At 44.1% G+C, this 136,611-nt stretch overlaps 3 protein-coding genes across 8 annotated transcripts; 2 read left to right on the plus strand and 1 right to left on the minus strand.

Annotated features, from left to right (window-relative positions):
• The first annotated feature begins 4,624 nt into the window (after positions 1–4,624).
• On the plus strand, positions 4,625–42,747 carry Gss (glutathione synthetase). 4 transcript variants are annotated; one of them, XM_085697169.2, is made up of 13 exons: positions 4,625–4,776; positions 17,125–17,259; positions 24,591–24,736; positions 27,391–27,466; positions 27,746–27,885; positions 28,590–28,706; positions 32,950–33,030; positions 33,124–33,201; positions 34,707–34,773; positions 38,225–38,419; positions 38,864–38,945; positions 40,996–41,185; positions 42,228–42,747. In XM_085697169.2, the coding sequence occupies exons 2-13, from the start codon at positions 17,131–17,133 to the stop codon at positions 42,349–42,351; spliced, it is 1,425 nt and encodes a 474-aa protein (XP_085553295.2). In that variant the 5' UTR covers positions 4,625–4,776; positions 17,125–17,130; the 3' UTR covers positions 42,352–42,747. The 4 variants fall into 4 exon arrangements, with proteins under 4 accessions (XP_085553295.2, XP_048287514.3, XP_048287516.3 ...); XM_048431557.3 differs by lacking the exon at positions 4,625–4,776 and adding an exon at positions 6,041–6,155; XM_048431559.3 differs by lacking the exon at positions 4,625–4,776 and adding an exon at positions 6,141–6,159.
• Positions 42,748–43,114: 367 nt separating this feature from the next.
• Acss2 (acyl-CoA synthetase short chain family member 2) lies at positions 43,115–85,227 on the minus strand. The gene is made up of 18 exons (XM_048431556.3): positions 85,010–85,227; positions 80,412–80,607; positions 56,757–56,848; positions 56,455–56,558; positions 56,162–56,234; positions 55,822–55,897; positions 55,551–55,665; positions 50,482–50,619; positions 49,628–49,798; positions 49,222–49,355; positions 48,901–49,033; positions 48,763–48,819; positions 48,500–48,580; positions 47,349–47,457; positions 45,192–45,260; positions 44,672–44,848; positions 44,068–44,142; positions 43,115–43,936 (listed from the first exon to the last, which is right to left on the minus strand). The coding sequence occupies exons 1-18, from the start codon at positions 85,185–85,187 to the stop codon at positions 43,809–43,811; spliced, it is 2,106 nt and encodes a 701-aa protein (XP_048287513.3). The 5' UTR covers positions 85,188–85,227; the 3' UTR covers positions 43,115–43,808.
• Positions 85,228–88,529: 3,302 nt separating this feature from the next.
• Positions 88,530–115,987, plus strand: Ggt7 (gamma-glutamyltransferase 7). Of its 3 annotated transcripts, none has more exons than XM_048431555.3 (15): positions 88,530–88,743; positions 98,341–98,576; positions 98,819–98,970; positions 100,144–100,261; positions 101,530–101,597; positions 101,809–101,882; positions 102,183–102,379; positions 104,045–104,132; positions 105,776–105,903; positions 106,078–106,166; positions 109,121–109,270; positions 109,391–109,508; positions 110,221–110,358; positions 111,498–111,590; positions 115,255–115,987. In XM_048431555.3, the coding sequence occupies exons 1-15, from the start codon at positions 88,575–88,577 to the stop codon at positions 115,315–115,317; spliced, it is 1,881 nt and encodes a 626-aa protein (XP_048287512.3). In that variant the 5' UTR covers positions 88,530–88,574; the 3' UTR covers positions 115,318–115,987. The 3 variants fall into 3 exon arrangements, with proteins under 3 accessions (XP_048287512.3, XP_048287510.3, XP_048287511.3); XM_048431553.3 differs by having other exon boundaries at positions 88,534–88,743; positions 111,498–111,597; XM_048431554.3 differs by lacking the exons at positions 88,530–88,743; positions 98,341–98,576; positions 98,819–98,970 and having other exon boundaries at positions 100,147–100,261; positions 101,488–101,597; positions 111,498–111,597.
• The last annotated feature ends 20,624 nt before the right edge of the window (positions 115,988–136,611 follow it).

A 136,611-nucleotide genomic window follows, 5' to 3' on the forward strand; every position in this document is an offset into this window, starting at 1 on the left:
GCTCACGGGTGACAGTCCGTTGAGGGAAGCCAAGGAGGGACTCAGACAGAGCCGGAACTTGGAGGTAGGACTAAAGCAGAGGCCACAGCTTGCTTCTCATGCCTGGCTCAGCCTGCTTTTTTATAGCTCCCCAGGGACAGTACCACACAAAGTGGGCGGGTCCCGTCGTCATCAGTTACTAATAAGAAAACACCCTCCAGGCTTGCCTAAAACCTGATCTTATGGAGGCAATTTCTTAATTGAGGTTCACTTCTCTGAAACAATCCTAGTTTATGCCAAGTTGACCTAAGACTAGCCAGCACAAAGTCCACCATCGAGGGAAGCCTAGGAAGGAGCAGAAATAGAAACCACAGAGGAATGCTAACATCATAAGAGTTGGAGGCCAGCCTGAGCTACGTGACTCAAAAACAAAACAAAACAAAACAAAACAATCCACAATGAGATACTTCACTCTATTTGAGAGGACTGTTATCAGACAGACAAGCACCAGAGCAGATGGAAAAGCCGTAGTTCATATCCCACCGCCATTTGGGAAAACAGCAGTCAATTCCTTAAATGATTTAACTCATATTAACACGACCCACCCTCTCACTTCTAGGTGTCTCAAGTGGACTATGAGATGTAATGTTCACACACAGCCATATATGTAGATATCAACATTCAGAATAGCAAAAAATGAACATGCCTTTAATCCCAGAACCTGGACAGCAGAGGCAGGCCTGGTCTAGAGTGAATTCCAGGCTAGCCAAGGCTACATAATGAGGCCCTGTCTTAAGCAGAAAAAAAAAATAGTTAAGAAGGGAAAATAGCTCAAATGTGTTAAACTAATGAACAAAATGTGGTATATACACAAATGTGAGTATTTAACCTAAAGGAATGGAGTTTGTCTTCTTCGTGTTACCTGCATGTACAAGTGTATACGTTATATATACCTGGTGCCAATAGAGCCAGAGAGGGTTCAGGGGTCTCTGGAAGTGGAGGTAGCTGCCCTGTGGGTTCTGAGGACTGAACAGTGGTCTTCTGCAAGAACAGCCAGCCTGCATCACACTGGCCGAGGGAAAGTCACAGAAGTCACGTGTGATGCGATTCCATTCGTATAAAATATTCAGAATAGGAAAAGTCACAACGTTTAATCTTTTTACGTTTAATGAGCTGTATTTGTGTGCATGAAGGAGTCACAGAACACTTGTGGGATTCAGTTCTTCCTTCCACCATGTGGGTCCTGGGGACTGAACTCAGATCTTCAGTCTTGGTGGCAAAAGTCTTATCCTGAGGCGCCTTCTCGCTAGCTCAGTTTTCTCTCCTTTCTGGGATTTTTCTTTGCTCATAAATGAGGCTAGAGCTGACCAGAATCTGTGATAGGTCTCTTGTAGCATCCACTTTGACCAGCAAGGAAGACGTAAAACCAGAGTCTTCTCACTGTGGTTTATTCAGGAACCTTGAACAATCTTCTGACCCTCTCGCCCTGGGGAAAGCCAGTCCATAGCTTAAATACCCCCTGGGTAGCCAACCCTGGCATGCTACATGGGGAATGCAGATAGGTCCAGATACACAGAAGCAAGCCAGATCTCTAGCCTCAGCCTTATATGGAGTTGTTTGTGCCAGGGAGCGCTCACCCTCGGGGAGGTGGAAAGTGGAAATCGGCGCCATCTTTAAGGCGTGGAACTATGCAGCTCCCTACAGTCTCTGAGGATCCTGGGGCTTGGAAGTAGCAGCCTCCCCAGTTCATGAGGAACAGTGAGAGCACATGCCCTAGGGCTGTGGCTCTCGACCCTCCTAATGCTCCGCCCCTTTAACACAGCTGCTCATGCTGCGGTGACTCCCAACCATAAAATGACTACTTCATAATTGTAATTCTGCTACTGTTCAGAATCATCTGATTTCTGATGGTCTTAGGCGACTCCTGTAAATGTCTCATTTGACCCCAAAAGGGCCCCCAACCCACAGGTTGAGAACCGCTGCCCTAGAGCCAGTTTTGGTCCTAACAGCAATGGCAAGTGGGCCTACAACAGAGTCCAGCTTCTCTATTTCTTCCCAGTAAAACAAGAACAAGAGTGTCTCCCTCCCAGGATTGCTGGATTGCTGCAGGAGTGGGAACGAGATCGCTCCTGTGAAGTCTTAGGGACAGGTCTGGCATGTGGCAAATCCTCAACACATGCAAGAGCCCCACATTGATTCCACAGGCATTTCTTGAGCAGCAAGTCTGGGCCAGGCAAATCTAGAGGTTGGAAGGCAGAGGGATTCCACTCTGTGTAGCTGAATCAGTGGCCCCCAGCCAAGGGGACGGATGCATAGCCTCATGAACTGTAGTGCCAGAAGGGGTGATGTCAGCTGGAGAAATACATAGCCTCATAAACTGTAGTGCCAGAAGGGGTGATGTCATGGCTAAAGAGAGACTTCAGCCAAGTGCTGCCCAGACCCTGGGGCAGTGGGGGTGGGGTTTCCCAATCAGAGGACCAGACCAAAGCTCGATGTGATGTGATGGCACATACCTGTAATCCCAAAACTTGGAAAGTAGAGGCAGGAGGATCAGGAGTTCAAGGGTATCTTTGGATCCATAACTAACAAGATACATGAGACCTTGTCTCAACCTCACTCTCCATAAAGCTACCTGAGACTTGGAGAGGCCATCACAGGGCAAACAGGAATCATAAAGTTAAAGGGGGCCTTGCTTGTCTTCTAACTCATATTCAAATGTTCCCACAAACCCTTCAGCGTAGACTGCAGGGGATTCAACAGTCAGTTCTGAGAAGCTTGACCTCATCCCAAAGTGTAGGAAAAGGACCAGTGGCTAAGAGTGCAGAGCTGGATGACCTCTGGCAAACCAGGACACCTCTTCATGCCTCCACTTCCCCAGCTGTAGAAATGGAGACCATAACACAACTGGACTAACTCTGTGTACGAAGGAACTAGCCAAGCTCCTAGCACCTGGGACCAGTGAGATAAAACAGTTAGGCAAGGAAAAATGGCTCCCCTTTTGAAGTCAGGCTGTAGGATTTAGAGGCCAGAGGGCTCTGTGTAGTCACAGTGCTCGGTTTGTAGGGTCCGAATTTGGACTCAAATCTTAGATACCAAGGCTCACTGAATCCTCATCTTCCTCTGCAGAACCTTCAGTAGGTTCTCTGGTGTCTACTATATGCAATAGCAAAGGCATGGGGCCAGGAAAACCCTGAGAAAACTCCCTCATCCCACATTTCTGTTTGGAGATGCCATCTATGTACAGCCCCGGATGGCCCATGATCCTACCGCTTTAGCCTCCCAAGTTTCTGGAGTTGCAGATACACATCCTGTGGCCAGTTTCTAAAGAAGTGTTCATGATGGAGCAGAGTGGGAGCCTTGTAAAGCCTCTTTGAGGGGAGGTAGGGGGTCAAACCCTGAGTCTTGCACCTGCTATGCTACCACAATGATATATTCCAATCCTTCATCCTGGGTTTGTTGGTCTTTGGTCTTTTAATTTCTCCACATGGTATACAAAAATGTCTTTGTCCAATGAATAGGTTTTGTTTTGTTTTTTTGAGACAGGGTCTCACGTAGCCTAGGATCGTCTTGAACTTTCAGCCTGCCTGCCTCCACTTTCCGAATGGTAGGATCACAGGTGTCCACCACGCCTGGTTTATGTGGTGCTGGTATCGAACCCAGGACTTCATGTGTGTCAGCAGATACTCTACCAACTGACCTACAGTCTCAGCCCTAAAGAAACAAGCCAATTAATGGAGACAATGTTTGCCTGAAAGGCTGCGGGAGGATTAAACGGAAACTTGAGAAAAGCACTTGAGAGATCTAGCTTTCACTAACGTCAGTATCCACCTCCCTCTCTCCAATCCTATCAGATCATCATTCCAGGCACCATTCCGGGGTCTAGCAAAGTGGTTCTCAATTTCCCTTACGCTGCAACCCTTTAATACAGTGTGGTGACCCCGTCATACAATTATTTTCGTTGAGACTTCATAACTGTAATTTTGCTACTGTTATGAATCGTAATGTAAATATCTGATATGCAGATGGTCTTAGGTGACCCCTGTGGGAGGGTCATTTGAATCCAAAGGCAGCAACCCACAGGTTGAGAACCGTGAGCTCTTCTGGTCTCTTTTCTTTCTTTATTTTTTTTTCTTCATTGGTGTTTTGTCTGCATGTAAGTCTGTGTGAGGTGTCAGAAACCCTGAAACTGGAGTTACAAACAGGTGTGAGCTTCCATGTGCGGGCTGTGAATTGAACTGGGGTCCTCTGGAAGAGCAGCCAGTGCCCTTAACTACTGGGCTATCTCTTCAGCACCAGTCCCTCTGGTTTCTCAATCTAGAGCTCTCCCTTCCAAAGGCTTTGATCTTTTCCCAGGCTAAACCTGCTTTATTGTTGAAGTTGCTTCTTTGTCTTTTCCTTTCCTAGGCCTTTCAGGGGGTAGCGAACAAGACAGAGGCCATGCTGATGGAATTCACACCAGGAGATGGGAGCAAAAACCAAGCAGGAGTTTCAGGCACTAGTACTGCTGTATGACAGACTGACAAGGTGGGGTGGCTTCTAAGGGCAAACATCTGAATGACAAGGAGCCAGTCCTGCAGGATTTAGAAGAGGAACAGGAAGGGCAAAGCCTGGCTGGGATGACCTTCGGCCCTTCGTTCCCACTCTCATTATACGCCATATCACTTTGAACAAGTTAGGTAACTTCTCAGGCTCAGCGGCCACGTCTACAAAATGGAAACAAAGCCACAATGTGAGGAGACTCAACCAGAGAGCTGTTAAGATCTGGGATCCTGCCCATATTTCATCCACAATCACTAGGTAGGTATGTCACTGCTGATCCATCTTACAGGAGAGCGACCTGTACAGGGAGCCCTGGGTCATGGTGCCTTTGTTTTTATGATAATTTCATTTTTGCTTGTTTGGGTTTTAAGACAAGGTCACGTCGTCTATCTCTAGCAGGCCTGAAATTGTTACATAGACCAGACTGGGTTAGAACTCACTGAGATCCTCCTGCCTCAGTCTCCCAAGGGCTGGGATTAAAGACTCAAGCCCAGACTCCCTGCTTGTTGTAATTTCATTATGCATTAGAAATCGTTTTCTTTGCTGTCACTTGGAACTGCTGCTTCCTACCTGGTCAGGTACAGAAGCGACAAGGAAAAGGTATCAGACAGCAAACACTGTTTTGGCAATTACCAGACCACCTATCTGCCAACTCTGCCCCATTTATACAAAAAGTCTGGAGGGCTGTATGTCCTAGGGAGAGATGTACATGCTTTGTCTAGGGAGTTGAAAGATTCTGGTCTTGTGACACTAATTTACAGTCAATAACAATTCTCCTTTCTAAATCTGTCTTCTGTTTGACATCCCCTTTCTCTAGTTCCACAACCACGGCTTGCCTCAGCCTCAGCGCCTCACACCTGAAATCTGGCCCGCATCTTCCCAAACCTAACAGAAAACCATCTCTTTTTTCCGCTAAAACCCCAGTCCCAAAAAACCTTGGGACTCTTAACAGCCTGCCCACACTCTAGAGCTCACCTTTTATTTACACCAAACCAATTAGAAGTCTGGTATCTTAGTCGTAATTAATTCTCTGGGGTTTGATCAGGCACACGCCATTTAAGTAAAATTTTTATCAGGTTCTCAGATTTTGAACAAACCTCTCACAAACTAGGAATAAGAAAGTGAAATTGCTGTGGGTTGCCAGAGGGTGAGGGGTCTGTGTTGGGGGTAAGAAGATTATGAAGTTGCATATTTAAAAACAGTTCCACGGGGCTGGGGAGTGGGCGGTTAAGGGTACTTATTGCTCTTGCGGAGGACCCAGTTCGGCTCCCAGGAGAGCCGACGCCCTATTCTACACTGAGTGTCCCCATCTCTCAGGATGCCACTGGCTCTGACTCTGGGCTCTAAGCCTATGGGCAGCGTCCCGCCCATGTCACACCCCTTCCCTGCTTCCCAAAGCTCACCCCCACCACTGCCCCCAGGATACCGATGTATCCCTAAACCCAGGTAGCTTCTCACGGAGTGCCCCTTCCCGGCCGCCGTCCAGCTTCTCGCCGCGGGGCTCCTTCCCCACCCTCCTCTTTAAGCCCAGCGGGGCGGTCTGCGCAGGCGCACTAGATCGTACCGAGGCCCCGCCCCCTGAGCCTGGGTAACGGCGTGCGGAGTTTGTGCTTGGCGAGCAGCTGGACAACAAACGAGTAGGTCGGGGCTCGGCGACGGCGGCTGGCGAGGGTCAAGTTTCCTTGGGAGGAGAGCTGTGAGGGAGGGGTCTGAGAGCGATTGGAACGCGGCGGGCAGGCGGGCGGGCAAGCACGGCACCTGGGACGGCGGCCGGCACCCGGGAAACTTGTGTCCAGTGAGGGGGTTGGGCTGGCGCGTGCCGAACCTAGATTTCTAGCTCGCCTGCTTCTAGCTCGGACACGGTCAACGAGGCTAGAGCCAGAGTTCTAGGAAAAACATTTAAAAAGCCACCACCAAACTTTGTGCAGGGACGGGGAGTGAACGGGGACCGTCATGGGGACAAGCCTGGGCCGGCGACCCTGTCGTAGCTCGAGGCCCTGAGCCCACACTGGCCTCGCCCATGGGATTAAAGTCCGACCGGATTTCTATGTGGGCGTTTTAAAGTTTTGGTGATTCATTCATCACTACTTATTTAACTTTCATTAACTACAATGATCTGGTACTAGCAGAGAATATCAAGGCAAATGCTGTATTTATGGTAGAGGTACGAAATCCAGGGATGGCATCCCAAACTAAGTCACAAGTTGGGGGGAGTGTTCCAGAATGAACACAGCGGCAGTGTAGCTCTGCGGGAGAGCCTTTAAGCCACTGGGACACCAGCATCATCCAAGACCTGGAAGTTGGAAAGAGGCTGGTGTGTCTCAGTCCCTTGAGATGCCTTTCCTACTCCTAATCTGCTTAGTGCCTAGGGAAGAGGAGGGGGTTGGCCAGTGCTCCGCTAGATCAGTAGAGGCAGACACAGAGGAATTCAAAGCGTTGCTCTAGTCAGCAGAATCCACAGGCCTGGAAGAGATGGGATGTAAGAGAAACGTGCATGGGAGGCTTGGGTGCGAGGGTGAGAGTCGCCACAGGAGGCGCATCCCAGGGAGCAGCTGAATGTTCAGTTTGCAAATCAGGAAAATAGTTGCTGTGAAAATGCAAACTGAAGTGTCACCAGCCAGACAAGAAACAGAAGGGTTAAAGCTATAGAAAGAAAAACAAGAGGCCTAGCTAGCAGTTTTCTAATTATTGTTATTATTACTATAGTGTTTGTGGACATGGGTATACATGGATGCCCGGGATCAACATTCTAGTTTCCTCCCTTGTGCTCCACCTTGTTTTGGAGCGTGTGTGTGTGTGTGTGTGTGTGTGTGTGTGTGTGTGCACGCGCGCAGGCATGTGCGTAAGATGTGCCTGTCAGTGTTTGCATGTGAGGGTGTGTGTGTTTGTATGTACATGTACATGTGGAACCTGAGCATCAGGTGTTTTCCTTGATCACTCCTCGCTTTATCTCTGTCTCTGCCCTTCAAGTTCTGGGATTATAGGCCACCTCCACCTGCCCAGCATTTATGTGGGTGCTGGGTATTAAGTTCTCATGCTTGTGAGCCATTGCCTCACCCTGTTACTATTATTATTACCGGTACAGGGTTTTGTGGTATAGCCAAGGCTAGCCTCAAACTCATGGTTCTCCTGCCTTTATCTCCTGAGTGCTGGGATTCCAGGCGTATGCCACTGTGCCTATCCATAGTAATTATTTTTAATGTGTTGTCTTTCTCTGTGTCCACAGTACCTAGCCAAGGGCCTGGCATTAGCAGTGTTGTCAGCCAAGCAAAGCCCTGCAGTGGCCAGCTACTGGAGTTCTGAGTGTGTAGAGATGGGAGGGGTGGCAGCCTAGCTGCTCTAATGTTGGAGCCGTAGGCCCGGCTAATAAATTGCTATATGACCGCTAACAAGTCTTCCACTGCTTATGAAGTGGTTACAGCTGGGACAAGTTCCTATGTATAGCTCTCTGCTATGGGTTCATGAGTTGGGCTTGGTCCCCAGTGTGGTGACTTTGGCACGTGGTAGGACCTTTAAGAGGTGAGACCTGGTAGGATGTCCCTAGATCATTAAGAAGCTAACCTTGGAAGGCACTGAGACAGGAGTGAGCTGTTATGAGTGAGCCTGAGTTGTACTATTTGGTTCCTTCCTGCTCACATGCCCACCATTGAAAGGCCATCAGCCATGGAGTCCTCGCCAAAGCCATGCCCTGCAGGTTCAAAATGGAGAGCTTAATTAGTTAATTGTTCAGCTGGGCGTGGTGGCTCCTGCCCCTGACGCCCTTGCTTGGGAGAGGAAAGAATTGCTGAGTTGGAGGCCAGTCTGAGTGACATAGCAAGATCCTGACCAGGAAAAAAAGTAATAAAACTTCTTATTTGAAGTATATATTTTTTGAGCCTGGCAGTGGTGGTGCACATCTTTAATCCCTGCACTGGGAAGCAAGGCAGGCAAATTTCTGTATGTTCAATGTCATCCAGGTTTGTAGAGTTCCAGGACAGCCAAGCCTACACAGAGAAACCACGTCTTTAAAAAAAAAAAAAAAAAAAAAAAAAAGAGAGAGAGAGAGAGAGAGAGAGATTTTTTTTGAGACAGTGCCTTAGCCCTAGCTGGCCTTGTACTCAATATGTAGCTCCGGCTAGCTTTGAACTTTCAGAAATGGCCCTGCTTCTGCTGGGATCATAGACAATGTACCACCATGCTAAGTAATAAACCTCTTTATAAAGTTCTTCAGATTCAGGCCTTTCACTATAGGAACAGAGAACTGACTACTAAAAGCCCTGACCATGCTGAGAAACTTCACTCATTTTTGTCATTCAACCTGCAGTGTCCTTACTCTAAGAGAAGTCAGATATCGGCTCACACCCAGGTCTGTCTGACTGCAGTCTTGTTCTCAGTGACTGCCGTCTCCCATACTCGCCCAGCAGGGCCGTTGTTTGAGCCATCTTGAGGTCACATGCTGGTTCTGACAAAGCTTTCTGCTGAGGCCGGCAGACTCGGATGGATTGTCTAGAACCTGCTCATCCGTGAGGAGACAGGCTGAAATGACGGAGGTCTGTCTAATTCTCTTCCTGATGACCACTGACATGGGCAGCCATGTTTGTTTCTCAGAGTGAAAGGACAGCAGGGTAGAACAGAAAGTGACCAGATTTTTATCCAGATCCTCTGAACCCCAAACCTGCTGAAAAATGAATGAGCAGCCCAGTATGCTTTGGTGCCCCTCTCCAGCTCCTGTGGCAGCTGGGCAGAGGACTTCTCCTCTCTTCGGGCTGGGCAGCTGGGTGTCAGGTATTTCCACCCTGACAATGTGACTTCTTTGTTTTTTGTTTTTATGTTTTGAGATAGGGTTTCTCTGTGTAACAGCCCTGACTGTCCTGGAATTCACTCTGTAGACCAGGCTGGCCTCAAACTCAGAGAGATCTGCCTGCCTCTGCCTCCTGAGTGCTGGGATTGATGATAATGTGATTTCTTAAAAATATTTTCTGTGGGCCGGGTGGTGGTGGCACATGCCTTTAATCCTAGCCCTTGGGAGGCAGAGGCAGGAGGATCTCTGTGAGCTTGAGGCCAACCTGATCTACAGAGGGCAAGTTCCAGGACAGGCTCCAAAGCTAAGGAGAAACCCTGTCTTGAAAAACCAAATACATACATACATACATACGTACATACGTTCATACATACATATATATTTTCTGTCCCGTTTATGCTGTGGTGATAAATGTCCACATAAAGATGTAATTGTTTTATGCTAGTAAACCAGCTCCTGGCTAGTATACGGGAGAAACTGGCTGGAGATGGATTTTCTCTGGACCACCAGCTCACAAATAATGACTCGGAGATTTATTACTGATTATGAAAGCTTGGCCTTAGCTTAGGATTGTTCCAAACTAGTTCTTAAATTAGCTTAAATTAACCCTTATTTTTTTTTAAAGATTTTTATTTATTTATTATGTATACAATACAGTGTTCTGCCTCCATAAGTGACTGCATGCCAGAAGAGGGCACCAGATCTCATTGTAGATGGTTGTGAGCCACCACACAACCATCCCACATGTGGTTGCTGGGAATTGAACTCAGGACCTCTGGAAGAGCAGTCAGCATCCTTAACCTCTGAGTCATCTCTCCAGCCCTTAACCCTTATTTTTAAATCTACATTCTTTTACGTGGTTTGGTTACCTTTACTCTGAACTTCCCATCCTTTTTCTTCCCAGCTGTCTGGTGATCCCACTTTTCTCCTTCCCCAGACTGCTCTGTCCCCAGAAGTTCCACCTCACCTCTTCCTGCCTAGCTATTGGCCATTCAGCTCTTTATTACACCAATCACAGTGACACATCTTCACAGTGTAAAGGAATATTCCATAACAATTGACCTCCCCTGCATTTCCTGCGATTCCACAGTTTTCTCCTTGCTATATAATTATTTGAGATCTGTGGTCATCAGAATAAGAAAGGAAACTAGCACCAAAAGAGATGACTCATGAGGTGAAGGTGTTTGCCCCCAAGGCTAATGACCTCAGTTTGGCCCCAGAGACCCACATAATGGAAAGCAGGAACTGACTTGCAGATTGTTGTCTGACCTCTACCAAGCATTCCGTGGCAGCACACACACTAATAAATAAATGTAATAAAACAATTAAAGAGGGGAAGTTAACAATTTACTACTATAGTTTCCAATTTAGGAAAGCATTTTAAAATGCAATTTTAACTCCTTCCTCTGGTTGAGCCCCTTCAATCATAATCTCTGGGGTAAGGCTCAGTAATACTTATTTTTCACCAAGCAACCCAGAGTGTTAAGCCAGGCTTGGAAGCCACTCATTTATCCCTCCCACTATTCACAGGTAGGGAATCTGTAGTTAGTTCTGGGAGGGGAAGTTATTTGGTCCAGTCACATATGGATGGCATTGCTGCCTCTTTCTCCATTGAGGAGTTTTGTAGCGCTAATTCTAATAATAAAATCCTGGAGTCAGACACTGGGGAAAGCTGAGAGATCAGAGAAGCAGCGCAGCCAGCCACTAGAGACCTTTTAACTCTACTGAATCCTTCGACTGCATTTGAGCTCCTGTCTCTTCCCACCTTATATTCTTCTCTCCACCCAGCCACATCCCTCCTGTCTCCACCTTCCTAGTGTTGAGATTAAAGGCGTGTGATCCCAAGTGCTGAAATCACCTTTGTGTGAGCTCTGTTTCTCTTTTAGACAGATTTAATTTCATGTAGCCCAGGGTGGCCTTGAACTCACAGAGATCCGTCTGCCTCTGTCTCCTGAGTGCTGGTAATAAAGGTGTGTGTCACCACTGCCTGGTCCCTATGGCTAACTAGTGGCTAGCTCTGTACTCTGATCTTCTGGCAAGTTTTATTTGTTAGATCACAAACAAAATATCACCACATTTCCCGTTTTGGGTCTAAAATAAAAAAAGAAGACTATAACTAATATTAGAAAGGCTATATACGATAAGTGCAATAGCTATATACTATATATAAGCAATAAATGCATCAATAATGTTTAGATCACTTTGCACTTAACAAATTCAGAGAAAATACTTCATTATCTATCCTATTTTTATGAGTCCCAAGTCTTGCACCTAATTCACTTTCTATCATAACTTGCACCATCTAAAACTACCTTTTGATGTCTTCAACCTCACATACTTTACACCTCTGTAGTGAGTCCCTTATACACTTTACACCTCTTTAGTGAGTTTCTTTTGAGTCTGGTGAACAAGAAAAACTATAGCTATCTAATCTTCAACTCCCTCAGAGACCCAAGAAGGAAATAATTAATTGAGTAAGCAGGAAGTGTGAGCAAGCGACTTTCAAAAAATGTGAAAAATGACAAAAACAACTGACTGCCTGGACTGTCACCCAAGGTTCCTCTGCAAGGTTGGGACATCCTTCTTTGCCTTATAGGCCTAGAATATTCAACAGACTTCGATGAAGCATGGTTTTTGAAAGACTTTCCTGCCTTTTCTTGGCAAGGTTTGGCAGTCACTCTCTTTTGTGTCTTGCTTGTCCAATTTGAATAGCATACCATCAGCAATCCAGGCAAGAACACTTTCTTGCCCAGTAGCTTACTTTAGCCACAGAGAAAGTAAACTCCATGTGGAGTTTCTTTGATGCCTCTTATCTTCTCTGAAGTAAATTGGTGCTACCAGGAGCAAACATGTCTCATTGTCAAAAAAAAAAGAACCTATGTTATTAAAACATCTTAAATACCATAATCTGTAAATCTCTGAGGTGTTTGAAAATGATCTGTCTATCTAAAATATATCTGTTTGATCTTGTAAACATACTTAATATGACTACAAGTTTGATTGTAATAGGTGACTAATTACTAACCTGCATTTTCTTATTATTCTAGACAGTTGGTAATAATAACTTTTAAAAACTAGAAATTTATATTACATTGTTAAATGAGCTGTATTGGTACAATACCTTGAACAAGATTAGAAATGTATGTCCTAACAAGATTAATCTACATATACCAAAGTCCAATCCAATGTAAAATCTTTAAAACTAGTAGTTGCTTTTTAAAAATAATCTATGTTTTTATCTTATCTATATACTCCCTTTTTTCTTTTCATAGTTTGTGCAGTAATTTACCCTTTTATCCTATCTATATCTCCCTTTTTTCTTTTCAAAACAAGAACCCTGAATCTAATCTCCTCTGTTTAGGTTTTTCTTGACCATTACCAATAACTACTTGTAACAAATATCCATAACCCAGTGAAAGACCAAAAACCCACCTACCCTACCTCTTGGGAATGTGACTGGTGTCGTCTTAAATTTATTTCCTATTGTCTTGGGGCAAAGGCATCTTTGGGGGATCCATAGAAGAAATATTTGGGTTAATTGTCAAGTTCTGGAAGAGATAACTATATCATTTGTTGTTCAATCTCTGCATAATGGGAAGGTGCAGGGCTTGTCTCAAGACCCAGTAACAGTAGTCTGTGAGGCTGGATCATCTCAGCTAGCTGCCTTGAGATTGTCCTGAGCTGTTCGTAGTCCAAAGACAATCTTTAGATGGTATTTTTGAGCTTAGTGGTGTTATCACAGTCCTGGTAGAATCATCATTGTGGGCCCTATCCTTCTTTTGGAGACTTCAAAGGTCATTGTTAGGTGTAGTTATGGTTCACTGCAGAAAACTGATAGAGACTCAAATCTGAAATCATATTAAGGAAGGTAAATGAAGAGTTTATCTAGAATTAGTACTCTCTATGACCATCAATATCATGACAAAGTTTTTTAAAAATATATGTTAATCTTTTAAGTTTTGAGATAATATTTATACCTTAAGAAATGCTTTTAAGAGTCAATAATACCAAAGAATTATGAGATTAGTTACAATAAAATAGTCCTTAAATTTTGGTTTTTCTTCTGTTCCTTATTAGAGACAAAGATTTTGGATCTCCATTAAACAAGCATGCTTGGGTTTAGAGAAAGAGAGACACACTCCAACTCCTAAACCAGATTTAATCTTTAATTGTACTAGGATTACAAAAAGAACATTTGCATTATATGTCTATGGAGAACAGCAGAGACAAATATTTAGGAAGATTTATGAAATTTTATCCAGTTGAAGATATGATATGCTAGTAGGCAAATTTACTCGTTGGAAATTTTGTTGTTGTTGTTGTTGTTGTTTGTTCTTTGTTTTTTGAGACAGGGCTTCTCTGTGAAATAGTCTTGGCTGTCCTAGAACTCATTCTGTAGACCAGGCTGGCCTCAAACACCCAGAGCTCCACCTGCTTCTGCCTCCCAAGTGCTGGGATTAAAGGCGTGCACCACCACTGCCTGGCTCTGGAAATTTTTTTCTGGATGATTTATCCTTTTTCTTCACATGTCTCATTTGTTTAGTGGTCTTCAGATTCCTTAGCCTGATGCTTTCATTCTCCTGAAAGACAAAAAAGAAACCCTGTCCCAACCCTAGCTTTAGGGAGGTTTCCTTTTGGCAAGTTATAACTGATCAAATGAGAAGCATTTGTTAGTTGTATAAGTTAGTTTAGATTGAATGGTCACACTGGTTAATGAACTATCACCTCTTCTAATTAAGGAATCTCTCCTGTTCAAATCCAATTTTTATAATAATTTGCTTTATGGTTTCTCCTGAATTTCTTTCTTCTTTAGCTATTCTATCATCCAAAGCAGTACGGGAGTTTTTTTGTTTGTTTGTTTGTTTGTTTGTTTTTTACAATAGGCATTAGGTTCTTTAATTGATCTGGGAAGGAATTTTCTCCATGATGACAAGAAACAACTGAACTGAATTTTACATGGGGGCCTTCAAGGTGCCCCTCCAGGCATTTCCAATAGCTAAGGATTACTTTGGCTGTTCCTTGTTGATATACATTCCCTAGTCCAATGACTGCCTTTTTCACACCTGCATAATCCAGAAAAACAGGGCGTTCTGTTTGGATTCTGCTTAGGAAAAACATTGTTTCTCAGAATGCCCTGTTTACAGTCCCCTTTTTGGTGACCTTATGAGATCCAATATTGATTCTAGCTCAGATTTATTTCTCCAAGGGTGCTGATCTTGTCTTTAATGGCTTAATCATCCCTTTTGCATTGTGAATTAGCATTTTTGAAAGCTAGAGATTCAATTATTTGTCTAGCTTCTGAATTTGTTATTCTATTTACTGCTGAAGTTGATCTTTGTAAGTGATGTTTTCTTTTGGGCTCTGTATAACTTTAGTAAATGACTCAATTTTCTTTCTTTTTCAATTCTGTCCCAAGCATTCAAAGCTGCTGTATGGTATAAAACCAGGATGTGGCCATCATATAGAGATTGCCTTTCTATATGAGCATAATCTCCTTCTCAAAGAAATTGATCTCGGGAGGTTTCCATACCTCTACCTCTGCTCTGTTGTTCAATAGTCTTAGCCTCTTCTTTCTACTATGTCTTCCATTGTTATTGTGGACCAGGTTCCAAGACTGCTGTAACCAAGTCTCTCCAATCTTGAAGAATAATTCTATTACAGGTTTAACCATGAGTTAAACATCTGCCTCACAATTGGTGAATGTTGTTGGTGGAGGCTGCTTGTTCATTCCTGGCCACCTTGACCCAAAATAATCACACAGAAACTGTATTAATTACAATACTGTTTGCCCAATAACTTAAGCATATTGCTAGCTAGCTCTTATATCTTAAATTAACCCATTTCTATTATTTTGTATTTTACCATGAGGCTCATTGTTTACTGGTAAAGTCTCTGAGCACGTTTGTCTCCTATGGCAGCTTCATGGATTCCCAGTGGCTTTTCCTTCTTTCCTGCTCTATCTGATTGGAATCTTTGCCTTGCCTTATTCTGCACTGCAATAGCCCCAAAGAAGCTTCTTTATTAACCATGGTATTCACAGCATACAGAGGAGGATCCCACATCAGAATGCATGTCATATGAGACTACCACTTCCTTCAATCTCTTTAAATCTAACATTTGCACAGGAGTGCATTCAGCTCTTGCACAGCCTTGGAGATATCATTTGTCAGTTCCTGTAAGGTGACTGGATAAATTAAAATTGGTTGTTTGAAAAACTTAGGCTGTTCCTTTATAACCTTATAATGCAATGCTAAAATTAATTTCTCTGTCTGAATCTTAATATCTCTATGATCTCTTTTAGTGAGTTTTTCTAGCCTGTATCTTGGCACTTATAGCAAATAGCATTTTTAGACATAAACCAAGAATTATTAAGATGATAATTAACATTATGTCTATCTCAGTTAAGTTGATTATTCCTTCATTTAATTGTTCCATTTTTTATGAGTTTTTGTTTGGTTGGGTGGTTTTTGAGACAGGGTTTCTCTGTGTAATAATCCAAGCTGTTCTAGAACTAGCTCTTGTAGACCAGGCTGGCCTCGAACTCACAGAGATCCGCCTGCCTCTGCCTCCTGAGTGCTGGGATTAAAGGCATGCACCACTACCACCTAGGTATTTGTTGCATTTTAAAATCTTACAGAGACCTAACTCTCTTCCTCATAATTGTGTGTCTTATTTATTAATGTGGGGGGAAAAAACCCTCACTTTAAACTAATTCCTCCTTTTAAGAATTCCCAACTGTCTCACTGAATCTGCTGCTGATGGTGATGAAGACATGAGGCTGACTGCTGCTTCACAGCACAGTAGAAACCCAAGCGGATTTTAAGACAGCTACCTAGTTGGCAGCAGCCAGAGAAGGGAGTCCAGAGAAAGCCCAGCAGGAGAGAAGAAAGAAAAACCTAGATGGCAGGGTGGTGACTCTGGCTGCATGTAGCTCTGGCCTATGCTGGTGACTGCAAAGCCACAGGCAAACGGCTTCTTGGTGAATTTGTACCCCAAAAGTTGGGCACCAGTTATAGCACAAATTCTAATTGGTTTTAATAGTAAAAACCCAGAGTCAGACATTAGGGGTGAAAACTGAGAGATCAGAGAAGCAGTGCAGCCAGCCACTAGAGAGACCTTTTACCTCTACCGAATCCTCAGACTGAAGGGGCGATTCTGTCTCTACCAGTCCTCAGACCGCATGCTCAGACTGCATTTGCACTTCTGTCTCCTCCCGCCTTATATTCCTCTCTCCACCCAGCTATATCACTTCCTGTCTACCTCCCTAGTGCTGGGATTAAAGCTTTGTGTGAACTGTTTCTGTTTTAGACAGATTTAATCTCGTGTAGCCCAAGGTGGCCTTGAACTCAAAGAGATCCACCTGCCTCTGTCTCCCCGAATGCTGGGTTTATGTAAAGGTGTGTGCCCTTACTGTCTGACCTCTGTGGCTAACTAGTGACTCAGCTCTGCACTCTGATCTTCAGGCAACCTTTATTTGTTAGATTATGAACAAAATATCACCTCAACAGTTTTTGACCAGAAGTTCAGAGGCTTAAAGACTAGCTAGACCTGCCATTGTCTAGAGCAAGTCATTTCACTTCTCTGAGCCTTTGCTTTCTCACTGTGAGAGTAACCCTGTTGTTGTATTGGGAATCCAAAGAGAGAATGAGCAGCCATGGAAGCCTTGTGTCCACTTGTTGTGAACATGGAGGAAGTGGAATAGTTGGTTCCCTATCACCATTTTCCCTCCGTGAAGACTGGTCGAGTCCAACAGTACTGGATATAGCCACATTTCAATGGCTGCTACGTTCTGGGCCTTCTGTCACCAAGCCCTCCTGTCTTCACAGGTTGGGATGGCCACCAGCTGGGGGAGCATCTTGCAGGACGAGAAGCAACTCGAAGAGTTGGCGCGGCAGGCCATAGACCGGGCCTTGGCTGAGGGCGTGTTGCTGAGGTCTGCACAGAATCCCGACTCCTCGGACGTAAGCTTCATCATTCTGCCCTGAGCCCACCCTCGCGGGATGGGGCAGCCCCTTTGGGTCAAAGACTACGTCTCTTTCCTTTATTTTATTCAGTAATTAAAATGATTTCTTAAAGTACATAAAGTAAAAAGCAACAAGCTGGAGTAATCAAACTTAAATCTGGGATTTGAAGTGTAATTTAGGCAGCTACTTAATTTCTGTAAGATCTACTTTCTTCCAATAAATGGACACAAAATGACTACATAATTGACCATGTAAGACTATTAGGAGCTAATTCCCAGGAAGCATTTTGTCGGGGGACCTATTATATATCAAGTACCCCCAATCACATGTCTTTTCTGCAATTGCTTTTTTTATTTTTGTTTTTGAAACAGAGTCTTAGCATAGAGCCCTAAAGGGCCTAAAACTCACTGTGTAGCCCTGGAGGGCCTTGAACTCATGAAAGTCCTCCTGCTTACTCTATTTGCTCTTAGAAATACTGTTCCCTAATGTCATAATTATGCCACATTTGTGTAAATATCTGGTAACACTCAATAGTATTTGAATATATCTGTTCAAAGAGTAAACACTCATTGGCACATTAATTTGTCAGGCAACAATTTTTGTTTTTGGCTTTTTCGAGACAGTTTCTCTGTGTAGCCCTGGCTGTCCTATAACTCACTCTGTAGACCAGGCTGGCCTCGAACTCAGAGATCTGCCTGCCTCTGCCTCCTGAGTGCTGGGATTGAAGGCATGAGCCACCACCACTCGTTCTAGCATATCTTATTTTATAAATCAAAAATAGACTTTTAAATAACTGATGGAGGCAGTTAAAGGCAAAATTTTGTTTAAATTCAAAGTTGGCTCTCACCTTCAGTCCTCAGTCCATAAATACTTACTTTAAAAGAAATTTAGTGTATTTATTTCTTGTTTGTTTGTTTGAGTTAGGGCTTTTTCTGTATATCCCGGGCTGTCCTGGAACTTGCTCTGTAGACCACACTGGCCTCAAACTCAAGAGATTCGCCTGCCTCTGCTTCCCGAGTGCTAAGATTAAAGGTGTGCACCACCACCGCCCGGCTTAGTGTATCATTTTTAAGAAATACTTTGTTAGAGATACCTACTATTGCCCACACATATCATCTGGTATTACACTTGCTACCATAAGTATGAAGGTAGACAAGTGTCTTGTAATTATTGACATATTATGTGGTCAAAAGAAGTTAATCAAATTATCAGTTCATTTATATATTAGCCAAATGTGCTTCTTGTTAACTATACTTTCCCAGTGTTTGAAGCTCTGATATGTTGATTTGAGTCTGTCCTCATTGCCAAACTTCCCTGACACATGCAGTTAGCCATATAGCCATAAACTGCTGATACTGTTGGTGCGGAGCAGAACTCCACACAGTTCCACTCGTGTTCCCATCACCCAGCTTTCACCGAAACCCGACTTTCACTGCTTGTCCTAAGGGCTGGCTGCTCACTGACACATTTTAGCTTATGCATATGAAGGTAATTACTCAGGGACAAATTCATTCTGCTGTAGTGTTCCAGCACAGAGGGATTCGAGTTTAACTTTCCTGTACCAATGGCTATTTAGGGAACTTTATGTCTGCAGATAGCACAACAAGGAATCAATCATGCGTGCTTGGGCAACTGTCTGTGTTTAGGACTGCTGTGTAAATGTAGAATTGCTATATCCAAGCCTAAACACTTTAACTGGGCTCAGTCACACTTAGGAGACAGGAGGATCGCTTGAAAGCAGTTCTTTGAGACCAGTTTGACCACATACTGAGATAGTATCTTAAAACGACAATAGCAACCAAGCAAAAACCACTATCCTTAAAACAAAACAAAGCTGGGGCTGGAGAGATGGCTCAGCAATGGCTGCTCTTCCAGAAGACCTGGGTTCAATTCCCAGCACCTAAGTGGCAGCTCACCATGGTCTATAATTGGAACTCCTAGAGTTGCAACACCTTCACATAGACACGCTTGCAGGCACATAAAATAAAAGAAATAATTTTTAAAAAGCAAGAATATCTGTTTATTTTGCAACTAGATAATACATTCAGAAAACATTTTCCTGTCCAAATTCAAAGGTTGCAGGAGTCGGTTAACCCTCTCCTCCACAGTCCCTGTCTACCCACCTCCCTCTCCTAACTTCCTTATCCTTTCAGGGTGTTCCCGAATAACAAGTAAATAACTAGATATTTATTTCCTCTCCAAATTTTTGTTTGATTTGAGACGGGGTCTCACTGTAAAGTCTGTGCCAGCCTCAAACCCTCTATTCTCCTGCCTCTGCCTGCTGAGTGGCTGTGCTTACTACTGGATACCACCACACCCAGCCCCCTCCCTCTTTGTATGCAAAGGCATGTACGAGATCAGCCTTTTTGTATTTTGCTTCTTTTCTTCTCTTTCCTTTTCTCTTGTCTTTTCCTTCTTCCCTTCCTCCCTCCCTCCCTCCCTCCCTCTCTCCCTCCTTCCTTTTACCTCCCTCCCTCTTTTCCTCCCCCTGCCCCTCTCCCTTCCTTCTTCTCCTCCCTGCCATTTACATTAACAACACATACTGGTTACTGAAGATGTGCCAGCATTGCTTTCTTTAACTAGCCATATTCTTTTTTTTTACATTTTTTAAAATATGTATTTATTTATTTATTATGTATACAATATTCTCTCTGTGTGTATGCCTGCAGATCAGAAGAGGGCACCAGACCCCATTACAGATGTGAGCCACCATGTGGTTGCTGGGAATTGAACTCAGAATCTTTGGAAAAGCAGGCAATGCTCTTAACCTCTGAGCCATCTCTCCAGCCCCTTAGCCACATTCTTTTGTTGCTGCTGCTGCTGTCTCTGTGTGGCTCAGATATGGGCCTGGTGGATTGTCCACACTCAGGAAGTACTTGCTTGAAGCTCAGGTACATGAGAATGGCCATTCCTGAGAGCTGGCTGATACCATGGAAGGTCGGCCTCTGGTTTTGAAGATAGTATTGCTTGGTCTAGGAACTTCAGGTTTATGACTTGTTCAAGTTTTTATTTCTTCCTTTAATAAATGGGAATCATGTGAAAGTTTAATATTGAATCTTTCTGGGGTTCAATGGGGCCTATAAAAGGCACAGTCCTCAGTGAGACGTCTTTCTTTGGGGAGATGGGGATAGTTTGAGACAGGCCTGGACCTTACGCAATTCTCCTGCCTCAGCTTCCAAGTCCTGAGATTTTAGATGTGCACCACCTGCCCTGACTCAGAGAGATTTTGCTCTCTTTATTTAAAAATTTGTTATTATTTGTATGTGCATATGTGTTTGTGTGTATGTATGTATGTGTTTGTGTGAATGTAGGCACCCACAAGCCATAGTATGCATGTGTGGGTCAGAGGACAGTTCTTTACACCTTTCTGCTGCTGTACTGCATATCCCAAGCTGGCTGGCCTGGGAGCTCCTAAGCAGTTCTCTTGTCTCTGCCTGCCGGCTCGTCTAGGGGTGCTAGGGATACATATGCATAGCACTAGATCTAGTTGTGTTGTTGTTTGTTTTCATCCACTAAGCCACCTCCCTGCCCTCCTCAGTGAGATTCCTAATCAAGAGAAAGATGAAGTGGAGAGATAATTCAGCAGCCAAGAGCACTGACCCGGACTCAATTCCCACTGTCCACATGGAAGCTCACAGCTGTTTGTAACTCCAGTTCCAGGGGACTGGACACGCTCACACAGACATACACGCAGGCAAAACACCAATGCACATGAAATAAAAGTAAATTGCTTAAAATAAAATAATGTTTTTTTTAAAAAGAGAGAAAAAAACAACCCCCCCCATGTGTGTGTATGTACACATGCATGTGTGTGATTCTGTTCCATGCTAGCACAGCCTTCACATGGAAGACTAGGTGAGTCAGCCAGGGCTTAGCTGGAGAATGTGGCAGAGAATAAACTTAAGGCCCATCCCTAGAGGAGGAGGTGCAGGCAGTGTGCGGTGTGACATTAACTGTCACTTACTGACTGCTCGCTGCTTGTCAGGCATGATTCCAAACCCTTGGGAACTGCTGACTCATTTAACCTTCGCCACAGCAGAGATGAAGAAACCACAGCCCGAGAAGTTAAGTAACTTGACTGAGGTCATCAGTGGGAAGACTGGCAGAGCCAGAATCTATCCCTGAGAGTTTGGCTCCCGAGGCCATGCTCTGCGCATTCCCGTCTCTCGGGATGCCTGGTAGCAGTAGTGATTCATTTTGATTAGAGGTAAAATGGGGAAGAATAGTTAAATTAGGGTGTAAAAGAAAGATGGGGGCCCAAAAGTAGGGAGAGGCCAAAAGTGTTCTAGGCAGGGCTTTTCAGTGGGTGAAGTCAGATGTCCAAGAGGCTTTTGATACTGGGCAGAAGGGACTGTGACTTCCACCTTGTAGATCAGCATGGCAGACCAGCCACATGCGGACTGAAGACCTGGCACCTGCAGCCAGATCTTAGGGTTCAGAAATGAGTTCCTTTTTGAAGTGGTAATACAAGCCGGGTGTGCTGTTCAAAAGCACATTCAGTGTAGAGGAAGGCCCCCTTCTCCCGCTGCTGTTTCCCACGAGGCAAGCCAGCATTACATTTTTGTTAGTGCCGTCTTCTGTCTCTCTCTTTTTTAATTTACCAGCATTTTTATCTTAAAATGTTTTTCTATTTTATGGGTCTCTATGTGTGCCCAAGTGTATGTGTGTGCATGACCTATAGAGGACAGAAGAGGCATCTGCTCCCCTGGAATTATAGTCTCTCATGGTTGTGAGCTGCCATGTGGGTGTTGGGAGTTGAACTGAGGTTCCCTGCAAGAGCAACTGGTGCTGTTACCACTGAGCCATCTCGCCAGCCCCACACCAGCATTAAAACAGTAGGGGCTGGCTGGGGAGATGGTAGCTTTGTGAAATACCTGCTGAGCAAGCATGAGAACCTGAGTTCAGATCCCAGAATCCACACCTGAGTCAGTAGTGGGCACCTAGAAGCCCAGGACTAGAAGGCAAGCAGATCTCTGAAGCTTGCTGACTAGCCAGTCCTGTCAAATATGAGTTTCACATTTAGTGAGAGACCCTGTCTCAAAAAATAAAGATGGAGATCAGGCATGGAAGGCACACAACTCTCAGTACACAGGTACTCACCTACACAAGCAAGTGTATATACCATACACTCACATACAGATAATAATAACAGCAGCAGCAACCGCATTGAAAAGTTAGCCAGCTTATCTACCCAGATCAAACTGGGAGGCTGTGGTAGCACTTAGGAATCCCAGATCTTGGGCGTGGAATCAAAAGGATCAGAAGTTCCAAACTGGGCCACTAGATGGCTCAGTGGGTAAAGGCATTAGGCATTTGCCACTCAGCTTTAGGATTTGAGTTTGATTCCATGACCTAGTGGTAGAAGGAAAGACTGAATTCCCAGAAATTGTCCTCTGATCTCCACATGATGCCATAGGAAACACACACACACACACACACACACACACACACACACACACACACACACACACACACACACACTAAATAATAATATAATTAAAGAGAGAGAGAAGCTCAAGCTCACCCAGCCTGGGGTAAGATGCAGTTGCTGTTCCTCATCATCTCACCGCTCCTGCTGTTTCCCTGAGACAAAGCAGGGTGGTCCTGTCATGTGTGTGCTGCTGTTTTCTCTAAAAGTGAGAGGCTGTGTGTCTCAGCCTTTGGCCTGTGTACACAGAGAAGAGCTCTGTGCTGTTCATCCTAAGTTCAAGTAGAGACAGTGAGTTCTGGGGTCAGGACAGAGAGAAGTCTTCGCAGAGAACCTCTGGGAAGTTTTTGGATTAGATGGGACTCGTTGAGAGAAACAGTCTCCTGAGTCCTGAGTCTTAAAACCTGTTGTCATTGTCCACGTGCTTTGGGTGTTAGGTCACCCTTCACATGAGCCGCAATAATCCTTCTCTTGTGTTTTTGAGATCAGATCTTTCTACATGTGTAAAAAGGAGATGATGTATCTGAAAACATAAATATCACTCTGAAGATAACGGACACAAATATACCTCGTCCTTGGGAAGAGGACTGGGTGATTCAGGCTCAAGTGGGATGGAGACACAGTTCTCACTACGTACCCTAAGCTCTTTGTTGGTTTGTTTGTTTGAGACAGGGTCTCTCTACATATCCCTGATTGTCCTGGATCTTACTATGTAGACCAAACTGGCCTTGAATTCACAGAGATCTACCTTTCTCTGCCACCCACCACCACCACCACTGGCCAGCTATTTAGAGCTCTTTTAAAATGTGTGTGATTGTTTGTATTATCTAGTTCAAGGCAATTTTTTAAGTAAGCATATTAATGAAGCTTCTACCACCATAAACCCTTTCTACCTTAAATGGCAAATTAATATTAACTCAGAGGGTAAATAATTCAAGTCACAGGGTTTATTTATTATCTCCCAAGTTCCAGTTCATTTATTGTTAGAAATCTCAAAAGGCATTTTTGCCTTTTAGAATAACTGTCCCAAGTGACATTTTGATTTCATGACTATGTCAAAGTCCAAAGAACACAGAGTGTAACTCATGCCAGCCTGTTAACCTGAGTCGTCATTTCTAGCAATAGGACAAGGGCATGCATGGCACTAGTGGTCTCTACTCAGGGAGCCACCGTTCATTTCAGCAGCCCTGCCAGTAGGCTCTCCCATCTACCCCAGCCAGTAGGCTCTCCCCTCTACCCCAGCCAGAAGGCCAGGGGCCTGGGGTGTGAGTTCCTGATGTGGGGATAGACTTGGCTTAAATGTCGGTCAGGAGCATAGGAGGGGAGCGCGGTTACGGATGAGCATGTCGTTTGAGCGTGTCAGGGTGGTTTAGTAACCATCCTGGCTCAAGTCCAAACACCAGCAGCTGAATATATTTCAGGCCTATTGCACAATCTCTCTCTCAAGTCTTTTATGTACTAAGTTTGGATGGCAGTAGTACCTTCTGCACAGAGTTACACGGTGGACCCTTTAAGTATTCAGCACAGTGATTTGCATGCAGGAAGCACTTAATTTTTGTGGGAGTTTTTATTTTGATATTTGCCTCTCATTTAAAGAAAATCCTGTAGAATCATCACAGAACCTGGAAGCTGTCATTGTACCCTTTCCTGCTTTTTTCTCATCCTTTCCTTCCTGAAGTAACTGCCGAGCTGCAATTGTGTGCTCAGTAATGCATGGGCCTGACTTTGCCCTGAAGTAACTGCCGAGCTGTAATTGTGTGCTCAGTAATGCATGGACCCGACTTTGCCCTGAAGTAACTGCTGTTCTGCGATTGTGTGCTCAGTTATGCATAGGCCTGACTTTGCAAGAAGATACCCCATTCACAGTGCCCTCCCTCTGCCCCACTTTCTCATTGATCAGGTGGTGACCTACGCCCCGTTCACGCTCTTCCCCTCACTCGTCCCTAGTGCACTGCTGGAGCAGGCCTATGCTGTGCAGATGGATTTCAACATGCTGGTGGATGCTGTCAGCCAAAACACGACTTTCCTGGAGCAAACTCTGTCTAGGTACTGAGTGCTAAGGCCTCTGAGGCCAGAGATGCTAAAAGCTTGGAATGGGAAAGTTGGGGAGCCAGACTTATTGCTGTGTTCACTAACTTGGTAGAGTGGGGAGCAGGTACCCCTCAGAGGAAATAAAAAGTAGAAAAGGAGTGAGGAGAGCTGCCTTCTAATCCTGACTCCACTGCTCTGTGTATGACAAGCAAGAGGAAAGCCTTGCTTCTCTGAGACTTGGTTTCTTAATCTGAAAAATGAGGTTGGGCTCAGTGGTTAAGAGCACTCACTGCTGTAGCAAATGACCAGGGTTCAGGTCCCAGCACATACATGGTGGCTCACAGCCTTCCATAAGTTTAGTTTCAGGGACCCAGCACCCACTTCTGGCCTCCTTGGGCACTAGACAAAGTGTAGTTATGCACACATGGGTGAAACATTCATGTATATAAAATAAAATAAAAATAAGTCTTTAAAAGGTCTCCATTTTAGCCAGGCAGTGGTGGCGCACGCCTTTAATCCAGCATTCAGGAGGCAGAGGCAGGTGGATCTCTGTGTGTTTGAGGGCAGCCTGGTCTACAAAAGCTAGTTCCAGAACAGCTAGGACTGTTACACAGAGAAACCCTGTCTCAAAAACAAAGATGAAAAGGTCTCCATTTGGAATTATGGTAACGACCTGGTTTGGGAGAAAAGAGAGTTTAGGGAGGTTGTTGGGCTTTAACTTCTAAGCAAGGGTCCTTCTTTATCTCTCCTTTAGAAGGATGTGTTTAATGTTTTTTGTTTTGTTTTTGTTTGTTTTTTGAGACAGGGTTTTTCTGTAGCTCTGGAGCCTGCCCTGGAACTAGTTTTTGTAGACCAGGCTGGCCTCAGACTCACAGAAATCCATCTGCCTCTGCCTCCCAAGTGCTGGCATTAAAGGTGTGCACCACCACTGCCCAGCATAATTAATGTTTTTTAAATGACCTTTTCTTGTCACCTAAAACCTCATATCCTTGGGTAGGACAAAATGCAGACAGAGTCATAACCAAGATACAAGTAGGCAGTCACTCCTTCGTCTCTTCTTGCTAGATCTTTTTCTCCCCATTTCAGGTCCTGAGGCAAGTGAAGTTTCTTGGTTAAATTTGGAATTAAGTATAAATTGCTTATTTTAGAATTAAGTGTATACATAAACATTTTATACATGTGCTATATGTATCTAATTGTGTATTTATGATGAAGTTTTCAATGAAAAGCTAGATTGTTTTGTTAGAGACCGACTCTTTCTCAGACGTGCTCATTGGGGACAGGCTGAATGTGAGAAGGAGCAATAATCATAGGGAATGTGGAAACCATTGCTTTGGAGCCAACAATCCAGTGGGTCATGATATATGAACCCTGCCACCACCTTCTTTCCCTGGACGGGTTTGCTTTGTGCTCACTACGAGCAGCCTGGGTTAGCCCATTTAGACCTGACAATGTGATTATGTGGGAGACCTGCTCCAAAGCCCAACTCAGTAACTCAGCCTTCCCTGCTCCTTTCTACACACACACACACACACACACACACACACACACACACACGTGCGCGCACGCACACACACCACCACCACCACCATAGGTAGCCCTTAAGAGAGAAAAATAGCCTAGAGCCTGGGCTGGAAAGGCATCTCCTCTTCAGAGAAGAGAAAATGTGTCCTACTTTCCATGGGGGCTAAAGCCTAAGAAAGGCCCCAGTGAAAGAAGTCGTCCTCCTAAAGAGCCTGCAGGACAGCTATACTTGCCCACCCCACACTGCTCCACCGCAGACTTCTGTAACCAGGTCAGCCTACAAGCCTGGCTTGGCTGGGGACAGACTTTGCCCTGAGTCTTGAGACACAGCAATGGGATGTTAATGACTGGTAGACTCCTCCTTGCCGTGCTTCTTCCTAAGGCTCCAGAAAACCATACTGGATGAGCCCTAGCACGTGCCACCTGCCACCGCAGCACACTAGGCTAAGACGATGAGCCCATTTAGATCGAGCCCTCCTCCATGCGGTCTCTAGCCCTACAGGAGGGATGCTATTGCTTGTCATATAATAAGCAAACATTGCATCTCTGATTGGCTCTGTCAAGGAGCTATCCACAGTGCTGTGGGAGAACCTAGATAAGGGATCTGGTGCAGATAGCGAGGCTTCTTCAAGGAAATGGAGTCACACGAGGGTTAACCTACGCAGTAAACCAGGATATGTACCCTGGCCTGAAAAACCCACAGGCACATAGCCAACTGCCCTGGGCACTGTCATGGAGGAGGGGAGACTTCTCTGGGAGGTGACCAGTACAGGGGAAGCTCCGGAGAGTTAACTTGAGGTCAGCCAGAACACTTATCAGTTATTCATGATGTGTGAATTTTTAAAAACCATATCGTGTCATGTCCTCTCCCCCACAAGTCTATTTTCTAAGCAGCTATTTTCTTTTCAGGTCACAGTTGAACAAACTAAGATACAGGGAGTGGATAGGATTCCCTGAGATTGCCTGGTGGAGCCTGGATACGAACCCAGGTCATCTAGCTCTAGAGTAGATTATTAGGCACTATTTTCTGCTGGGTTGGAATGGGTATTCAAGACTCAGAAAGTATCCAGAAGTTGGTGGGTAGGGGTGGGACTCATAGCCTGCAGGGTCTTGTGTGGCCTGGAAAATGGTCTTTCCTTCCCTAGCACTATCAAAAAGGATGACTTCACTGCCCGTCTCTTTGACATCTACAAGCAAGTCCTGAAAGAGGGCGTTGCCCAGGTAACCACTCCTAGCCTTCGTCTGGACCTTGTCTCTTCTGTCTCTGCTGTTTTGTTTTTGTTTTCTTCTTAATAGAATTGGCCGCAGTCTCTTCTCATAGGAATCTACCTTGGACTGGTCTCTATTGGGCCTACATACCAGAGGCCAGTCCAGGAAACAGAATGGGCCTTCTGAGCATGGGAGTATTAGGCGGTCTTCCTTAGCTCTACAGAGTGCAATGTGGCTAGACCCCCAAGGTCAGCCCTGGGCCAGTATCCTCAGCCTTCAGTTTCTCCACAGACTGTCTTCCTGGGCCTGAATCGCTCAGATTACATGTTCCAGTGCAGTGCGGATGGATCCAAAGCCCTGAAACAGATTGAAATCAACACTATCTCTGCCAGCTTTGGGGGCCTGACCTCCCGGACTCCTGCTGTGCACCGGTGGGTTCCTAGGGCGGCTGTGGAGCACATTGTGGGGAAGAGCTCAATGAACCTCTGGTCACTGGCTAAGCCAAGGGTCTGCTTCTGGGACTGTACCTTCCTGGGCCCAGACTCATGGCTTCTCCATGCCTCCATCTTCTCCTCATAACAATTTACTACTTGAAATCAGATCTTTTGTGTGCCAGAGAAAGAGGAGAGAGCTCATGGCATTTTAGCTTTGCCCCTCACTGTGCAAATTAACACTCCAGGCCCAGAGAACGATGCCTTCCAGAGGCCTGACATATCTGAGGCCTGAGAGCAGCTCTGAACCCAAAGCACAGGGGGTTGAGAAGCTTCATCTGAGGGGTAGGCCATAGTAATGGTTTCTTAGCCACAGGATGCTCCAGGTCACTACAAGTCTATATGGTCTGCCGCAGGATGCCATATGGTACCTGGGAGCCCAAGGTGAGGGATTCCTACTCCCTTAGAAGCTGAGTTGGGGTAGAATGGCCACACAGGGTCTCAGGGCTCCTCTGGGCATGTCCATCTAGGTAAGGACAGCTCAGCACATCCCAGCGATAGCGGGCCCTCCAGGAATGGCGGTAAAGAGCCTTGAAGAGCTTGGCTAATTTTCAGAGTAATGCTCCTACATGTAGGAGCGAGGTCACAGGTAGAATGGTGTGCTGGTCTGCCAAATTACTGAGCAGCCATCTTTCTTCCAACAGACATGTTCTCAACGTCCTGAAAAAGACCAAAGAAGCTGCCAAGATCCTCTCCAATAATCCCAGCAAGGGACTGGCCCTGGGGATCGCCAAAGCCTGGGAGCTCTATGGCTCAGCTAAGTAAGGATGTGGAAAGGTGGCAGTAGTGTCCTTTAGTGTCAGCAGTCATGGTGGGCAGCTTCTCCTTTGCTAGACGTCAGTAGGGGACAAAGGGTGTTCCTAGGGATAGAAACCTACACATTTAAGAGCCAAAAATATTTTAGTGGAGTTCTGGGTTTCCTTCTAAAATAAGAGATGCAGACTGTAACTTACTGCTTCCTTGTGGAGTAGGGGGTCATGTGATGATGGACAGTGATCGCTGTAAAGCACGGTGCCACCTAGGGTTGGAAGGCGCCTGCATTGCTGGCTTTCAGTTCCCATCCATTATCTCTGTAATGCTGGCTTCATCGCCATCCGCTTTCACATTTCACTGCTCTCAGTGTGCTTGCCATAGGAATCCTCTGCTGCTCTCCCTCTGCCTCCCCACTTGCTGTGGTTTGGGGGAAAACAAGGATCCTGGTTGTTCTAATCGTGCGTAAACAGCGTGCGGACCTCTTTGATGAGGCCGGTTTTGATCGGGGAATTTTATGGCGTCCATTTTAAGTGCTTAGAAGTGTTTTCTTTGCTTTCTTCCTATTTCTCAACCATGTTCCAGATGTGTGAATATGCTAGGTAAGTGACTTCCAGATAGTTGAGAGGCCACTGCCAGCTGCTGTGCAGTGTGTCCACAGTCCCCCTGCGCTGAGTGTTTACACCTGGGGTCCCACTGAGTCCCCAGAACAAGAGCTCTGAGGGGGTGCCGTTCCTCTCCCGTTTTACAGACCAGTAAACTGAGGTTCAGAGAAGTATAGTGACTTGCTCGAAGTCAGATGGTGAGTCAATAGTAGAACCCAGTGATAAACTCCTGGAACCCACATATGTAATGGTTCTGCTGCTTGCAAGTGAGCCTTTCTGGACTTGCTCAGCCTCTCTCGGTTCCAGCAAGTTCTGAGCATTTACAAGGTAGACAAACAGTATGTCAAGTAGATCCTTGGCCAGGTTCCATTTTAAGAAGGTGAAGTCAGGAGATGGTCACCTGAGAAACTGTCAGTGGCAAATACTGCAAAGGGAGTCTCTGGCCAGGCCAAGAGGAATGCAGGGAGAAAGTCATGCACCCAGTCTGGCACTGGTGGGTAAGGGCTCTGTGATCCTGAGCAGGTACTGGCTTTGCCCACTGTGAGAGTGGGTAAGGCTCGTCTGTGGGGCGAGCACATGACCTTGGCATGTCTTTTCTGAGCTGGGCATGGTGATATATATCTTTAATCTCAGCACTTAGAAGGCAGAGGCAGGTTAGTCTCTATGAGTTCAAGGCCAGCTTGGTCTACATAGCAAGTTCCAGACTAGCCAACTCTACATATCAAGATCCTCTCTCAAAAAAACAAAAACACACCTGTAATTTCATTACTCGGGAAGCTGAAATAGGAGAAGGCCTTTTAGTTCAGGGCCAGTCTAAGCTATACAGTGAGTATCATACCAGGAATACAGACTAGAGTCTGCCTCAGAAGAAGTGTGCCAGGATAGCGCTCTGCCTCCCAGCTACATCCCCAGTCTTGCTTGCTGTTTTGAGGCAGGGTCTTGTTACATAGCCTTGAACTCATGACAGTTCTTCTGTTCTAGCCTCCTAAGTAGGGAGTTGTATACATGTACCACCTGCCCTAATTATAAAATTATGATTTCAGTGGGGCTGGAGAGTTGGTTTAGCAGTTAAGAGCATTTATTGCTCTTGCAAAGGACCTGGGTTCAATTCCCATATGGGTTGCTCATAACATTCTGTAAAATTGTGATTTCAGTTAAACACATGCTTTCAAAACATAGGCCTAGGGCTGGAGAGGTGCTCAGAGGCTAAGAGTGCTTCCTGATCTTCCAGTGGACCTGAGTTTGACTCCCAGCACATGGGGTCACTTACACCACCTATGTCTCGAGCTCCAGGGAATCAGGTGGCCTCTTCTGGCCTCTGAGGGCACATGGCATAGAGCCACACAGTTATGCATGCATCCATAGAATTAAGTCTTTAAGAGTAACAGTAAAATACAGGGCCCAGAGTTAGAACAAGCAGAAGGATGATTGTTGATATCAACACTTCTGTTTCATAAATGAGACCAGCAAGACTCAGGGAAAGGGTTAACTGCTCTGCTCAAGGACATCACAGTCTCTGGCAGAGCCGGGACTGAGATTGTTGGGCTCTCTGTCGGAGCCAGCATGCTATTTCCAGGTCACCTTCCTCAACCCACAGCTCTCCAAGTCCGCTCAGTCCGCACTTCTCAGAACCGAATTTTCTGAACCTGGCTCCCATTGCTTGCCAAGTGGAAAGGCTAGCTTAATTAGCCAGAGTTTGAAATTCCATTTTAACTTCCTCCTTTGCCTCTTCTTGGAGGTGAGCCATCCTGGGCCAGGTGCCACCCTGCCCACTCACCCCAAACACCTATGAGCAGAGTGGTTCAGGAAACAAAATGGGCCTTTGGCCCTTGGACCTCTCAAGGCAAGATGGCTTCTGAGAAACCACTTCCATGTTGTCTTGCAGATCCTAGTTTAAAATCAGTTTCCAGTTTAAATGTCCTATCTGCCCTCTTGCCTTGAGGCAGGCTGGAAGAGTATTTAGCCAAGTAGAAAGAGGTCAGATGAACACAGTTTAGACTAAGCCATTCAGCTAAGATTGGAAAAAGCAGAGGTAGATGAAGGGCCAATACAGAGGTCAGAACATATGCTTAGAATAATACTAAGTCAAAGTCTGGACTTCCCAGTGTCTGAGCAAGAAGCCACGGGCACAAAACAGAGCAGCCATAGCAGAAAGGGCGTTTGGTACTGTAAAACACCAGTCTCATGAATCTGGTTGTGGGGGAAGGAAGAGCCTGTGTTTAACACTGAGAATATCTTAACTGGTATAAGATTTTCCCTGAGTGTTCAAGCCTCTACTTCTTTAAGAAACTTTTAGATAAACAGAGAGGCCCATATGCCTTAGTGATCCCATGAATACTATGAGACCAAATGTGGCCCTGTGGATATCACTGACGGGCTGAGCAGTCCCCAGAGGTGATGCCTTGTTTGTAGTTGCCTCTGGAGAGTTCTGTTTAGCTCTTTTGTTTTTTCATGTAAGAACTCCACTCTTGGATCATATCCTTTACTGTTTGAGAGTAGAGTCGTTAGCCTTTGACCCCAGCATTGTCATTCGTATACAAAACATTCCTCGGTGTTTATTCTTCTAGACAGATTTTTGAATCACTGTATTACTGTATTAGGTTTTCTGTTGCTTGTTTTAGGATAGGGTTTCACGCAGCCCAGGTCAGTTTTTTTCTCTCTTTTTTTGTTTTTGTTTGTTTGTTTTTCAAAACAAGGTTTTATTTTTTCCCCCCATGTAGTCCTGGCTGTCCTGGAACTCACTTTGTAGACCAGGCTGGCCTCGAACTCAGATCCGCCTGCCTCTGCCTCCCAAGTGCTGGGATTAAAGCCATGTTCCATCACTGGCCCAGGCCAGTCTTAAACTCCTAATTCTCTTGCCTTCACTACCTAAGTGCTGGGATCACAAGAGTGTGCCATCATACATGGCTCAAGATGGCTTCTAGGGAAAAAATGGGTGAGGTTAGATGGTTTTAAATATAAATTTTAAGTTGAATAGATATTTGATATCATTACAATATTTCATCTCCCACTAGAGAACAGACAATAGATGCCTCCCCCACCCAGTTCCTGTTTTAAAGAAATGTGTTGTTGCCTCAGGCAATCCTAATTTGAGGCTGCATCTGTTCTTGCAGGGAAGCTATATTCTGTCTGTCTGTCTGTCTGTCTGTCTTGTGTGTACATACATGTGGAGGCCTGGTCAATGTCTAGTGTCTTCTTCAATATCTCTCCATCTTAGTTTTGAGACAGCCTCTCATTGAACTTGGAGCTCACCAATCTGGCTAGACTGACTTGCCAGCAATCCCCAGGGATTCCCCTGTCTCTGCTTCCCCAGTGATGGGATGACAGACAGGCTGCTTAGCCTTTTTTTTTTTTTTTTTTTTTTTTTTTTGGTGGGTTCTGGAGCTCAGACTCTGGTCCTTATGCTTGCATGGTAAGCCCTTTACCGACTGAGTCACCTCCTCAGTCCTTCCTTTCTGTTTGGACACAGGTTCTTGCTATGTAGCCCAGACTGATCTCAAAGTCACCATCCTCTTGCCCCCATCCCACCCCAAGTGCTGGGATTGCAGCCTGCATCCTTCGGGCTACCTGTGCTCTGACCTCACTCTAAGGGAGTGGCAGGAAGGACCAGCTCGGTAGCAGCCCCCGCTCACGTATGCTCTCTCTCCAGTGCTGTGGTACTACTGATCGCTCAAGAGAAAGAAAGGAACATATTTGACCAGCGTGCCATAGAGAATGAGCTACTGGACAGGCAAGTAAAGGAAGAGACGCAGGTGTGGCCCTAGTGGGCAGGGCATTCTGAACACTGCACCCATTACCTCTGATTCTCACCCTTCCTTCCCAGGAACATCCATGTAATCCGGCGAAGATTTGAAGATGTTGCTGAAAGGGGATCCCTAGACCAGAATCGAAGGCTGTTCATGTGAGCATCTCCAAAGAGCCACTAGACAGCTGCTTAAAAAACTCTCTTGCTTCCTCCTATCACTAATAAGCTTTTCTTTTGGGAATATGTTAGCTTGTTTTCTTTTTTCCTAATTTCTGAAATATCTCATCCTTTGAGGAAACTTTAGAAATGCCTAGCCACACTCTGTGTCTAACGGGATATGTCAGGGCTGCTGACCTTCTAGATAAGGACACCATACTTAAAGATGACCTTAGTCTTTCCTATAGCGCCCTGAGGTTTTCAAAGTTTTCTTGCTGCTCTTGTGACTGGTCAACAGGCCTGAGCAGTTGGGCTGGGCAGACAGAGGCATAGGCTCATTCTCACCCGTCTGGTCTGCAGCCTGGATTTGTCTTCTAAGCCAGGCCTATTTTTTCCCATGGGCCACCACACTAGCTTTAGTACAACATGTTTGGGTGCACTACAGCTTACAGAGTTAGACCTAGCCTGGCTGGGCCTGGTGGCACGTGCCTTTAGTTTCAGCACTCCAGAGACAGAGACAGGCAGATCTCTGAGTTGTAGGCCAGCCTGGTTTACATAGAAAGTTCTAAGTAGCTAGAAAGCTACATGGTGAGAGCCTATCTTAAAAGAATGTAGCCTGGCTTGATGGCACACATGTATAGTCCTAGCATTTGGGAAGTGGAGGCAGGAAGATTGGGGTGCCAGGTCATTCTCAGGTACCAGGTGAGCTTCCAAGTGAGCTCCAGATCGTCGTGGGATATAAGAGGCCCTGTCTCAGAAAACAAAGTAACAAGAATGTTAAGAGCCTCCGTGGACTTTCACAATCCCACTTCAGATATTTCCAAATGGGCTCTTATCACAACAAAGCAGAGCAGCCAGTTTACTCTTTAGGTAAACTAGATAATGTAAAATAGGCCAGGGAAAGGGGAAGAACTTACCTTAATTAGAGTCAAGTTTTTGCACATCCCCACCACTGGTTTAAGAAATTTTAGACTATCTGGTTTCTGCTTCTTTAAGCAGTAGAAATATGAAATTCAATCTGCTTTGCTGGTTCTGCCAGTGTGACTCTTTCACTCAAAACTTTGGATCCCTGTGTTTTTAATTTAACCTGTACTAACCTTCTTGTTTCCATTTTGTGGTGGTTGTTTTGTTTTTCAAGACAGGGTTTCTCTGTGTATAGCTTTGGCTGTCCTGGAACTCATTTTGTAGGCCAGGCTGACCTTGAGCTCACAGAGATCCACCTGCCTCTGCTTCCCAAGTACTGGGATTAAAGCCGTGCACCACCACTGCCTGGCCCCTGTGGCTGTCTTAAAATAACTTTAGGTCCAGAATATTCTAAAGCATTGTGTGCTGCACACCTGTTGTTAATAGAAGCACTAGCTTTCTGCTTTCACTAATTCTAGCAAACCCCGCCCAGCTCGCCTTACGGACTGCCACGTGTGCTCTGATGTATCCTGAAGTAGACTGAACTACCGACTACATCAGTAATGATTTTGTTTAGAAGCTTTTTCTATCCTGTGTTTCAGGGATGGCCAGGAAGTTGCTGTGGTTTACTTCCGAGATGGCTACATGCCCAGTCAGTATAATCCACAGGTTGGTATTTTCTATTAGACCAGTCTCTCCCTCCAGGGGCCTACCAGAGCTCCCCAGAAACCCAGCTCGGGCGTCACCACTCTGCTTGCCTCTGCTCAGGGGACGGCTCCTGGAAACCCTCTCTCCGTGCAGCTTTGTCCCCTCCACTCCACGAGAGAGAGCTTCAGGTTCTGAGGCTTTCAGAACCTGTCTGTGTTGGCGAGCAAACACCTTCCTAAGGGGAAGACCCCCGGTTTATAGCACTGCTGACTTCCATGGTGCAATGCTGAGTTACCCAGTTTCACAGCTTTGAACAAAGATCTGGGGAGAGATGGGCACAGTAAGCCCTTGACAGCTGATGCAAGAGTTCCAGGCCACCCGCCCACCCACCTTTCTTTGTTCTTTTCTGTGGCTTTTTTATTTGGATGGGGAGGAGCAAGGTCTTCCTTTGTAGCCCAGCCCAACCTGAAACTCTAGCCTCCCACCTCAGCCGTCCAGACACTGACAGTGAGTCATCATGCCCAGCTCTCCTGACCACTTTTATTTTCCTTATCTCTCCTTTATCTGAATCAGAAAGGTTTTTTTTGTTTGTTTGTTTTATCATGTTCTCATTTATGTTCATGGCAATCCTGATATTACCTCATCCTGCTAACCACCATGTAGTTTCAAAAATTACTTTCTACACATTTTATTTAACTCTTATAACTATCCTGTGAGACTTATAATTATCCCTATTAGATGAGGAAACTAAGGTTTGGAGCCATGCAGAGGCTTGTCTAAAATCCCACAAGAACCCCCCAGGATTTCTGACTCTCAGACCATTGCTTTCTGAATATGCTGTTCTCCCCCCCCCCCCCCCCCCCCCCCCCGTTAACATCTCTGCCATGGAGGAAAGGCTACACAGCCCTGCTTTCCTGAATTTAAAAAAAAGAAATAAGGGTTGGGGAGAGGTTCAGCAGTTAAGAGCACTTACTGCTCTTGTAGAGGACCCAGGTTTGGTTCTCAACCACTTGGCAGTTTATAACCATCTGTAACTCCAGTTCCAGGAGATCCAGGGCCCTCTTCTGGCCTCCACAGGCACCAGGCACACACATAGTACATATACATGCATGCAGAAAGCACCCATATATGTAAGATAAAAATAAACCTTTTTAAAGATACTTAATGAAAGACGCTAGGAAACGCCCTTGGTGGTGAGCTGAGAGCCCTGGCTGTGAGCAGCTTCCCCACCCCTCCTGGCTCTCAGTTCTGAAAACTGCATCTCAAGCTGCACTTGAACACAAGGACCCCTGTGAGATCTGTGGTTCAGTTCGGGTTCCTCGGGGCTGAGAGCTACCGAAGGACGGCTTCGGGGAAAGTCCTTTGGACCAGGGAAGTGGTTAGGGTGCTGGAGACCTGCTGACCTGAGTCGAGAAATGGACCCAGGTTTCAGGACAGGGAGGCAGAAGAGGAGAGGGTGCGCTAACAAGGGAAGGTATGTGCGAGAAGCTCACCTCCGCTTGGAACGTGGACATAGAGCTGCAAGGCTTTGTGACTTGTTAGATGACACTTGTGTTTGAGTGTTGCTTTCTCTGCTTCTGTGAAGTGTTTTTTTCCTAATCTTATCTATGTTCTGGGCCTCTCTATGGCTCTGCCCAGAGCACTAGACCAGTAGTTAGCTGACTGGTGAAGATCAGGTGAAGCCACTCCAGTGGGGAGCATGGGGGGCGGGGGCTCAGCCTTGATCCAGTTGTGGACAGGTGTCTGTAATCTGGACAAGGGCGATTTTCTACCCAGTGCCTGAGAATGGGGACCAGAGTTTGGAGACATGATCCTCTGATTGTTTCTGGTTTTCTAAGCTCCTAACACAACAAGTCTATTCAACCTGTGATTAGCCAGCTGCAGGCCTTTGTTGGCTTGATCCTGCTTGCCTGAGGACCCACTCTCCAGGGAGTTTCACCTGTCAGACTGCCTATTGTCAGGGAATTACTCAAATTTCACTTCACTGAGCAACAATAACAGATACTGAGTACCTGGGAAGTGTCAGAAGCTGCCTTTCTGTGGGGACACAAGAGAAAACAAGGCAGAAACCAAGGGTCTGGTTCTTATGGTAAATATACAGCTGGGTCAGGGAGGTGAGCACCAGAAGGAAAAACAATAGAAAATGATTTTTTTTTTGAGTTTTGGTTTTGCTATGTTTATTGAGACAGACTCATATTCTATAGCCCAGGCTGCCCTATGTTTATTGAGACAGACTCATATTCTATAGCCCAGGCTGTCCTGGAACTCATTATCGTAACTGACCTGCTTTGGGCTCAGGACCCTGCTGAAGCACCAGAGTGTTAGCATTACCAATATGTAATACTATACCCTGAGTTGTTAGCATTATAAGTCAAATATGTAATGCTATACCCAGCTTGCGGGGTGGGGTGGGGATCCCTAGTTGAGAGGTAATTGGCTTTGAGCGAAAGAACGGGATGAAAAGCTAGAGGGTTGTGGGGAGCCCCGCAGTAAGTAGAGTGGTCAGGGGGAAACTGACTGAACAAAGATTAAGAAAGATATAACTATCCATGAAAAAAGCCAAAGGCAGAGAATTTTGGGCAAAAGAAAAGCGTACATAAAAGGCCCCGAAGAAGGAATGAAATTTGACAATTGCAGGCCTGTTTGGCTAGAACGTGGGAGTCAGTAGCATGAGATGAGAAGCCATGGGGATCTCGGTCTCACAGGGTCTTGTAGGTCATGGTAAGGAATGAACTTTTATTTGATAAGAGGCTGAAGATTATATGGTTAACCGGATTTTTAAGTGTTGGATTTTATTATGAGAAGCTAAGTATATTCAGGTGCCCCATGCCCTTCAAACCTTCCAGCCAGGTGTGGTAGCAAGTGTTCATAATCCCAGCACTCAGGAAGCTGGAGCCAGATGATTGCAAGTTCTAGGTTCCACAACCAGATCTTGTTAAAAATGACAAAGGTCCTAGCGCTCTAAAGGCTGAGGTAGAAGGACAGGCCAGCCTGGCTACCAAGTGAGACTCTGTCTCGAGAGATAGGATGGGTGAAGGAGAGAGGGAGGGATGGGGGGAGAAAAACTCACCAATTTTTCTATACTCTTAGAAAATGTCTTCTGCTGAATATACTCTTAGAAAATGTCTTCTGTGGTGGCCTGTGCCTTTAAGTGCCAGTACTCTGGTGGAAGAGGCAGGTGGATCTCTGTGAATCTGAGGCCAGCCTGTTCTATGTATATAGCAAGTTTCAGACTAGACAAGGCTACACAGTGAGCGAGCCCCTGTCCCTCCTCCTCGTTAGTAATTTTCCATTTAATTATGAACTTGTATTAGTTTGCTAGATCACAAACTCCCTAAAGGCAAGAATCCTGCAGACCGAGAGGTCATATCTGCCTCCCAAGGATGTTGTGGTGATAATCAGCTCGAAGATGAAAAGGCACGGTGTCTGGCACCTATTCAGTAGAGACCCTTTGGTCTTATTACCTCTGCAGAACTGGGAAGCACGCCTACTGCTAGAGAGATCATGTGCTGCCAAGTGTCCGGACATTGCCACACAGCTGGCTGGGACCAAGAAGGTGCAGCAGGAACTGAGCAGGGTGGGCTTGCTGGAAAAGCTGCTCCCAGGCCAGCCTGAGGCTGTGGCCCGCCTCCGTGCCACCTTTGCTGGCCTCTATTCATTGGACATGGTATGTAGTGTTTTTTTCCTACCATCTAGCAAAGATCTGGACCCAGATGTGTTGGGAAGGGTGCAGTGCGGTTGGCATTATGGCTGGCATGACTCACATCCTTGGTGATCTGGAGAACACTTGAGCCTTGAGACCAGAATCTGGGAGCTAAAATCCATTCCTCAGCAATGGTGATGATAAGGATGGAAACCTAGGGAAACAACTAAGGCGAATTAGGGAGCATCAGTACCCACTCTCCAGGCTCTCTGCAGAGTCTTAAAGAGCCTGGTCTACATTTAGTGCTGCAAGGGAGTTAAGGCTAGACACCCCTACTGGAGTGTCTAGCCTAAAGGAATTAAGATTATTTCCCCTGCTGTCCCTCCCACTGATGCCACCCTGCATGACAACTAGGACCTCGGCTGACTTCAATCTGAATTCTAGTGATTACTTTCCGTCTCCTATCAGGGTGAAGAAGGGGACCAGGCCATTGCTGAAGCCCTTGCTGCTCCTAACCACTTTGTGCTGAAGCCCCAGAGAGAGGGTGGAGGTAGGTAGATCTTTGTAGAACTGCCCAGTGAAGGGCTATAGCTATTGCCAGTGCTTATTGGCATTTGAGAGTGGATGCAGTCTCAGGCTTAATGGTTATAAGAGAAAGCAACACAGATCCCAGCGTAGAGTAGAGCATATCTCCCAGCACCCTGGTCTGAGCCCTGTGGAGTACAAGGGGACCGGATGACCACTCTGGAGAATGTGGACAACCTTAGTTTGAGATGCCCACGGGCAGATTATAGATAAACAGAATGGGTGCATTCTGAGGTCTCAGGGACCACCTGGCTGTGCGCCTGCTTACTGTCATCTGGAGGGCAGGGACCGTGTCTGCCACACAAACTTGATTTTCTACCTGGGTGTTAAGGTACAGGTAGAAGTTTTCTTGGTAGCAAAGGGGAAAGATCATTCTAAACTGAAGACCATTTAAGCGAAAGTAGTAGGCCATGAAAACGTGGGCTGGACTAGAGGTTAGTGGGGAACTGGTGAGGCTAGGGTTGGAGACGGCAGGAATATGGGCTGGGAATGGCTGTTGGAGACCCGATTATAAGGAGTACTGAAAATATTTGGGGAAATTTGGGGTTGGGGAGGTAGCTCAGTCAATGAAATGCTTACTGTGCAAGCACTGGATCCCTGCCACCACTGTGAAGCCCAGCAGGGCAGAGAAAGGCAGGTCCTGGAGGCTCACTGGCTAGCCAGTCTAGCTGAAACAGTGAGAGACCCTGTTCAAAACATAAGGTAGAGAGCAGCTGAAGAAGACACTTCAGTATTGGCCTCTGTCTCCACATGTATATGCACAGGTGAACACACAGTCAGACACAGATACATGTTATAAACTGTATTTTTTCCTAACTGAGGTAGGAAGTCATTAATGTTTCAAGCAGGGAAGGGACACATGGACCATCCAGGAGACAAGTAGTTTAGCAATGATGAAAACTTGTAATGCTTAGTGCTTCAACCTTTATAGGTTTATTGGAATGAGAGGAGTTATTTGTGGCCGAGACCATGGAAGGAGGCTGACACCATTGTCAAGAAGACCCATGTAGAGGCCCAGGCTAGGGTTATGACACTATAGAACACAGATGGAGACTTTTCTGAGTTAGTAACTTAGGTAACAGGGAGAGTGAACTTAAATAGGACTCAGGAATGCCTTTCATTCTATTAGGAGTGGGAAGATTCAGAGAAGCAAGTTCTAGCAGAGACAGATTCCCATTTGGATGTGCTGAGTTTGTAAAAGAGACTTGTGATATATGCTTCTGATTTCTAGAACAGAGAGCATGAATTAAAGATTTGGGAGATAAGTTATACAGTGTAGGTGAAACCTTAGGAACAGAAGTACATGGAGGACAGAGCAAGGGTAGAGAATTCCTAGAGAACATCTTTGTGTGTATGTGTGTGTACTGGTGTGTGCATATTCACGTATGTGCATACATGTGGATGTCAGAGGTTGACATCCAGTGTCTTCCCTATTGCTCTCCGCCGTTTGTTTGTTTGTTTGTTTTTTCCAAGACAGGGTTTCTCTGTAGCTTTGGAGCCAATCCTAGAACTAGCTCTTGTAGACTAGGCTGGCCTTGAACTCACAGAGATCCGCCTACCTCTGCCTCCTGAGTGCTGGGATTAAAGGCATGTGCCGCCACCACCTGGCAGAGTTTTTTAATAGCCTGTCACTGAACCTGGAACTCACCAGCTAACCAGTCTAGTGGCTAGCCAGTAAGCTCTGGGGATCCCCGTCTCCACCTTTCACTTCCCCAGCACTAGGAGAGAGTGTTACAGATGCACACACCCACATCTAGCTTAATATGGGTGCTGGGGATCTGAACTCAGGTTTTTGTGCTTGCACAACAAACACGTTATAGACTGAGCCATCTCCCCAGGCCCAGAGAACCCCAACATTTAAGAAGAGAAGGAACCAGTAATGGTGACTGAAGAGAAATATCCGTAGATGGACAAAGCAGGCAGAACAGTGTGGTGATGGGTGTGTTCACTGGTATAAGGACTTTCTTGTTAAGGTGACATTTCCTGGTCTGTATGACCGGCCGTTTTAATTGCAGGTAATAACCTGTATGGGGAGGAAATGGTGCAAGCTCTGGAGCAGCTGAAGGACAGCGAGGAGAGGGCTTCCTACATCCTCATGGAGAAGATTGAACCTGAACCTTTTGGAAATTGCCTCTTGCGGCCTGGCAGCCCTGCCCGCGTGGTCCAGTGCATCTCAGAACTGGGTATTTTTGGAGTCTATGTCAGGTAAGCCAGTCAGGAGCAGCTCCTCCTCCTACTTCCCTACAAGAGTGCCAGCCAAGAAAGCACAGAATGAACCTTGAATAGAGTCATGAGTCCTGGGCTGCAGTTTCAGCTCTGCCAAGTCCTAGTTTTATTACGTGTTTCCTTGTCTGTTAAGTAAGGCCAAGGACCCAGGATGTACCCAACCCACAGAGCTAACAAGAGAATCCTGGGAGAGACATGCTTTAAGCTGTAAAAGACATTGTGTGTGGTACGAAGAGGACTGAGAAAAGATATTGCTGAGAAGGAATAGGAGACTCCAGGAAATATGAAAGTTTGGGTCCAGTTCTAAAACCAATAGGGAATCCAGGGAAAGATGAGAAAAAGAAGGGAGTTCAGTGGCTTTGAAGTACTGAGAGGCTTCTGGATTTAGACTTGAATTACTAAGAAAGTGAGCACGGTAGTGTATGCCTTTTGTCCCAGAACTTAGGAGACAGAGACAGGCAGATATCTATGAGTTAGAGGCTAGGGATTTCCTGGACCTCAAAGGCTACATAGTGAGACCCTATTTCAAATAAAGAAGAGAGAAAGGAAGAAAAGAAAAGAGAACTTTGAAATTAGTAAGGATTAAGGCCCTAATGCAACTTTCTGCAAAATCCTTTAAGGTCAGGGCAAGGTAAAGACAGCAAATGCTCCCATGCCTTCTACCACAGCCTTGCCCTTCCACAAACCCCCCCTAACTACCTACCGCGTTTACCTGCTGCTCTCCCTACTCTGCTCTCACTGCCACCACAGGAAGTGTCTAGCCCAGGACATAGATGTACACCTGAACCATGCTGTGTGCTTTGCTTGCTTTATTTAATCCAAAGGACCATCTTGTGTAGAAGAGGTATTTCTCAATTTTAAGTTAAGAGCATTTTTAGGAAGCTTCAAGGCTAATCATTTCTAAACTAGGATGCCATTCCAATCTGACTCTAATGTCGTAGCCCCGCCCAGTCTGCCAGCCAGGTAGGATCAGAGAAGGCCTACCTTCCTAATGTTGTGTCTCCTGACTCTGTTTCTACAGACAGGGAACGACACTTGTGATGAACAAGCACGTGGGGCACCTGCTTCGAACCAAAGCCATTGAACATGCAGATGGAGGCGTGGCTGCAGGAGTAGCAGTCCTGGACAACCCCTACCCTGTGTGAGGGCACATCCTGGAACTTCACTCGAGAGACCTTCTATCCCCTGTACTTGACATTCCTCTCCTAATTCCTGAGGGATTACCCCTGTCCCCACCTTAAGGAAGCTTGTCTCTTCTATAGACCTCCAAGGTCTTCAGGGAAGGAAAAATCTGGGTGCTTTCTCTCGGCCCTCTGTCTGAGGACTACAAAAACTATGATTCTGGAGGTCCCCATCTCTTGGAGAGTGTGGGGGGAAGCTGCTTGAGGTAAAGGCCATAAGCCCCGCAGATCTTCATTTCCCTCTCGTGAGCCTTTCCAGGGGTTCCAGTGCCTGGCTTGGAATAGGACTGAGGAAGGGGGAGAAGGGCATGGACTCTCCCCAGCTCTGCCCTAAATAAAGCAACAATGCTGATTCAGTGATTCATTGTCTCATGTACCACGGGGAGGAGGCGGCCCGCAGGGTGGATATGCAGGAAAGGTGACTGGGTTGTACTGGGGGGAGGTCTCCTGTAGAAGAGATCCTGAGGTCCTAATCCTTGGTCACTTGCTAAAGCTTCCAGAGGACTGTAGGGTGAAGACAGGAAGGAGCACCCCTGATGTGATTCATAGTTGTGAATCGGCTTCAGTAACTCTTGGCTTGGGGTTTATCAGAAGTCTTGAGCGTGAAGCTTCACCTGGCTCTGCCCAACACAGGGTTCTGGGGCAGTCTGGAGAATAGCAGTCCTCTTCCTGTCTGCTACACACATGAGAGCAGCTAATGAACACACAGATGCCTGGAAACAAGGTCTCTTCCTGAGCTCATAAACTTTATTCCTTCAACAGTGAATCTTGAGCACAAAAGGTACAAGAAGAGAGTTTCACCAAGAGTGCCCCTTGTGGGCAGGGTTCTTCTGTTCATGGGGCAGGACGGGGAAGGTTACTCCCTTGGTTATGGGAACAGAGCATATCTTATTCTTTCAATGAAGCAGCTGATATGAAAACACGCTGCAGACTGAACCCATCTGCACAGTCTCCAGAGCAAATGGGCAGACAGTGCTCCCATCTGGCAAGGAATTCAGACTCGGAACAGAAACAACAAGGAATTTAAAAAAAATAATTATTCATAGACTCACAAACTGTCATTTCTAAAGGCTTGGGTTTGCCCAAGATAAGAACTGGTGCTTTCCAGAAAGCTGAAAAGATTAGAGCTACTTCCCTGCTTCCGTTGAGGCCCTCACTTACACTCTGAATAGCTCACTGTGGTTGAAGACAGGTGTCAAGTCTCTGCCCTGGGCTTGGAGACCTCTCTGTGGTCTAGGAGCATATCACTCTGAAGTTGTCCTGTGCCCTGTCCCTTCTACCTGGTGGTCTAGGAAACTGTCTCCCTAGTTTCAGCTGAAGTGTCAACCAGCGTTGGCTCTTGTACTCCTGGGCAGGGGGCAGGGTGGATGGGCAGAAGTTCGGAGAGCCAAGCACAGGGAAATGCTGGACAAGAGTCATGCTCACTGGGTGGTCAGGCAGCGGTGACTGAAGAGATGATTGATGACAGATGGGTCCGCCACTGTAGACGTGTCCCCCAGGTCATGGTCGTTCTGAGCAATCTTCCGGAGTACTCGCCTCATGATTTTGCCTGGTAACCCACACACCTCTTATTAATCGGTAACAATGCTGACTGATCCCTGCCCTTTTAAGGACTTTCATCCACACACTGGCCACCACTGGGCTTTAGCCCGTCCCAATCCCTGGAGGACTCTAACTTACCTGAGCGTGTTTTAGGCAGGCCAGGTGCATTCTGGATGTAGTCTGGTGTGGCAATGGGGCCAATCTTTTCCCTAACTGGAACCAATAAGGTATCAAGCATTTCGTTAGTACCTTCAGCCAGACTTCCTTTGTTTCCCCAGCTGTTTCTTCTTCAAAGTTCTGCCTAGAATTGCTCTGAAGCTTACTGTTCCCTGCTCTCTTTACACGGTGTCTCTTGACTGCTTTGTTGTATTTTAATCCCTGTCCATGGAACTTCGTCTCCAGAATCAGCCTGCTAAAGTTTGAGTCAGACCTCTGGAGCATAGCCTTGAGCAAGCAGTTTAACTTCTCTGCACCTGAAGTCTCTTTCTTTAGAACTAGAGTAACAACAGGATCTATTTCGTGAAGGTAACTATAGGAACTAAAAGGGATAAAGCATTTAGAGTACTGATCCTGGTAGAGACACAGAGAAAGTTTTCTGAAACTCGTGACTATTATCCCAGTGCGTGGAGACTAAGTGGGAAGACACCAGTCACCCCACAGGACCCCTGGAGTCTCTAGATTGCTGTAGCCTCTCCCCAGTAACTTGCAGATCCTTCAGTTTCTGCCCAAGGAAGCTCCTTACTCTGCTTCTTGAGTTCCTCGGTGAGGGTGGGGCTGAAGGTGTGGCCATCACACAGGGTGACAAAGCAGTAGAGGCATTCGCCCTTCACGGGATGAGGGTGGCCCACCACAGCTGCCTCTGCCACAGCCTCATGTTCTACAAGTGCCGATTCCACCTCTGCTGTACTCAGAAGATGTCCTTGTCAAGAGAAGGGAAATGTGTGAGAGGGATCTCAGCCCTTCCTTGCCCCAGCTCTTGCTCCATCTGCACCCACAGGTCTGACCTAATCTGGTCCAATAAGGAAGGCTTTCATTCACTGTTCCCATGGCATACCTCCGAGCATGTCTTGACCACACTAGAGCCTCTCCTGGCATATCCTAGAGTGCATTATACTTTTGCTCCACAACCCGGGGCCAGGACTGAATGACAAACCCTATACCACAGCCTCAAAATGGGATAGTCCTTGCTTTCTCTTTGAAGTCTTTGCTAGGATTTGCAAGGGGAAAGAGCTAATGAAATGGGAGGAGATACAGGCGCTCACCGGATACATTGAGCATGTCATCAATCCTGCCAGTGATCCAGTAATAGCCATCCTGATCCCGGCGGCAGCCTGGAAAGAAATATTCAACACAGTAAATACCCTACAGCAGGATACACGATTTATATTATAAAAACTGCCAAACTTACTCCAGTAGCTTATGGTAATCTTTTAACAGGTTTTCCTACTTCCACTTTTGTTCACCTGGGCAACCAGCCTACAGGATGGTCCCACTGATCTCCATCTCCTAGTATTTATAGCCCCACAGCTCTCTTTCTTGTTACATAGCATTCGTTAGTCTATGTGATCAGCAGAATTTGACAGCAATGATAGATATCACTTCTGAGATTCACTTATTGAAGACATTTTAGCTTCCACAGGACATTTAGCCAGATGTCCTGTGAGTAATCCTATGGAGAGAGTCTGCCTCAATTTACTGTTCTTCCAGAGGCCCTAGAACCCACACACCCATATTCCCAGCACCCATATCAAGTGGCTTACAACTGCCTCAGGATTCCTGCCTAAATTCATGTGAGCCAGCATGTAAACAGGCCCTTCAAGCTCAGTCAACCTTCCTGGTGACTACAGCCTCTATTAACAGCTTGATTCTAACCCATGAGACACCCTGAGAACCACCCAACCAAGACACTCCCAGATCCTGATCCTCAGGAAACGATGAGAAATGTGTTATTTGAAGCTGCCAACTTTGGGTATAATTTGTTCCATGGCAATACGTAATATACCCAATCTCATGTATATTTTTAGAACATTAAAAATTACTTTCCAGATACTAATTAGCCATCCCCCCCCTCCATTGTGTGTGTATGTGCGTTACTGAGGACTAAACCTAAGACTTCAGGTGTGCTAGGCAAACATGGTACTACCGAGTTATATCTCCACCTCCCCTCCCCTTTTAAGATGGTCTTCTTATGCACCCCAGGCAGGCTTCAGATTCACTGTGTATCAAAGCTGGCCCTGAATTCTTAATTCTGCTTCTGCCTCCTGAGTGCTGAAATTTCATTGTGCCCAGTTTAATGTGCTAGGAACAGAAACCTGAATTTTGTAAATGCTTAGGCAAGCACTCTGTCAACTGAGTCCTAGCCCTACCACTGCGCTTTGAATAAAATCTAGGCTGCTTACCCCGTCTATGTGACTGCATTATCGAATATCTATCTTTCAACTTAATGAAGCATTCTTCCCAAGACTTACTTCACTCAGCATCACAGGCTTCAGTTCATTCCTTGTGAAGTTCAAGGTTGTATCCACTCTTTACACTACTCTTACTGTAGATTTCTCCATGCTTGATCCCCTTTCAACCCTCAGGCCTCTGCTCAGGGGTCACTTGGAGAAGCTTTCTCTGACCACCCTTGAAGACACTATCTCACGGTTTTCTTCATAGAACTTATCTCTACCTGTGACTAAATTGTAACCAATAAAACTGGTTTATTGTCTGGCCCCTCCTTACTAAAATGTGAGCCCCATAAGATAAGAGAACTTGACCGTGTTATTCACAATAACATCCCATGTGCTCATTAGATCAGTGCCTGGTCATAGTAGGCACCCATAAGTACTGATGGATGGATGAACCGGTAGACAATGGACAAGCAGGCTCCAGACATGAGGCCAAATGTGACATAGTAATACCCATTTCTACATGCCCCATCTCTGTCAACACTAGAGTAAAAAATAAGAGTCTGTTTTCCCTAGAATCTATTCTCAGATGGTACTGTGCTGAGATTCTCCCTGCAACACTCATTCCTGCTCTTTTTTAAAAAAATTCTTTATTATTTACATATATATATGTGTGTGTGTGTGTATCTGTTTGAGTGTGTCCACTTGTGTGTGTTTGTCCTCCAAGGACAGAAGAGGGCATTGGATCCCCTGGAGCTGGAGCTACAGGTGGTTGTGAGCACTTGGCGTGGGTGCTGGGAAGCAAGCTCAGGACCTCTACAGGAGCAGCCAGTGCTTTTAACCACTCAGTAAGTGCTCTGAGCCCTCGTTCCTACTCTTCCAGCCATACTGTAGCTCTCCTGGACGCCAGGTGTGGACATCAGGGCACATTCCTTTCTCTACTCTTCACCCCTGGCCAACTCTTCTGAAAGTGGAAATTGAAGGTACATGTTTTGGAGAGAGGGGTTGGGCAGGACAGTCAAGGCTCACCATCTCCTGTCACATAGTAGCCAGGGAACTTCTTAAAGTAGGTGGTCTCAAAACGTGTGTGGTTCCCGTAAACTGTGCGCATGATCCCTGGCCAGGGCTGCTTGAACACCTGAGGAGTGCAGAAGGTACAGTGATCACATCCTCTAGGCTATCTCACAGAAAGACAGCCATCGCATTGGTAAACCTGAAGGAAAACACCCTAACTGCCATCCCTGAGAACAGTGCAAAGTATAGGGTTTGGGGATGGATGAGCTTGGCTTGGAATCCCAAATCTATATGGCCTCAGGTAAGTAACCTTACTTCTCATCTGTAAATAAAAGTAAATAAATTTTAAAAGTTACTATAAGGGTTAGATTAATAGTATGTGAAAATTGCCTTGCAGTGTGTTCTGTGAATAATAAACACCTAGAAAATTGGGGTTTCTTTTGAGTAATTCCTCAGGAAAGCAGATCCCATTAAAGGCCAAATGTCATATAAAATGGAGCCTGTATGACTGAATAAGTCATTTCTAATCAATAGTATTCTGTGTCAGCAGAATTCTAGATTGAGTAAGAAAGCTTAGATTCAAGTCCTGCCTCTGTTTCCCACTTGATGTTGGAAAAGTGGCATGGATGGGATCTGACAGGTACTCCACAGAAACCACACCACTGACATCTGTGAGCACTGACTGCTCAACTCCAGGCCAGCCCTTTCCTGTGGGTTGTCTAATTCAATAAGACATAGGAGATAAAGTACCATTATTTATACACATTCTAACCCAATTTTGCAAATGAGAAAATTACATTCAAAGGCATTAGGTCGCAACTTATCTGAGGTCACAGAAGAGGCCTGCATGTCTGTTCCTTATGCCCCAAGACTCCTTTCTCTAGAAATGTGTGTCTAAGGAAGAATTGGGACTAAGCCTTTCTGACTCTAAAAAAGCATCATCATGAGCCTGGGAACACACTCCAAGAAGGCCTTTAGAGCCTATGTTACAAAGAGTAAGGATGCAGGCAAAGTATTTGGAAGGATTTCCACTGGTGTCTTTCAGCAGAGGACAAACTCTCAATTGTATTTGTCCTTAGCAGCTACCAGGGACAATAAGATTATATGCTCTAAAACAAAGTATATTAGCAGACCCTTTTCCTTTCCCAAAGATCCCAGATTCTCACCAGATAACCTTCAGCTTCACCTTCCAGCTCCTCCCCAGACTCATTCAGGATCGCAGGTGCTACACCAAAGAACGGGAAAGACTAAAAGCAAATGAGAGGCACAGTCCAAGAAGAAGAATGAGGCAACTCTGACTCAACTTCCAAGGAGCCCCAGAGCTCCAAGTTCCTCATAGCCCTCAGCCCAACACCCACTCTCTAATGGACCCAGAGCCCCAACTCCACCCTCTGCCAAGCCGAGGACTGGCAGGGGGCACTCTACTCACAGCAGAACCAGGCTTCATGGGTGTGGCGCCAGGAAGAGGGGTCAGCATATGGCCACCCTGTAGAAGTCAGAAATCAGGGGCTTGAATCGGTTTTCCCATACTGTCCCTAGGCTGTAGCCTCCTGAATCCCTTACTCACTGTCTCTGTTTGCCAGAAGGTGTCCACAATGGGGCAACGCTGGGAACCTACTACCCGGTGGTACCATAGCCAGGCTTCAGGGTTGATGGGTTCACCTACTGTGCCCAGCACCTGCAAGGATGCCCGGCTATGCCTTGGGCAGGAAAGTGGAAGAGAGGACAGTTCTGAGTACCACCAGAAGCCAAAGTACACATGCATTCAGCATCTTTGCCCCTCCCCTGTTCCAGGTCAGGGAGTTGAGACGACAGAAGGAAACTACACAAAGGCCAGTGCTCGGCTCTGAAGGACACCTATGGAACAGCAGATTGCGAGGGGACTCACTTGGTGACAGGTTCATCTCCAAACTTCATGAGCATCCGGATTGCTGTTGGTGCTGTGTAGAACTTGGTCACCTTGTATTTGTCCACAATGCTCCACAAGCGGCTCTCATCTGGATATGTGGGGATCCCCTCAAACTGCCCCCAGTGAAATCTGGTTACTTTTGCCTTCCCAATAGTCCTTCTACTCCCCTATCATTCTCTCAGGTTCAGTATTTGCCCTTTCTGACCAATTATGTCTTTACCCTCTAATCACACAAGCCAAGGAACTTTTTAGTACAATATACAACCCCTCGGGATTCCTCTTTCTCCAGGAAGTAGGTCCCTGTGTAAGTCTCCCTTCTTTAGACTAAGAAGCTTGGAGGTAGTCACCCGGAAGAATTTTGTCCATGTCCCAGCTCCCATCTCACCAAAACACTGGTGGCACCGTTGGCCAGCGGCCCGTAGGTGACATAGGAATGACCAGTGATCCAGCCAATGTCTGCTGTACACCAGAACACATCCTCCGGGTGAAAATCAAACACATACTTGAAAGTTGTAGCCACATAGAGCATGTAGCCTCCAGTTGTGTGCACCACACCCTGTGGGGAGAATGGGGCCTCAGACTGGGGTTCTGTGACACACAGATGGAGCCCACACTGAGCTGGAAAGAGATCCTTCTTAGAGATTCTAACCCTGCTGATGCTCTTTCATATTTCGTAGCATTTGTTTCTCTTCCATCTCCTTTGCCACACCCTGATGTCACATAAATATATTGACCACTTACATTCTCAGAAATCTGAGTCACCATATCACTCACATTCCTAGCACTCCATCTAATGGCTTCTGTTGTCATTCCAAGCTTCCTCAGAAGCTTACTCCTCACCTGTATACAATACACACACATACACACCACTCGCACACACATACACACACACCACACACACACACCACTCGCACACACAAACACACACACCACACACACACACGCACACACTCACATACACCACACACACATGCACACACACACTCACACACCACACACACACATGCACACACACACGCACACCACTCACACACACATACACACACACCACACACACATGCACACACACACTGACATACACCACACACACACATACACACACACACTCACATACACCACACACACATACACACACACTCACATACACCACACACACATACACACACACACTCACATACACCACACACACACACACACTCACACACACCACACACACACATGCACACACACACCACTTGCCTTAGGCTTGCCCGTGGAGCCGCTGGTATACAAGATGAAGAGTGGGTCCTCCGCATCACACCACTCCGGCTCACACTCTTCCCCTGCCTCTTGCATGAGCTCATGCCACCACAAGTCAACCCCTTCGTTCCAGGAGATCTGAGGAGGAAAACAGGAATGGGCAGGGAAGAACTGTAAAAGCTCAAGTTAGAGGCAGCAGACACCCCTGGCTGGCATCTGGAGGAGTAAGGGCCCTGCAGATAGGTGCACAGGAAAAGGGGGCCCTTCCAGGGTACAGCAGAGAGAACAGACTCACTCTGCCGGGCTTGCTCTCCCTCTGCTCCAGATCGCCCCTGACCCGGCTTTCCTTTGCCACTTCCCTGGCTCCTCCAGTCTCACAGTACTTAGTCTTCTCAGAAAGACCTTCCCGAACAGTGACAGACTCCATCCCACCTGCTGCTATCACCACGGCACCTGGTTTCTTCCCACACAGCACACATTCCCAGTCACTCCACTGTCTGGATTATCTCCCCAACTAGACAGGGACCTCTGGGAGGCCAGTGGCATGTCTGCATTTCCCCATAGCTTTAGCACCTAGTAATGTATCTGACACTCAGAAGACATTGTTGGATAAATAACTATGCGTACACAGCCCGAATACACACATATGTACTGTAGAACTGGTGGCACACGTCAGCCAGGTGGAGACAACCACACAACTCGGGAAAACAAAATTAGTCACTGCCTACAGGTGAGCACTGAACTCTGTTAGTTAACAGCAAGAGAACCCAAGAGATTTGGGTTCAGGGTTTTTTCCTATGTGTTTGGATCCCATCCCATTCTGGAGGTGCTCTCTGGTATCTTTATAGATGTAGTGCCCACAGCAGCCCCTACTTCAGGAGACAGGTTCCATTCAGCAGGAAGTCTTGTTTCAAGTTGGCAAAGAAGCACCAAGGTGAATTCCTCTCAGGGAAGGGGTGCCCCACTATGATTGATTGCCTTTGACAATGACTTCAGGATCTGCTGTCCTGCAGTTTCTCAGTTTCTCTCACCTCTCCTTTGAAAGTGTTTTTTTTTTTTTTTTCCTGGCTATCACCTCTTTGAAAACTAGTTTTCCATTCTCCATTCTGTTGGGTGAAGTTGGATTCTGTAGATGTCTCAAAAATTACACTGGGGTTTTATCTTCTTGCTGTATGATCATGGGAATCCACTCAGTTTTCTTTTTTCTTATTCACGTGAATGTGTGTGTATGTGAGCATATGTTTGTGTGCCATGTAAATGCAGGTGCCCGGAAGGGTTTTGGTTCCCCTGGAACTGGAGCTGCAGGTGGTTGTGAACCTCTTGATGTGAGTGATGGGAGGCCCCTTCCCCTCAGGAGCAGCAAGTGCTCCTATTGCTCAGCCATTTCTCTAGCCCCTTATGGGGTTTTAAACAAGGCAAGTTCCTTTTGCCATAAAAGTCTGACAGGGTTTATAAATGTCAAGAGAAAAAAAATGTTGTCTAATAGCATCAGGCCTTTGATTGCTGCAGGAAGAGAGTGACTAACTGATGTCAGAAAGGTTAGGGAGAAGTTGAATGACCACTGGGGAAAGGTCAAGATGGTGAGGAATGTTTGGGGTTTGCTTTGGCTATCTTAAAGCTTTCATAGTCAGTAATTTTTTTTTTATCTTGAGACACGGTTTTAGGTTTGCCTCCAGCTACAATTCTCCAGTCTCAGCTTCCATATGACAAGTATATGTCATTACATCTGCTTCCATTAGATAATTCTTGAATGTTCAATGGCCCTAATTAACTGGTAGATATAGCAATGTTAAATGAATTCCTTCCTCTAATACAAAGACATATGTTAATTTGTTATGTAAATATTTTTTTAAAAAACACAGTGTTAGATATGTACCTTGATAAACTAGAAAATGACTCTTTAACCACTCCTGTTTTTCTGTATTACCTGCCTTTTACTCAAAAGAATATGAGTGTTATAAAAATGTTCTAAGTGAGGGTGTCATTAAAAATAAGAGGCTGGATAGGGTGGCATATGCCTTTAATCTTAGCACTCAGGAAGCAGAGGCATGTTGAATTCAAGGCTAGCCTGGTCTGCATGGGGAGTTTCAGGTCAGTTGTGGCTATAAAGTGAAACCCTGTCTTAAGGGTTGCGGGGAGGAAAACAGACAAGCTGTCCCAGCAAGAAAACATAAATAAAGTACCTTGATCTTTTAGTGGAAGATCTGTATGAGTTTACATACAGTATGAGTATACATTATCACATGACTACTTTCTTCCTGTTAAATTATTACTTGAGCTGAGGGCATTCTGCTTTTGAGTGGAGCTGTGTCAATATTCCTTATAGATGCTGTATAGTACGTTGAATTGTCACGATAAGACACAGTTACACTGTGGTTTGGCAATGAGAGAACTTTTACAATCTTAAAACCCTGTTTCCTTTATAAGTGTTTGTGTGTAGGGAGGAGTGGGGTAGGTGTGGTGCTCCAGCTGTGGAGCTGACAGTGAGACCAGGAAGGAGAGGAGCTGTTAGTGAAGCAAACATTGCTTGTGGATTTCGTGCGTACCTATGGGGCCCATGGCCTTGAAAGAGGAAAGGGCTGTGTTTTCTAAAATAAAAACTGAGGAGCTGGCCCTTGTTCTTGGGCCAGAACAGTCTCAAAGGCTACCAGGTCGTCGGGGACTATGAAATACGTAGGTGGTGCAGCTGAGAAGGACACCCGCAAACTGGAGCAGGCCCTGCATTGGAGATGCACAGGGCAGGAGTCTGGACCCTGCCACGGTTTCTGCAGCTTTTGTTGCGAGTCTCACACAAACACACCCAAACATTGTGAGACTAATTGCATTTTGTTTGCTTGCTTGATTGTTTTTTATTTTGTTTTACTTTATTTTTTTGTTTTTGTAATTGATTTTACTTTCATCTCTAAAAAACAAAAACCCAGTAGTTTGCTGCTTGAGACTGAATTACAAGCAATTTTTATATATTTATGTGTTTGTTTGTTTTTCCCAGTCTTCTTTCTAGAAATCACCAGTCTATCTGATGTTTTTAAAGGCAGTGACAACACCTAATATATTTTGAGTAGTTACTACATGCTGAATACCATATATATAGATAAAATCTTATAAGTACAGTTACTGTCTTTACCTTATATGGAGAGAAACTGGAGCAAGAAAGCTTAAATTACCCAGGCTTACATTGGAGCAGGTAAGGTAGGTAGGATTTGAACCCAGGCAGTCTGGCTTTGGAGATTCCAAACCACCAAATGAGTTACCTTTTTCAAAAGAAGTTTCATTTAGTTTTTGTTTCCTTCCTTCCTTTTTACTTGGAGCAGGGTCTCACTGTGCAGCCCTGGTTGGCCTGGAAATCACTATATAGATCAGACTGGTCTTGAACTCACAGGGATCCTTGACTCTGCCTCCCCAGTGTAGGAATAAAAGGCGTGCGTTCCCAAACCCAGTGCTGATTATATTTCATAAGGAAAACAGTTTCCCAGAAATTTGGTCTGTGTTAAAATATTCATGAGAGTCAGGTAAGGGTTCATGTCCCATCAGCACAAGAAGTCAGCCATGGAAGGTTCAAAGTGACCTGTGAAGATGGTGAAGCTCACAGGAACAGTGGCCTTTATATTTTGTTTTAGGGAGGAAATCATTTTTGTTTAATCATATATCATGTCTTTATTACTGATTTTTTTAAAATGAAGTACAGAAAGGAGACATGACTTATTTGAAGTCATACAACCAAATATTGCTCTCTCTGGACCATAAGACATTGCTCCACACTAACTTGCTTTGAGTACCACCTACAGCGTGACTTTTGTTGAACTTAGTACTTAATTATGTCAGAGTTATGTACGGTTTATAAATTCCAAGTTGCATATGAATATATTTAGGAATTTCTTCTCTGCTGTACCATAGAAAACTTCTTTTTCCTTTCACAATATAGGCCTAACTTCCCAACTTGATGACAAAATCTCAAGATCAGAGTTTGGACCTCCTCCATATGCTTCCTATCTTTCCTGGCTTCACCCTCCTCCCAGTTAAAGGCACAGCACATGCTTTCTGACAGGTTACCTAGTCCCCTCCCCCAAAGGATCTATGCAGCAGGAGTGAGCTGTGATGTCTGCTGCTAACTTTGATATCCTTGTTATATGTGAGTCAACAGAGGCAGAAACAGACATTTGCTTTTCTAATCCTTCCAAATAACACGGATGTCAAGGAGCCAAGGAACAAAGGGAACAGACTTAGCTCTGTCAGTAACCTCACTGGAGCAAACAGACAGAAAGCAGATAGACAGACAGACAAGCACACAGGGAAGCAGTGATCAAGAGCAGTGAAGAGGTGGATACCTGGGGTCGGATGCACTTGGATTTCTCTTTCAGCTTACCCTGTTAAGAGCCCATGGAATGGAAAGGCTGATGAGCAGGGTCCAAAGATAGAGGTGAGAGAGGGAAGGGTCAGTGTTCCCTAAACCCCTAGAGGCCTTCTTTCTCCCAGCCTGCCCTCTCACTAGCCCCTCAGCCTCATTTTCCTAACCCCTATTATGTACAGAATTTCTAATATTGATTGGGCGCCCCAATCTCCCTAGTCCCACACTAGCCTCTCTGGTCCCAACACTGCTCAGGATACTTCAAATCAAAGAATCTAAATAATCCTCTTTCCTTTTTGGACCACAGAATTTACATACCTATGCCCCTCCAAACTGTAGGTTGTCAATGGAACTTTCCTACAGCTTTCATCAGAAGTAATGGATCACCAAAACCACAAATGCAGCTCATTCAAGTCTCAGTCCAATCAAAATGGGTGTGTATAGTCACCCAAGTCAGCACATTTCCAACCCAAGCCCAAGCCCAAGCTCTAAGGGTCCCCTCTGCCTATCAACCTTCACAGTTTCTCATGCTAGGCTCCTTCTCTACCCATGTTCAAGGTCATACCCTTGCTGTCAGCCAGATCTATTAGAGGAAGCTTTCCTGGAATTGTTCCCAGATCTCAGTATTATGATGAAGAAGCCAAGGGGAAAAAATAGGAAATCCTTGGGTAGGAAGAGAGAGGGGATTAGAGCCCAAAGGAGAGTACAGTGGAGTCAGACTCACCTGGACATCTGGACACAGCCTCTTAACCGGGGGAGATCGGGTAGGGGAGTCATTCGTGCCCAGCTCTTCCCGCCCCAGATGTTTGACCACAATGCAACATTTCACTGGGAAACCCCTAGAGAAAAGAAAAGACTCAAGTATTGGTCCGGTTGGCTAAAAGAAGCTGGCAAGATGTCCCCATGCCCCTCTAGGAGTATACAGCAAAGGGAAGCTGGCAATGGAGAAAGGTCCTGTTGACCCAAGTTAGTAGCCATTAGGTCAGCACACTTACTTCTCTCGGCATTTCTCCAAGGACTCATCAGCCAGCTCCTTCAGGTTCACAAGCTTTTCCCCCCTGTAGAAGGCATCTTTGGGGAGCAATAAACATTCCAGGCCTTAGTACACACCATGCTCCCCAGTGGGCATAATGTCCACAGGGCCCTTCCTGAATAAGCCTCTTGATTCTGGTTCTTCCAGATGATTAGGGCTGACAAAGAGTTGGCCGAGGTAGGATGAGGAGAAGGCAGGCAAGCAATCCCTACCCTCCATCCCAAGTAGCCCCAATCAACAAGCAGACAAAATGGAGACCAACTTGAGGTATTGGAGGATCTAGAGGGGGAGGAATTAGTCACCTGTGGTAATGAGAAGGCTGCATCTGGAATCCAGGATCCTTTCACACAGAGACTCTGCAGAGAAACCTGCAAACTAGGGAAGGAGAAAAACCTGAGGGGTAGGCGAGGGCTGGGGATTGAGCAATAGAGGGGAGGGGTAGTGGTAAAATTCAGCATCTCCAAAATGGGGTACCAGAAGATATTGAATATCTAGTTTGGACCTATACTTATGATCCCTCACCATCCAGTTCCAATTTCCTTCTCCAGAACCCTGTCCCTCACCCTTGGTTCCTGTCACCAGCCCCAGCTCCTACCACAATGGAGTGCAGAGCTCCAAGGCGAGCACATGCCAGCATAGCCACCACGAGTTCCAGGATCATAGGCATGTAGATGGCCACTCGGTCACCCTTCTGAATGCCTACAGGAAAGAAAGACACAGGACAGGGGCTATGGACCAGTTTTGCTATCTTTGCCCCCTCCCACTCAGACGGCCTCTCCCAGCTAACTTTTCTGGTCCTGTTACCAGATTCCCACATTTCTTGTCCCCTTTCTCTCCAGCTCCTCAGAGGGCTCAGGGTTAAGGTTCTCTAGTTCCTCTCTTGCACCCCATACTCACCCTGCTTACGGAGAACATTGCTGAACTGACACACTTGGGCCAGCAGTTCACGATATGTGATCTTGGTGGTCTCCCCTGGCTCATTGCCCTCCCTGAGATACACCAGAAAGAATTAGTAATTAGGAACACAGCTCTGTTTTCTTATAAACAAGATAGGATCAGTCACAAAATTGCATCTGCTCATCTCAATGCCTGGCACTCTCCTGTGAGTGAATCTTCTGCTCCATCTTTCTAAAAAATTTTAATTAGCTAATTTAAAATTTTTATATGTATGAGTGTTTTTTTCTGAATGAATGTCTGGGTACCACCTGCAAGTCTGTTGCACCAGAGGCCAGAAGAAAGCATTGGATCTCCTGGAACTGGAGTTACAAATTGTTATGAGCCACCATGTGGATGCCAGAAATCAAACCCAGATCCTCTAGAAAAGCAGCCAATGCTCTTAACTGCCGAGCCATCTCTTCAGTTCCCTGATACCATATCTTGAACTGACTAGACAGACACTTTGACCTCTCAAGATACTTTGTATGCATGTTTTATGAGATTGGAAAGTGCTGTCTACCTCTGAGTCTTTTTATGTTGGCAAACTGGAGTGGTGAGCCCTTCTCTTTTATCCTAGGGTTGTATTAAAGAGAAATGACATAACAGATGTGCCTTGCAATTGTTGTCGCTATTGTTGAGACACGGTCTTATACCCAGAACTCACTATATAGACCAAGCTAGCCTAGAACTCACTGCCTGTCTCTGCCTCCCGAGTACTGGGATTAAAGATGTGTGCCATCAGATCCAGCAATATATGACTTTTATAAAGTATCAAGACTGAATTAAAGCCCAGTGTAGTGACCCACATCTGTAATATCACTATCCAGAAGACTAAGGTAGGAAGTTCCCAAGTTGAACTGTCTCAAATTCAGGGCCAACCTGGGTTTCACAGTAAGTTCCAGGCCAGTCACAGCTACAGTATGAGTCCCTGTCTAAAACAAACAAGAAAATAAAAAAAAATTCCAGTCATCTGCAATCCTTGCATTTGGGAGGTAAAGGCAGAAGGATCAAGGTTTCAAAGTCACCTCTGGCCACTTAGAGTGCTGGAGGTCAGTGTAGGCTACATGAGACCTTTCTCAGAAAAGGCATGAAGAGACTGCTATGGCATCTAGGGATGGTGATGTAAGCCTGGAGTCCCAGCACTAGGTAGGCTAAAGTGGGATCACAAACTTGAGGCCCGATCGGGCTACTATAAGAAAAAAATGAGTGGGGAATATAAATATATTGTTATTTAGAATAGAATTGCTTGTGCCCCAGTTACCTAAGGAATTTGTTTGAATCTAGATTCCTTGACTTCAAGTCAGATCTACTGAATCAGAATATAAAATCCAATAAAATAATATTTTACTTCTAAAAATTTTCTGCACTTATTTGTGTATTCATACACACACACATATGTGGAGGTCAGAGGCTAGCTTGTGAGAATGAGTTCTCTCACCATGTGAGTACAGGGTATTGAACTCAGCAGATCAGGCCTGGAAGCAAGCACCTTCACTCAGTTTAGAATCCACTTTAAAATAATTTTTAAGATAATTATGTGTATGAGTATTTTGCCTGCATGTATGTATGTAAACTATGTGAGTGCCTGATGCCCTCAGGGGTCAGAAGAGGACATTGAATCCCCTGGGAATGGGGTTGTAGAGGATTGTGAGCTGCCATATGAGTACTGGGAATTGAACCCAGTTTCTGTGGAAACTTGTGCTCTTAACCACTGAGCCCTGTCACCAGCCCTGGAATCTGCTTTAAGCACACACATACACAGAGAGATTGTTCTTTGACAATTTGATCCAGGTACAAACACATTCTGACCACACTCAGCCCTCTCCAAACTATCAGCACCTTCCTTCTCTATGAATTTCCTTCCACTTGTATGATGCCATTTTATTTTGTTTCGTGACCCACTGAGTTTAACTAGGGTCATGTGCATAAGCGTGGATGTGAAGCTACCCACTAAAGCATAGCACTATAAATCAGGTTCTTCATTACAGCTAGTACAGAGAAATATTAGGTAATTATGACATGTATTTAAAATTTGAAAATCACTATCTTTGGACTTAAGGATATGACTCCATATTACAACACTTGGCTGGCATATGAGAGGTACTACCTAGTCAAGCATCTGGAAATGGGGGGTGGAGGCTAGGGCAGTGGGGAACAAAGATAGTCACTTAAAAAAAAAGACGACAAATGAAGCCGGGTATGGTGGCACATACCTCTTGACTCAGGAGATGAAGGCTCAATATGTTAAATTCATGAATAATCATGCGCTACCCATAAGGCCTTATGAATATAGTTTGATTATTCTTTTTAAACAAAAGCATAAACTCATTTTTATTTATTTACATCTGTGAGAGGTACAGCATCACACAGAGTCTGTGTCCAGTGGCCTTTATAAGAAGGTTGCTTCAGAATTTGGCACAAATTACTCTGGTTTTATTCAGTTACCTCCAGGAATCACTCTGGTGTGTTTTGGTTTATGCACATCAGAACAATCTTGCCTAGATAGAATTCAGTTTCATCTCATGCATAAATATCTCTGATTTTAAGAGAGCTGTGTGTGCTCTTTGGTTCTAGATACCTTAATTACAGCTAGCAAAAACAGTCCCATAGCCTTCCAGACATGTTTGCCTTTTAGAAGCCCTATTTTCATATGATGGAGTGGTGGTGGACACCTTTAATCCTAATACTTGGGAGGCAGAGGTAGGTGGATCTATGAGTTCAAAGGCCACTCTTATCTACAGAGAGAGAGAGAGAGAGAGAGAGAGAGAGAGAGAGAGAGAGAGAGAGAGAGTCAGTTCCAAGACAGCCAGGGCTACACAGAGAAACTTTGTCTTGAAAAAAACAAACAAAAAACAAAAATCAAAAAACAAAAAACAAAAAAAGGAGGAGGATGAAGAAGGAAGAAGGAAGAAGAAATCCTGTTTCCAGCAGGCTTCTACATGCACCAAGAGGACAAAAAGAGCTTTTGTCCTGCTTTTCATCACTGTTTTTTCTTCTATTTTTAAAAATATTTACGTATTTACTTGCGTGTGGGTGGGTGCACAGGCCATGGTGCAGAGCCCAGGGTTGGCTCTCTCCTTTCACTTTTTGAAGCTGAATCTTTGGTTTCTGCTGTGCCTTGTACTCTAGGTTAGCGGGTTCAGGAGCTTCCAGGCAATTCTCCTGTCTCTGCCTCCTATCTCGCTGAAGGAGTTCTGGGCTTACAGATGTCCACTACCACATCTGGCATTTTATGTGGGACCAGGGATTGAACCCAGGTCTTCAGGCTAGCACTGCTAACACTTTTAGCCACTTGGCTATCTCACTGACTCTTTTCTTTTCCCTCCTCCCCTCCCTCCCTCTTCCCTTCATTTGTCTTTTGGGGCAGGGTCTGTCTAAGCAGACCATGCTGGCTTCAAACATCCAGTTCTGTCTGCCTCTGACTCCAAAGCAATGGGATTATAGCTATAAATCTCCACACCTGGCTCAAGTGCTGTTTTTCCAATCTTTCTTTTTCTTAGATAAGATAATCCTATGATAGAATATTTTTAATCACCTTGATTTCACTGAACATGGTCGGTTTTTATAAGCCTTTATTTTTTTGATGGCTGGATAAAGATTGTTAATCAGATCTCTCTCTACGCCGTGTGGATTCTGGGGTCAAACTCAGGTTATCAAGCTTAGCGACAGGCACATTTACGTGATAAACCATCTTGCTAAAAACCCTCTAGCCAAAATTTTTTTAATTACTTTTTTTTATAAAAAATAAAAGAATTTCCAAAATGATTGCACTTATTTTTAATTCCAGAGGTAACATCTTTAAAAATAAAACATTTTAGGGGCCAGAAAATTATAGTCAGTCGGTAGCATGCTTGCCTAACATGCATGAAGCCCTGGGTTCAATCTCCAGCATAGTATAACATGGGCACAGCAGCACATGCTTATAATCCTAATACTCAAGAGGTAGAGGCATGAAAGTTCAAGATCATCCTTTGCTACAGAGTAGGTTTCAGGCCGACCTGGGCTAAGGGAGACCTTACCTATGAATACAGAAATACATAAAGAAAATAATGAATAAAATATTTTTTATTATTTTTGAAATGGGGTCTCACTACATAGTCTTGGCTGGCCTAGAACTCGCTATGTAGACCAGGTTGGCATTGAACTCACAGAGATCCACCTGCCTCTGCCTCTCAAGTACTGGGATTAAAGGCGAGTACATAATTTTCAACTCAATAACAACAGCAATGAAAATGTCACCCACATTCTATAGCATAATTTCTATCTCTTGACTCCCTAAGTCTGGCCTGGTATCTTTTAGCAATTTTTTTTTGCTTATTTAACAATTTTACATGCTATATGCATGTGTAGAACAAGACACTGATGTCCAAGACACCTGACATCACAGAGCTTATATACTAATGATAGTGTAGGTAATATATAAGCAACAATTAAACCAAGATAATTTTAAGTTATGATAAGCATTATGAATAAATTTAAAAACAGTGATTCAAAACTGAGTGACTGAGGAAAATACTTTTCAAAAATACACTATTTTAGCCGGGTATGGTGGCATGTTCCTGTAATCCTAGAACTCAGAAGGCTGAGGCAGGGTTAGAAAGATTACCAAAAGTTTGAAGTCAGCCTACACAGTGAGTTCCAGACCAGGTTGGGCTAAAAAAGTGAGACCCTGTTTAAACAACAACAAACACATACAAAGAAAGCGCTGTGACTGCATGTGAAAATTTACATATAAGAATGTTTTTCTTACTTCCCTCTACTGCTGTTTCACTAATTTTACTAAGTAATGTAAGTGATGCTGCATACAAAGATATGTATCGACAGGTGTCCCTCTTAATCATATCTCCCAGTCACTCCGTCTGCTGACAACCACAGTTACTGAGATTTTGAGTAACTTCCTAGAGACAATTTGCAGACAAGGCCACTCTTAGTAGCACAAAGGATTGATGTAGGTGATCAAAATAGTGACTTTGAAAGAAGTCTATGTTTTTAGCATCATTCATAAGATCCTTAGGATACCAATGGAGGCAGAAATTTACAACTGAACTTAGAATATTAGATATTTTTTAAGGGATAAACTCCGTACAGTCTAGCCCAGCATGGGGTAGTAAGGTCTAGGGAAAGGTGCTGTTCTCAGGGAACACACTTGTTAGACAAAGCTGTCTATGTATGTGTATTCTTACATATTCTAATTTTCTACATGCTATATATAGTATATATAACTAAAATGCTATTGGTTCTTTTTGAGATTGGGTATAGCTATGTAGCCCAGGCTCACCTCAAGAACATAATCTTCCTGTCTGAGTTTCCTGAGGGCTCCTACTATAGGCATATACCACCATACCCAAGCAGTTGTGTACTGTTGCATGCGTGTGTGTGTGTGTGTGTGTGGTAGCAGAGATGTAAACCAGAGCCTCAGGCATGTCAGGCAAGTGTCCTTCCACTGAGGTACAGTTTTAGCCTTTAGTTACTATACACAAGCAATAAACTAAACAAATATTACATGTATAACTCAATCAGCTTGCTTTTTACAAATTTAAATATAAATTTAAATGGCCTTGGTACCATTCTCTATCAAGAGTGGTTATATTCTCTTTATCTACTATTTGTATGTTATAATTAATTTAAGAAGTAATAATTCAATGACCATATTTATTCATATGTCATTTGCAAATATGTCCATAGTATGAATTACTAGAAATGCAATTTTGGGGCCAAAGACATGTCCATTTTACGTATTGATAACTATTAGGAGATAACCACTTCAGATAAGAGTGTCGGGGAAAGCATGGGGAAGTGCTGTCAGCAAAGACCTCAATAAGAAATAGGTAACCATGGAAGTTCTTGGAAAGAATATTCTGGGCAGAAAAAGCATCACATGGGAAGGTATTGAGGCCTGTTCAAAGAGCAGAAAGGAACTCAATGTGATTGGAATGTAGCGAACAAGGGAGTAGATGAGAACAAGAGCTTGGCATCAGTCGAATCCGATAGGCCCTTGTAGGAGAGGTAAGTTTAAATTTTATTCTAAGTGTATCCTTTCTGGCTTCCTGATCCACAAAGTTCATGTCTACCTCCACATTTAAAATTCCATTTTATGTTCTTTGCTTGTTTGTTTGGAAGGGTACATCCTATGGCATATGTGGAGGACAATCAGGAGCAGCTGGTTCCACCCTTCACCAGGTACAGGTCATCAGGTTTGGTAGTGAACCATCTACCCAGTCTCTTCCACACTTTCTACCATGCCATTGCGTTTGCTCTCCTTTTCCAGATGCAATACTATATAGCACCCTTCAACAAGCCATCTGTGCTCCCTCCCCTTCTTTACTATCCAGAGTATTTCTGAAGCAGGAAACTGACACCTAGAGAGAACTAGCCAGCCAAGGTCACACAATAATAAGTGACAGAACCAAGAATAGATCCTCAGGTCTTCTGATTTCAAGTCAGGACTATTTTCTCACAGTGGAAGGAACTGGATTGGCAAGGATCTCAGGCCTTTTCTTACTGAGAAAAGTCACACAGAAATTATCAGCTTCTTTCCAGCTTCTGGCTTGATGAGTCAGTTACTATCTTCTCCTTGGCTTTAACCCTCCTAGGGCTGAGAGAAGCCAAGCATAGCAAGCTTACTAAAACGGGACAGCCAAGGAGAGAGGAAGCTGGCAAATGTCCCTGAATGCCACAAGCAGAAAAGCTGCCCACTGACAAATGCTACAGAAACTTCAAAACATCTCCAGCTGCACCTGAATGCTGATACGTGTGTCTTCATGCGTGCATCCCCAATGTGTACCCCGTATATACACTTATACAACATGGTCCTCTGTATATACACTTGAATAAAGTCATATATACTAATATAGGAACAGTCTACTCACAAAAGCTGAGCTACACACACAAACACAAATAAGCACAAATATATATACCCAGAATTCAAACATGAGTCTGCCTGAAAGTACATTTACATACCCACCTACATGCACAGCTTGCCTTTTAGAAACTTTTCATCAAATCATTCTGCTTTTATTTTTTATAAAACTTTCCATTATTTGAAATAATCTCATTTATTTTACCTGCTTGTTATTATTCATGTCCTTTACAGGAATGTAGGCCCCATTGTAGCAGAGACCTGGCCTGTCTTGTCCACTGCTATATCTCTAGCACTGAAAACAAGTTTGGTATATGGATGATGAATGGGAACAGATGTGCACAGCTCACATATGCAGAGCTCTCTGGCTCTGTGCGCAAGCCATACATTATTGATATAGGTGCATTACTCATTCCAGTGTCTTCTTTCTCTGTCACAGACACCAGGCTGGGGACCCTGGCTGCTTAGAAGGGGGAAGGGAACAAAACTTGGCCTTTTCAAGATCCAAAGCCCACCAGGATCCCTGAACTTTTAACAGAACAATTAATTTGGTGTAACTTTGAGATTCAAAGAGACTGTTGGCTATGATTGGGATCAAAGGTTGGTTGGCAGAAGATCAAGTACAAGGACTCAGAGTTCAGTCCTCTTTCTTCCACAGGGGAAATTGTAAGATCAAAAAATAAGAGGGACAGGGCTTGAGGTGCAGCTCAGCAGCAGAGCATTTTTCAAGCACGTGCAAGGTTCAGGTTCAATTCTCAGCACAATGGGAAAAAACTGAGCATGTGCAGGTGAGTGAGTGAAGTAGATCACATGACTAAAACTTGACAGAGATAGAAAATTGTTTTCCTTCCTCTTAGCTTTTCTATATGAGAGCAACAATATATGTAAATGATATTTGGCCTCAATTTAGGGGCAACAACAGAGGAATCAACTAGAAAACACACTACATGCTTTGGCTAAAGGAGGCATCCAGTACCTAAACTTAGCTCCTGTTAAATTTCATTCAATGGGGCTCAATGTTGTCAGTTTTTTAAAGTCTGGAATATATTTTTGTCAAAACTCTTAAAACTGATAGCTAATTTTCAAAAGTTTAGAAACTCATAAGCAAAACAGAACTATTAATGAGAGATTTAACAGATTACTGATGGACCTTTGCCATAAACCTTACTCCCTGCCATATTTAGTGGGAGAACACAGGATAAACAGTCCTTCTTCTGCAGAGAGTCTTTTTAAACTAGCCCTTTTATATACCCTCCAACTTTACTTTAGTCCACTGTTAATTTAAAATACATTTAGGGACTGGAGAAATGGCTCAGCGGTTAAGAGCACATATTGTTTTTGCAAAGGACCTGAGTTTGATTCCCAGCACCCATATCAAGTGACTCGCAACTGCCTGGAACTTCAACTTCGGGGAGCCAACACCTCTCTGTCCTCTTTGGGCACATGCACAGCTACACATACAAACACGTAAATAATAAAATTTAAAATATGTACATATGTATATGTGTGTTTTCACAATTATTTCTATTGTCCCTGTCAAAATCACCACTAGGTAATTCAAGGATGTTATTCTTTTTGCTCAAAACACTCAGGTTGGTTCTCATGCAGTTTTTAGTCAGAGTCCATGTACTCCCAATAGTCTATTAATTCTTACATTATCTAGTCCCTTTTTGTACTCACATGTTCTTGTTCTGGCTTCCTCTCCTGTTCCCTTCTGCTCCAAACACTTGACTGCCTTAGTGCTTGGCAAACACACTTATCCCCAGAATCCTCATCCTCCACTTGTAGCACTGTTCCTCAAGATGCCCACATGGCTTGCTCTTTCTCTTCAAGTCACTGATGAAACGTTGGCTTGTTTTATTTATTTTTAGACTGGGCATCACTTTGTAGCCCAAGCTGGGGTGGAACCACTATGTAGCCTGGGCTGGCCTCAAACACGCAGCAGTCCTCCTGCCTCAGTCTCCCAAGTGCTGGAATTACAGGAAACATTGCCTTTTCAGTGAGGCTACCCTTGACTATCCCATAGAAGAACACTCTTATCCTTCAAAATGAATAGCATCTCCATGAGATCATTCATAGTTTCTCTTTCTCCCACCTACCCCCCCCCCAAAGTGAAAAGTCTTTCACCCTTCCAGTGTCTTTCACTTCATTTTCCTGTGATTCCCTGACACACACAAACTTGTACTGCATTTATATGGGTCTTATTTTTCCTACTGCACCCAGAGGGCAAGGGTCATGTTCTTTCTCTGCCTCATCCAACTAAGGCCAGCACAATAGGGTACTCAAGGTCATAGTCAAATCATCAGAAGACAGTTAAGTGATTAACAACAGAGAAGACTAGAGACCCTTTCTTTCTATCAGAAGAAAGGTGTCAGATTGGAGATTTTAATTCCTTGCAACCACAAGTAAAGACTGAAATAGAGCCAAAGGACTGGGAGAAAGGTGAGAGGCAGGCTGGGTACCTGCCCAGCATGCACTAAGATCCTCCAACCTGTTATGAGAGGAGTGCTAGCCAGATGTTAATCTTGGGGGAAAGAAGCTATTGAGGGATGCCTTAGCCATTTTGAGATAATTTATCTCTGTTGCCTTCACCTAGTTACACCCACTTTCATTTGTTGCTTGGATGACCATAATGGCCTCCAAACAGTCTCCCATCTTACTCTTGCCCCTTTTATCTATATATCATTCAGAATGCCCAATTAAAAACATAAATCAGACCACCGAGCCTCCTACCTAAAACTCATCAATTGATTCCATTACATAACGAGGAAAAACCAAAGTCCTAAACCTTGCATCTTCCTCTACCTCATCTTGTGCCATTCTCCTAGTCTGCTTCCTAAGGCCCCAAAGACACCAGTTTCTGATAAGCAGAGCACCCCATGTTCACTCACTATCTTCCTGCAATTCTTTGGATTGTTCTAGCTTATGCTTCAGACCTCAGTTTAATGTCAGCTACCTACTGAGATTTCCTCTTCTCACCCTAAGAGCACCATCCCTTCTTATTTTTTATCATCATCTTCTACCTATTTTCTTTGTGTTTTTCTCAAGCTATACTTCTGTGATTTACTTTTTAAATTGGCTGTTTTAGGGCCAGGGAGCTGGCTTAGTCAGTAAAGTGCTTATTGCACAGCATGAGAATCTGTGCGGGGATCCCCAGCCCCCAATAATGCTGGGTGTAGCAGCATGTGCCTGAAGTACCCATGCTGGAGAGTCAAAGAGATGCAGATCTCTGTACCTTGTAGGCTGGCTGGTTTTACTGGATTGGTGAGCTCCAGCTTCAGTGTGTGAGCCTGTCTCAAAAAATAAGATAGTAACAGAGAAAAAGACACCCAATGACAACTTCTTGCCTCCTTGCACACCTGCACACATGTGAAACACACACACCAAAACTAATAACAAATCAATGAAAGAAAATTGCCTGTTTCCCCTAACTCCTGAAGGCAGAGGCCAAGCTGGTCTTGTTCACTGCTAAATCCCCAGTGTCTTGCACAGAACCTTTTTATAGTAGATACTTAAACAACCTTTTCTGGATGAACTAATAATTCTGAAAGATTATTATGGGGATGAAGCAGGTTAGCACTATGTAACTGTAAGTGGAGTAGTTAAGTCTCTTTAGATAGCTGGGTATATAGAAAGTCTTTCTGTCAGAGGAATCTCAAAGGATGTGCTCCTTTGAGAACTTTCTAACTCTGGGGGTAACACATAGAATTTGAGATTTGCAGAGATACTAAAAATCAAATTCTGTCATAAGAACCAAGCAAAATCAGCCTTTCTTAAAGTATGCTCAAATAATGCTAATAATGCAGATTCTAAGACACCCTCCCTAAACATACACTACTGGATTGTTCAGTTTGTCCAGGAAAACCACAGTCCTATTTGCACTAGATGTTTCTCCAGAGAATGTGGCATTGGTATTTTTTGTTAGCTTGGTATTTGAGACAGAATCTTGCTATGCAACTCACCTGGCCTCAAACTCCTGGTAATCCTCCAATGAATGCTGGGATTACAAGGTGTGTGCCACCACAATGGTCTTGGACTTCTCATTTTACAAATTCCCCCATATAATTTATATCCATGAAGATTATTAAAATTAACTTTATGGTCTTCCAAATTGTTTTTTACTTTATTTTATTTGAGTAGTATTGGTAATCAAACTCAGGGCCTTGCACATGTTAGGCAAATGTTCTGAGTTAGGCAAAAGAACTGAGTTACATCTCCAAACTTTGGTCTTTGGAAACCAAGTTTCAAACTAACCCAAGCTGGCCTCAACCTCTGGGAATTACATACATAACATTACGTGCCTGGTAGAATAAGAATACTTTGAGCTGGGTGTGGTGGCACATGCCTTTATTCCCAGTACTCAGGAGGCAGGTGGATCTCTGAGTTTGTGACCAGCCCAGTCTATAAAGTGAGTTCCAGTTCCAGGGCTGTTATACAGAGAAACCCTGTCTTGAAAAACAGAAAAAGAATACTTTGAAACTATAAAAATGAAGAAACAACGTGAAAGAGTTCTATGACCCATAAAGTATTGCACAAATGTAAGGAACTCTGATGTAAGCATAGCCTCAGGTCATTTTCTCCTTCCACCAAGGGAGTAGAAAGTGGAAACAACATCATTTGACAAATTAGCAACCTAATGTTCCCCGTGGGCACTTGTGCTCTCACTGCAGCAGAAAGGCTGAGAGAGAGGTGGAGGGAGGCATACCTACAAAACTGAACACAGAAATCACCAAGAAGGTTAAAGAAGAACGGAGCCTTTTAACATCTGTCACTTTTACTCACCCTAAGGCACAGGACTAATAAGTGAAGGACTTGGGCTTTCCAAACAGATTACATTATTCTAAAGTACTGCTGTCCAACATAGTAGCCGTTAGCCATATAGAACTGTATGTGATATAGTGAGGGAAAAACTAAGTTCTCTTTCATTTAATTTTACTTTAAATATAAAATAACATGTGGTTAACAGTCATCACACTGGACACTGCAGCATGATATTCTAAATAGCTATTCAAAACATTTTCTTCCTAAATAACATGGCATTTTCCAAAGGGAAATATTTACAAAACCAGGGAGGAAAGGCATGGAAGAAAAACAATGTGTTTAAATCCTGAAAACTGTTTGGTTGAAGGAACTCAAACAGAGATTTGCCTGTTTCTGCCTCCTTGGTGCCACTAATGCACAGCCAAGAAATTTTAAGAGACTAAAAACTGAGTTCCTCAATTTCTGTATGTCATCTTTCCTAACATTTATCTATTAGAAAATCTGGAGAGGATTTTCTTTTCCCACTCTATTTCACAATTACCTTTTCTCCTGTGTTTTAAAAAATGCCAGTTTTCTATCCTACACATTATAATGAAGGTAGTTGAACCCTCTGCCTCACATATCCTAGGTATGTGCTTTCAAGTGATCTATAACCTCAGTGCTGAAAGAATTTTCAGGGGCACTCTATTCATATATAACAACTATTTGAGAAGCTTATAAAAATAGATTCAGGAATTTTATTTCTTGGAGATTCTGATTAAATAGGTTGGCAAGGCTAGGGAGATGGCTTACCAGTGAAGAGCACTGTCTGCTCTTCCTGAGGACCCAGGTTCTGTTCCCAGCATTTACATGGCTGTTCACAACCATCTGTGAGTCTAGTTCCAGGGTATCTGAACCCACCCTCTTCTGCCCTCCACAGCTATTGCACAGATGAGGTTCATATATATACAATTCGGGCTAAAAACCTGTACATATAAAATAAAAATAAATAATAGGCTGGGATGGAGTCTTAGACTTCTAACAAGATTTTCAAGTGCTTCTATTTGCATGGAACAAGGAAGATCCCCCGGTTCTGAATGTGAAGTCACTAGACCTAGATTTACTGTTTACCCCTAATTCAGTATATGAATTTACACAAACTCAGACTCTATTTTTTTCCTCTGTGAAATATAACATAGGAAAAGAGAGTTGAAAGAGGGAAAAGGCTAGCGTTAGACAGGATAATCTCTAGTGTATCTTAAATTTGTCGACTCTTTTCAATTCTCTATATCAGTTTCAAAGAAACTATGTAGACACAGGAAGGATGGAAACAAGCAGAATCTGGAGTGATGTAACAAATGTGTTTGAGTTCCTGCAGTGGATCTGTGGGTTCATTCATGGAACCCACAGTATGAAACCTGTATAGAAATTAAATACATGCTTACAGGGGGTAGAGGGAAAGCTTAGCCGATATAAAGATCAAAGAAAAGTAATGCCATACCTGCTCACATGGTAAGTGAGTCAACACAGGTGCATCTCACTCCTCACATGACCACAGAGTAAAGCCACTTTAAAGGTCACCCTCAACCTGAACCTCACAGCTACCCTAAGCAGCAGGTAGAACAAATATTGCTATTCCCAATTTAAAGTTACAAGTCCAGAGGAAGAGGCTTGCCAAGGTCACACAGGGGAGTAAATGTAAACCTGTGAGTAGGGTCTAGGGTTTGAATTCCAGACTATATATTCCACTGCACCAAATGAGCATGGAGAAATCACTCTCCTGAAAACCTCTAAAAGCACTGTGGGAAGTCAAGAACACTTCCATCTACTTTGAACTTGAACTGTGGCCAAAAGTACATTTAACATGATCTTTTCAACTGCTTCACAATTTCCAGAAAGACTCACAGCCTCAAGCAAGCCCAGCAAGCAAGGAAGATCTCATATGCCAACTTTAATAGTTCTTGGTGGCTGGTGAGAGAGCTCAATGGGCAAGGGTGCTTGCTGCCACACCTGCCAACCTGAGTTCAATTCTTAGAACCCACATGGTGGAAAAAAGAACTGCCTTCAACAAATAGTCCTTTGGCCTTCACACACACACACACACACACACACACACACACACACACACACTAAACAAACTAACTAATTAACTAATTAGTTAATTAATGTAAAAGAAAGACAGTCCTGGGTATTGTCAAGAATCATGGGAGACATGTAGAGTCATGTGCTCCTGGAGACATGCCCTCCACATCTCCACACTCTCCCTTGAAATAATTTCCTTTTTTTATATTTCTTTGTTTCCTTTTTCACATTGATCCTAACAATTCATTCTTTTTTAAGATCACAGCTGACAATCATGTAAGCCCCATGAGTACAAACACCTGATTTCTCTTGCTTATCACCTAAATATTTACTGTAGCATCTGAAACTTACCTATAAATATCAAAAAGTTTAAAACCTGGTGCTAGAGCAGTATTTATGAATAGATGTTCACTAAATCTAGATATCTTATTTAAGAGTCTCTAACTTAATATACACTGGTATACAATAAATAGCAACAAATTTAGTTTAGTATGTAGGTTACATTTTGTTGGCTCTTAAGACTGAAAAGATGGCCTTATAAAACCATGATAGTCAAGACTAAAGAACTACTCTAGACTAAAGGAAACTAAAAAGACATAGAAGCCATATATAATACTTTAATATTGTATGTTATATGCTAATTCTATTTAGCTCAGCCCTCTTGCTATAAAGGACAGTACTGAAACAACTTCCACAAAGGGGCAATGGAGTCCAAGGGTTAGATGGCAAGTAATATATGAATATTGATTTCCTTGTTTTGGGATTTGTATTAGTTATAGAGAAAAAAGTTCTTGTTTATCTTATCCTCAAATTGTTTAGGGAAAGGTTATTTGTATTGTATTTGGAACTTTTCTATAAATTTGATATTTTCTAATTGTCATAATGTTTATTCATCTTAACTCCAGCTAATCCTTGTGGCAGTTCTTTTGGTTTGGTTTGGTTTGGTTTGGTTGATGGTACTGGTGACTGAACCTAGGGCCCACATAAAAGCACTCTACCACTGGGCTCAAGTCCTAACCTTCTTACTTATTTTTTATTTTGAGATTACATCTCGTTAAGCCTCCCAGATTGGACTGAAACTACAGCACAGCAGGCCTTGAACTCTTAATTCTACTGCCTACGTCTCTTGAGTAGATTGCCGGCCTGTGCCACCAGACTTGGCTCCCTTATAAACTTTTGAGACGGACAAGATTTGCTATCCCTTTTGAAAGGTGAGAAAAGTAAGCCTCAAGAAGGATGTCATTATTTGTTAAAGATTCCAAAACAACTAGGGGTCTCTACCTACAAATCCTCAGACTGGACTTCTTATCTTTTGCTGCTGTTATTGTTTTGTTTTTTTCGAGACAGGATTTCTCTGTGCAGCCCTAGCTGTCCTGGAACTAGATCTTGTAGACCAGGCTGGCCTCGAACTCACAGAGATCCACTTGCCTCTGCCTCCCAAGTGCTGGGATTAAAGGCGTGCTCCACCACCACCCAGCTATACTAATGATTAAAAGAATGTTTTCTTTTCTTTCAGAATATAAATCTGGCATGCCATATCCATACTTGAACCCTTCACTGACTTGCTAGCACTTGTCACAACTACAATTTATGTGTTTGCGTATGAAACAAAAAGTCCTGGTCTTTTTCCCAGAGCTTCTCCCTCTGAGACAGGGTTTCTCTGTAACTTTGGAACCTGTCCTAGAACTCGTTCTTGTAGACCATGCTGGCCTCAATATCACAGAGATCCGGCTGCTTCTGCCTCTGAATGCTGGGATTAAAGGTGTGTGCCACCACCACCCGGGCTCCCTCAAGTATTTTATCCATACAGAATAATGGAAATTTCATTTTTTCCTGTTGATAAGACAGATGTGTCTTTTGTTGTTTATTTTTATTGAAACACAGTTGCTCTATGTAGCTTATCCTCATACTCGTGCTTCAGCCTCCTGAGTCCTGGGATTATACATATGATACCATGTTTAGCTCCTCAGAGATATTCTTTTTCTATGTATTTTTTATATTTACTTATTTATTCATTGTGTATGTGTAAATGTATACATGCCACAGCATATGTATGGAAGTCAGAAGACAAGTTGTGGGTTCTGGGCGTCGAACTCAGGTAATCAGACTTGGTGGCAAGCACCACTACCTGCTGAGCCATATTGCAGGCCCTCCATGGAGATACTTTTTTACTTCATCCTCTTAGATAATATCTCAAGCCCATCTGTGAAGTCTATTGACTTTGCCTTCATAATAGATAAAACCTGACCATTTCCCTGACTTCTACCATTATCACGACTGGCAACTCTTCCTGAACTATAAAAGTACCTCTCTGCTGATCCCTTATGTATCGCCCTAATTTGTTCTCAAGTTAAGTTAATATGTAGACTATATTTTGCACATATTCAGTGGAGAATTATTTAAGGAGTGAGTATATCTCAGTTAAGGAAAGGACACTACTTTATTAAGCTTTCACTCTAACATCGTCAGCTTTACAAACAGTAGTTGACACTTCTAAAAGCAGCCCTATGCCCTCTAAGAAACTACTGACTAGACAAATGACCAAATGTCAAAAAAGCAAAGGCGGTGAAAGTAGAAGCATGGTGCCTGGAGGAAGGAATGTAAATTGTCCTCCTGTCTAGAATAAGTTACAATTACTGTAAGACCCTGGCCAAGTCTGAGCCACAAGTCCCTTATCTGTCAAATGCTATGAACTATTCCCAGGTTAAAAAAAATAAGGGAACAAATACATAAGTGCAGCAAATGGGAGACATAGTTTATCATTATAAAAAATGGAATTTATAGCTAGGTGTGCTGGCACATATCTGTATTCTTAGCACTTAGGTGGCTGAGACAGGAGGATTTCCAGTCAGGGCTACACAACAAGACCCTTTATCTAAGGAAAAGAGACAAAAAAACCCCCAAAAAACAAAAAAAGAATCAGTCTATCAGTCAGCCTTAGGTACAGCAGTAAGAAGCTGAGCTGTCAAGCAGAACTGCCTGAGTAGTTAATATCATCACAGACATGAAAAGTCAAAGCATGGCAGCCATGTGATGTGTGAGGAAGGCCACGGCTGGACTATGAGAGATCGTAGGGTTATTTAGGAAACTACCGTGTGAGGAACCAGAGAATGTGGACTCAGTATTACCTCATCCATAGAACAAGAACACTTCAGTAGATCAAAGATCTCCTATGAACTCAGCAAGCTCCCACACACATATCAGAATCCCTAGGAGCACGGGAAAGGAAACAATGTAATGTGGCTCTGGGCTTCTAGCTGCCGCCTACAAAAGATTCCCCAGTGGCTTCTTACAACAATCTGTGATAGAAACGATCGTTATTCCCATTCTGCAGATGGGAAAACTAAGATTTAAGGAGGTAAGATATGTTCATGTCTCTGTTGATGGGCCTCCTCCAGTAGCCAAACTATTGGAAACACCCTGCAGAGTGACTGTGGTTTTAATTTATTTACAGGATTGTTTCCAGGTTTGTCAGAAGGAACTACAAGGCAGTTAACAAAAATATGAAAGACCTAATAATTTCTTTTTGCCTTCCATATAGCATATCCTCAGAGCTGCTTCTGGAGTGTGAGAACTTAAGGGATGGATCTGATTTGAACTCATTAATGTTTAGCGACAGTGTTAGAATGTGAGGGAGAATCCATGGACGATAAAAGTGACCCTAACGTAAAATGCTCAAAGAAATTAGAGTTCAAAGACCCTACATGTGAAATTTTGAAGTTGTAATGAGTATATTTATAATTCAAGTGGAATTAAAAGAAATCCAAATAAAAACTAGGGTGGCTAGACTAAGCATTAGCTCTTTTTACCAGGGCCCTCTTAAGCCAACAAGATGGCTCTTTGGATAAGAACACTTGCCACCAAGCCTGACAACTTAAGTCTGATGTCCAGAACCACATGGTAGGAGAGAACAGACTGTTGGTGGGAATGCACTGGGAAGATAGCAGTTTAGTTATTTAGAAGAAGGAAACTATTATAGGTAAAGTATGAAAGGAATAGAAGCAGAGGAAGACTAGGAAAGAACCAAGAATTCTCTTGTTCAGTATAACAAAGGCAATGCTCATTTTAACAAGAGTTAAATTAAGTTTGTCCTCCAAATAAAACTTTGCCTGTAAGCTCTCTGTCACTATCGTTCTTAGTCCAGTAGTTAGGAATGTTAATGATGATTTACATGTATTATACAATGTAATAATCAGTCACAAAGTAAAGTTAGCATAGTCGTCATTCAGGGAGAGAAAACAAGTGAAAGATTTTCTAGGTAGCAGAAAGAGGGAGAGCTAGTAGGTTGAAAGGACCCTGAGAGATAGCAAGTGATTTGGTTTATGCAGCCGATCTGGTGGCTCAAGGTCATCCTTGGCTACACAGCCAGTTAGACACCAGCCTTGGCTAAATACGGTTTATGAGAAGAAAGTGTGAAGAATGGTTGATGGCTGATATTTTCATTGTATGGACTAGAATTCCATCTCTAGGCGACTCTAGAAAGGTCCCCAGTCACCAAAGCCCAGTGACTTTGGTATTGTCTACCCATCAACAGCACCCAATGCAGGCATCTCTACCCTGAATAACAAATTCTCAGTTCTCTGGCTCACACTCCTGCTTCCATACTCATTATATACATTTTACTTTTGAGACAGATCCTCAAATAGCTAGGCTTGCCTCAAACGTGCAGTGTAGCTGAGGCTGGCCTCAAGCTCCTGATGCTCCTTCCACCTCTCAGATGAGAGGGTTTGTGCCACCTCGCCCAGCTCTAGATTAACATTCTTAAATCTAGCTGTGGCCACATCATTTTTCTTTATAAGAACATTTTTTAACGTATCTTGAGAGTTGTGGTCTCCCATTTCTGAACTTTATCTGCTATCAAAGAAGTGTTACAGTCAGCAGGCTGCTAGATCTTTAGAACCTCCCATGGTGAAATTCCATGGACTCTTGATTCAAAATAGATGCAGATTTTGAGCACTTTTAACCACCTTCACAACTGCCACGATTCCTAAGTTACCATGGCTCACCTAGATTCCAACCTTGGAACTGGTCTCCCAGCTTCTACTTTTTATTCTCAATTTAAAATCGAGGTCCTAAGTAAAATCCAAGCCATTATCATGTCCTTGCTCACGACTGTCTAGTGTATTCCCTTTTCACCATGCACAAAAAGCCACACTCGACACTGGCTTTCATGGTTTTAAATGATTCAGCAGCCTGTGGGCCTCAGGATTTCCCCATCCCTCATCTCAACTGTCTCCAAACACGCTGAGCATCAGCACATGCTTGTTCTTCCATCTACCTGGAACATTTCTCCCTGTACTCACATTATCTGCATGGCATACTGCATCCTTTCTTTCAAATCTCTGCCCAAACGATGTCACCTGTGCAGGGATTTTCCCTCTCCAGTTCCACTCTGTACCGTCATCCCTTTCCCAGTGATCTGCATTTTTATAGAACATTTGTCACTGCCTGGCACATATGTGTCTGCGTGTTTGTGTGTATGCTCTGAGGGCTGGATTCAAGTCCTTGTAAGGAAAGCCCTAACTGAGCTAGCTCCTCAACTCCCATTTGTCTTATTTTGTTTGTTTACTGTCTGTCTCTTTACACTACATAAAAAAAGAATTTTATTTTTTTGCTCAGAACAGTGCCTGGCATACAGTAAGTCCTCAAGAATTATTTGTTGAAGAAATAAATTGCTCCTTGCATAAGCCTTTTAGTCTGAAGAGACTTGATGGGCTTTGTTTTGTTTCTGATCCAAATTATTATTTTTTTGCAATTAAAAAAATTAAAGTATAATTACATCTTTATACTTCCTCCAACCCCCTCCCAAATCCTCTCTTCATAGTCTCTTTTTAAAAAATGATTATTATTTTATATATGTGAATAAATATATAAATACAACCTGCTGAGTCTGTTTAGTGTTGCTTTATGGATATAGTTTCAGAGCTGACCACTTGGTGAGACTTGGTGTTTTTACCATCCCAAAACACAGTAATAGTGATTAATATCTAGTAAGCTCTTTCACCATGCCAGTATATTGGACATGAGTTTGTTATTCTATTTAATCTTATTCAGTTGACAACTCCATAATATAAAAGCTATTTTATGTATATTTTATTTTTTGCTCTGGGTTTTTGGAACTAGGGTCTCATGCAACCCAGGCTGGCTTCAAACCCTCTATGTAGCCACGTCTAGCCCTGAACTCCTGGTCTATTTGCCTCTACCTCCTGAGTTGCTGCTGTTTAATTTTTTGTTTGCTTTTTGGTGACAGCAATTTTAAATAACTATTTGGTCTCCCCAAATAGAACGAAAACCCTATAATATTAGATTTAACAAACCTTATTGTTTTTTAAATTTCAATTTGAAAATAAATTATTTTGACTAACATGACCAATTTCTCTTTTCATCTGTCACAGCCCAGTGTTGGACTCCCTGAACAAGGCAGTATCTTATTAAAGGAAAGAGTAGTTGACTAGGAGTAAAACTATCTGGAGATTAGTCTCTGTTTTATCTTCAAATTGGTATATAACCCTGAGGGAAATCACTTTCCCTCTCCAGCTAATCTTAGATCTGCTAATCTATAGAGAAAGTTGACCTATGTGGACTCTAACAGTCACATACAGTTCTAAAAATAATATCATTCCATAAACATTTATTATGTGCCAAGCTGAAGGAAAAGGCCAAATTCTTCCTTGTGGCGGTTTTATTTTAGCTAACTATAGTATGCTCTTAGCTGCAGCGTGCTCTTAAGAGTGCTATTTTCCTTGTGGATTACTTCAGTGCATATATATGTTCCAAGACAAGAAAGGAACTGCAAATGTGGTATGCTAATAATACTACATTCTTTAAATGACACTATTTGAGCTGAGAAGAAAGCGATACAAAAAGAAAGTATGCCAGATATAATGACTCATGCTTGTAATCTCAGTATCCGGGCTGAGGCAGGAGAATTACCATGAGTTTGATACCAAACTGGGTCACATAATGAATTCCACAATAGCCTGGACTACATAGTAAAGGCCCTCTTGCAATACATACATACATACATACATACATACATACATACACACACATATATGTGTATATATACACACACGCATACACACACACACACACACATATATATATATACACACATACATACATACATATATCACAAGCCTGGGCTCAAATACTAGCACTACCAGAAAAAAAATCACTAAAAATTTTATTTTTTAAAGCATCAATAAAAAAATAAATAAAGGTGGACCCTAACACAGAAAACTTGGGGGAGAGAAAGAAGGTTCTAGAATATACATGTACGAAATTTTGGGACATTCTGATTACAAGATTAAAACAAATAGTACAAGGAGAGGCAATTGATGACTCCAGAGAAAACAAAAACTCTGTACAAGAAATGCAAAAGCCAGGACATAGCTTCATCGGCGGAACACTTTTCCTGCCTGTACAAGTCCTCAGCGTAAACTGGGCATGGTAGTACAGGTCTACGATCCAGTCGTTGGTAGAGAGAGACAGAGGTAGAGGATCACAATTTCATAGCCATCCTCAGCTATATAGTTACTGAGGCTAGCCTGAGCTATATGAGACCCTAGAGAAAAAGTCATGTTAATACATTTACTATACTACTCTTATAAAGACTGTGGTTTGAATTTAATTATTCAAAAATTATGTTTAGTGAAAGGGAGAAGTTAGAAGGGTGTTCGAGATTTAAATTCTCATTTATAATAAAAGGAAGCCAATCTCTTCTTTTAAAATGGCTAGAATGGGGGCTGGAGAGATGGCTCAGAGGTTAAGAGCACTGACTGTTCTTCCAGAGGTTCTGAATTCAATTCCCAGCAACCCACATGGTGGCTCACAGCCATCTGTAATGAGATCTGGTACCCTCTTCTGGCCTGCAAGCATACATGCAGACAGAACACTGTATACATAATAAATAAATCTAAAAAAAGAAAGAAAGAAAGAAAGAAAGAAAGAAAGGAAGGAAGGAAGAAAGAAAGAAGGAAGGAAGGAAGGAAAAAGGAAGGAAGGAAGGAGGGAGGGATCTGCTCCTGGAAAGTTGACCTCTAAAAAAAGACTAGAATGGGGCAGGGTGTGTAGCTCAATGGTAGAGCAGTTGCTTAGTATGTGCAATGCACAAAAGAAAAGAAAGAGAAGAAAGAGGAAGCAGTGTAAGAATATTTATAAATATGGGCTCAACAAGGGGAAGCAGCTATATATCTAGCATACTTGCACTTTATCTTATTATAACAAATGCAGTCCATTTACAGTTTACTATAAGCATAAAAGAATTGAAAATTAATTGTCCAGTTGATATCACCTTATTTAATAACACCTAATACAAGGCTGAATATCCAATTTTTTTTTACAATTTTATATTATTAAGTGTGTGTGTGGCAGAGAGAGAGAGAGAGAGAGAGAGAGAGAGAGAGAGAGAGAGAGAGAGAGAGGCAGAGGCAGAGAAAGACAGAGAGTGCAGGTAGGTACCTGTGGCATCTACAAGAGGGCATCGGATTCCCTGGAGCTGGAATTATAGGTGGTTTAAACTGCCCAGTGTGGGTTCTGGGAACTAAACTTGGGTCTTCTCCAAGAGCAGTATGCTTTCTTAATCACTGAGCCATCTCTCTCCAGTACCCAGTATCTTTAAAAATTCTTGTTGAACAACTGATCATGTAAAAGCCAAATAATACTGTCTTACCACAAAGTTATAGAATTTTGCATTGGAAGTAACTTTGTAGATTACATAATGCAGTGCTTCCCAAATTGGTGTTTCACTGAACACTGTTTCTTAGAAAGAGTATTAACATACATTGTGGATTCAACACAGACAAGTTTGAGGGGGTAGCTGTGTGAAGGTAGATCTGGGAGGAAACAGGGGGAGGATGGAATTGAATATTATTGTAAGAAAGGATCAACAAATTAACAAAACATCTAATTTAAAAATAAATCTTGCCAGGTTGCTGGGTAGTTGTGGTACACACCTTTAATTCCTTCACTCAGGAGGCAGAGGCAGGTAGATCTCTGATTTTGAGGCCAGCCTGGTCTATATTGTTAGTTGCAGTTCATCCAGAACTACACTGAGAAACTATCTTGAAAAACCAAAAGGAAAAAGAAAGGAAGAAATCTTGCCAGGCATAGTGGTTTTTGTTGTTACTGTGAGCAACAAATAAGGTATTTCTTAAACTCCTAAACATAGTATCTAACCCTTAACTCAATAAAAGGTAATGATAACAATGATAGAGCTGGTGAAACCCTAACACTCATTTTTTGTTCCAAAGCAAGAATGAAAAAAAAAAAAAACAAACAAAAGCAACCTAGTCCCTTTCTCTTCTATATACTCACTCTCCTAACCTCCAACCATAAACCAAGAACAGGAGGGCCACTTGATTTTATGGTGACTCTGTTACCAGAGGTTATGTGATCTAAAGAAACTAATTTCCTTGATGCATTATTCCTTACTGAAATACCAAATCACTGATTCTTTGCTTACTCTTCTTGGGTGATGTAAGGATCAAGTAAGTTGATGGAATTTACAGTACTTTGTTACAGTCCAGTGTGGATGGCAAACAACTCTAATTCCATCGGCTAACAGGCTAAGGCGGGAGGGTTGTTACAAGTTCACTGCCAGTATTCATTACATAGCAAATACCAAACCAACCAGAATTTCACAGATGGACTCTGTCTCAAAAAAATCTGGAGGTAGGAATTGGGGGTAGCAAGATAGATCAACATGTCAAGGGCATTTGTCCCCAAGCCTGAAGATCTGAGTTCAAATCCCTTGGACCCACAGTGTGGATGAGAGAACCAACTCCTGAAAGCTGTCCTCTGACCTTAACATGCCACCCACATTGATTAATTAATTTAAAATTTTTTCAATTTAAAAATAAAGTGCGCTGTGAATTATGAAACTCTATATAAACATGATATTTCTATCTGTCACAGACTATAAATATTTTTACCAGTAAAAAGCAACTTTATCGCCAAGTTTTTTCTCGTGGACATTTCGATCCAGCACATTGTAGCAGATGTTGGTAGTTGCTCCTTTCATCCACTCAGTGAATATTTTCCCTTTGGTCACATCGAAGTTGTACTGGAGGAATGGGCCAGGGCATGGGGTTTTCCAATAAAATTCCTTGGCAATGTTTCCCCAAAACTCTGCAACAAAAGAGATGCCCACATATCACTAGGTATCTCAACCATATTTATCACCAGATGGGTTACTAGCATATGCACAGGACCAAGTTACAATCATCCTGTCCCAGGACTCAGTATCTGTCTTATCTAATTGTCTGTTATTCTCCTGCCTACAGTCTATTCCCGAATCTCAATTCAGATTGTTCCTTCTATACACAAAGCTGTCTATCTGAGTGTAGTAGCACACACTTATTATGCTCCAGGCACTTGGGTGGAGGCAGAATTATCAGGAGTTCCAAGACTAGCCTTAACATAGGGAGTTTAAACCCAGGCTTATCTCCAGTACACACACACACACACACACACACACACACACACACACACACACACACACTCGAAAGTATCATATCCGTGCAGTACCTAACATAATGACCAGTACCCAGGAGGCAATCAATAATTAAGAAATTCTTTACCCATGTAGTCTTCCACGGTCATCTCTTAGTTTGTTCATTCTCTCTTAGCAATTATTTATTGCTATTTGCACAGGTGCTCCTGCGTGTCAGGTGTTACTTAAAGCTATTTTTATGTGTTATTTATATGTATTATTTAATTTAGCCCTTACTACATCCCTAAGAGGCATGCATTATTTTGTTTCTTATTTTATAGATTTGAAAATCAAGGCTTGGAGACATTAAACAGTTTGCCTAAGACTTCACAGGTTACTAAATCAAGATTTGAATTTCCTTGAGAAGACATGTTTGCTAACTTTCCAAAGACAGGCATATACTTTACTTCTGTGCCAAAAGAAAGTGACTATTTTGGTATGAGAGAAAACCAAGGGCTTATGTTTTGAGAAATTATTTCAGACCGAAAATAAAGAAACTTATCAGCAGGAACTAATTCATAATTTAGTATATTGGAACAAGACAATAAAATCAAAAGCTAAACCACCCATCAGTCTATTAAGGAAACAAAAATGAAATCAACTCAAGGTGCTATAGTATACCTATAAAACTAACAAAGATTTTTTTTTTAATTTAATTCTATGCTTTCACCACATGAGATCTGAGGAGAATCTGACACTTTTATACAGTAACAGCACTATAAGAATTGTCTGGCAAGTTATGAAACTTTTTTGAACCTTTGTTTGCTAACTCAATTTTGGAAATATATTCCAAGAAAATAATCCAAAGGAAAGAAGGCATTACTAAAAAGGTCTCTGTAGCAACACCACAAAGTGAGACTAGAGGGGGTACAGTGATGTGGGTCTGTAATCCCAGCACTTGGAAGGGAGAGCCAGAGGCAGGTACAGTGATGTGGGTCTGTAATCCCAGCACTTGGAAGGGAGAGCCAGAGAATCAGGAGTTCAAGGCCAGCCTCAACAGAAAATTTGAGGCCAGTTTGGGCCACCTGAAACCCTGATTTTAAAAAATCATAAATAATAAAACCAGGGCTGGAGAAATAGCTCGACTCACAAGGTGCTTGCCACACACGCGTGAAGATCGGGCATAGGGGCTCTCGGTTGTCAATTTAGTGTTTTGAGGGCAGAGACAGGTGGGTTTCTGGGCTTGCTGTGACGCCCAAGGCTGTCCTCTAGTCCACACACATGCACACCTTAAACCCAAAAGCCCAACAATCAAAAACTGGTAAAAACTAGTAGTATAAATTGCAATATTAATAAAATACTGAATAGTCATTTTAAAAAGTGAAAACTGACATTTAGTGATCATATGTAAAGATGGAAGATGAAACTATTTAGGACTGGACTAATTTAATTTAATCACTATGACATAAATTTATGAAGTATATATATATTATATTAATTTTATAGGTGAGAAAACTGAAGTTCAGGTGGGGTTTAGTTAAGTAAATAGGCACAGAAGGGATTGGGCAAAACCAAAGACATGGAAAGGGACTTTTGTGCAGCCAGGATATCAAGAAGATCTATCTAGAATGAAGAATGTAATAGAGAATGGTAGAGATAAGATTGAAGAGGTGATGACCCAGAGGCTTGGAAAGAAAAACTGAATCTTAATTAGGGGAAATAATTTTAAAAAGCCAGGCATGGTAGCATCTGCCTATAACTGCGGCACTCAGGAGGCAGAGGCTGGATCACCACAAGTTTGAGTCAAGACTTGTCTATATCTACATAGTGAGTTGCATGCCAGTCAGGACTATATACCAAGACCCTGTCACAAGAAAGAAAGAGAGAGAGAGAGAGAGAGAGAGAGAGAGAGAGAGAGAGAGAGAGAGGAAGGAAGGAATGAAGAAGGAAGGGAAGGAGGGGGGAAGGAGAGAATAAGGAAGAAGAAAAGAAGGAAAAAAGAAAGAGAGAAAGGAAGGAAAAAAGAAAAAGAAGGAAGGAGAAAGAAAGAACGTTAGTTTTTTACAATGCCATATAAAAGATCATTCCCAGGATATCAATCTAATGATGTTTAGATAAGTCTGCTGGAGCAACTGAAGGTGTTAAGACTAGGGAGGAAGGGACAAATTAGAAAACCGTCTCCTGTGTTCCCGACTTAAAGCATCTATGGAAATTGGTGGTAAGGGTCAGTCTGAGAGAGATTTTAAAGTAGCATTTGACAGAATTCGGTGAAAAGCAGAATTCGGTGAAAAGTCAGAGAAGAACAGCACAATATTCAGAGTATAGTTCTTTAGTCAGGATCCTGTGGGTTTACACCCCAACCGTCAATGACTTGCTTTATGACCTTGTGTAAGGGAATTAGTCTCTCTAGGCTCCTGTTTCTTCCTCTGTAAAATGTGGGTCGTACTCGGGCCAAATCAAACTGAAACACTGCTTAGTAAACAATAAGAGTCCTATAAATTCATAAGGTATAAAAAAGATATCGGAGAAGGCGATGATGCAAGAGGTTTATAGTTTGGGGCAGTGCCACTGACACTACCTCCCAACTGAAAACAGAAAATTAAGGCAAAAGAGAAAGAAAGAAAAAGATAATGGGGAAGAAAGCAGGCTTGGGAGAGAAAACTGGGAAACGTCACTCACAGTCTCGTTTGGTTCAGTGTAAATCTTCAGTGTGTGAGAAATACAAATGGTCTATTATCCTATGAAATCTGGAGCCCGAATATAAGTGAAATACAAGGTATGAGGCTAGATACATAGACTAGAAATTACCCCAGGGAAACAGATGTAACTCATGAAAAAAATACAGAAAGAGAAGGGAAAAGACACCCAAGGACTCAGAGTTGGACACTACTTGTAGCAATGAACGACTTCACACTTGATTTAATAACGATTTTGTATTGCTTAGTATCTGCCTCCTCCACATTGTTGTTGTCAAACAAATCATGACTTATTTAATGGCGGCTGGGCATCAAACGTTCGATAATGGATCCTTTATTACCCATTTTAGTTCTCATAATCTATGAAGCTAGTATTATTATTCCTATCTTGGAGATAAGGAAATTCAAGATAGGTTTTTAAATCTGCCTAAGACTGCAAGAATAGCTTTTTATGCATTTTCTTGAGTGTGATTTGTGTTTACCATGCTGCCCCTCAACCGGAAAGTGGTGGTGGGGTTTTACTGTTGTCTTTTTTTAACAGGGTCTCACTATGTAGCCCTGGTTGTTCTGGAACTACCTATACACACAGGCTAGCCTATGTGTACAAAGACCTGCCTCTTCCTCTTCAGTTCTTCAGATTAAAGGTGTGTGCCACCAGGCCTGATCAGGATGTGGTTTTGCCCCCTGGCCTGACACGTCTTTAAAGTCACAAAATTATCTCTTAGAATCGGTGTTAGTATAACTTAGGTCCAAATTTATTTCTTAAAAAAAAAAACAAAACACTTGACATATTTGCAGCTTTTTCAATCGCATTTTGGGATTGCTGCCATGTTAAATAGATATAGGACCCCAAGAAGGGAGCCAGACTTGGCATTGCCGCTGAGCAAAATGAGATGAGAGCGCTAAAAATCTGAGAAGGGCAACTGTTGAATTGGAGGCAAAGGTTCTCTCTCTTCTGGGCTCTCCTTCCCTCAAGGCGCACGCACCCTTGCTCCTTGGAGTCCTTCTTTTACCTCAGGGACTCTCAAATAGAACTTTTTCCCAACGGAAACCCCTTAGTCTTCCCCAAAGGGTCCTTCCCTCACCGAACCCCGCTTCTCCTCGCAGAACCCGCATCTCCTTGTGAAAACACCCATCTCACAAAACTGCCGAGTCGCCAGAGAGTCCCCTAACTTCTAGGAATCCTCACTTCCCAGACCCCCTCCTTCTTCTCATGGAACGCCATCTCTTCCAATCTCGTTTCCCTCTCTCTCTCTCTCTCTCTCTCTCTCTCTCTCTCTCTCTCTCTCTCTCTCTCTCAGTGAGCCTCCATCTGCTCGGTACGGGAGCTCGGTAAGTGCCCCTCGGAGTCCCGTTGCTCTGCTCACTGGAGCCCCCAAGAGTCGCCCGGGCCCAGCCTCACCCCGCGGCTCCTCCACGGAACGCCGGTGCAGCTCGCGGTAGCGCTGCAAAGAGGAGACGTGCGCCGAGCGTCTGACCTCCGGTGGCGGGGACCAACCCCGCACTCGGCCTTCGGCGCCGGTCTCCTCCCGAGCCCGGCTCCTGCTGTCGCTCTTGCGCCGCTCCTCGGGCAGCCCCATCGCGCCAAGCTCTGCGCACCTTGGCCGCCGTTGCGGTCGCTGTGGGTGCCGGGGCGGGGAAAAACAGGTCGACCCTAGAGGCGGGGCCTGGGGTGGGGGAGGAGCCTGAGGCTGGAGGCCGCTCTTTAAGCATCCAATAGTGGGTAGGGCCGTGCGTGAAGGGGCGGGGTCAACAGAAACCGCTCGGGAAAAGTCGGGGTAGGGGCGGAGCTGACTTGCCGGAAGGGGTGTGACCATAGAGTGAAAGTCGAAGGAATGGTCTGGGAATGACAGGAGAGGGGTGGAGCTTTGGAATGACAGAGGAGGGGCGGGGCCAGAAGTGACAGGCGAGGAGGCGGGTCGTGGAGTGATGGGGTGTAGCCCAGCTGGAAGTGACAGGAGAGGAGGCAGGGCTGTGGAGTGACCAACCTAGGGTCTTGGAGTGACAGGTGGGGGTTGGGTTAGGGCACCGCGCAGCTTGAGACTGAAACGGTGGCTAATGAGAGGCGTTGGGTCATCCGCTGTGCACTCAACCATGATCTGATTGCACAATTCTGTCACTCCACCGAGTTGGATAATCAGGTGGAGCACAGTTCCTTCTTGGGTGACACTCTTCCAAGTCTGCCGCCGAGCAACACCCCTATTTCGTTCTCATGGAAAAATTCCTCCACATCTTTAGAGCACAGTTCCCGGATATGGCCCTTCCTGCCAACTCGGATCATTCTGAATCTCTCCCCCCTCTGAGGACATGTTGTAATTTTCTTTGTCTCCATAAATCTCCACCCTGATCTAAAGCACAAGGCTCTAAAGAAGACAAGGAGGATCCTTCAGATCTTTGTCAAAAAGTATATGTTCTCTTTGCACAAAAGGTAAATTTAGAAAAGGAAAGGAGCCGCACATGTTTTTGCACACATGAGGCAGAGGCAGGAGGGATCTCTGAGTTGGAGGCCAGCCTGATCTACAGCCCAGGACAGCCAGGGCTACACAGAGAAACTCTGTCTAGAAAAAACACAAAAATAAAGGAAGAAAAAAAGGAAGGAAGGAAGGGAGGGAGGGAGGGAGGGAGAAAGAAAGAAAGAAAGAAAAGGAGAAAGGGAAGAAGAAGGGAAAATAAAACTGGGGAACGAAATTTCACAAAGAAAACAGAAGCTAGATCTTGAAAATGCCAAATGCAAAATAAAATAATAAAAATACCAAAGGAATCATTTGCATTCTTTAAGTCACCTAAGTATACTCCCATCTGCCACAAATTGAATTTAGTTATCTCTGGCTTCCCTCTATCCTCTTAACCCAGTAAGACAACCTCTATCTCCTACCTACAGTTATCACCAAGAAGGGGCCACTTCATCTAACAGTTCACAGACTTGCTGTCAAGACTAGGATCTTTAAATATCTAACTACACCAGTGAATCTGAGGTCTGAAGCAGACAGCTCCTGCCTTTTGATCCATACTTAGAGCTTGTGACCCACCTACCCACCTGCTACCTCGATCTTTGTCCAACTGACCATAAGTGTAATATACCCTAAGACAGAAAAATATCTCCTTGTGCTCAGTTATGATTGAGAGCCTACCCGATCCTGAGGGGAGAATCTTGGGGCCCATTAAGTTCATACAAACCTTGTAGAATAGACATAGATCTCAAAGAGGAAACAGCTTCATCAAAGAGATGTCAACTCCTCTGAACAGATACATACTTAATTGAAATTGCATGAACTATGTTAGGAGGCATAGATCTTTCTGGCGGCCTCAAATTCCATGGAAGAGGTCTGCCCCTGCTTACAGGACATGGATGGCATTAATGGGATTGGAAACATAGATTTCCCTCTAGGAGATACAGACTTCACTAACCTTAATGAGAGGGCTCAATCCTCACTGAAGGAGCAGACAACACTCGGGTGACGGATCTCACTTAGTGGGGACAAACTCACTCATGGGAGTAGGAGATCACGGAAACAATGCTCCCTACAGATCTCCCTAATAAGATAAGAGTCTCTCCGTAGGGAAGATGGCACATATAATTTTGCCTATAGGCCTGAAGAGCATCATCGTCTCTGACCCTCACCTCCAGGGCTCAGTTCTAACCCGCACTCCTTCCTAAACCTTTCTCCTGCAGCTCTTCGCTATCTACTGCTGCCCCCTGCTGTCTACAAGTGGCACTGCGGCTCCTGGTGTCCGTAGTAAATACTAAAACAGTTCAAGTCACATTGAGCCTGGAGCTAGGGATTGGGAAAGAAAGGATTATTGTGTATCCACGGCTTCACCAGCCCTATCTCTCTGCCTGTGGGCTGAACAGTAGACGTTTGGAGTCGTAACTTTCAATCTTGAAGCTAGGGTAGCAGTTGCAAGATGGGCTTGGCAGGCACCTTGAGTATAGGCATGTGTTCTCATTCTTCCATTCCCTTTCTTTTTCTTTCTTCTCTTTCCTTTCTTTTTTCTCCTGATGCTGAAGGTCAAACCTTCACACGGACAAACATTCTAGCAGAGAGCTACTTCCTAAGCCCCCGTTCTTACACCTTTATCCTTCCCATTCACCCTTCTGCTCTACCACACCCACACCGTCAGGACTTCTGTTACCTTCGTTCCAGAACCACATCAAGAGCTCTTAAAATGCAGAAGACCATTAAGGTTCCAAAGATTGTGCTCTGGTCTACTGAATTCGTTTCCTGGAGTGGAACCCGAGGGTTTGCTTCTAAAGATCCTAAAGCTGGGGTAAGGGACCGTCTTCCGGGTTTGCTTCTAAAGATCCTAAAGTTGGGGTAAGGGCCTATCTTCCATGCTGACACATCAGAGTGGTTCAGGAGTTTGGGTTTAAAAGAGAAATGTGGGAAATGTCAGGACGCAGAAAAGGACGTGAGCTTGAAAGGGGCTCAAGAGAGTCTGCACATGAAAAAGCAGTCAGGATGGAGTAGGGGTTGGCGCTTTGAAAGGACTCTAAGAGGTAAGGTGAAGTCAAAGTCGTAAGTCTGGGGTGAGTAGTCTGAGCTGGGTAGGAGCGCTAGTCTGAGATCAGAGGAAGATCTCGGTGCCCACAGAGAGGTTTGGGTCCAAGAAGAGAAAAAGTGGAATTTGCGATCAGAAGTCAGTCTGTGGTCCTAGGAGCGTATGGAATCTGAGCGGGACTCAGACTGGAAGAAGGAAAGACCAGGGATTGCATGAGGAGCCCAGAGTAGCATCCTCTTCCCGGCAACCTTCCACTGCCCTCCGGGCTCCCATCCTCCTGCACCAGCGCGCAGCCTGCTAGCAGTAGTCTTTAAGCAGGCGGGGGCGAGTCAGACCAGGACACTGCTGAGGGTGGGGGCGCCCCCTCCCGGCTGTCCAGGAGCTCAGACCCCGCCCTCCGCCCTCGCACACCCCCCCTTCCACTGCCACTTCCGGCAGGCGCTGCGCTGCTGGGGGTTAGGGCGAGGATGGCGGCAGAGAACGAGGCTAGTCAGGAGAGTGCCCTAGGCGCCTACTCACCGGTGGACTACATGAGCATCACCAGCTTCCCGCGGCTGCCCGAGGACGAGCCAGCGCCTGCGGCCCCACTGAGGGGCCGCAAGGACGAGGACGCCTTCCTGGGAGACCCGGATACCGGTGAGGCCCTCTGGCCCTATCCCTGCCCCGCCTTGGTGGTGGTGATGGGGTCCTCGGTCCTCCTTCTTCTATTCTGGGCATCCACTTTCAGTCTCCCATCTCCTTCATTCATCCTTTCATCCTGGACCTCTTCCCTTCTCCCTCAGCTCTGTTAACTGTGTGGTGGGGAAAAGGGTGTTTTTTGCCTTAGAGGCGTAGGATGCGACACGGGAAAGGATGCAAGGACCGCAGTAGGAGGGATTATGACTGCCTGCTAGGAAGAATCTATTGAGAAGGAAGGAATGCTGGAGGGAGAGCCTAAAGAACGTCTGTGATCACCTAGTAAAGGCTTCTCTTTAGTCACAGAAGCCAGGATAGAAGAAACCGAGTCAGAGGCTGTAGCAGGAGGGATGGATGGAGTCTAGATCTTAAGGCGAACTTCACCACAGTCAGGGATTATGGGGAAGCAGAGAGTCTGGAGAAGAGCTGAGACTCTATCTCTTCATGTCCAGAGATGAGTAAAGAAAATATGATTCCCTTCTGTCTGAGAATTCTGGGTATTGGGAGACAGGGGGATGGACTGCATGACCTCTCAAAGCCCTTGGGGAGTACAGCGCCTTTGCTGCTTTGTGGATCACTCTACCCCTTCCAGAGATGTGGGTCTAGCCTGGATCTTAGCCGGGTTAGTAGGAGCTTCTGGTCAGCAGCAAGATTTGTTCCCTGGGAAACAGTCTCCAAATTTTACTGTGTTCTCAACCCTCCAAAAACTGAAGGAGATGGGGGTGGGGGAAGGAAGCAGGGTTTGAGAGAGAGCTCAGGGCCAAGAGCTCTCACTATTCCTTCCCTAAGTGCTATCTCTCCTATCCATGTGGCTCAGCTCTATACTCCCCTCCGTTCTTTATCCTGCACCGCTCTGACCTCTTTCCCTCAACGTCACTTCCTGGCATTAGAGCATCCTTCTGCCTCCCTCTCTGTCTCCCTCCGGGTGCCTGCTCTTGAGCTTCATCCCTTTCTGTACTGGAAGATGCTGCTTCTCTGACCCAGCTCTTTGTAGTCTGACTCTTCTGCTGTCGCTCCTGGCCCTGCAGCTGGCAGTTCTCTCCCATTTTTTGGTCATATGGTTCTGACCAGCAGGTTCCATCAACCTGACTAGATCACACTTTATCTGTGATGGGGTGTGCAGACTTTGGGTCCTCAAATGTCAGACATACACATCAAAACTAATTTTCTTGGGGGATTAGTTTCGGTGGTAGAAGGAAGAATGTGGGAAACTATGTGCTGGTGGAACCAGCCATCTGGTCAACCCAGATTTTCTGTTCAGAGATTTGAGTAGTGCTATCCTGATTCACTATATTAGAGTAGGTGTGCCTACCCTGTACTGGGCCTTAGTTTTCTCTTTCAACAAAGAATGCCCATCTGTCCGAAATAACAGATTGGATCTTCTGATCTGTTGTTTCCGGATTCCTTGTTAAAGTCATTGCTTTATAAAAGCCTACAGTTATTTATGTGGGCAGTGATGTGATTTCTGCATGCCTATAAGTCATCTAAGGGCAAGAATCATGTTTTTTTTCATTAATTATCCTTTCTTTAGCATTCAGCAAAGTGTTGGGTACTCAATAAATAATTGTTGAATGAATAGATGAGAGACAATCCCAGGATGAAATAATGACAGGGAATGGTGTTCCCAAACCTCAAGAATGCCTTAGGGGAATTCAGTATAGGCTGTGTCCTGGTGTACATGGCAATTCAACTGAGAGGGGTTGTGAGTATAACTCAGTGGTAGAACACTTGCCTAGAAATGCATCCTAGACCCTGGTTACCTGAGCTCCTGGAAACTTAAACCTTATCCCAAGGGTGTACACCAAGGCTCCCAGGGCCTTGCCTTAGAGTGCCTTGCCATCATAACAATATAAGCATTTAGATGCATGTCACTTAGGCCTGTTTCCAAGTCCCAAGAATCCTTTGATCCAGCCAGACCAGCTTTTTGGCTAATATGACCTTCTATAGTCTCAATCTAGTAGTGCCACCTAGTGGCACTGCCTCGTCTTCTTAGCCAAAACCTGAGTTAGTGCCTGTAGCCTGGCACTCTCCAAAGTGCCAGGCGTCCCAAGGAGGCCCCAGGGGAAAAAGAGCTAGACAGTGACCACTTCCAGGTTAGGAAATGCCCTTGTGCCCTTTCTTTCACATGGAAGCCACATGAACCTTCCTCTCCTAGGCATTAGCCTCTACGTGTCTTGCGGATACGCAACCTTGAACATTCTATGCCGACATCAGCACGTCCTCACCACACACTTCCTTTTTGTCCAGTGCTACTCTCGGTGAGTGACACTGGCTGAAAGGCAGTGTCCTAAGTGGAAGCCTAGCAGCCACCTTCAGATCTGTCCCTCTTTTCTTCTCACTTTCAAAATGTGACCTGGTTTTCTGTGTCCTTCCTCCCTCCTAAGAAGTTCCTAAATTCCATCTGACCACCATGTCCTCAGCACTCTAGACTAAGCTACTAATCTGTTATAACCATGTGACTTCCTGAGTTCCCAGATGTCCTTGCTGCTGCCTTCACCCCGAATACACTCACCTTTCTGCATTTCTGGTCATGTCACTCACTCAGAAATCTCTCTTAAGAGAGTTCAGGTTCAGACTAGGTAGGCTACCTAAGGAATTCAAGTCCAGCCTAGGTTGTATTATAATCTGTTAAAATAAATAGAGGAGAAAGAAAATTAAATATCTTGACCTACGTTCAAACAGCAGCTCCTTGTGCTTCACAAATTCAGGGTCATCAAAATTAAGCCCACCTTTCTCCTAAAACATACTGGGTTATTATTTGTTTAATTGGTAGGGTTTTGTTTTTGTTTTTGTTTTGTTTTGTTTTGTTTTGTTTGTTGGGGTTTTGAGACTGCGTTCTTACACTGTAGCTCAGGTTAGATTGGAACTTACTATGTAAATGAGGCTGTTCTGGAACTTAGTATTGTAATCCACACTGGCCCCAAACTTGTGGCAACCCGGATGCTCAGTCTCTTGAGTTCTGGGACTGCACATTTAAACCCCAATGCCTGTCTCTAATAAACTTCGTTCGTCTTGCCCAAACCAATCTTTCCCCAGCATGCCACTCTTGCTTTTATTAGTGAGATTGTTGCCCTGCCATGTACACAGGGCACATACCATGTGCTCAAGAAACCATTTTTCCTATTTTTGATATTTTTTTTCCCTCAGTATATAATTTTACTGAATAGGCAAGCAACTTGACATGCTGGTTGAATAATCTAAACTAGATCTAGTTGTGGTGGGTCCATATTATCTTCATCTTAAGTCATTTTATCTCATTGGAGAAAACAAATGAAAAGGCAAGCACCTGAAAATAGTAACTAAAACTAGCTGGTACGGTTGAATTTTTGCTTGTTTGTGTCTTGTGTTTAAGACAAGGCCTCATGCATCCCAGGCAAGTTTTGATCTCTGATACTTCTGCCTCTACTTCCTCAGTATGGGAATCGCAGATGTGTGCCGCCACAATCACCTAGTTCTTTAGATTGGCTTTGGGGATTGGAAATAGCTGCCAGTGGCACAAGGGACAATAAAGAGGAGGCTGTCCAGGCACACAGTCCCCACTCTCCCACTTACTCGCGTGGTGGTTTTAGACAGGTGGTCCCACTTAGCCTCGTGTTTCTTCATCTGTAAAGTGAGCAAAGTGGAGCCGAGCTCGTGAAGTCATGAAAATACTTCAATGAGAAAGATATGCAAAGAAAAAACCACCACCACCACCAACAACAACAAAAAAAACCTACTGTATCATCGGCACCAATAAATATGAGTCTTGCTGGGGGGCGGGGGACAACTCGATGGGTAAACCCTTTGCTGCCCAAGTGCAGAGCTTAGCTCAGATCTCCAGGACCCATCAAAACAGCAGAGCATGACGGGGCACACTTGTAATTCCAGTGCTTCCACAGTGAGATGGGAGATGGAGGCAGGAACCCAGAGACGCATGGGCTAGCTAGCCTCTGTACACAACTGCCTACAAGAGTCTGTTTCAGGCAAAATGGAAGACCAGGACAAGTGCCCAAGGCTGTCCTCTAACTCCTACACATTCTCAAAGTCACATACAAGAACATATATGTATGTGCACACACACCAGATACACATACATCATACACACATACATATACCTCATACAATAGATAAATAAAAATTCAAAGACCCTTCTTGTCCTTCTATGATAGTTCTATGGGGCTAGGAGGGTTTTCTAGCCACAGAGGATATTTAACAACTGTTTAATGAATTGTGGTTTACAACCTGCCAGTGCTGATGCTGTAGTTCAGACACAAGCACGATTAACTATGGGAGACCCCAGGAAGGCAAACTTTTTTAAAAAGTATATTATCATTTATGTATGTGGGGTTTTTGCCTGCTTATCTGTGCACGACATGCATGACGTGCCCAAGGATTCCAAAAGAGGGCATCGGATTCCCTGGAGCTGGAGTTACAGACCCTGTGAGTCTCCATGTGGGTGCTGGGAATCAAACCCAGGCCCTCTGGGAGAACAGGCTGTGCTCTTACTGGGCCATCTCTCTAGCCTGACAGACTTTCTTAAAAAGTGAAAAGTTAAAAACAGGGCATCAGGCACACATGTGGTGCACAGATATACATGCAGACAGAACATAACATTACAATAAAATAAAATAATTTAAAAGCAAAAGAGTCAAAAGCAGATTAAAATATTTGCTTATTATAAAAAAACAAAATAAACAGTGAGGAAAATAAAAGTCCTTGTCTCTATCCTTTTTTTTTTTTTTTTTCGAGACAGGGTTTCTCTGTGTAGCCCTGGTTATCCTAGAATTTGATCTGTAGACCAGGCTGGCCCAAGCTGGCCTCGAACTCACAGAGATCCACCTGCCTCTGCCTCCCAAGTGCTGGAATTAAAGGTGTGTGCCACCGTGCCTGGTCTATTCTTTTTTTTTAATGACTTTATTTTTATCTTTAATGTTATGTACATGTGGGCATCTGTATGTGAGTATAGTGCTCATAGAAGCCAGAAGTGTCGATGCCCTGGAGTTGGAGTTATGGACAATTATGAATCACCTAGCATAGGTGCTGGGAACTGAACTCCAGTTTCAGCAAGAATAGCACACACTGTTAGCCACGGAGCCAGTTATCTAGGCCCACCCTCCAGTTCTTTTTCTTGTTTTTGGAGACAGGGTCTTTCTATTAAGAAGCTATGGCTGTCCCGAAACTCACTATGTAGACCTGGCTGGCCTCCAAGTCACAGGTCCATCTGCCTCTGCTTCCTGAGTGCTAGGATTAAAGGTGTGCAACACTACACCCACCGCCCGCCAATTCTTCTTTTTTTAGACAGTGTTTCTCTGTTTAACAGCCCTAGCTGTCCTAGAACTCCCTCTGCAGACCAGGCTGGCCTCAAACTCACCGAGATCCACTACTCACAGAGATCCACCTGCCTCTGCGTCTTGAGTTCTGGGATTAAAAGCGTGTGCCACCACTGCTTGGCCTACCCTCCAATTCTTATCTCTGTGTAATTTTTACTTTTTATTTCAAAATACATATGCTTATATTTTGAAGTATAAATGCTGAAAAGATAACTCAGTCAGAACCCACATGATAAAGCTGGGTATGGTGTCATTGAGAAGGCTCAGTGGGTAAAGGAGCTTGGTAGCAAGCTTGACATCGTGAATTCAATACCAAGATCCATGTGGTAGAAGGAAAGACCAACTCCTACAAGTTAAGTTGTCCTTTGAGCTCCACATGTGGACATGTACACTCACACACACATGCACACACAACGACTATATAAGTAAGTAAGTAAATCAATGTAATGAAATATTTCTTTGTTTTTTTCGAGACAAGGTTTCTCTGTGCAGCTCTGGCTGTCCTGGAATTCACTATGTAGACCAGGCTGGCCTCAAACTCACAGAGATCTGCCTGCCCCTACCTCCTGAGTGCTGGGATTAAAAGCATGTGCCACTACTGCTTGCTAAATGTAATAAAAGCTTAAAAAAAAAACCAAACATGGTGACCAGCATATATAAGCCCAGTGCTAGGAAGGAAGGTACAGAAGGGACCCTGGGTTTATAGTCACCCAGACTAGCCTAATTGGAAAGCTCCAGACCAATGAGACATCTTGTCTCAAAAGGAGGTAAACAATGTTTCTAATGACACCTGAGGTTGTCCTGACTTCCACACATGCTTGCATACATGTGCACTCTCACACATATGTGCATGCACACAGAAAGAAAAATGGTTCAGTGGGTAAAGGCACTTGTCATGCAAGCCTGGTGACTAGAATTTGATTCTCCAAACCAAAAAAGAGCCAGATGTGGTGGTGTGCAACTCTAATCCCAAAACGTCTTCAGTAAGGTAGGAAGCAGAGACAGGAGAAAATCTGGAAGCTTGCCTGCCTTCTAGCCTGGGGTGTGAAAAAGCATCAGAAACAAGAAGGGAGGCCTTCTGAAAGGAGAGATGCAAACCCAGAGAAGCTGTCCTCTGACCGTCACACCTGCTGTGGCATGCACATTCCTTTCTGCCCTTTGTCTAGTTCGTCTGTGTCTCTGTCTTTGTCTCCAATTCTCTGTCTCTGTCTCTCTCTCTTTCACTCTCTCTCTCTCTCTCTCTCTCTCTCTCACACACACACACACACACACACACACACTAATAATAATAATAACAATAATAATTGAATTTTAATTATTTTTTAGGAATTTAAGTCAGACATGGTGGCTCGCATCTGTACTCACAGTACTCAGGAGGGAAAGACAGGCAGATTACCTCAAGTTGGAGGCCAGCCTGGGCTACTTAAACAGTTCAAAGTCATGTAGGGCTGCCTGTCTCTTTCTCTCTCTCTCTCTCTCTCTCACACACACACACACAAAGTAAATAAGAATGTAAGTGTCTTTTCATAAAAGTGACCACCATAAATGCATTTCAATAGTTTTGCACATATCATTACTTTATCTATGTATATGATTTCTTATTTACATAAAAGATGGAGGTGTGAGTCTTGAAGGTCCTTAAATACCAAGTCGAAGACCTTGGATTTTTATCAAGTAAGCATGAAAAATATGACAGTCAAATTTTAATGTTATCACTCAAGCATTTAAACTTACAGAGAACGTACCATGAATACAACAATAAGGTGTTAACGTCATCCTCTTATTTCCTTGTTCACAAATGTCTAGAACTTTCTGGTGACTGGGGAGTGGGGCCAAGGGTAGTAGCACCCAGAGGAGAGGACTGTGGGATAAGAGAAGGTTTTACGTCACTGCAAGTGCTTGTGGAGGCCAGAGTAAGACCTTTCTCCATCACTCTCTACCTACCCCTTGAGACAGTCTCTCACAGGGTCAGCAACCAATGGCTGGCCTTAGCAGCTAGACCATCAGAGGAGCTAGCTCTCAGGATCCTCCTGACTTTGTCTCATAATGATGAACTTACAGGTGTACACAGCTCTGCCCAGCATTTACATGGGTAGAAAAGGAGATGACTTTCTTCAGATGTCACTTCCTGGACTCCTGTGCCTGACCTGTCTGTTAGAGATTCGCTGCATCCTTAGGTTGAGGAAGGTGAGGAGGCTCATGACTTGCAGTGACTGATCCATAAGTGGTTTTCAATTCTCCCTCGCCTCCATTCTTATTTTCCTCCGGTCTGCTCTTCGCACAGCAGCCAGAGGGATCATTTGAAAACACAAGACAGATGGTGTCTTAGTCAGTGTTCTATTGCTGTGAAGAGACACCATGACCATGGCAACTCTTTTTTTTTTTTTTTTTTTTTTTTTTTTTTTGGTTTTTGAGACAGGGCTTCTCTGTGTAACAGCTCTGGCTGTCCTGGAACTCGCTTTGTAGACCAGGTTGCCCTCAGACTCACAGAGATCCTTCTGGACCATGGCAACTCTTATAAAAGAAATCATTTAATTGTTGCTTGCTTACAGTTTGAGAGAGTTAGTCCATTATCATCCTGGCAGGAAGCATGGCAGCGTATAGGCAGATGTAGTGTTGGAAAAGTAACTGGCGTTCTACATCTGGATCCACAGGCATCAGAGAGAGCATGACACTGGGCCTGCCATGGGTTTTTGAAACCTCAAAACCCACCCTCAGTGACACACTTCCAATAAGGCCACATCTAATCCTTTCAAATTGGGCCATTCCCTGATGACTAAGCATTCAAACATATGAGCCAATGGGGGCCGTTCTTATTCAAACCACCACAGATTGTAAACAGAGACTGTGTCTTCATTTCCCCGGCCACCCAGACCCGAATAATCACACAAAAACTATATTAATTACAACACTGCTTGGCCAACAACTTAGGCATATTTCTACCTAGCTCTTATATTTTACATTAACCCATTTCTATTAGTCTGTGTATTGCCATGAGGCTGTGGCTTACTGGTAAGGTTTTGGCATCCTTCTCCTTTGGCAGCTACATGGCGTCTGTCTGCCTCCACCTTTTTTTCTCCTCTATCTCTGCTTGAATTTCCCACCTTGCTATAGATGGCTTCACAGTCACAGTCTTACAACTCTCTAGTGGCCTCTAACAGGTCAAGTCCAAGTTCTCAGGTCCATAGGACCAGTACACAGGACTAGCTCTGCCAGACTTGATTTCCCGCCCCCTCTTTTGCTGCCACACTAGAGCTGCCAGACCTTAGTTATTTCTTTCAAACGTCAAACTCATTCCTGCATTAGAACCTTTGAACCTGCTGCTCTCTCTTCCTAGAACATTCTACACATGAACTCCGTGTTCTCTGTCAGTGGCAGCCTTTTCTTATCCCTTCATTCTCTGTTAAAAAATCATTTCCTCGGGAGGCCCTTCCCTGGTAAGCAGGTCCTTATTCCCTTTTAACATTTCATCTTATGCTCTGGGGTATGTGTGTGTGTGCGTGCACACACTCGTTCATGGGATCACGTGCGGAGGCCAGAGTAGAACCTTGAATATTGACCCTTATTGCCCTTGGCCTTGTTGTCTTGATACAGTCTCTCACTGAACCAGAAGTTGTCCTTTTCGGGTAGATTGGAAAGCTAACTCTCAGGCTCAGCCTCTGCCCCACCATGGTGTTAGGAGCATTTTCTTTGGGAGCTAGGGAATTGAACTCAGGTCCTCACTCTTGCAGAGACCTTAACACTAAGCCAGCTCCCAGCCCCTCATGCTTTGTGTAACCTCTGCCACAACTTGTGTACTTGTTTACTTTCTTTTCTTCCATTACCCTGAGAACGTCTGGGAACGTGACTATTATCTGTTGTAGCTATTGAATGAATGGGTGCGTGGAGCAAGGCGGGAAGCCAAGGAAATTGGCTTGATAGTTGCCCCGTTATGCTGGAGGCTTTGTTACCCAACTAAGACAGGATAAGGTTTCCAGGGGAGGCTGAACACCCTCACACCCGGGTACCAGTCTCATGGGTATTTCCCAGAGGCAGGAATCCAACCTTTCAGCTAGTCAGTTTGAGGTCCTTTTTCACCTGAAAACTGACTTCCCACGGGGCCCTAAGGTATGTTGGAGTAGAGGAAAACTAGGCGGGGCGGGGGGAGGGGTTGTGTGATGGGTGGAGCATGGGGGCGTGTGGACCGCCTCACCCCAGGACTGCAGGGCCAGGTAGTGGGCTGCCAGACCAACACCCAGCTGCCCCACAGACCCGGACTCCTTCCTGAAGTCTGCCCGGCTACAGCGGCTGCCTTCGTCCTCATCCGAGATGGGCAGCCAGGATGGGTCACCACTAAGGGAGACACGCAAGGACCCATTCTCAGCTGCAGCGGCCGAGTGTTCCTGCCGCCAGGACGGGCTCACGGTCATCGTCACCGCCTGCCTCACTTTTGCCACGGGTGTGACTGTGGCGCTGGTCATGCAGATCTACTTCGGGGACCCCCAGGTGAAGACCGCAGATGGGTAGAAGGGAACTTGGGAGGAGGAAGGGTGATGGGAATTGAATAGCTGGGTAGTGGGAGCCTGCTAGGAAATAGGAAGGGAAAAGGTGGCTGGCATAAGAGAGGAAGGCTCCCAAAGGAAATGACTCTAAGAATCAAGAGGACATGAAGGCCGAGGTTCTGGGTTAATGGAAGTACTTGCGGGTGGTAGAGGGCCCTACTAGCCTACTCTTCTCTTGCCTCCTAGATCTTTCAGCAGGGTGCTGTGGTGACGGATGCTTCCCGTTGCACGGCGCTGGGCATGGAGGTGCTCAGTAAACAAGGCTCTTCCGTGGATGCAGCTGTGGCCGCAGCCTTGTGTTTGGGGATCGTGGCTCCACACAGTTCTGGCCTGGGCGGGTAAGGAGCTGGGTAAGGACCCGGTGGAGGCCTGGGTCCCTCGGGCCTACTTCTTGTGGCCTGGATGCAGGTTTCTTTTGGTTTGAACTTGAGGCAAAGGTAGGCCTATACTTCTTGCGTTTTCTCTTTCAATACCCAATTCACTCTTTTTTTTTTTTCTACCTGGATGGAGTCAGAATCGCAGTAGCCTTTGGGAGAAATGTTCAGAAGCAGTCATGGTTTTCCACCAGGAGAGCAATGCTGTGATGTATAAAACGGGGTACACAGGGAGCAGTGGGGCATGGATTGAAGCTGTGGTGATGCTCCAACTTTTAGGCTCACAAATCCCAGTGACTCTGTCCACAGAAAATACACCCCAGGCTTGGAGTTCTTAAAACCAAGGTTGGAAACTGGCCAATCAAAAGCCAGACCCAGCACCTAGAATGGTTTGAGTTTCCCATTTAAAGAAAAAAAATAATAATGTTTGCTGTTGTTAAAATGTCAATAGTTTTTCTAAAAGCCCAGATTGCTAACCTCTCTGGAACAATCAGGAGATCTGGTAACATGGATCCCACATTCCCATGTGGCTGCAGTTATCTGGAGCTCAGCAGAGTGCTTCCCATGATGGGTCAGCAGGGTGCTGGCCACTTTGCTGTCATTTATCTCCTCTGCCTTCCTTATTTTGTTACTTGGCTGCTCGTATTTAACTTTGCCACCCCCATCTCAGATGTAAATATGCCACAAAAAAAGGAACACGCTGACAAAAATCATTCTCTAGGTAGGACCAACCCTCCAGGCTCTACCAACGAAATTCCCCTTTTGGCTCTGCGTGGTTTATCCTTACATAATCCAGTCCTGGGGGAAAGGGAGGATGTACAAAGCAGGCAGGTGCAGGAAGCTGGCAGGGGTCCAGCTCTGGTCTAGGGAGGGGACAGAACAACCTGTTCCCCCAGTCTCTGCATTTTTCTTAATCAGGGATTAAAGTCTCCAGTAACCTGGGTCTCCTACCCCCTTGGTTTTACTTTTTACCCTTTGTAGGATGGCTGAGTTTCTGAATTCCTGCCGGGGACGGGGCTCCAACATCTGACCCAGTGTGGCAAACAGCCTCACCACAGAGGATTAAGGGACTGGTAGCTTAATCTTTGAGAAGGACGACACATTCTCATCACTTCCTACTGTCTGTGTCTTTCCCAGTGGGGGAGTGATGCTGGTACATGATATCCGACGGAATGAGAGCCACCTAATCGATTTCCGGGAGTCTGCACCAGGGGCCCTCAGGGAAGAGGCCCTGCAGAGGTCCTGGGATACCAAGGTGAGGACCCTGGTGAGAAGAGAGGGCCCAAGGAGAGGGTTAGGGGCCTCCCTACATTCCCCTCTGCCAACCTGAGTGTTGATTTGCTGCATATTTACTGTGTGGGTGGCAAAATGAGTTGAGCAAAATGCTCTTAGTCTATCTAATGACAGGCAGCTTGCCCACCCCCACCTGAAATAATAAACAAGGACCAACTGAGAGTGATGGCATCTGTCACTAAGTTTGAGCTCCAGGACCCACACAGTAGGAGAGGACCTGTTCCTACAAGTTGTCCTCTGCTCTACACACACACACATCATGGTATATGCACGTTCTCATACACATACATACACACAAACTAATTAAATAAATATAATCTTAAAATTAAAGTAAGATGGACAAAAAGATTTAGATGACTAATAACAGATAACACTGCAACATCTTACTTCCCTGACAGTCTTTCCTGTCTGGAAGAGAGTAGAAGGCCACCTTTGAGTACCCAAGATATCATTCAGTTGTTGCCTTAGAACTCATCTATCTCTGCCGGGCAGTGGTGGCGCATGCTTTTAATCGCAGCACTTGGGAGGCAGAAGCAGGCAGATCTCTGATTTCAAGGCCAGCCTGGTCTACAGAGTGAGCTCCAGGACAGCCAGGGTTACAAAGAGAAACTGTCTTCAAAAAGCAAAAACAAACAAACAAACAAACAAACAAACAAAACCCCAGAGGAGCAACAAGCAAGCAGACCCTCATCTATCTTACTCTAAGCCTGATGACTATAATTTTCCCAGGCTGTGTTATACTGGGAGCAAGAAACGCTAGAGGCAAACTCACTATTTATTGAGAGCAAAGGAGGAAGCAGGGTAACTTGGGAAAGCAGGTGTTTAGTGCTGTGGAAAAACCCAAACACACCCCTGAGTTATCACAGCTCATATGGTGGTGGCGTGAAGATGAACTGCCTCAACCGAGGTCCTTTGTGCCTCATATAAAAAGATAAGGGTCCCATTATCCAATGTGAACAGATTGTTTGTGTCCTGCCTCTTGAAAGGGTTTGCTTAACTTATTAAATCCCTCAACTATGGGAGTCAAAGACCTTTCTGCATTTGCATGTAAAAATTCAGGGATGAGGGAGAGGTACTCCCTGGGGAAAGCTTGGCCCTCTCCTGGGATCCTTGGCCTGTGTCTCTCCCCTGTGCCAGCCATTCCTGGCTTGGGGCTCTGCGGAGTTCAGCCCAGCCCCCCCCTTCCAGTGACCTGGTCTCCTCTCTCCCTCGCCTGCCCGCCTCGCCCAGCCTGGGCTCTTGGTGGGGGTCCCCGGAATGGTGAAAGGGCTACATGAAGCTCATCAGCTCTATGGCAGGTAAAGACTCTCCCCTGGGGACCAGGGGCCTCTGCCTACATCCCTCTTTGGGCGGCCTTCTCCTGTCCTCCTGGATTCTTCCCTTCCCAACTCCCCTTCCTAATATCCCCTTCCCTTGCCAGGATTCTCCTTCCCAGGAATCCCCCTTCCCCCAGGACCCCTCCTCCTCCCCCCAGGACCTCCTCCACCCCCTGCTCTCCGGCCCCCTCAGGCTGCCCTGGTCCCAAGTCCTGGCCTTCGCAGCAGCTGTGGCCCAAGATGGCTTCAACGTGACCCATGATCTAGGTCAGTGGGGCCTGGAGGTCGGGGGGCGGGGGAGGTACAAGGTTAATGGGGGAGGCCTTTGAGATTTGGGCCCCAAGCAAAGGGGTTCTTTTTTCCAGTTTGCTCTTCAGAGTTCTTCCCATCACACCTGGAGGCAGCCTCCAGTGAGAGGGTCTGGGAAGAGCCTATGTGTGTCCCTACCCTCCTCTGACAGGCCTCTGGGGAGCCAGTCACTTAGCCCTCATCCACCCCACCCATACACACCTCAGCCATCAAGTCCAGTCTTGGCCTCACCCACCCAGCCTCTCAACTTCCCCCCAGCCCATGCCTTGGCTGAGCAGCTGCCTCCCAACACATCCGAACGTTTCCTGGAGACTTTCATGCCATCGGGCCACCCACCTTTGCCTGGTTCCGTGCTGCGACGGCCTGATCTAGCCGAAGTACTGGATATACTTGGCATCTCTGGCCCTGCCGCCTTCTACAATGGCGGCAACCTCACATTAGAGATGGTGGTCGAGGTGAGTGTAACCGTGGAAGGTGGGGTATGCCCAGTGACCCTACAGCAAGGATGCCATCATCCCCTTTTCTCCTCTATATAGTGTCTGGGTGTGTACTTCATAAACACAGTTAACCTCTGGTGATAGAAATGAGACCAGTAGTTATTAAGGGCAAGAAGCATTGCCTACTTCTGATAAGATAAACAAGGGATAGAGAAGTTCTGTCTTGAGAGGAAAGCTGGGCTTCTCGGGGCTGGTGCCAGCTGTATAGGAGGCTAGCCTGTTTCCTTCCAGGCCTGGTGGAAACTCAGCGTTAGTCTCAGTTCCCCTGAGCCCAGAATCTTCCCTGCTCTGTTTGGGATTGTCCAAGACCTGATGCTAACCTTTTCTTCCCTGGTAACCATAAGGACTGAGGAGATTGACATAGGAGGATACCCCCCTAACTCCCAAGAGGCTTAGTCTAGGGTAATCATCGATTCTGAGAATATTACCAAAGAAGAGTTCAAGAGCAGCATGCCCAGGCCAGTGGAGCGGTGCTATGCCTTGGGGACATTTATCTAAACCTCTGTTGTACATTGTGGGGATTACATAGGTGTGCCATTCAGGCATGAAGTACATTCTCTGTACCAGGTACTGTGTTTTATTAATCTGCGAGACACATGACTATATACTACCCAAGAAATTCAATGAGTGATTCACTAAGGGCAGATAAGTCAATAGTTTTACAAACTAGAAAGTACAAAAAGGATTGATAGTGGTAATACTAATTTAAAATTGGCATGGGGGGGGCCAGGCAGCGGTGGTGCATGCCTTTAATCCCAGCACTCCGGAGGCAGAGACAGGTGGATCCCTGTGAGTTCAAGCCCAGCCTGGTCTACAAGAGCTAGTTCCAGAACAGCTAGGACTGTTACACAGAGAAACTCTGTGTTGAAAAACCAAAAGACAACAAATAGATAGATAGATAGATAGATAGATAGATAGATAGATAGATAGATAAAACTAGCTAGCATGGGGCTGGAGAAATTGCTCAGTGGTTAAGAGCACTGACTGCTCTTCTAGAGGACCAGGTTTGCTTCCCAGCATCTGCAGGAGCTCACAACCATCTGTAACTCTTAATTCCAAGGGGGATCTGACGCCCTCTTCTGGCCTCCATAGGCACTGCATGCATGCAGTGCACAGATAACCATGCTGACAAAACACCTATACACATGAAATAATTTTAAATTATTCCATGAAAAAGAATGAGCACATTGATTTGTACAAGATTGGTGATTGGTCAGGAAAGCATGCTCAGTTATATTCTATAAGGTCAGTCCCACCAAGATCATTCAAAGCTCAGAGTTTTGTAGTAGCCTTACTATTTGGTGGAGGACTGTATTAAGTCTCAAACCTAGGGCCTTGAGCCTACTAGACAAAAACTCTACCACTGGGCTATACCCCCATCCCTAGAATATCTTTAACTGGTTATAGTGAAATGTCAACTTCAGTTTTGATAATTCTTACACACGTGTTATTTCCTCTGCCTCCATTGCCCTTGGGTTGATGGGATCCCTAGAAGATATGCTGGTGACTGTGGAAGGAACTAAAGCTGTAAACATTGAGACATGTATCATGGGCATGCATTATGGTCATGTATGAGACATGTCTCGTGCTCACGGTGACAGATGGACATTTTCTCCCCTCCAGGCTCAGCATGCAGGGGGTGTCATAACTGAAGAGGACTTTAGCAACTATAGCGCCCTCACAGAGAAGCCTGTGTGTGGAGTGTACCGAGGTGACCTCTCCCCCAGCTCCTGAGGGTCCCCACTCAGGAGACGCTTTCCAGTCCATGGCCACATCTTTTTGGCCTGGAAACCCCTCTCCATGTCACAGGGGATTATGGAGGCAGCCAGAGTCAGCCACCTTCTGAAATAACCATGGGGTCAGTTACCCTACGTGATTAGGATGGAGTGTAGGGGCATCTAGCCAGTGGCTAAGACCTGGAAGTTTGGGGTTCTGAACACGACCTTTTCTTTTGTTTTGTAGGGATTTGTGATTTATTTGCCTTCTTTTTTATAGTGCTGGGAATTGGGACTTTATTAATAGAGGACGAATTCCCCATTACTCAGTTTCAGTCCCAGATGCTGAGGTTTTCTTGATTTGGGTTCTGTATTGCCTCCACCCTGTCTGCTAGCTCCCTTCTCATTGACCTGTGCTTCCTAAGAAGCATTTGTCAGTCCAAAGTTCATGGAAGGGCAGAATCAGCCTGTTAAGACAATCATAGACTTGCTCCTCACTGACAGTAAAAGACAACTGAGGCTTGGGAAGGAAGGGAACAACCTGCCTATCTCAAGAAACCAATCATAAGTTTCGAAAGCCAAACCTGTGGCGTGAATGCAGTTTATATTTGTTGACCCCAAGACGTTGGGTTCTAGGTCCCTCGGGAGTTCTTGGGTTCTCTCCACTCTAGGAAGGACAGGTTACCCCAAGCCCCGGGTGAGGCTTCCTCTGAGTTCATATTTTCAGACTCCTGTCTTCCTGATTCCTCAACCAGAGGTAGCAGTCTATGACGTTGAGGAAAGAATATAGCTTTTTGGAGTCAGGAGGACCTCAGCTGTACCTCTCGCCTCGAACTTCCCACTCTGAGCCTTGGTTTCCTCCTTCAAATGGAGACAGTAATGGCATCCACATCTCAGGGTGCCCACGAGGATCTGATGAGATAGTATAGGAAGCGGCCTTGAGCACAGTGGACACTGAATACTACCAGGTTTCTGTCTCCCTCCCTGCGCTGGGTTGTCTCAGTGGTCCAGGGCCTTGGGTACCATAGGTTCACCTGATCTCCTCTAGTCCTGGCCCAGTTGCTTCTCATGCCTGTTTCTGCCCCTGAAGAATACGGTTGATTCGACGAATCAGGTAGTTAATGTCAGTGTTCCACACCACCAGTGTTGTGATTATTCTTTTACTGTCCAGCCACTAAATTACAGAGTAGGAAGGGAAGGCTGCCACTCTCAAGAAGTTTCAGGTTGAGAGGAACCATCAGGGCCCTTGAACAGGTCCTGGCCTGTGGGAGGGATTGAAGGAAATTCATGGCAAACAAGGATTCAGTGGACATTTGTTCACCCATCCCTGCTTTGCCAGTGACCTGTAATGTGACTCTGAGCACAGATTTAATGTTTGCTGCCAACGCCAGTACAGCACAGCTCTTAAGCCTTAATTTCCTCCTCTGGCCAAGGAAGCTGAGGGTTGGTGCCTGATTTCAAGCTTGGCCCCACCTCTGACCAGTATGTGAACTTCTGTGGGTCCCTTTGCCTCCTAGTGCTTTCCTCATCTGATAAGGGTTATTGCTGTGTGTGTAATGGTGGGGTGTGTGGATAAGATGTGCTATATGAAGATGACTTGACTCCTCTCCTGCCATCTGGTCATTTCCTATCCTTTCAGGCCACCTGGTTCTCAGTCCCCCTCCCCCACACACAGGCCCTGCCCTCATCAGTGCTCTCAACATCCTAGAGGGCTTCAACCTTACCAGCCTGGTGTCCCGTGAGCAGGCGCTTCACTGGGTAGCGGAGGTAAGGCCCACTCTCCACCTTACCTGGATTTGGGACCACTAGAAGTGGGGAAATGGAGTATCTCCTTGGCGCAGGACTAAAACACCTTTAAGTTTTCTTAAACATGAGGATCCCCCGAGTTTGGGTGCTGGGAGGGGCCTGGCAGCCTTTCCCACATCCCTGCTATGTTTTCAGACCCTGAAGATTGCATTGGCCCTGGCTAGCAGACTGGGAGATCCTGTCTACGATTCTACTATCACGGAGAGCATGGATGACATGCTCAGGTTTGTCCCGGGACGTGACCCTGGGGACTGCAGAAATCGGGGTAGATATGGGGGAAGGGATCAGGTAAGCAGCTTGTGAAGTCTCGAGTCCCTTTTGGCTGAACCCTAACTCAGTGTGACACTAGGTGCCTCCGGCTGAATTGCCTTCCCTGTCTGCACAGTGAGTTGGTCAACTGCTTATGAACCCTTTTTGACCCCTGCATGGATCTCACCCATATGGACACAGCTGCTCTCCACTTTGTGCAGAAAAGGAAAGTCTGAGAGCAACAAAATAGTCTCTGTGCAACTGCTGGAGTGGGTGGGGCTTCTGAGTGGTTCTGTCTTTGCCAGAAACGCAGTGGTGAGACTGGGCGCTGCTGAGACTGCCTGTGTTAGGCCCACACTTTACCCTTTGCTAGCTGACACTTGGGAGAGTGAGCAAACCACTAAGTCTGTTTGCACAAGGACCCTGGAATACTGTATCCACTCTGTGAGGTTGGGATGATGATCACCTGTAAAAGTAAAAGAAGAACATGCAAAGCATTTAGCACATTAACTGGCAACATAGTAAATGTGCAATAAATGCAATTTATTTTTATTAATTGGCCATAGAGGTAAGAATGGGTTAATTATTTGACTGCTATGGTACCTGACTTACAGTCTAGCTCCAGGAAAACCAGAAGCCAAAAATATGATTTATGTAAATTTGTACTGTTATTCAGACATCACTCTAAGGATTCAGTTGTGAGCAACTTCTAATTTAAAAGCAAAAAGAGGGGGATTCAGAGGTTTCAGAGAAAGGGATGCCCTGTTGGAAGTAGCAGGAACAAATTCAAGAGATCCCTTGCATAGCATGGTGACTGGAGTTAATGATAAGCTACTGTATTTTGAATAATACAAAGAGTTCAGTGTTTTCACTACAAAAATGATAACTGTGGACTATCACAGTTGTTAATTAGTGAGATCTGACCATCCTTCCATGTGTAAGTACCTCCTCCTCAAAATATGCTGGTGTCTTGTGTCTATAATTCCAGCATTCAGGAGGACTGCCATAACGTCAAGGTCAGCTGGGGCTACACAGTAAGTTACTGAGCTAGGTCGTAGGCCAACCTGAGCTACAGTGGGAGCTGCTTTGTATGAAATGCATCTAATTGTATCTGTCAATTTAAAGCCATGGAGACTAGGAGATAGCTCAGTGGGTAAAATCACTTTCAGCACAAGTGTGGGGACCTGAGTTTGAATCCCCAGAACCCATATAAAAACCCAGAATGGGTGTCTGTAATTCTAGTAAACTGTTGAGGTGGGGCTAGAATTCCCAGAAGCCACCCTGGCATAGACAGTGGGAAACAAAACAAAAAGCCAAAACAAACAAAGAAAAAAAAGGGGAGCGAGCCTGCCTCAAAGTGAACAGCGAGGCCAGACGCCTGTGATTGTTTTCCGACTTCCACACGCGCATCGTGTCATGTGTACACCGTGGCAGACTCGTGCCCTCACACAACACAAATGCACACACACTATAACAAAGGTGAATATCATGCTGGATGTAGTGGGGGCAGGCATTTTTAACCCCAGTGCTCTGGGGCAGAGGCAGACAAACCCCTGAATGTAAGGCTAACCTGATCTACCTAGTGAGTACCAGGTCATCCAGGGCTTGAAAGAGAGATCCTATCTCAAAAAACAAAAGTTAATATCATTGATCAAAACAAGGCAAAAATAAGAACAATGCAAACTAAAGAGCATCAAAGCAGCAAGGACGAAGGGTGAAAATCGAGCTTCTCCCGCCCTCCCAAAGCACTGTAGCTCACTGTGTGTGGTCATCAGCCTTGTAGATCAGGCTGACCTCGAACCCACAGAGATCCACCTGTCTCTGCCTCCCGAGTTCTGGGATTAAAGGGCGTGTGCCACCATCTCTGGCTCACTTCTGGCTTCTAACTAAACATTTTGTTTGTTTGTTTTGCTTTATTAGATTTATTTTAATTTAATTATTTTATTTAATTTTATGTGCATTGGTGTTTGGCCTACATGTATGTCAGATCCCCTGGAACTGGAGTTACAAACAATTGTGAGCTGCCGTATGGATGCTGGAAATTGAACCTGGGTCCTCTGGAAGAGCAACCAGTGCTCTTAACCACTGAGCCATCCCTCTAACCTCCTAACTAAACAGTTTTTAAATTTTTATTTTATTTTATTATTTTATGAGGATGATGTGTGATTTGTGAATGCCTGCAGAGCCGTATACTTGCCGTTGTGTGTGTAGAGGTCAGAGGACAACTCACGTCGTCAGGCTCGCACAGAAAGCAGCTAAGCCTTGAAGGAAGCAAACTGCGTGCCTGTTGACTTAAGATTAATGATGGAGATTACTGCATTGTCGTTTCTATTTTGCAACATTTGTTTACCCGCTGAACCATCTCATGGGCCCCATCTAACTAAATTCTAAATGAACCTTAGCTCCAAACTACAAACATTAGGCCAAATCAGTCAAGCTTGTTTATTCCAAACAAGTATCTCAGAGCATCCACGGGGCCCCAGGCATTTTCACAGAAAGGAGTAGAACCAAATAACTGTGACGCTTGATTGGAACATTAAGTAAAATAAAAAGCTGACTCTAGCTTGCTGAATAACACCTAAATAAGTTGCTTCAATTCGGTAGTTCTCTCCCAGGAGTTTCCTACATGTGAGCAGTGCGATCTACCATTGTAGGCTTATTATTATTCCAGCAAAGCAGGCAGATTTAACCAAGGGAGTTTCCTACGTGTGAGCAGTGTGAGCTACCATTATAGGCTTATTATTATTCCAGCAGAGCAGACAGATTTAACCAAGGGAGTTTCCTACGTGTGAGCAGTGCGATCTTCCATTGTAGGCTTATTATTCCAGCAAAGCAGGCAGAGCTAACCCCGTAACCACATGAACATCACAGACAGGTGGGATATGATCAAAGCTGTTGTGTTCTCATTCCTCTACCACCCCCTTTGCAGCAAGGTGGAGGCTGCCAACTTCCGGGGCCACATCAGTGACTCTCAGGCAGCACCTGCCCCACTCCTGCCTGTCTATGAGCTGGATGGGGCTCCCACAGCTGCCCAGGTGCTGATCATGGGCCCTGATGACTTCATTGTGGCCATGGTCAGGTATGTCAGCTCAGCTTAGCACCAGTGACAAGAAATCATTCCAAGCAGGATGGGAGGTGGGGGCTGGGTAAAGGTGAAGGCAGCCACAGGGCTCACTCAACCTCACTTCTACCCGCCCAGCTCCCTGAACCGGCCTTTTGGTAGTGGCCTCATCACTCCCTCTGGGATCCTACTCAACAGCCAGATGCTGGACTTCTCCTGGCCCAACAGGACTGCTAACCACTCTGCACCCAGCCTGGTAGGCTCTTGCTTCTCTGCTCTCCCAGGGACCTTGAGGCTCGGTAGGACATGCAGCACCATGGGGCTTTCTTCCCCCCTATTTCCCATAAGAACTTCGGTCTTAAGGAAACACGATGTTCATTTCATCCCCGACCCTGCTAAATCTGGAACATGGAGGCTGGTGGGTCTATGGAGTTCTTGTGCCATTCTGTCATGATCTTAGTGTGACTAGGGAAAGAAAGCCTTGCATCCTCTCTGGGCAATGAGACAATTGACCCCAGTTAGTGCTTGAGCTCTTTCTAGCACTAGAGATCTAAGATTATATAATGCTGGGCTAATGGCGCTCGGATCTGTGGCTGGATACTAAAGAGGGGCCAGGAGGAGGAATTTAGGTTTTACTGTCCACTTGGAGACCAGTGTTTCTACTCGGGCAAGCTTCCTATAGGACAAAAACACAGAGATGGTCCAATGGGAAGTATCCTGTCCCCATTATCATTTTTCTTGGCTGTCTTTTCCCCTTCCATCCATACCAACCCCATAACTCAACGGTTCCACATCTCACTCGCTCTTACCACGATAGTCTTCCAGGAACACTTCCTCTTTCACAGACAGCACACTGTGGCCAGGAGGGGACCGTGTAGAAGAGAAGCAGTGGGAACGGTGCTAACCTGGTCCTTTCCCTGGGTCGCTCCACTCTCCATCTCCCTTTTCATCTCTGCCTCTGGCAACAGGAGAACTCGGTACAGCCAGGGAAGCGGCCCCTCTCTTTCCTGCTGCCCACTGTAGTCCGACCGGCAGAGGGCCTCTGCGGGACCTACCTCGCTCTGGGGGCCAACGGAGCCGCCCGAGGCCTCAGTGGCCTGACCCAGGTGAGATTTACTCCGTTAGGAGTCTTTTGTAGTCAGGAGCCGTGCTGTGACGTGGTCTATAGGTACTCCACACATCTCTGGCTTGTCTTCTATCACTTTCCCAGCAATCACGAGCTGGACCACATTGGACCGGTCCTGTGCTGGGCACAGGTATGCTGGGCTGCCTTCATAGTCAAAATGGGGTCCTGAAGTTCTCATCTCCACAAGTTCCAGGGGGAAATCACAGGGCCCGTAGAACTCAGAAGTAGAATAACATCTGGGCTGCCCGTGTTCTGTAAGCCTCAAGTCCCATCATCCCCTGCTCTGTATCTGAATAGACCACCAGCACTCTGTGGAGTCTTATTTTGAAAGGAAGGTCGTGCTCCTCTTCAGAATACCTCAAGACAGTTCCATGAGTGCCTTGAGCACCTGACACACACAGCACTCATATTTTTGACAGGTGATGAGTTAAGTCTGTGGGATTCCCCTCTGTATGCTATGAATATGTTTTATTCCCATTGGTTAATAAAGAAGCTGCTTTGGCCTGTGGCAGGGCAGAATATAGGTAGGTGGGAAAACTAAGCTGAATGCAAGGGGAAAAAAAGTCAGGCAGACACCTTGTAGCCGCCCAAGAAGCAAGATGTAACAAGCCACAAGCCTCATGGTAAAATATAAAATAATAGAAATGGGCTAACAGCTCTGGAATTAGACTCCCCTGAGTTCCAGCCCAAGTGCTACTGATAATCTTCAGCTATGTGATGATGGGGAAATCACTTAGCCCCTCCTGATTCTTAGTGTCCCCGCCTGTGAAGTGGAGAAAACAGAGTCCTTGCTAGATGCTAGGCACTGTGTGTGTTGACCCCTTTAACTCCTCCAACTCTGGGCGGAATGACTGTTCTGGTTTTAAAGAGGAGGAAACTGAAGCTCAGACAGGTAAAGAAGTTGACCCAAGTTGATTCGGTTAGTAGCTTTGGGTAGGAAGTTCAGTTCTAGAGTCTATCCAACTCCTGGCCATTAAGCTAAGCCACCCATGTTGATCCCTATATCATCCTAACTGTTAACCCTGCCTCCTCAGAGAGAAAAAAGGAAGCCCCTGGCTAGACCATAGAAGACTGACGCTAGTCACACCCCTTCCCTCAACTCTCCTCGCCTGCCAACAGGTTCTCCTGAATGTCCTGACGTTGAACCGGAACCTGAGTGACAGCCTGGCCCGAGGACGCCTCCACCCAGACCTGCAGTCCAACCTCCTGCAGGTGGACAGTGAGTGCAGAGCAAATTCCTATGGGATGGGCACAGGGATTGGTGGAGAAGGGCTCTCCCAAAGCTTTGCCTGCCTTGACCAGTGCTAACTTTCTTTTTGTGAAGGTTTTGGGGAGTTCCTCTGACAAATTCCTGTAGGGCTTCTGTAAGATCTGGGGATTGGAACCATCTTGGCCTTTCCTGTGACATTAGGAAATCCGTGTCTCAACTCTTGAGACTTCATTTTCTCCTTTATAAATTAACAGCTGTTGTTATGCAAGCTTCCATTCCATGGGGTATGATGAGCAGCAACTATGTGCCAAGCAGCATCCCAGCTTCAGGGATACTGCGTTTACAGGCAGAAGGAAAAATAATCAGAGAAATGTGAGCGAGCGAAAGGAAAACTCAAGCACAGCCTCAGAGCAGGATGATGTAATTGGACCTCCAGGGATCAGGGGAGGCTTCTCTTGGTGACATCTAAGCTGAGATCTGAAGAACGAGAAAGCCCCTACCATGCTAGAAACTGGGGCAGAGCTTTGTAGACGAAGAACAAGTGCAGAGAACTCAGAGCAGAATTGGGCTTCATGGTTTTTAAGAGATAAAAAGAGATCAAGGTGAACAAGGATATGCTAGGATCAGAGAGGAGAGCAGGGACAAGATCATGACCTCAGCAGTTTATGGTGAGGAGACAGAGTTGTCCCAACAACAAAAGCTTCATTTTGAACATGGTTTAGTTTTATAAATAGGAAAACACTGCACTTTTGAGTAGTTTTTATTATAATCTACTCTGCTAGTTCAAAGAGGATCCAGGATTGATGGGGACAGTCTTTGCTCAGTCGTATCATCACTATTTTGCAAATAAAGAAGCTCATGGAGGCTATAAACTAGTTAAACATTTACCAGCAAGTGACTTTGAGAGGTTTCACGGAGGTGGTGACTGACTGGATTAGGAGTGGGAATTCAGCATGTAGTGATAAATGACTTTCTGGACAGGAGGAACAATCTGTGAAGAACTCAGAAAGAGTGGCGTGGGAGAGCATCAGTAAGGCCAACTGCTTTCCAAACTTCTGAATTTGCCTAGACCCTTTGTGACTTTACACAAACTCCGTGCCACACTGTGCATAATCTCTACAGATGCACTTCCTTTTTCTAATGACCTGTTTTTGTTTTCTGTGCATTTGTATTTTGTCTGCATGTATGTCTGTATGAGAGTGTCAAATCTCCTGCAGTTGGAGTTACAGACAGTTGTGAGCTGTCATATGGGTGCTGGGATTGAACCTGAGTCCTTTGGAAGAGCAGTCAATGCTCTTAACAACTGAGCTATCTCTCCAGCCATCTTCCCCGCCTCCCCCCCCCTTTTTTTTTAACTAAGTGTAGTTTGAATTTAAACCCAAATCACAAATAGGAAAATGACAGCATTTGCAACAAATAGATCCCAAATAGTTATTTAAAAGTCAAATATGTTTAGGTTATTGCTAGGTGGTGTTGTCTACAGAAGGCCTGGAGGATCATTCTCACTGTGAAAGAGATCAGGAAATATTAGAGACCAGCCTGAAACTTGCTCCTTGCCATAATCAAAAGGATGAAAAGTGAACCACAAAGGAATAGATTTGTGATGTGATGATTTAATACTACTCAGTAATATGGAGTTTTAGCAGTCAAGCAAGAGGGTGCATGTCTTTAATCCTAGCACTTAGGAAAACAGAGGTTGATAGATCTCTGTGAGTTTGAGGTCAACCTTGTCTACAGAGTGAGTTCCAGGACGGCCAGAGCTACATAACAGAGACACTCTGTTGCAAAAAAATAAATAAAAATAAAAATCAATTAATTAATTAATAAGTAAATAAATAATAATGCTTTTTCTTAAGAACCACTTAAAATCATCCTGTCTGGGGACATAAGAAGACCAAATCTTTATAAAGGAACAAGGGAAGTGACATAAACTAGACTGTTTGTTGAGGTCTAAGTTAAGAGGCACTCAACTAGGGAGAGACTTATGGCCTGATTTGCTGTAGGAAGGGAAGGTGATTACAGAGAAGAGAACATAAGTCTAGAGAAGCACGTGGGATATGGCCCAAGGCAGGAGATGATGAAAACCTGAACTCAAGCTAGAGGTGAAGCAACTATAATCTTGCAAACATAGACTTGATTTTTACAGTGTGCTGACCTTCTCTAAGCACTCGGAAGCAATCACAAACAAGACAACCTGCCTTTAAAAAACCTTAAATTAAGGAGAGGGTTGCAGCCAATCTGTAGGAATAATAGTGAATCCTTTGTGGGAAAAGCAGGGGGTACCGGATGCAGTGGCACACACCTTTAATCCCAACACTTGAGAGGTAGAAGCAGGCAGTGTTCTGTGAGTTCAAGACTAGCCTGATCTACATAGCAACTTCCAGACTAGCAAAAGATACACAGTGAAACTCTGTCTCAAACAAAACAAAAGAAAATGGCCGGATATGACTATGGATGTAGTATCGTTGATAGAGTGCTTGCCCAGAGTACATGAGGCCCTAGGCTCTATTCCAGTACCATATAAACTGAACCTTGTGCTGCCCTGAATTCCAGCACTCCGGTAGTAGAGGCAGGGGGATCAGAAGTTCAAGGGCATCTTGGCTAGTAGGGACATAGGGAGTCTGAGGTCAGCCAGGGCCACATGAGACCCCTATTTCAAAAGGAAAAAAAAGGAAAGTAAGGAAGGGAGGAAGGGAAGGAGGGAAGAAAAAAGGAAGAAAGGAAGGGAGAGAGGGAGGAAGGGAAGGAGGGAAGGAAGGAGGAAGGAAGGGAGGGAGACCTGGCAGAGACTGATATTCTAGATAACAGGGAGATTCTCAAAGAGATGCCTTTTGACCAAGGACAGGAATGAAGTAAAGGAGCCAACTTTGTGACAACCAGGGGAAAGCATTCCAAAATGGAGTGCTAGCAGGGACAAAGGCCTTGTCCTTAGGAAACAGCAAGGGCGCCAGTATGGCTGGAAGCGAGTTAAACAAGGTGGAGAAGAGAAGGAAGTCAGAAGACTAGAGAGGGACTGGGGTCCCAGCTGGCGGTGAGCCGTAGAGGTGAACTTTGAATTTTGTTTCAAGACCCATCAGAGAGTGGGATAAAGATGCCTTTGGCCAGTGCGTGAAGCTGTAAAGAAGGCAGGACTGGGCGAATGAACATTAAGTAGATGGTGCAGTAACCCACACGAGCAGTGGTGACACTTGGAGATAGAGTCCAGGCCTTTTGCCATTATTAAGAATGAATGCTGAGGCTGGGTGTGGTGATGCACACCTTTAATCACGGCACTCAGAAGGCAGAGGCAGGCGGGTCTCTGTGAGTTTGAGGCCAGCCTGGTCTACATAGCAAGTTCCAGGATGGTTGGAGCTACATAACTGAGAGACCCTGTCTGTAAAAACCAAACAAAAAGAGTGACTGCCCATCGTTAATCCCTGATTGTATGCAAGGCTCCAAGCTCAGTACTTCCTATGTATCATCTCCTTTAATCCTTGCAACAACTTTATGTAGTAGGTTCTCTATAATCCCCCATTTCATCCAGGAGGACAACGAGGCCCACTGAAGTAAAGCAGTTTATGCAAAAATCACACTGTTCCTGCTATGATCTAGACTGAATCAGATCTAATCATAAGGTTCCTGAGTCAGTGCTCTAAATGCATGTTTGCTGGGGGGGATGGTTTCCAGGTGAGTTCACCGAGGAAGAGATTGAGTTCCTGGAAGCCAGGGGTCACCATGTGGAGAAGGTAGATGTCTTATCCTGGGTCCACGGCAGTCGGAGAACCAACAACTTCATCATCGGTGTAAAGGACCCTCGGAGCCCAGATGCAGCCGGAGCCACCATCCTATAGAGCATTGGGGTGGGCGGGATCTCTGCTCCCCGCCTTTGCATGTTCCCAGAGTCCCTCTTTCTCCCAGGTTTGGTCTCAGGGGGACCCCACAGATGCCTCAGATCAGGGGCCAGAGGGGATGCTTAGCAAACCCTATCCCAGAGTAACTGGAAAATTCTCCAACTGGAGGCTTTTGGTGGTAATGGTGACGTCAGTGTCCATGACCAGGTAGGCAGGACCTTGAGGAATCAGACTGTCTGTCTGTCTCTTCTCTCTCAGCCATGCTGCCCTTGAGCTTAGGGATGTGCTTGCAAACCCTTCTCAAGGGTCTCACAACCCCGACACCTTCAGACTGGTCTGACCTAGGCCTTGTCTTCCAGCTCCTGTACCTGACCCTATTTCTTAAGTGACTAGGATTTTTTAAAAAGTAGACCATCATAGGGAGAGGTAATCGTCTCCTTCCACCAGGTTGAGGCAGGGGCCTTGCATTCGAAGGTTCCCAGGCAGTCGGGTAGGGGTGGGGGTGGGTATCAGCTCAGGGGCTTCCATTTGCAAAAGGGAATTAAAGAAAGAATATTGCTTAACCATGACTCTGGCTTGATTTCTGTTTAACTGATGTGGTGATTGCTTTCTCATTGCTTTGATAGAACACCTGACAAGATACAACTTAAGGCAGAAAGGATGATTTCATTTGGCTAGCAGTTCGAGGGAATCTCGTCCATCAGGCAGGGGCAGCATGACAACAGAACTAATCTGAGTATGGCAGGGAAGCTTGCTTACACCTGGGTAGATCAGAAAGCAGAGACAACACTGGAATGAAGGGGCCAGTAGTTAAACCTCAAGCCTTAGTCTCCAGAGACCCTCTTCCTCCAGCTAGATCCTACCCCACCCCCAGGGGTTCTATAACCTCCAAAAATATCAAGGCATACCCAGCTAGGGACCAAGTGCTCAAACATGTGGGGTTGGAAGTGGGAGTGAGAGAGGAAACCTTGGCTCACCCTGTCTCAGAGGCTCACCCTGTCCCGCTCAAATCTGCGAAACCCTACTCTCCGATATGGTGCGCGCTTCCCATATCGAACTGCGAGACTGGATCAATATCCTAGGAATTGAAAACAGACACACACAGAGAGACCAGGATCATTTGCCCAAAGGGTAAATGTCAACTTTATTTAGCACATGTCGGGTTTATATACTTGGGGCAAAAGGATGAGAGCCCCCTCCCACCTGGGAGTGAGATCATAGTGTTGGCCGCCTGGCGCCAGTGGCGGGAGCTTCCATGCAGCGGGTATCGAGCTGGGAACCCTGACAGATGGGAGGAGATTTAGGGCGCCTGTGAGGACCCTCCTTAGCAGGTGAAATTATCATAGCAATGACAGAAACAAGGCTCTGAACCAACCCCCTCCGCTGGCAGAATCGAGCAGGGGAAGCTAAGCTGGTAGCGTAAACATTTCTTGCATCCTGTGTTTTGGCCTCGAGGAACAGGGAAGACAGGGCCCTACATCACCCTATCTCAGAAACCTGTGACACCAGGACAACCTGGAATCAACTTTGTAGGGGTTGTGTTTCCCAAACTTGTACTGGTAATAAAAAATAATAATAACTTTTGTTGTAGATATCTATCAAGCATTTAATGCTAAGCACTTTATGGGAGTAATCTTGCCTAATCTTTGCCACAAACCACATGAATTAGGTGCGGATACTATTATCACCTTATTGGTGGGAATATGGGCAAAAAGTCGTTTAAAGTACTTGTCCAAAGTTTCTTATCTATTAAACAGAAGAACATGGGTTCAGTCTCAGGATATCTGATTCTACAACTTGTGTTCTTAACCAATTTCACAACTACTGGGTGAGCTATTCGTTATGAACAATAATATTTCACACAACAGACAAGTATCTTTCATAGATAATGTCGTTTGTACAAGTTGCATTAGTTATTTTTATTGCTGTGATGAAACACCATGGTCAAGACAACTTAAAAAGAAAGCATTTAACTGAGTTTGTGGTTCCAGAGGGTTAGTGTCTATGGTGTCAGAATGATGTCATGCCAACAGGTGGCTGAAGCAGCAGCTGAGACCACACATCTTGATTTGCAGGTAGAAGACAGAACACCAGGAATTGCTGGGAGATTTTTTGAAATCTCCAAGCCCGTTCCTAGTAACACAACTCCTCCAACCACACCTGAGGCTCCCAAACAGTTCCACCAACTGGAGACTAAGTATTCAAGCTTATGAGCCCATGGAGGCCGTTCTCATTCAAACCATCACACATGTGTCTTATTAGTCACTATATTTTAGACACTAGACTTCGGCCCTTATATTTTTGGTTGTGAGCCTAGCCTTTAACAGCAGAGCCATCTCTCCAGTCCTAGACTTCAGTCCTAAACAAGACAAACATTAAGTAAAGTGAGAAATGCTGGTCAGTGGGAAGTAGCTTAGTGGTAGAGCACTTCCCCAACATGCGCAAAGTCCTGGGTTCAAACTCCACCACCACAAAATATAAAACAACCAAGCAGGTTAATGATACCGAGAAGTTAAGGTACAATATCAACACAGTAAGCTCTATACTATGCCTTGTATGCACGTGACAGATGTAACAATTACTCAAATGTCAAGCATTTCAGAAATGTATAATATAGCTTATCTGTCCTCCTAAAGAACTCACTTTGCAAGAATTGCACTGTCAATAACTTAGCACATATTCCTCCAAATTCCTTCTTCTACATACTTATAGATTATGTTTAAAAAGTAAAAATGGAACTATATTTTCACAAATGCCACCTTTCCCCTCCTCTGCTGCTAGAAAGAACTCACAGCAGTCCTCTTTTATGACCTCCTAGGAGCTTGGGTTATAGGTATGAGCTACTGCATCCAGCTAAGATCCTTGAATATTAGCTTGAATGAAATTGTGATAATTTAGGAAGTTTATTTCAATACTGTCCTAGTATATTGAAGACTGAGACAGAAGGATCATAACTTTAAGGCCAGCCTGGGCTACATAGCAAGTGCCCTCAAAATAATGGAAGGAAAGAAGGAAGGAAGGAAGGAAGGAAGGAAGGAAGGAAGGAAGGAAGGGAAAGCCCCCTTTATTATTCAGTATATGAAGCATGTGGAGCACTACATGCTTTAATTTGATTCCATTAAATTTATGAGTCTACACTGTCATGCATTGCCCATGGAACTGGAGACACTAATGAAAAAGACAAGGTCAGTGTTCTCTAAGATCTATTCCTAACCACTTTCATTTGATTTACATTGTACAGTCTTGTAATGGCATAAGAAACATTGGAAATTTTGCTTCGTATTAAGGCTATAACTGACTAACTATGAAATAAAATAAGAAACTTGGAACTTTGAAGAATGTCACAATAGTCTCTGAGCCTCAAATAACATAAGGTTAAAAGTACTTGCTGATTAATTTTTGGTATTTCCCTTACCATTTTTTTGAGGTAGTGTCCCAGGCTAGCCTCAAACTTACTGTGCAGTTTGGACAACCTTGAACTTCTATCCTCCTGCCTCTGTCTCCCAAGAGCTTAGATTACAGTCATGTGCCAGCACACCTTGTTTATGTGGTTCTGAGGACTAAATTTATGATTTTGTACATGCTAGGTAAGCCTCTACCAAGTGAGGTCAGCTATTTCAGGAGCTCTAGACCCTTGCTTAATATTAGGGAGCATTTTAAATGATCATTATTGCACTAATCAATTCTATAGGCCAGATTATTAGAAATCTTCTTTTAATTCAGAGATATTTCCACAAGAGGAAGAAAATAATCTGGGCCAGTTACATCATTCAAAAATGCAAGAAGTCAATAAATAAATGGGAATGGGGCCACGGATATAGTTCTATAGCAAAGCACTTGTCTAGTATGCAAGTTCTGAGCTTGAGCCCCAATATTGTCAAACAGTAACATTAAATGTGAATGGATAAAACAATCTGATCAAGGAACCTCATCAGACTGGATAGAAAAATAAGATCCAGTAGTTCAGTGTCTATAAAAAGTCATACTTCTGATTCAAAAATACAAAGAGGTCAAAAATAAGGAATGAGGAAAAATACCTCATGTAAATACACTATAAAAAATTTAGAGGCCTGGTTTGACCATGAGTAAGTAGGTGGAGGCTGCTCATTCGTTCCCAGCTGCTTAGTCCTGAAATAATCCCTCAGAAACTATATCATTTGGAATACTGTTTGGCCAAAAGCTTAAGCATATTGCTAGCTAGCTCTTACATCTAGCATTAACCCATTTCCATTATTTTATATTTTACCACAAGGCTTGTGACCTACTGGCAAGGTTCCAGCTGGCAGCTTGTGTCTTTCCCCTCTGGTGGCTACATGGCGTCTCCTGACTCTGCCCTCTCTCTCTCTCTCTCTCTCTCTCTCTCTCTCTCTCTATATATATATATATATATATATATATATATATATATATATATATATATATATCTTTCAGCCTGGCTTTACTCTGTTAAGCCACTAGCTGAAAGCAGTTTCTTTATTAACCAGTAAAAGCAACACATATATTGAAGGACTTCCCACACCATTTCCCCTTTTCTGTTTAAATGAAAAGGAAGGTTTTAACATTAACATAATAAAATTACATATAGCAAAACAGGTATCAAGCAAGAATTACAGTTAAAATATTTATATCTACTTTATCTTTTATCATAGATAAGGAAAACTATAATTATAACTATCTATTCTTCAACTCTGTCCAAGACCCCAAAAGAATGCAGTATTACCTAAGTTAACAGGAAGTGCATTGTAAGCAACTTCCAAAACTCTAGAATTGACAGAGACATCTTGCTGCCTGGACAGTCACCCAAAGTTCTTCGGTACCGTTGGGGCACCCTTCCTCAGCCTACAGGCCCATAGTGTCTGGCAGACTTTTCCATGAAGCAGAAAAGTTCAAAGACAGTTTCACCTATATTGGCAGTTTGTCAGTCACTTTCTTCTGTGTCCTGCAGAATGTCTGACAGATTCTTTCATGAAGCAGAAACCCCGAAGGATCATCTCACTTTTAGGAAAGTTAAGCAGTCATTTTTCTGTGGGTCCTGCATGTCCAGTTCATAAGCATACCATCAAGCAGTCCAGGGAAGAGCAGTTTCTTGCCCAAATGGCTAACCAACTCCATCCATAAGGAGCCTATGAGATGCCCATCTTCCTCTTGAAGTTATTAGTGCTACCAGGAGCAGCTGTGTCTCATTGCCATGAGAAGTCCTAAGTTCTTAAAACATTTTAAATTCCATATTCTGAAAGTCTCCGAAAGATTTGAAGAATCCCTACCCATCTGAAATATATCTCTGTACATCTAGAAAACCTAACTAACATGACTACAAGCTTGACTATTATAGATGACTATTAACCTGTATTTCTTTTTTCAAAAAAAAAAACAACTTATTTTTTATTTTTTGGATTTTTGAGACAGGGTTTCTCTGTAGTTTTTGGTGCCTGTCCTGGAACTAGCTCTTGTAGACCAGGCTGGCCTCGAACTCACAGAATTCTGCCTGCCTCTGCCTCCCGAGTGCTGGGATTAAAGGCATGTGCCACCACCACCTGGCGACCTGTATTTCTTAATTTACACTACATTTTTAAATGAGCTGCACAAACAATATTTTAATCAAGAGCAGAAATATATAAAACAAAATTGATTTAAAATTTGTATCAATAAACCGATATCCGTACCAATGCAAAGTATTCATATCTATAGCATATCCCCCTTTAAATGTAAACAAACATTTATAAACAATATTTAGGAATTTGGGCATAGTTCTCTTCAAATTGCTTCCTGCTTTTTGTTGGGCGAAGTAATTTTTTTGGGGGGAGGGGTGTTCACGGCGACCTTTCAGGGGGTCTTGGTCCATCAAATGACATTAGTCTGGAAGGAATCCACCATCTTCTGTGGAAACAAAAGAAGAATTTCTTTTCCAAAGCAACAAATCCTTAGACCCAAATTTTGAAGTCAACACACCTTTAAAATATATATGTTGGTTTAGCTTAGCAACCCATACTATGAAGTGTCTCTCTGTCATTAGTTCCTTCACAGTCAAATAATTTAAAGAAAACACAATATTACATATAGTCTAGACTCTCTGTGTATATTCCATCTTTAAGTGGCTTTACCTTTTTTTAAAAAACATTTGCTTCTTTTTCTAACTGTCTATATTCTTTTTCTTTTCTCTCCCAAGCCTATGTACATTTATCCAACACTGTGACCCATTTAGAGGTCTTTTTTTTTAATCTGAATCTGTCTTTATTGTGTATCTGTAATTATATTCTGACCAGAAGCAGCTTTTTTTTTTTAATGCTAAGCAGGCGTGGCTAGGACCAACTCCATGGTACTGACTGTTGGCTCTGCCCAGTCCAACATGGCGGAAACATGTTCACTGCCTCTGAGAACCATTTTCTTTGCCCCAGATCCAGGGTCAGGTCGCAGCAGGCCTGTGTTGCCATTAAGTAAGTTGTAGCATTCTGTTCACAAACCCCAAATAAATGCTTAGTCTCCTGAAAAAGCCAAAGTTCATGCTGGCAGCACAGCCCAAGAGCCACCATTTTGAAACCACACAGTTTTTGGTTTGTTTGTTTGTTTTTGGCTGTTTTTTCTTGCTAATGCTGAATCAGGAAGACCTCTCTTAATGGAACTGCTGCATGCCACCCCGAAAAGAGCAAAAAACTGTGTCAAAAATCTGGGTTTGTGTGTGTGTGTGTCTAGAATTCCTTCCCAAACTCTCTCAGGTTTTAAGTGGATTTAGTTGGCCACATTGGCACACCAATCTGTAGGCAGAGGTCACTTGTTCATTCCTGGCCACTTAGACCCAAAATAATCACTCAGAAACTATATTATTTGCGATACTGTTTGGCTAATAGCTTAAGCATATTGCTAGCTAACTCTTACATCTAGCATTAACCCATTTCCATTATTTTATATTTTACCACAAGGCTCGTGGCCTGCTGGCAAGGTTCCAGCTGGCAGCTCATGTCTTTCCCCTCTGACAGCTTCATGGTGTCTCCTGACTCCACCTACTCTCTCTATATATATATCTCTTTCAGCCTGGCTTTACTCTGTTAAACCATTGGCTGAAAACAGCTTCTTTATTAACCAATAAAAGTGATACATATACAGAAGGACTTCCCACACCAGTTGTGCACACCTTTAATCCTAGTACTTAGAAGGCAGAAGCAAGTAGATCTCTGTTTGAGGCCATGTTGGTCTACATAGTGAGTTTTGGGCCAGTCAGAGCTGCACAGTGAGGCCTTGTCTGAGCAAGGGATGGAGGGAGGCACAGATGGCTCAGTGGTTAGCTGCACTACCTGCTCTTCCAGAGAAAGAGTTTGGTTCCCAGCACTCACATGATAGTTTGCAACCCACTGTAACTCCAGTTCCTGGGGATCCTGCTTCTGTTTCTGCCTGAACCAAGCATTAACACATATACAGACATGCATGAAAAATACCCATACACATATTTTTTTTAAAAAAAAGATAGAGAAACTGGAGAGGCAGATTTAGTGATGCATACCTATAATCTCAACACTTCAAAGACAGAGGCAGGGGGATCACACAGAATTTGAAGCTAACTTGCACTACAAAACGATTTCCAGGTTATCCTGTAGTACTATCTTAAGGGAAAAAAAGAGAAAGAGAGAGAGGAGGAAGGGGGAATTGGGATTATTGGACTCAGACACAATGGATTGTCAAACAAAAAGCCGCTAGAGATCAAGATGATTTTGTAAAGACAGGAGAATCAACCCATCAGACAAATATTTTTGTCTAAACAGTAAAAACAGACTAAAGTCTGGAGAGGTGGTCCAGTGGGTAAGAACACTTGTTGTGCAAGCATGAGGACTTGAGTTTGAATCCCCAAAACCTCTGTAAAATGCTGGGCATGGCTATGCACGCCTATAGACCCCACATTGGGAGGCAGAGATGGTTGGATCCTGGATGCTCACTGGCCAGACAGTCTAGCCAGAACAGCAAACTTCTGGTTCAGTGAGAGAGGAATACAATGAAGAACAATAGAGGAATAACTCAATGTCTTCCTCTGGCCTCTGCATGCATATATGCATGGGTACACAACCTGCACACTCATCTGCAGGGATCACACCCACCCTCAACACACCAGTAATAAATTAAAACTATGGAGCAACCTCCTACGCATGCTCTTGTAGACAACCCTAATTAGACTCAGTGGGTCACACACAAAAGACTTAAAGTAGGAGGAGATTTGTGGGACAGAAAAGCCTTTCAGTGGGAGAAGGATGTGGTGCGAGAATGAAACACAGGGTAAAAAGACTAAAACTCATTATACACTTATAAAACTCTCAAATGTAAGAAATAAGTTTTTAAAACTATGAAGAAACATACAGAAATGAAGGGAGAAATAAACAATTCAACAGTAGCAAATACTTCAGTTCTGCGTTGTCAACGGTGACTAGAGCAACCACTCAGCTTTAACAAAAGGGGCTAGGAAGATGACTCAGTGATTAAAAGCATTTGCTGCAATAGCAAAGGACCTGGATTCTGTTCACAGCCATTCTCTAACTTCAGTTTTGGCTCTCTTTGGGTCTCCACAGGTACTGCATGTGCAGGGCATACTACATATAGGCAAACCACCATACACATAAAATAAAAACAAACTCGAAAACAAAGCAACAACAACAAAAATCACCCAGGAGGCAGAGGCAGAGGCAGGTGGATTTCTGTGAATATGAGGTCAACCTGGTCTTCATAGCAAGTTCCCGGACAACACAGAGAGGACATGCTTCAAAATAAAAGGAACATTTTTTTTAAAGATGCATACCTCTTAGGCTATTCTACCTCCCAAATGGCAGGGCAGACATTCCTTCCAGCTTTTAAGATGCAGAGGCCGGTGGATTTCTGTGAGTTCGAGGCCAGTCTAGATTACATAGTAAGTTCTGCGCCAGCCAGAGCTATACAGTGAGACACTGTCTTAAACAAAAACAAAACACAGCAAAACCAAAAATATCCTTAAAGTGAAAAACTCAAATGCAGTCAGCAGCCACAGAACAGAGAAACCATATAGTATCCACATAGTAAAATGCTACCCAGCAACGAAATGGAGTAAATTACAACTATATGCAACAATATAGACGAATCTTAAAAATATAAAGACCGAGCAAAAGAAGCCAGATTCAGAGACTCCATTCTGTGTGGCCCCATGTACAGCATATAAAGTTGAACTGCGAAGCCTAGTCTGTGGAGTGAGAAGTCGGAATGCAGTTTATCCTAAGGAGAGTCCTAGTAATTTCTAGAAGGCGACTTGAGGGGGCTTTTATGGCGCTCATAATGCATGTTCATGCTCATCCCCTCTCTCCCCTTCCCCTGTCTTCCTTACTCTTTCTCCCTCTCCTCTCCTCTTTCTAAATTTGTTTGTGTGTGTACGCATGCGCGTGCGTGCGTGCGTTCCTGCTCAAGTGCTGTCATGTAGAAGTTGGTTCTTTCCTCCTGCTGGATGGTCCCAGGGATAGAGCTCAGGCCATCAGGCTTGGTAGTAGGCACCTTTGCTTGCTGTGCAGTCTCCCCAGCCCGTTTTTTATTTCTTCATATACGTGCTGATTAGACATGTGCCTTTTGTGAAGACTCATCGGATTTAGGATTTGTATACTTTGATGCTTTTGTATTATTTTCTATTTGAAGTTTAAATTTTTCAGGGAACTGGAGAGATGGCTCAGGGGTTTCGATCACTGGTTGCTCTTGCAGAAAACCTGGATTTGGTTCTCAGCACCCACACAAAGACTCATAACTATCTGTAATTGGAGTTCCAAGGAATTTGCTGCTCTCTTCTGGCCTCCACGAACACTGAATGCAGGAGATTCAAATACAGACATGCAGGGAAAACACTCACACACTTGAAATAAAAATAAATCTTTTTTCCTTTTAGTTTTAAATTTTCAGGATATTTAAAAGCCCGTCTTTGAATTCTAAGATCACCTACCTTCAGGGAGGTCACTTCTTGATACCGTTCAGGTTTTTGAGTCATGTAGTGACCACTCTAATTCTTCCATTTTTAATTCTTTCTTCCACTGTTTGCCCACGTTAGCATTTATAGTATAAATTTTATACAAAGTAATCCTTCCCTTAAGGAGGCACTCCTCCATTTGTCCATTTGTCTGTGTATCAAGGCCCTTTACTGCCACCTATTGGTCAATGAATTGCCTATCAATGAATTAACAGTGCAATGCTTGCCTAGTGAATGGTGCCCACTTAGGTGCAATGTGCCCCTATAGGGCACTGCTCGCCCAACTAAACATACTGGCCTTGTCATTTGGCCTTTTTATGGTGAACCCTGAAAACAGTGAGATGTTGCTGCTTGAACCCCATTTGTTTTTGTTTGTTTGTTTGTTTTTTCCCACACAAGATGCAGATTTATTGCTGGCCGTCATTTCCTGTTTTCAATTAAATCCCAAATTCATTTTTTTGTTTGCACCCACACTCTCATGTAACACACAAGTAGACAGCACTTGAGAGGACACACTTCCTCAACCTCTAGTCTCCACATACACGCATACATGTACACACACATACATCATTCACAAACAAGATAAAAGAGAAAATACTCCGGGCCGTGTAGGACACATGATTTATCTCCTTTTGGCTCTAGTTTCCTCACCTGTACAGGAGGGTGGATCTGCCTGATACCACGTAGCTAATAGGTAGAAGAGATAGAATCTGCCTTCGGTGCTTTGGCTTCAGTTCTGACCCCTGTAACCATCCTCCTGGATAATCACCAATAAACTCATGGCCTGCTTTGTTCCTATGCTGCCTTCCCATGGACAAGAAGTATTTATAATCCTGCTACCTACACAGATGCTGAAGTGGTGATGTGGAGTTCCCTCTGTATATTGTGAATATGTTTTATTACCATTGGTTAATAAAAAATCTGTTCCAGTCAATGGCTTAGCATAGTAAAGCCAAGTGGGAAATCCAAACAGATATAGAGACAGAGTAGGAGGAGTCAAGGAGACACCATGTAGCTGCGGAAGGAGACAGACACCAGATCCTTACCAGGAAGCCACAGCCTCAAGCTAATACATAGATTAATGGAAATGGGTTAATTCAAGATGTAAGAGATAGCTAGAAACATGCCGAAGTCATTGGTCAAACAATGTTGTAATTAATGTGGTTTCTGTGTGATTTTTTGGGGGGTCTGAGCAGTCGGGAAACGAACGAGCAGTCTTTATTTTTGGTTTTTCAAGACAGGGTTTCTCTTTGGCTTTGGAGTCTGTCTTGGAACTAGCTCTTGTAGACCAGGCTGGTCTCGAACTCACAGAGATCTGTCTGCCTCTGCCTCCTGAGTGCTGGGATTAAAGGCATGTGCCACCACCGCCCAGTCAGAGATCTTTTCAAGTCCACTTTTTTCCTTCTTCTGGATAAATATCTTAAATTAGATGGAAAGGCTGGCTCATGTAATAATCCCATACTTAATTTTTTGAGGAATTGTCAGGCTGTTTTCCATAGTCACAATCGCACTTGTAAGGATTCCTATTCCTGCATGTCCTTGCTGATAGTTGTTATTTTATGCCCCTCCCCCCACCCTATGGAGACAGTGTCTCACGTAGCCCAGGCTGACTTCAAACTCCTGATTCTTCTGTCTCCACCTCCCGAGTACTGCGATTACAGGTGTTTGCTGTGCTGGGGATCAGTCTCAGAGCTTCCTTCATAAATACTAGGCAAGCAGTCTACCAAGTGAGCTATATCTCCAGTCAGTTTCTCATAGTGAATGTGGCTGTGCACACGAGCACTAATTTGTGCACATGTGTGTATATGTGTAACAGAGAAGCTGAGCTTCTTCCTTTATTACTCTCTGTCTTTTTTTTTTTAAGATAATTTCCCACTGAACCTGAAACCCATTCTGCAAAACTATCTAGACACGAAGCCTTTCTGCCTCCCCAGCACCAGGATTACAGGTGCAAACAATTTCTCTGGGCCTTTTCCATGGGTGCCTGAAAGTTAAACTTAAGTCCTATGCTTGCATTTTCCATGAGCTGTTTGCTCAGATACTTCACTGCAATTTTGATTTACACTTCAATAGTCCCCCTGAAGTTAAATATTTTCATGTGCTTATTTGCTGTTTGTCTATTTTCTTTGGAGGCTTGTCTATAGTCAATTTTTATCCATTTTTAAAACTGAAAAAATGGAATTCTTGTTGTTACTAAGTTTCTGGAACCTTTCAGAGTTTTCACACCTCGGAAGGTTTCTGTGGAGCTGCTGAATGGACGAATGACGTCATTTCTAACTGGCGGTGGCTGGTGGTCGTCAGAACCCCATCTCTGCAGAATGACGTCATCAATCACTTTTCGTTCTAGTCTTCAGACTGATTCACCAAGCAGTTCATTCATTGTATCATAACCAAGAGTGGTCCGTTTGCTGCGTCACATTTTTAGGCTAACACAAAAGAGTGCATGTTACATATTCTGTTTATAAGAAGTTCAAAAATTGACAAAATAAGCTTATGATGCTAGAAATTAGTTAATTCTTACCTCTAATGGGGCAGAGATTCACTGGAAGGGGACAAAAGGGAACTTTGTGGATTAATTGATCTGCAACTTGATCTGAGTGGTGGTACTGCAGGAACATAAATAAAAGACTTATTATATGCACCAGGGATATAGTTTAGTGGCAGAGCATTTGTCTAGCATGTGCATGACCTTGAGTTCAAGTTCCTGGCACCACAAAATAATAAGGTACATGTGTAAATTTTTTTCATTTTATTGTATATATATATATGGTAATATTTTGTTTGTGATCTAACAAATAAAGCTTACCTGAAGATCAGAGTATGGAGTTAGCTACTAGCTACCCATAGAGGACAGTGGTGGTACAAACCTTTAATCCCAGCACTAGGGAGGTGGAGACAGGAAGGAATATGGCTGGGTGGTGAGAGGTATATAAGGTGGTAGGAGACAGGAGCTCAGCACATTCAGTCTGAGACGTGTAGAGACAGGATACCCTATTTGGTTTGAGGATTTCTGGCTGTTCTGCTTCTCTGATCTTTCAGCTTTCACCCCCTAATATCTGACTCTGGGTTTTTATTATTAAGACTGATTAGAACTTGTGATACATCTGGCTTCCAACGTTAGGGTGTGAATTCATGAAAAAGCCACTTGCCCATGACTTTGCAGCCAATGGCACAGACCTGGGCTACACACAGCCATAGTCAGAAGCCTGTCAGCTAGTTTTCTTTTCTTTTCTCCTGGTGGATTGTGGGCTTTCCCTGGACTCCACTTCTCAGGCTGCTGCCAAACTAGATAGCTGCCTTGAAACCCACTCGGATGTCTATTGTTCTACTTAGCAGAAGTCAGCCTCACATCTTCATCATCATTGACAGCAAATTTGGTAAGAAAATTGGGAATTCTTAAAGGGAAGAATTAGTTAAAAGAGAGAGTTTTTCCCATGTTAAAAAAAAGGGAAACACCATTACAATGGAGAGAGTTAGGTCTCTGTATGATTATACAATGCATGATTTAAAATTGGAAGAATTAAATCAATGAAATGAAGGGATAATCAACCTAACTGGTATTATCATAATATTAATATTTTGATAAGAAATATTCAGATCCAGAAAGAAGAATTTAAAGGAGAATCAATTTCAGCATTGCATTATAAGGTTAGAGAGGAACACCTAAGGTTTTCAAACAACCAAACTTAATACATCCAGTCACCTTACAGGAACTGTCAAATGACAGAAAGTGCTCACTGGAATCCTGTGCAAATGTAATATTTAAGGAGATTCAAGGAAGCAGTAGTCTCACATGGCACACATTCACCTTTTGTGAAGCAGATGTTAAACTCATAACATAACTCATAACAACTCATAACTTGGTCAACTCATAATAGAATTATCCCTCAAGACTGGAGAGACTTGGTTATAGCAGTTTTGGAGCCTGGCCCTCAATTACAATGGAGGATTTGATGGAAAGATAAAACTAAGAACATTGAATAACAAAGTAGGGCTAGAGGTATGGAAATATCACAAAACCAACTTCTTGGAGATGAAATTATGCTAATGTATAAAGGCAATCTCTATATGATGGCCACACCCTGACTTTATGCTATACAGCAGCTTTGAATACTTGGAACAGAACTGAAGAAGTAGGAAAGAAAATTGAGTCATTTACTAAAGTCGTACAAGGCCCAAAAGAAACCTTAACTGATTTCTTACAAGGATTTGTAAGAAAAGACTGTTCATTCATTTCCTGGCTGCCCAAACCTGAATAATCACTTAGAAACTTTATTAGTTACAATGCTATTTGGCCAATGGCTTACTTATCTCTCTAGCTAGCTCTTTCATCTTAAATTAACCCATTTCTATTCATTTATGTATCACCACAAGGCTGTGGCCTACTTAAGGTGCTGGCATTCCAGCGTCTTTCTCCTTCAGCAGCTACATGGCATCTCCTTGGATCTGCCTATTCTCTCTATATATCTCTGTTCAGATTTCTCACCTGGATTTACTCTGCTAAGCCATTGGCTGAAATAGGTTCTTTATTAACCAATGGTAATAAAACATATTCACAGCATACAGAGAGGAATCCCACATCAAAGATTGACATTAGCAGTAAATAGAATGATACTAAATTCAGAAGCTAGACAAATAATAATTGAATCTCTGACTTTTGAGAATGCTAAGGCACAATATAACAGGGTAATTAACTCATTAAAGTCAATATCAGCACTCTTGGAGGAATGGATCCAAGATACAATCAGCATTCAATCTCATGACCATGATGGTGCTTGGGTAGCAGAGGTGTTTTCCAGAGGTTTGAAGAAAAATCAAAATGTCAAATGTTTCCATTGCAGTGAACAAGGTCACCTTAAAAGGGATCATAAACAAGGCATTTCTAGAAACAATGTTTTTTTTCGAAGCATAATTCATTCAGAACGCAACTCCCTTCTGGATTATGCAGAAGGTGTGGCAAGGGCAGGCATTGGACTAATGAATGTAGATCAATAAGGGACAGTCAAGATAACCCTTTGCCATTGGAAAACGCCTCAAGGGGCCTCTTGCAGGCTCCTATTCCAAGTCTGGTTTAGTTGTTTCCTGCCATAATGCTTTCCCAGAGCAATTAAAGAACCTAATGCCTGTTGTAAGAAACCATACAGCTTTGGATGATAGAACAGCTATAGAAGAGAGAACAAAAACGATGTGGCAAACTTCTATAAATGAACAAAGATCAAAATTAAAAATATAAATAAATGATGTTGTCATTGAAGGTCTTGTAGACACAGATGTGGATTTAACAGTAATTGCACCAGCATCTTGGCATCCAAATTGGCCTCTTCAGGAGGTAAATGTTCAGCTTTTAGGGACTGGAACGTTATTTCAGGTAAAACAGTGTAAGCAGAGATTGTGTTTTCTGGCCTCCCAGACCCAAATAATCACACAGAAACTATATTAATTACAATACTATTTAGCCAATGGCTCAGGTATATTCCTGGCTAGCTCTTACATCTTAAATTAACACATTTCTATTAATCTATGTATCACCCACAAGGCAGTAGCCTACTGGTAATGTTCTGTCATCTTTCTCCTTTGGCATGGTGTCTCCTTAACTCTGCCTACTCCCCTTTTCTCTATATCTCTGTTTGGATTTCCCACCTGACTTTACTCTGCTAAGCCATTGGTCAAAATAGCTTTATTTGCCAACCAAAAAAAAAAAGCAGCACATACACAGAAGGACATTCCACATCAAAACAGAGCACAAGATTGGTCAAGTGTGTATGGCCAGAAGGACAGAGAGGAAAATTAAAGTCACATGTGGCTAATGTAGCAATGAATTTGTGAGGATGTGATTTGTTACAGCAATGGAATACATAAATTAATATTCCTCTAATCTCAGAAACAAATCATACATTAATATATGTTTCTGGGGAAAATATTAGAAGATATCATAAAGAATAGTCACCAACCATTCAGGTTGTAGAACAGGGACAACAGCTGCTGATCTTTAAAGGCACCAACAGCCCTACTTTTAAAATGGTTAATGGCCAAACCTGTAGGGGTTGCACAACAGAATATAACAACAGAGAAACTGCAGGCCTTAGAACAGCTGATACAGGAGCAGCTAAATGTTCAGCATATTGAAGATGGTGACAAGGACTTAAATAGTTCAAGAGAATTATCAGCTGAAGCTTAGAGAGAATTAGCTGTGGTAGAAAAGAAATTACAGGATGCACATGTGGATCATTTGGATCCAAAGCTTGATTGCATTTTGGTTATTTTATATTCTAAGCATTCTCCTACAGAAATATTAAGACAGAGGGAAGATATTATCTTAGAATGGATCTTTTTACCACATAAACAAATTAAAAAATAAAAAATTATGTGGAAAATTCTCTGAGTTGATTCTAAAAGGAAAATTGAGACTTTGTCCATGAGCAGGAATAGACCCAGCAGAAATTGTAGTACCTTTTACTAATGATGAAAGTGACAAATTATGGGCAGAAAAATGAACCCTGGAAAAGATCTTGGAGTTTACTTTCTTTATGACAAAAGTTAGCCACTGGGCAAGAAAATGTCCTTTCCTTGACTGCTGACAGTATGCTGTCCAAATTGGACAAATAGTACAGAAAGGAAAATGACTTCAGAACTTTGCCTAGACAAGGCTGGACAGTTTTTCAAATATCCTGCTTCACAGATAAGTCTGTCCGATAAGCTAGGCCTTTAGGCTGAAGGTCGATGCCCCAGTACTACAGCAGAACCTTGGGTGACTATCCATGAAGTCAGATGTTTCTGTCATTTTTTTGGAGGTCACTTGCTTGCATCTCCTGCTTACTCAGCTAATATTATTCCCTTCTCAGGTCTCTGAGGGAATTAAAGACTAGATATTTATAGTTTTCCTTGTTTACCAGTCTCAGAAAAGAAACTCACTAAAGAAGTCTAACGTGTATAAGGGTTGAGAGTTATCAAAAGATAGTTTTAGATGGTAATGCAAATTAGGATAGAAAGTGAATTAGGTACAAGACTTTGGACTCACCAAGATAGGATAGATAATGGAGTATTTTCTCTCAATTTGTCAAATGCAAGTAAACTCAATTGGTATAGGAGGGCCTTCTGTTCATGTGTTGCTTTCATTGGTTAATGAATAAAGAAACTGCCTTGGCCTAGTTAATAGGACAGAACTTAGGTAGGCATGGAAGACAGAACTGAATGCTGGGAGGAAGAAAGGCAGAGTAGGGGAGCGACACCATGGAGCCGCCAGAGACAGAAATGCTCAATCTTTCCCGGTAAGCCACTGCCACGTGGCAATATATAGATTAATAGAAATGGGCTAAATCAAGATATGAGAGTTAGCCAATAAGAGGCTAGAGATAATGGGCCAAGCAGTGATTTAATTAATACAATTTCTGTATGGTTATTTCAGAGCTAAGCTAGCCAGGTGGCCAGGAAAAACAAGCGGGCCCTCTCCTTACAACACTCAATATTGTTGATGTTCTTATTACCTGTATATATTGTATATAGTTATTGTGCTTATTATATATATATATATAGTTTGTCCTATATTAGTTATAACCTTTTTTATTTTAGACAAAATAAAGGAAATGTGATATTTTGTTTGTGATCTAACAAGTAAAGCTTGCCTGAAGATCAGAGTGTGAAGCTAGTCACTAGTTAGCCTTAGAGGCCGGGCAGCTATGGCTCACACCTTTAAACCCAGCACTTAGGAGACAGAAGCAGACCGATTTCTGTGCGTTCAAGGGCACCCTGGGTAAACAAGGTTAATCTAGTCTAAAAGGGAAACAGATCCAGGGGTGGTGGCTCACATCTTTAACCCTGGTATTTAGGAGTCACCTTTAATCCTGACTCTAGGGCTCTAGGGAGACAGGAAGGAGTGTGGTTGGGTGGAGAGAGGAATACAAGGTGGGAGGAGTCAGGAGCTCAGGGCATTCAGTCTGAGAACTTGTAGAGTCAGGATACCCCATACAGTCTTAGGATTTTGTAGAGGGGAGAACTAGTGGCTGGGTGCTTTGTTTCTCTGGTCTTCTGATTCCAGGTGTTTTCTTACTAAGACCAATTAGAAATAGAGTTACATATATAAGTTACAACATTTATACCATGAAAAGTGAGAGGATACATTAATCCAGTCACCATGGAAATTAGTGTGAATGTTCCTCAAACAATTCATGAAGGCCTACACTATGATCCAGCTACACTACTCTTCTGTAAACACACCTAAAAAGAGTTGATGTTTGTTAATATAGGACAGAGATGCCCACACATGCGTGTTCACTGGGGTATTGCCACACACACATGTTCATTGGGGTATTATTCACAGTGGCCAAGCTATATAATCAGCCTTGAATCCCATTAGTGGATAAAGAAATTGTTGCACATGGATAATGAAATATTATAAAAAGAATGAAATCAACTGGATATAGAAGTGTACTTTTAATCCCAGTGCTTGAGAGGCAGAGGCAGCCAGATCTCTGTGAGTTTGGGGCCAGTAAGTTCTAGGCCAGTCAGGACTGTATAAATGTCCTATTTCAAAAAATAAAAATAAAAATAGGGGATGGAAACATGGCACAGCAGTTCAAAGTACTAGCTTCTCTTTCAGAAGTTCTGAGTTCAACCACTCTAGGGAATTTGAAGCCTTCTTCTAGATTCTTAGGGCACCTCCTCCTCAATACACACACAAGCACAGGCACCCACTCCCTAGATACACTCGTGAAAGTTAAAATGAATTAATAAAAATAAAATTATGTCTTTTGGTGAAACATGATTGCAACTAGAGATCATGATGGTAGGCAAAATAGCCAGACTCAGAAAAGACACACATCATGTGCTTTCTCTCGCATGTGGAAGTTAACACATATGTGTGTTTTCTCTCACAGGTGGAGTTTAACACATATGTGTGCTTTCTCTCGCATGTGGAAGTTAACACATATTGTGTGATTTCTCTCACAAGTGGAATTTAACACATATTGTGTGCTTTCTCTCGCATGTGGAAGTTAACACATATTGTGTGCTTTCTCTCGCATGTGGAAGTTAACACATATTATGTGCTTTCTCTCATGTGTGGGTTTATATGCTTAAAAAAAAAGGACGCAAAAGTAGAAGAGGGACAGTTTTGGAAGAGGAAGGAGGCCAGGGAGAGGAAGGGGGATGTACAGAACAGTATAACATAGAGTAAGTAGAATCCAAGTATAATATAATACATGAACATGCAAATGTCATAATGAAACCTATTATGTTTTATGGTTATTATATCATAATAAGTTATTTTTAGACTTGGGGAGTGATTGTACACGCTTTTAAATCCCAGCACTCAGGTAGCAGAGGCTGGTGGATCTCTGAATTCAAGGCCAGATAGGATACATAGTGAGACCCTTGTGGCTTGCCCTTGGTTCTCCATCTTTTTAAGGTCTTGAGCCTCGAACATAGAATGGCAATAGGATCCACATAAATACTCATCTAATACCTACCCTCTACCAGACACTGTGCTATTTACAGAGAAACAGCAGCCAAGATCATGAGTACAGCCTAGTGGTAAAGATTATAAACAATCGAGTGCACTCAGTTGATAAGTCCATGCTGCCAAGGGAACCTGTGCATGGAGAGATCATACCCGTGAGGAAGCCACGTTTGACCTGGGGTGTGAAGTTTCTCTATGTGGGAGAGAATCTCAGGCAGTGAGATCAGCATGCACAGGGAACCAGAGGGCAGGAAAGAGGACCCCAAATAAGCCTGGTGATGCAATGACAGCACCAGGGAGAGATGCATTTGTCCTTCAGCTTAAGAGCAGTGATGAGACACTGAAAGGGTTTCAATGACATTAAAAAATGGTTGCATGGCATTAGAGAGACAATTCGATGATTTAGTTCCCAGCACCCACATGGGAGCTTTTACAAACATCTATACCTGCAGTTCCAAGGGATGTAATGCCCTCTTCTGGAAAACACAGGCAGACTCCAGGTATGCACATGGTATACACACACACACACACACACACACACACACACACACATGCAGGCAAAACACTCACAAATGTAGATAAAATATTATTAAAAATCTAATGTGTGTCTGCATGTACACGTGTGTAGGTATGCACGTGCTCAGAGGCCAGAAGACAACTTGTGGGAGTCATTTCTCTCCTTCCATCATGTTGGCTTTTGAGGGAACTCAGTTTGTCAGGCTTGGTAAGAAAGTGCACTTACCCATTAATCTATCTTGCCTGCCTGGATTTCTTAATAAAAAATTATTTTAGGAACTACAAAGGTGAGTTACGAATCTCCCAGAGGACCCGGGAATTCCCAGAACCCACAGAGAGCTCACAAATGCCTGAAACTCCAGTTCCAGGAGATCTGACACCCGTTCTGACCTCCACAGGCACCATGCACATGTGTTTGGTACACATACATACATACATATGTGATGAACATACATATGTGCTAGGTACACATAGGCAAAACATTCACACACATAAAAATTTAAAAAAACTTTAATTATTAATAGGTTTCATTATGAGATTTCTGTACATTCATATCACATTTTGGAGTTGTTTTGTTTGTTTTTTTCGAGACAGGGTTTCTCTGTATAACAGTCCTAGCTGTCCTGGAACTCACTTTGTAGACCGTACTGGCCTCGAACTCAGAGATTTGTCTGCCTCTGCCTCCCAAGTGCTGGGATTAAAGGTGTGGGCCACCGCCACCTGGCAGCATATCACGTTTATATTCATCCCACATGATCTTTATTCTCCTATCCCTTTTCTCCCTTCAAATAGTTCTAACCCTGTTGCTTCTCTCTCTCTCTCTCTCTCTCTCTCTCTCTCTCTCTTTCTCTTTCTCTCTCTCTCTGTCACACACACACACACACACACACATCTAGAGTCTCTCGAATCATTTTTAGTAAGAATGGTACACTCAGATTTCTGACTGAGGAATATTACTAGCAATAAAAATAATAGGGGGGCACGCTGGAGGTGGCTCCCAGACACAGTGTGTACTCAATAAATATCTGCGGAAAGAAAGGGTTCCAGACTTCCTCTCTTAAATGAGACAATACAACTGGGTTGTGAAGAATCCACCTGCCCCAACCGACCCTTACAGCGGAAGAAGCTAAGATTCAGAGAGGTAAAGAAAATCATGAAGCTAAGGGGTGAACGCTGATTTAAGTGTCTGAAGGCTCAGACCAGCGCTAAGACAGCTTCCCTTCTTTGGGAAGCGAGGAAGCCAGAGGCCCGCCTACACTTGTTCACTC

The sequence above is a fragment of the Myodes glareolus genome, chromosome 10 (assembly GCF_982192425.1).
Source record: "Myodes glareolus chromosome 10, mMyoGla1.1, whole genome shotgun sequence".
Taxonomy (NCBI): Eukaryota; Metazoa; Chordata; class Mammalia; order Rodentia; family Cricetidae; genus Myodes; species Myodes glareolus.

Coding starts and splice junctions, on each gene's coding strand:
- Gss (XM_085697169.2), top strand. CDS start 17,131: ATGGCCACCAGCTGGGGGAGCATCTTGCAGGACGAGAAGCAACTCGAA. Junction 28,707..32,949: donor GAGCTCTATGGCTCAGCTAA/GTAAGGATGTGG, acceptor CTCTCTCTCCAG/TGCTGTGGTACTACTGATCG. Junction 34,774..38,224: donor CCAGTCAGTATAATCCACAG/GTTGGTATTTTC, acceptor TTACCTCTGCAG/AACTGGGAAGCACGCCTACT.
- Acss2 (XM_048431556.3), bottom strand. CDS start 85,187: ATGGGGCTGCCCGAGGAGCGGCGCAAGAGCGACAGCAGGAGCCGGGCT. Junction 47,458..48,499: donor GTGAAGCTGAAGGTTATCTG/GTGAGAATCTGG, acceptor TGCACTCCTCAG/GTGTTCAAGCAGCCCTGGCC. Junction 44,143..44,671: donor CGAGGAACTCAAGAAGCAGA/GTAAGGAGCTTC, acceptor TATTGGTTCCAG/TTAGGGAAAAGATTGGCCCC.
- Ggt7 (XM_048431553.3), top strand. CDS start 88,575: ATGGCGGCAGAGAACGAGGCTAGTCAGGAGAGTGCCCTAGGCGCCTAC. Junction 88,744..98,340: donor CCTGGGAGACCCGGATACCG/GTGAGGCCCTCT, acceptor GCTGCCCCACAG/ACCCGGACTCCTTCCTGAAG. Junction 109,509..110,220: donor ACCACTCTGCACCCAGCCTG/GTAGGCTCTTGC, acceptor CTCTGGCAACAG/GAGAACTCGGTACAGCCAGG.